The 144,179-nt window shown below is 41.9% G+C and overlaps 1 protein-coding gene across 4 annotated transcripts; it reads right to left on the bottom strand.

Annotated features, from left to right (window-relative positions):
• Positions 1 to 41,487: 41,487 nt before the first annotated feature.
• LOC147618398 (regulator of nonsense transcripts UPF3-like) lies at positions 41,488 to 129,464 on the bottom strand. 4 transcript variants are annotated; one of them, XM_086774828.1, is made up of 12 exons: positions 128,843 to 129,464; positions 93,545 to 93,651; positions 93,377 to 93,472; positions 92,823 to 92,930; positions 92,636 to 92,718; positions 69,719 to 69,832; positions 69,450 to 69,630; positions 44,339 to 44,406; positions 43,647 to 44,190; positions 42,825 to 42,940; positions 42,675 to 42,730; positions 41,488 to 42,572 (listed from the first exon to the last, which is right to left on the bottom strand). In XM_086774828.1, the coding sequence occupies exons 1-11, from the start codon at positions 129,307 to 129,309 to the stop codon at positions 42,692 to 42,694; spliced, it is 1,923 nt and encodes a 640-aa protein (XP_086630954.1). In that variant the 5' UTR covers positions 129,310 to 129,464; the 3' UTR covers positions 41,488 to 42,572; positions 42,675 to 42,691. The 4 variants fall into 4 exon arrangements, with proteins under 4 accessions (XP_086630954.1, XP_086630951.1, XP_086630953.1 ...); XM_086774825.1 differs by having other exon boundaries at positions 44,303 to 44,406; positions 128,843 to 129,447; XM_086774827.1 differs by having other exon boundaries at positions 42,675 to 42,727; positions 44,303 to 44,406; positions 128,843 to 129,447.
• Between the last annotated feature and the right edge of the window lie 14,715 nt (positions 129,465 to 144,179).

The following is a 144,179-nucleotide window of genomic DNA, read 5'->3' as shown; positions in this document are numbered from 1 at the left end:
CAATTGAGGTGTAACAGTGTAAGATTCCTCCCTCTAGCTTTTGAGGTGTAAAAGTGTAAGAACCTCCCCTTCTGTTCTTGTAATTATTTCCCTCTCTGAAATAGAAGAAAGATCTTGTTTTACCTTGTTTTGGCCTAGAGAGAGGTAATCCAAAATTGAGATATTTTTTGATATAAAAATCCTCCTAGTGTCTAAAATGGTTTCCCCTAAAACAAAAATTCAAAAAGAACTTTCCAATGTGCATTTGGAATTAATTGAAAATATATATAAAGGACCTTAGCCTAAGGGTCAAGATTTTTTGAAAATTTTGGATTATGGTCCAATTAAGGGTTCCTATGGACCAATAGGATTAATCCAAGTGTTGGGATGAGATAAATCCAAAGAATAAAAGAAAATATCCAAAAATGAGTAAATGCTCACATAAGATGAAGAGTTGATTGAGTACAAAGTTTATTAGTTAAAAACTATGAGATATTACTAAGAAAATGAGATATTTTTGTATAATGATACATTTTGACCCCTTGGTAAGGAGGGGGGGGGGGACTTCAAGGAGGCACCTATTTCACACATGTGAATGAGTTTTTAATTCAAAAAAAATGTGATATTTTTTTCTCTCCTCTCTCTTGGATCAAACCAAATCAAAAGGGAGCCAAACTGAACCTAGAAAATTCAACCAAACTGGTCCAAATCTTGTCCAAATTCAGCCAAACTGAACCTAGAAAATTCTAGAATCCAGTTGGACTTGGTTAGAGGCCTCCCTCACCTATAAATAGATCCTTAGTCTTTTGTAAAGAAATCTGTGAACTATACCATGCTAGTATTACATTCAAATAATGATATTTTCTATTATCCCTTAAAAATCCTCTACTTTTGGGAGAACTTGGAGCTTCTCTCTCTCTTAGAGCTTCTTCTCAACATACTAAACCAATTGATTGGTTGGGAGCTTCCTTCTGACATAGAGAAGCAAGCAAATCAAGAGGTAAGATGTAATTTCATGGTTTTTCTCTACTATTCTCAATGTTTTGACTTCTCAACCCCTCTCGAGCTTGAGAAGTTTCTAAATTAAGTGTTTATAATGCAAATCAAGCTTTTCTTAAGAGTTGTAATGAATAATTAAGAAAAGTTTACATTTATGCTTAATTAGGATGCTTTTTATGTTTATCTCTCTCTCCCCAAAAGAATGGTCATTCCTATGACCAATTCTCTATTCAGATGATGCTTCTCATTGATAGATTCTCAATTCACAAATCAAACTCTAGTGACGCTAGAGGTTAAGAAAGTGGTTTTTTATATTTTTATGCTTCTAAAATTATGATAATCTTATGATTTAAATCCATAAATTGGATTTAATTTTAGAAGATAGTTATACTATCCTAATTGTATTACTAAGTTTATTCTTTTTAAAAATATTAAAAATTATCAGTAATAGCACCGGAGCTATGGCAAAATTTTTAAGAAATTGGTACATAATTCATTCTCATGCATAACGTGAAAAGAGGACTTCCTACCATTCTAGGATTGGTAATCCTATGCTAAAAGAATGATTTTCATCACATTCAATAGAAAACATTCTTAAGGTTTATGCATAATTAAATAATTAAAAAAAAAGAAAATTATGGTAATTTTATTTAAATGATAAAAGAAGAATTTCCATGACATTTGGAATTCAATCATTTAAATGGAAAAAGTGAAATTCTTAGCATATTGAATTAATGGATATTTTATTAAAATTCAAAGAAGAATTTTAGATAAAGTTTTTTATGCATGAGAAATATTTAGATGATAAAAGAGGAATTCCCATGACATTTGGAATTCAAGAGGAATTTCCATGACATTTGGAATTCAATCATTTAAATGGGAAAAGTGGAATTCTTAGCATATTGAATTCATGGATATTTTATTAAATTCAAAGAGGAATTTTAGATAAATTTATTTTATGCATGAGATATATTTAAATGATAAAAGAGGAATTCCCATGACATTTGGAATTCAATCATTTAAATAGTAAAAATAGAATTCTTGGCATATTGAATTAATGGATATTTTTATTAAAGAAAAGAGGAATTTTAGGTAAATTTTTTTGATGATAAAAGAGGAATTCCCATGACATTTAGAATTCAATCAATTAAATGTAAAAAGAGGAATTCCCATGATATTTGAGATCCAAGAAATTAAATGGGAAAAAGAGAAATTTTTAGCATAATTTAAATTATGAGTATTTATCAAAAGTGGAATTTTGAGCATTATTGGGAAAAATGGGTAGAATTAATTTTTGTAAATCCCATGAATCTTTTACTCAAAAAAGAAAAATATTGAATATATTCCACTTGAGAAAATTAAGAAAGAATATTAAATTATCCGTTGAGAAAAAGAACCTTTACCTAGGCCAAGCAATTGGCAGAAATATTAGAAAAGTCCCATCACTATCAAAAATAGAAAATTTTACTAATATGAATGGATATGATGTGATGGATGTGAATAGATGTGATGTAAATGAATGTGATGGATGTGATGTGATGGATGTGAATCGGGATAGATATGAATGAATGAGATGTGATGTGAAATGGATGTGCTGTGATGTGAATTGGGATAGATGTGAATGGATGAGATGTGATGTGAATGGATGTGATGTGAATCGAGATAGATGTGAATGGATGAGATGTGATGTGAATCGGGATAGATGTGAATGGATGAGATGTGCAGTGAATGGATGTGATGTGAATCGGGATAGATGTGAATGGATGAGACATGATGAGAATGGATGTGATGTGATGTGGATCGGGATAGATATGAATGGGTGAAATGTGAATGAATGTGATGTGATGAGATATGGATATGGGTAAATGTGAATGGATGAGATGTGATGAGAATAAATGTGGATATGGGTAAATGTGATGAGATATGGATATGGGTAAATGTGAATGGATGAGATGTGATGAGATATGGATATGGGTAAATGTGAATGAATGTGATGTGATGAGATATGGATATGGGTAAATGTGAATGGATGAGATGTGATGAGAATAAATGTGGATATGGGTAAATGTGATGAGATATGGATATGGGTAAATATGAATGGATGAGATGTGATGAGATATGGATATGGGTAAATGTGAATGGATGAGATGTGATGAGAATAAATGTGGATAGATGTGATGAGATGGAATATGATGTGATTGGATGAGAATGGATGGAGGACGAAGCCTTCGATGATGTCCCTTTGTGTGGCAGGATTCTTGTTGTCAAATGTTGTTGTGTAGGACCTGTTCCTGCTTTCTTCTGCCTATGTGCTTTTTATGTTTTTATTTATATTTAAGTGCTCTTATATGAAGCAGATATACATGAAGTACAAAAATTAAGTCATATAGACTCTTATTAACTGCTTTGTGTCAAAATAGCCACTTGTTGGTGGGGATTGAAAGAATTACGTCAACAACTGGCAAGACTAATATAGATATCTTCACTGAGGATTAAAGATCATTGATTTGTAAAGATGGTAGCGTTGTTTGGAGAGGTTTGTAATTTGAAAGAAAATTCTAGGTGATGGGTTGTACTATTGACCTGGCTTTCACCCTCCATGCCTCCCCCATCCAGAGATGTACCTGAAAGTTGTCGATGGTGAGGCTTTGGTACAATTATTCTCCAGTGCATGAGTATGGATATGTACTCATGAAGCAGCAGCTACATTAACATAGCCAAAGAATAGTAAGCTTGAAGATTGGAAAAGTGTTAATGCGTGAGATGGCTTAATCCGTGATGTGGCTTAAATTATGAAAGTGCAAGTTTTTTAGCCGTGAGACTGCTGATTCGTGCAAGATCTGAACTTGTGAGATTGCAAGTTTTTTGGCCGTGAAAGGATATTCCGTGAAATGGCCTAATCCTATGAGATTGCAGGTTTTTTGGCCGTGAGATGGATTTCTGTGAGTTAGAATTCTGTGAAGTGTAATTCTGTGAGATGGAATTCTATGAGTTGGAATTTCGTGAGATGGAATTCCATGAAGTTGCAGGTGTTTTTTTTTGGGCTGTAAAAGGTTATTCTGTGAAATGTCCTTTACCCGTGAAAGTGCAGGTTCTGACCCTGATGATTTTTTATTGAAATGATTCTATGGGTCAGCTAGAGCATGACATGTGAGCAACAGGTTCTTGTGCACTTATACTTCACATCCAGAGGGGTGACAAGAGCATTGTGAGTTTGTCTTTGATGCACTCATAAGTCTCTGTCATAAATATGGGAATTGACTCTTGAATTTTTGGCTCGCATGTTGAGGAAGTAGATAAGACTGCTCGTTGGTTACCATTGGGGTTGCTTGAACACACAAGCTCTTATGTAGGTGTGCTGAATGCACGAGAGTGGTTGAGTGACTTACTTGGTGTTTCTTGGGCCTCCATGCTTATCAAACTTTAGGTGAAGCTGTTGGGGTTGAAGTCATGGTGAGGCTTTCTTCACGTTGTTTGATTTTGGCAACCATATGATAGGATTACCATCATAGTACCCTTGTTGTTGAAGCACATGCATAGGCACCCATCTATGATGTCAAACATTATAAACTGGTGGCTGATGTGCTTGGTGTTGAGGCTTCCTTCTTTATGCAAGCTTAGGGGGCTTTGTGATGTGCTTAGGAATCCAAGCTTTGGTATTACTTTTGTAGTACCCTTGTGCTTGCAATAATGTTTTTGGTATTACTTTTGTAGTACCCTTGTGCTTGCAATAATGTTTTTGGTACCCACACTTGCTAACTTGGTGGGAATTCTTTGAGGAACTCGCATAGGCTTTTGTGGACGATGTTGTAGAGTACTTTTCTTTTTCCTTGGCCTCTGAGTACTGGGTGTTGAGGAAGAGGCTTTGACTATTGAGGCACCCAAATTTGATTGGCACCTTCATAGTAGCCTTGAGCTACAAGTAGCTACTTTGCCACCCACATCTTGATACTATTTGGAGTTTTCTTTTGGGTTGATGTGGAAGGTTTGGGGCCCTCCTTGACTTTGGTTGGCGCTGAGGCTGCAAGTTTGAGACTCATGGGCATTGTTGACGACGATGATAAGGCTAGAGTCTCTTGTGGAGTGGCTGTCAACGAGGCCTTTGAGCATGTGGTTGTCTCCTTTGGTGAGGTTTGTCGATGAAGATGCATAGGCTCTGGGGCCTTTCCTTGAGTTCCTTGTTAGAGATAGATGGTTGGGTTGTGGGAACTTCTTCAAGAATAGCTGTTGATTGCGAGGTTTTGGCATCGAGCTTCGTAGAGGTAAGGATGGGGTTAAAGGAGTCGATGCTCTAATGGAGTCGGTTGTTGATGCAAAAGTTAGGTCATTGTGTAGGGGGGCTTCTGTGGAAGACGCTTGTAACCTTTTGCATCCAGCATCATAGAAATCCATTAAAGTTGGATTCTCTTTCTGGTAGTATGGTATTGTCAACTTTTTGTTATTGACCACCATGATGACTCTATCGCTAGCAAAGCACAGTGGTGCTTGGGGGGCAGCAATAGTCCATTTATTTCCCAAGATCAAATCTGCTTCCAACACATACTCAACCACAAAAAACTTGCAAGTAAGGGGGTTTGTTTCAATATACATTGTATGTTCAAAGTACTCCAAACATGGCATGTTCAAGTCTTGTGTAAAGGGAATTCTTTCAGGATGTGCCGTGACTGTTAGTTGACCTAACAAATCCCATAGCTTGAGGGTCATAAGATTGTGTTCTCGTGTTGATAAAGCTGTGCTTGAGTTGTGGTGATTTTATTTGCAATTTCCAATCCAACCAAAATCCTAGGGATCTTTTCAATAAGATATGTTGGAAGTTCCAGCTCCTCCAATGTCTCTTCCTCCCGTAATAGAAATTGTACATTGCCTGTGCAGGAGTGTTTAAGGTGACTGTGTGCATGGATTCATCTATTGAATACAACGATTCACATATCCAAGTTCCACCAAGGATGACATTATACTCAAGGGAATCTAGGGTAACTTGGAATGTAAATTCCATATCTCCACCACAATAGTTTGAGTAGTGTAGCTAATAAAGTAACCTGGAACTTCAATGTTGTGTCCATTGGCTCCTTTTGCAATACTATTGCTTGTAGGGATGAGTTTAGGTTGTCCAGTGACACCCAAGCATCTATTGTCTCATGATGTTATGACTAACGCGAGGGCTAATCAATGCGTGTTTGTGCTTAACATCATTTCCTGTAGGGAAATCCAACCATACCATGATAGACTCTTCCAAAGAAACCATGGATGCTTCAGTTTTTGTTTCAGCTTCAGATCCTATTTCTGTTTCATATTCCCATTCACTTTCATCCTCATTTTGGCTCTTAACTTTTTCAAGAGTACCCAATGTGTACACTCGCACACTTGGCCCTCTGACAATTCTTAATGAGGTCTGTTTAGAAACTTGCGAATCCTCAAAGTCCTATTCTATGGAGTTCTTTATGTCTTGGAATAACTTAGGTTGAGCCCTTAAAGGTGCAAGTGCGGATGTTATGCGGGCTTCACCACCATGAGAGAAGAGCATTCCTCCAAATGAGGTTTTGAGAGACTGTTTTAATCTTGTAAGGGAATTATCGAATTCCTCACATGCTTTCATAAGTGTATAGTTTGTGCAATCTGTCTCAAATGGCTCTTCTGTAGAGAGTATGTCTTCATCTTGAAAGGGGAAGCGGTACTCCTCTGGGCTTTGTATTTTGGTTGCTTTTGTAGGATGGCATTATGAGGCCCAATCACAATCGGTGCCCTGTAAGACATTCAATCAAGCTAAGCATGCTCTCCTGAGCTTGCTTTTTGTGTTCCGTCTATGTCATGTGATCATTATTATTAATTTGGGGTGGTTGGGTGGGTTCTAGTTTCTTGATTGGTCTATGTGGTGCACTGAGTGAAGAGTCAAAACTTGTTCCATCCTTACTTAGTGACATACTAGAACTTGTTTCATTTTCTGGCTTTCTTTGGATTGTTAGTTTTTCATTATGTTTGCCCATGCGACGAGATCGAATTTTCTTTTGGGCTTTTGTACCATGTGTCGCACATATGGGTTTTGAGGTTTGTGTGGTGGTCTTTGAGGTGAATGCTTCTGCATCATGTATAGCTTTTGGCTCTTTTGGGTTTATGTCCCCTTTTGGATTTATGTCCCCTTTTGGGCTTATGTCCTCTACGGGCTCCTTTTCCCTATCTCTTAATTCAACCTTGGTTTCGGTAGTTTGTAGTTCCTTGTCTTTCTTGGATTAGATTTTATTTTCTGTTTTGGGTTCTGCTTTAAAGCATGTTCTTCTACCCATGTTGAGGTATTGTCTTTTGCGTTCTTTTTTACCATCTCTCGTGCCTTAGCTTGTAAGCGTGTAAGCACATTCAAGGGTACCGTCTCTCGTGCCTTGGCTTGTAAGCACATTCAAGGGTACCGTGGACAATTGCCCGTTTTGTACACTTAAGATATTAAGAGTTGTATTTTGTGAGACAAGTTGCTTTGAAGCAACTCGTCTTGGGAAATCTTGGAACATGTGATCAATGCCACATCGTTCACACATGGGTTGCAAGGTGTCAGTGATTATGGGCATGGAAGTATTCCAAACTATGTAGTCTGCCACCTTGTGAGATCCATGACAATAGAAACACTGAAGTGTTTGATTAACTACTTTTTGAGTAGTTTCTACCCTTTGGACTACTTCTATTTGGTGTACGAGAGATAGAGGTTTTGAGTCAATTGTGAATGAAGTGGGACACCTTTTGGTATCATGATCAAAGGTTTTACAATATATGCAGTATAGAAAAATAGGTGCCTTGTATACACAATGGGGATTGGGATGGTCGTAGTGATTGCACTCAACATAAGGCATTTCATTCCTCACTTGTAGAGGCATTAAGGATGTTTGGTTTCGAAGGATCTCGTCCTCCCTTAGAGATGTCAATTTAAAGCTTTTAAGCAAGGCTATATAGAATTTGGGAAATGACAATTCCGAGATTGATCATTCTTTAGCCATTGCTTCACTTGGTTTAGATGAGGAACACCTCATAGCATGATCATCTTCCAGCATGTTGTCATCTAAACGTATTGCTTCATTACAACATTGATCAAATGTTTCCGAAGTGGATACAATAATCAAGTTGTGTAAGATGTTATTCTTTAAGCCCATCATGAAACATCTCTTCAATTGAATATCGCTTAATTTTTCCCATAACTCACATCATGAGTCCAAGAGTTTTATCTGAAGGATAAAGTCTCTAATGGATTCATTTGGTTGACACTCAATTGAATAGAGTTCTATTGCTACACTCCAGCGATCACCTTGTCTAGAAAAGAGATGTATAAAGGCTGATTTCAAGGTTTTGAAGTTGGTCTTGATTGTCGGTATCAATTTGATGAACCATCAACTAGCTTTTCCCTCTAAGCATAGGTTCAACGCATGTACCTTGGTGGGACAGTGGATATTTCCAAAGGCTTTACATCTCTATTCAAACATTTGAAATGAATTGAACGAGGTCTGTTGTTCCGTCATATTTGCCTTTAATTTTAGAAATTTGTACGACCGTATTTCTATATGAGTCACTGAGACCGTATGTGAGTGCTCTTATTGGGAGAGACTCACTGAGTCCTTAGGCTACCCCCTTCCTAGACTAGTTAGTATGTCTAAGGTGTGGGCATCTAGGAAAGGGTTGGTACCTATAGGATTTGTAGGAATGTTAGGTAAGGGACCAAAGCCCTGTGGGATCGAAGTGACAGGGGATGTAAAGCCCGATGACACGCTTGTTATAGGCATGGCCAATGGTATTGGGAGGTGCATTTGCGGCATAATCTCAATGGCTCGAAAATGTTAGCCATTGGGTTCAGTCCTTGTGTGATCCCTGGAAATCCCTCTATCATTGCCATGTCGGAGTGCCTAAATGCTCCTTAATGAGCAAACACAGTCTTTTAAACTTTTTACAGCCTCAAGAGGCTTGGCGTTCTCTTGTTGTTGGATCAAACGGGTGTCCATTTGCCCTAAATAGCTTAGGCACTATACACACGTAAACGATCTTAGAGATAATTCTCCAAAAAAAGTGTATGCTAGTAACTTCCCAGATGGAAGAGGTCTTAAAACTTATTTTCCATAACTCTCAAGATGAAAAAAAAATCAGGAAATTTTTCCCTGTTTCGTAGCACATTTTTTAGGGTGTTCCAAAAGGAATTTTTTAAAACTCTGTATGAGAGAGTTATAGTATTTTTGGAGTACTACAACTTTGTTCCCCTGAGTCATCCATGATTTTGTCGTTTAGACTCTCAAAAAGTAGCCCGAATATGGCTTGTCGTCGTTTTCGTACTATTTTTGTGATTTTTTATGGTTTTGGGTTACTTTTTGCCTTGATTTCTGGGTCGAATTTTGAGGCTACTGGTCGGAGGCCAAAATGATCGATTTTGACTTCGGATAGCCAAGTCCAAAGTTGAAGAGCTCGATGTCAGCTTTCTGATGCGCCCTAGATCACCTTCATCGGATATACGGTTTAGGAGATACGGGCCTCCAGACAACGGTGTTTTCTAGAGTCTTTCGATTTTTTATTTTTTATTTTTGGAGTCTAGTGGGAAATACTAATTTCTCTTTTTGGGGGAAAATTTTTTTGAATTTAAAATTAAGGAGATATGAGCATTTCCCAAAAAGGTAAGTGGGAATCAAAAAAGTTAACCTTTTTATGACACCCCTTACACCCTTCATAAATGACCCACAAAATGGACAATTTGACAACTCATGAGCATCTACTCATTGAATGCTCATTAGCCTTAATGAGTTAGGTAAAAAAGTGATAAAAAATTAATCTATAATTAATCCTTTTACTAATCTTTCTCTCTTTTACGCTAATCAAGGACTCTATTTAACCACTAATCCCTAAATAATTCACACAATTGAGCACAACATTGGATAGAGCAAGGGAATGTAAATCTTTGTGCATCAACAAATGTGTAAAATAATCTAAAATAGGAGATTAATTAGACTCTTAATTGCGGTCTCCTCTCTTTTAAGGTAAAATTAAGCGAAGAGAGTCAAATTTCTCTAATTAATGAAAAAAGTGATGTAATTAGGTGTTTTGATGCATCTAGATGCTCTCAAAACACTCAAAAACACCAATTTCGACTACTCATATGATCAATTGAGACCCCAATTAACACATTTTCTAAATTTTTTATCTTTTGAGAACAAGATTAATCACCCTTAATAACAAAAACCAATCCATTAAGTTAGTCAAATTCAAGGATTTTTTGATGGTTTTAAGAAATTTTTTGAAAGATTAAGCTACTCCTAATGCTTGCTAACTCTCTAATGCAAACAATTTCAACAACAAACACACAATTAAGCTAAAATTAATGATTTTAGTTCTATGTTTAACACTAAAGAGACATAACATTCACTAAAAATTGTATTCCATTGCATTGTTTGATGCAATAGATGTACTAAACCTAATTCAAACTATGTGCAAGCCCTAAGAACATGAAAAACCACAAAAACAACAAATTAAGTTAAAAATTAAGCAAAAGGCATTCTTTTCAAAAATAAAAAAGAGAGCTATTCTACACCAAGTCACACACAAATCACCATCAAATCCACATCTTTTTTATGGAAAACCATTAATCAAGATAATGGGAATGGGTAATACGTAGATTAGAGGAAAAACGATGGAAAAAGCCAAGGGATGGCTCCTCGACAATAGCGCCAAAAATGTTAAGGCTCACCCTAACCCTCCTTGAAACACATCCAAAAAGAGATTACCTGGTGAACCGCCACTATTGTGAGGATCTTTCCAATGGCCGAGCTCATAACCCTCGAGGTCTCCAAGCTCTACAACTCCTTAAGAAGAAATTCCACCGCGCCTCCGTCGAGCGTTGTCACACCACCGCGTTGCACTACGGGTACTCGTCCCTCCTCTCACCTCACTTCACTTCACTCACACACACTCACTAGCATGCATTGGGGAGAGAGATTAGCAAGAGCAAGACTCAATTGCACAATGGGAGAGTATGTTGTATAATGAGAGATATTCACTTATATACATGGCCATAAGTGTTCACACTCACTTAAGCTGTGGGGCCGACCGAGCACTTTAAGCTCATAAGAGGCCTAATGCTATTATAATGACTACTCTCATAATATATCCATGAAGTACATCACTTAGGACTTCATCATCCTATCTTGCTACCACATGCTCTTGAAGCGGGAATTGCCAGAAATACTCCATCTCACACCATTACGGGCGCCCGTCCAAGTTGTAGCTTTGGACACTTTTGCTTTATATCTTGAATGTATGAAGCTTTGGTGTATCTATTGTGACTCCTTGATGTAAGATAATGGTAGTAAATCTTGTTAACCCTAGAATTGGGTTAACAGATACTAATAAAATGCTTTCAATTTGTTGGTGGGTGTAACGACAAAGATAAACCTAAAAGACAGCCTACCACCTCCATTACTACTAAGGCCTAAAAAATCTAGACTTGCAATTGAGAGCTCCATCTAGTTATCATTGACATGGCCTTCCTCCCAACATACATTATTAATTCAAGAATAGGCTTGTTATTAATTTAAGAACAAGCTCATTGGATCTTATCTCCAAGCTTTTTTCCCCTCTAATATTCATTCCAAGATCTTCGCTCCTCCAAGCTTTTCGCCCCTCCAAGCTTCTGTGATGATGAGGGAAAACCCTCCTACATTGTAGTAGCTCACAATGTACATAATTGATACATCCTTTCACACTTAGTTGTGGATGTTTACACAAATGACACCCGAGGGACTATTTACATTGAAATGATTAGACATCATGCTATGTCTGGACATGAAATAATGTGATCTTTTCATTCCTTAAATACGATTCTATTTTCTCAAGCACCCGGATACAATGCTATCTTCTCAAGTGATAGAATATGACCTTGAAATTAATTTGTATAATACAACCTTTATTAAAATCATATGGTGATAAATAATCTTTAATGTTTAAAATGATTGTACATATAAAATAAATTTAGCTCGTGAATTTGATTAGAGCTTCACAAAAAATGGACAAAGAAAATCATTTAAATTAGAACTAGTACTCATTTTCATTATTAACTTTTAAAAAAGTATGAATATTTTCTAAGAAAAGAAATCATTAACTACCACTAATTAAATATAAAGATGTTGTTATCTTAATTTCACAATGAATGTTAATGAGATGAAGGATGAAGAATATCAATAATTAAGATGTTGTTATCTTAATCATCTTTAATGTCACCCCTTTTTGACATTTTGAATTGAGGGATAGAGATTCTTATTTACACAACTAATTAACTCAAACAAGGAAATGTAGGCCAACTCTTTTTGGTCCATCTACTCTATGCTTTAAATCTTCTCTCCTTTGTTTTGCTATTTTTATCGTGTGTATAGGGATGAAAGTAACAATTTCTTGTTTGGAATCAAATACTCAATTAGTGATAAGATATGAAATTAAGCTTTGTGAAGTATCCTTGTGATGACAGACATCGAGGAACATTTTTAGTTGAAAGGATGTGGCCTTGTTCTATAACATAGTGGAGAATCTTATTTTGCAATGGAGAGATTGATTACCTTGTTTAATGGTAATGAAGGTTATGCATTGGATGAACGTGAGTGTTTCAACTCTAGAGTGGTGCTTATAATGTCATTTGAACTTGGTAGTGCAAGTTCATCAATCTTTATATATGGTGCCAAAAAATTCCTAATGGGATAAGAGAGAAAAGAGAGACTAATACTAAGAGCATTTTGTCTTGATGATAAGTAAGTTGCCATTGCATAGCTCTTTGCATGTAGCATTGACATCTGCAAAGACGATGGAGTTTGTTAAAGAACTACAGTTGCTTATGATGGATATATTTCTTTTTGAGTTGCCACCTTAAATAAAAGGTTCTCCAATGTTTGGTATGTAACACAAACATGATGGCCATTTATGGGTGGATTATGCTACGTGTTCTATGGACTGTTTTGATGGCAAAGCAAGAATGAGTAGACGTGGTGGCCATATGAGATGTTATAATGTGGACTGCTCATTCCTTGAGTGATTTAGAATGGTTAATGAAAGAAAATGGAAAGGAAAGTTAAAGAAAGTATGCTCTCTTGGGCTAGTATGGAGTATGGGAATTTGATATGCTGCCACACTATAATTAATTGCCTATTGGCCAGCCTTGATTTATTATTATCTCCCCACTAGGGATAGAGATAACATGAACTGATCCACATATTTAAATTCGATAAAATGATCACATGTGTCTTTGATTGCAAGTGTTTCCCTATGGGCAACACAATGGACACCACAATAAGATGTCCAACCTCCACTTTAAGCTTTGTAACAAGATCTGCATTTACACCCACCATGGTGGATGCACCATCCGAGGCAAACCCCACCATTTTTTGAAGTGGTAGAGTTGCATACTATGAAATACTTCTTTCACCCCTTTAAATAATGTATCTACTTCGTCATCTTCCACACCTATGAGTTTCACAAATTTTGTTGCACATTTCCATTTTCCACTATTTGTTAAAAAGGAAATATAAAGAATCAAATGCTTCTCATATCTCCTATCCGAACTCTCACCTAATAAAATTGAGTACATAGGACTAGCATTGATCTCTTCCTTCAATCTCTACCAATATAAACTATATGTGGCTTCAAGAAATTGTTTACTAGCTTTAGGATTTATATAAGAAGAGTATTCATTAGTAAGGTGGCATATGAGGAGTTTGCATATACATGTGAAATAAGCATTCATCTTCAAAAGCCTCTAGTGACATATGTTTCTTTGTTGCAACATGGTACATAATTTGCATCACACTTATAATTCTATTTTTCTCCCCATCAATCAATAATTCAACATGTTTCTCAATGACCTTTGATGCATTTTTCAAACACTTTTTCTTTAAAATGGCTTGCTTGTGTTCTTATGATGATTCATAAATTTACGTTCATGGGAAAAAAACATTTTCATTTGACATTCGGTGTATATACTACACTTAACTCTTTCCTTCCCATCTTCACCTATTTGTGGATAAGCCCACTTAAATTTCAATTTCCACATGGTAAAAATGTACGCTTGTAAGTTTTCTTACCCTCAACTTTGTCATTGCCACCGTCATTGTTAACATTGTTGCTTGATACACTTGAGTTAACATGTGATTGTGCATATTGTTGTTGCATTGACATAAATACCAAGCATCGAATTGTTGTCACTGTCATTGTTAAGTTTATCATTGCCACCGTCATTGTTAACATTGTTACTTGATACACTTGAGTTACCATGTGAGTCGAATGTAAATTTAATTGCTTTCCATCTTTCTTAGGATGCCCCATTGCCTATACAATTTATAAAATAAAAATCCATGAACATCATGATTGGTGAGACGTAAACTCCATAATTAGCCTTAGTTATGGAGTTAACTCTAAATATTTAGGCAGATTCAACTTTCTTCACTTGTATGGAGAATTATATCTCCATATAAAATGTACTTTTGAAAGTAACAAAGGGCAATTAAGTGATATTGAACCATGACTTTGTTTAACGCTTTGTCAATTGTTTAAATTGTGCTTGTGATTGAGCTAATCATTCACTTCATGAATTTATACAATTTAATCAAGCTATATTGCTTTTAGTTATTATCTTTTGGCCCAAAATAAAGAACCATGTTCGTGACTACATAAGGAAATGCCTTAATTATCAATGGGTTATAACAGAATGAGTGAAAAAGCTAGGTGAATTTCAACCAATGGTGGATATTCCCAAGATGAACTAGGGGTGCACTAAAATTGATTTTATGATAGTTTTTTCTCACATAAGAGCTAGATATGATCATATTTTTGTGGTTGTTGATTGGTTGACTAAGGCTGCACATTTTTTTCTAGTGAAGGCAACTAATGTTATAGTAAAAAGAGCTCAAACTTTTAAATGTAAAATGTTACATGAAAGTTAAAAATGTAAAATTTACATCAAAGTCTTATAAAGCCTTCTTCAAAATATTTGTTACAAACATCAACATGAACACTCCTTAGAATTTAAAACGGATTATCAAATAGAGTGTGTGAATCAAGTTGCAAAGGATATGCTTTGGATGTATTACATGGTGGTAAATCAAATTTATGGCATGGACTAACGAGTTTCTAACATATCTTCCTTTGGCCCATGAAGGATTTAAATGTGTATTACAAAGCGGCTTGTCATTGATGCCGTGGTTAAAACTGATAATGAAGTACATAAGCAAATATGTGCATAAGGACCAAAGTCAAGTAAACTAGAGTTGAAGAAGCAATACGCCCAATGAGTTCTTTCATGGTAGGCATTTTCTAGTGCAAGCAACCGAGGAACACAAACTATGTTATGTTTTTAAGATGTCAATAATTAGGCCTACTTTTGGAGTGGATTTGGTCAACTAGATGCATCGAATTAGCAATGAAGATTTGAAGAGGGCATGGGTTTTCTTTGATCATGTATGGCTAGATCGGAGTTTAAGGCTAGACCACTATGGCCACTCACATGTACAGTCCTAAGCAAGTGGTGTCAATTTTTATGTTTAAAAAAACCTAATAGTATTTGGAGATGCAGTGTGTAGGAGCTCATGACATTAGCACAACATGCAAGATGAAGGAGGAGGATATGGCTACATAAGAACTATTTTGGAGAATGCTAAATGAGACGGTAGAGAGGAAGGGATTTCTAGGATTGAATTTCTTTGGCTTCATGGCAGATGAGGTGCGGGTAGTCTGAACTATGTATAATAATGGTCTTGACAATAGAATGGAGGGTAGGGAATGGTCATTCCTATTTCATTTGGAGAGGAGCATGAACATACACACAATGTAGTATGTTATCAGTGCTCCCCAGTTAAGAAGGATAAACTCCTTTGAATCCACTCTAACAAGGAGATTTGGGAAGAAATGAGCCAGTGAAACACAAATGTGAGCGGAGGAACCATGGAACACCTAGAGATAAGAGCCACCACAGTCCTCTGAACTCTGGATTCACCCACTGGCTCTATAAATAGGACCTTAAGTTTTATGAGCAAGATATTCAATCGCCCTATTTTTAGCGTAGCTCTAGCAAAGGAGCAGGAGTAGGACCACCCTTAAAATTTTATGAACAAGATATTCAACTGCCCTATTTTTAGCACTGCTCTAGCAAAGGAGGAGTAGGACCTGGAACCTCAAGGTCTCTCACAAAATTCAATCAAACCATGTCGATGCTATAATATTTATATCATTTGGTGTCGATCCTGAGGTGGGTTTATCCTAAGCAATCCTTGACTAGCCAAGTAGTTTAGTTACGAAAAATGAGATATGTCTCTTTTACTGTACCACTAAACCAAGTTTCCATTCTTCTCCATTTGGGACAAGGAACAAAGAATGTATGGAAGGAAAAAGAACTAATGTTAGGGACTACCACATCATAAAGGAATCCACGTGCATTCATAGAACGTATTCTTAGCCCGCTAGTGAGCTTACATCCTCAAAGCGAGGCTATCAAAGGATAAGTGCCATTGGAAACCACATATCCTAACCCCATCAGGCAAGAGATCCTATACCCTGAACCAAAGAGTTTCACATAATCACCTTCTTACATTCCAGTGCCATGTTGATGTGCAGAAGATATGCTAAGGATGGTGTTTAAAATGGGAAGGGATTTGCGACCAACATAGCACCTAAAGCTCAAAGTTGGGCAAAAGCAAGCCAATTCATATCTCAAGGATGATGACCAAATTGTTAGATATATGGTAGTATTGTATTGTGAGGCCATGTACTTATGCCATGGGCACTTTTGTCCCATTGGGTTTTCCCCATGGCCATCTAGGTGTGTGGGAATCCCTTGCACCATAGAAAGAGTACAGGAACTAGCCAATTTCATGGGGCCTTACCTCACCGCACTTGGGAGCATAAATAGATCAAACCAAGCAGTTAATCTACCATAACCTATCCTACAATTACATAAACATGTGTCACTCACCTCATTGATTGCTTATGTTCAGATTCTTATAGGAGACCTTGTTGCCATGCAGCCACAATCCAAGCTCCGCTCCAACGCCACCGCACTCCAATGGAAGCTCAACCCTCCCATCTCACTCAATCACACACACTCACTCTCTCACACACGTGAAAGCACACGAGCTCAAACAAGCAAGAGGTAAGAAAGAAAGCAATACCATAGGAGTGTAGAGAAGAAACGCACTCTCTTGAACTAGCATAAACGAATGAATGTGAGGAGTATACATGATGACCCTTAACCTGGTCCATAGTCTTCACACCTTGGGTGGCCATGCTTAAAAAATAGGTCCATGGCTATCCATGGCCCCCTAGGCTTATGCAAACACCTAATCTAAAAATACAGTATCCATTATTAATCCTATGGTGTGCGCCAGACAAGTGACAATTGCACACATAAAATATATAATGACACTGGCCGATGAGGGTTAACATGCCCCCCTTCATGATGCAAATTCCATCCTCGAAATATGTTGATGAGGATTGGTCGAGGTTATTACTGGATGTATGAAATGTCAAAGGTCCTGGAAGGTCTGCAAGAAGGCAACATGGAACCACGAGTAAGGTGCATTTAAGAAAAATGCAAACACCAATCAAGCAATGAGGAATGATATTTAATGACTGGTCAAATTTTCTAGTTAAGATAAGGGTATATTAAGATTGGTCCTTAATGTAGAGCATGAAGAGCATGAGTAGGTAGTATAGAGGTTCAACCAATCACACCACAAGTCAAGATAGTAAGTAGGAGGTACCTATCTCAAGACTTCAGAGGATAAAGAGCATGAATAAGTAACATAGAGGTTCAATCAACCACACCACAACTCAAGATAGGTAGGAGGTACCCATCTCAAGACTTTAAAGGATAGAAATGAATGTAAAATCAGCTCTACAGAAGATTCAAAATGGTATGAGAGAAGGGTAGATAGAGAATATAAAATTTAAACTAGATATACCCTATTACTCAAAAGATAATGAAGTTAACATAGGTATCCACATTTAAGATTTTGAGAAAAGAGCTATCTGAGAACATATGAACAAAGAAGAACTAGTATATTAATTTTTGTAATCTTTGAAGACAAAGGCATAAAATTGCTATTATGAATACTAGTTGAGAAACTCCCAACAAATTACAGGATGAGAAGAAATTCACATGAGAATCACCTAACCTATTGCATGATGAAGAAATTTTTTTATCCAATGATTCAGAACAAAATAAATTCAGGAAGACATTCTATAATGAAAGACATTACATACCAACTAGGAGAAATAAAGTAGGGGAGATTAACAATAATGGAATTTATTGAAAAGATCAAGTTATTGTTTGGCAATATAACTACTCCATTGATAAAAAAGTCACAAAGGATAGCATGATGATCACTCCACCAATAATAAAGTTGCAAAGGTCTTAGTTTATGAATGGGCTTAAAATCAGAGAGTTGAGGAGTACAAGTGCAAAGATCAAAACTTTGAAAAACCTAGTAGAACTTATCCTATAAATGGAAAATATTAGTACAAAAGGGGAAAAGACTAAGAAAAGTGACATAAAGTCCAAGAAAGGAAAGAAATCAAGATTTGAATCCAAATCATAACATAGTACGAAAGAAGAAGAAAAAAGCAAGAAGAGGGACAAAGTGAAAAAGCAAGTGGTAGAATTATCCAAGTCATTTATAAAAGAATCACGAAGGAAAAAACTGATGAGAAGCATGCTCACTACAGAACAATCATGGAACAACTACGTAGTAGGAAACTTCCAAGAAAAGTTCTATATTTATTGTAAATAACAAGGTAGGACACTTTATGCACAAGACTGCTAGTATAAGTCCAAGACACCAATTGCAATTGCAATTGCTATTGCATACACAAGAATAGAAGAAACTCTTACAATTACCTACTTGGTCCAAGCTATAAGAGGATTTGGCATCAATAGAGAAAGAGGAAAACCTCCAAGATATTTTTCTTATGATTACATTGCCCACATCAGGACATATATCATGTTTTGAAGAAGGGGCAAGAAGGATTAAGTCACTAGGTAAGCCTCATAATAATTGTTAAGGGAGGAAGAAGAGTAGCCAAAGCTAGAATCAAGAAATCGTGCAAAGAAATTCACTATAGAAAATTAGTAATTTTTAAAGAAGAAATCAAGAAAGTAATCTTTGCTTGGAGAAACGAGTATATTAAAGTTTAAAAAGGTAGCACCAAAGCTTCTTGAATGCCCAAAAGTAGCTAAAGATAGATGATAATCTAAAATTCCAAAAGGCCTAGAAAAGAAATAGAAGAAGTATTGGCACATCTAAAGGATCATTAACCCATTTTATAGTTAACAAGGTTGCCACACTCAATTATATGCCAAAACATGAGTAATATATATCAAATGTCAAGGATGGACACATCAAACTCATGTACAAACAAGCCATAAAGTAATGGTGTCCAAATCTCAAACTTGGGTGGGTGCCCATAAAGGTCCGATGGGTAATTAATGGCATTTCCCACTCCAAAAGCATGTGGTAGTGAGCTAAGATGTTCTCCGTCGTGTTGAAATTCATCAATGCATTATGAGATGAAGAATCTATAAGCAATAGGCCATCTAGAGGCTTTGGGCACTTGCCCATGCCATAGTTTAAGTGTGTGTGAACACTTATGGCCTTGTATATAAGGCAATTTCTCTCATAATACAAGTACACTATCGCATTATGCAATTGAGCTTTTCCTCTTACTAAACCTCTCTTTAATCTTCTCTCTAATGCATGCTAGTGATTGTGTGTGAGTGATTTTAGGTGAGAGGAGGGAGTAATGCCCATAGTTTAAGTGTGTGTGAACACTTATGGCCATGTATATAAGGCAATTTCTCTCATAATACAAGTACACTCTCCCATTATGCAATTGAGCTTTTCCTCTTACTAAACCTCTCTTTAATATTCTCTCTAATGGATGCTAGTGATTGTGTGTGAGTGATTTGAGGTGAGAGGAGGGAGTAATGCCCATAGTTCCAGGCAACAAGGATGTGATAACACTCATAGGAGGAGGTGAATGGTAAGCTACCCATGGTAGTGTTAAGCTTGGAGATACCTTAAGGGTTATGAGATTGTCCATCGGGAAGATCCCCATGACATGTTAAGGTGAGTGGTTCCCTCGAAGCTATCTCTTAGCCATTAACATTTTTTGCATGCTCGCCTATTGTCGGGGGGAGTAATTCCTTAGCTTTATCATTGTTTTTCTCTAATCTATGGTTTACCCATTTCTCACACTCTTAAATAGTGGAGTGCTATGAACGAGAGTAGAATTTGATGGAGATTTGTGTGGAAATAGTGTGGTTTTTTCTTTCTTTTTGCTCTCTTTTATGTGTTAACATAGAGCTTAGATGATTAATTTTTGCATGTTATCTAGGATTTTTGTTTCAGTTGATTATATCAGCATATTACCATTCATACTTGGTAGCTTAATCAATAAAAAATTCCATAAAAAATAAAATAAAACTCTTGAATTTTGTTAATTTTCACTAATACATTGATTTTTTAATTAGTGAAGTTAAGAGATAAAAATCATTAAAAATTGGAGTTTGGAGTGTAGATTGGGCTCCATTGAACACATTCATGATCTTCATGCTTAGGAGACTCATACTAGAGAATTTGATTAAGAAAAAACATCAAAAACTTCCAAAGATCGATCCCAAAAAAAATTTACAAAATCACGTTTTGGGTAAAACCTATAAAATCATAGCCATGATTGCACCCGTGATTACCTTCTTGAGATTCCCACCATGATTTTTGAGATTACAAGGACAAAAATAATAAACCTTATCTTATCCAAATCCACGTGATTCTATAGTCACCAAAAAATCAGTGTGATTCTACAAACAACAAAAATTGATGTGATTCTATAGTCACATGAAAAACAATCGGCATGATTCTGTAGCCCAATGATAAAAATTGACATGATTCTACAATCATTAAGAAATTTGACGTTATCAAGAATCATGGAATACGGACAAATCACGACAACATGATTCTACAGTCACACGGCAAGAATCACAGCGTACGACCATAATCACAATGTATGAGAAAACCTACAGAATCATGACCATGAAAACTCAAACATGCAAAGTCACAATGCAAGAACAAGGTCAAAAGAAGGTAGATGGAGTCTAAAATAGAGTAAAAGGTAATGGGGAAAAGATTTTGAGGATCTAGGAGCTTACACTTTGTCTCAAGAATCCCAACCTATCTGAAGGCTTCCAGAGGCCTTGTTTTGCACCCAGAAGTCCAATCTTGTAATTGCATTTTCTATGAAATATTAATGGAAGTTTAAGTTTGAACTTTGTCACCTAGAGGTATCTCAAAGCCTCATGCTAGAAACCTAAGAGAAAAGGGAGCTCCTAAGAGACTTGCAAGAACGAGGTCAAAAAAGAGGAAAGATTGGCTAGTCTCTAGAAGGTCAAAGTTTACCCCTACCCATGTGGATGTCTGATTATTTAGACCTTGAAAATAGCCTTAGGTAGCCATTGAGACCTATGCCACACATTGAGGCCTCACACTCGTTAGGGACTTCATACCTACTACACATTAGACTAACACTGTACTCCACTGGGTTTCACCAAACTTGTAGTAACTTCAATTTTTCCAACCTCAATTCCCTTGCATAACACTAATTCCAACCCAAACGCTTCTCAATCCCCTTTATCCTTTAGTGACAAACTCTTTCCATGCTAAATAGTTTAGGAAGGGGAGCCACACATGGGTTGAAAGATGTCATAGGCTAAGAAAGACCTCTACATAGCTCAAGGGATGCCCTTAAACCTATTGCCTAGGAAATATCCAAATATATAAATAAATTTGATGATTTCACGAGCCCATATGAGTTCATACAAGTGTTTGAATAGCGTTATAATGCTTTTGGAGATGTTGACTGCTCGTCTAAGGTTCAAGCTATTTTGACTGCCCATCTAAGGTTCAAGCTTTCACATTATGCTTATTAATTGGTAAAGCTAGTTGACTACCACATTGTGGCTTGAGATCAGTCAATTTTAAAACTTTACCAAGTAGATTTTGTTTATGGGTTCTCAAGGCAGGGTCACTAGATGTGTGCATCCTATGAACTTTATTCAATTGAGCGGAAACAAATGAAACCGTATGAGATTTTATCCTCTAGATAAAAACCCTAGAGTCACCATGTGAACCATGGGAAAACTTGAATGACACATAATTAAAATGGTTTTTTATAATGGGGCTAAAGAAAAATGGCTTGCACAATTTTATCCTTGTATCAAATCATGAGACCTTCGACCAATGATACTCAATTAAAACGATGTTTTATGATGGGGCTAAAGAAAAATGGCTTGAACAATTTGATCCTTGTATCAAAATCTAAGTCCTTTGAGCAATGTTGCAAAGAGGCTATTTGATTGGATGATGGAATTCCCTCAACCAAACAAGGGATTATAAACAATTGATTTTAGGGCTCACCACTCAATAGCTTTACATCACTTTGATGGGGAAATGAATTCAAGATGAAAAGGGGGCTAAACGAGACAATAACCTTTTCCACTTGGGAGCCTGAACCAGTTTTTGTATATTGTAATCATTAAAAACAAGCCTATGAAACCACACTTTGTCTTAAATTTTATGTAACCAAACCAAATTAATCATAAACACAAGTTGTATTCCAGCCTTGGTGGAATGGTGCCGCACATTTAACTCAACAAAATACAACATGAGACACAAAACCCTAAAACCTTGCAAATTCGAGAATTAATATTAGAAATTTTGGTCTGTGTCCTTGGCCCATAATGAAAACTAGATAAGGGGTAGAAATTGTTAAGGACATAACAAGACTGTCATTCCAATGTTTTCACTTTTGTGGACCACACAAGATAGTAGATTGCCCTATCTGGAACACCCCGTCTCTAGCAGCTCTGCCAATAATTTGAAACCCCTATGTGAGCAATGTATGTTACACTTGTTTAAATAATGTACAAAACTAAACAAAGTAATACCAAACACAATAGAAGCTGCACCACTCAACATTGTTAGTGTGCATAATCCACCATACCAGTAAATGTGTTAATACAGCTACAAACTAAGGCGCAAACCAAAACAAAATCTGCTAATGCTGAAACTTTGAAATGGGCCAAGAAAAACATTATGACACATCAAACCAACAAGGATCTAAACTTAAATAATGGATCGCAAAAACCAAATGAAAACTAAAGGAGAAAAATAATCCTCAAACTAACCAAAAGCTCAACCAAAGAAAAGGGATCTGGAACCTCAGAAACAAAGGAGGTCGAAACAAGGTTAAATGAGGGTAGGAAAATCAAAATAGTCTCACCAAAGGGACTTAAGTTAATTTAGAATGCAGGAACATGCAATCCAAGGCTCAAAGTAAGGGCCACAACTTTTGAAGAAAGAGATGCCCAAGATATAGCCATTGTGTTTCAAGAACCTCTTCTACAAGTGTTACAAGGAAGCAACAAGATCTCAAGCATAAAGCCTCATCTACAATAGCCATTCCTAGAAATAATTCCCAATCACCAATGGTCAAACCCATGTCTAATAAAGAACCTGGTAGAAATTGTAAAAATACTAAAAGTCTAAGAAATCATGGAAAGCTTCAAAGAGATATTGAACATTGTACTTTCTATCTCATTGTTCTATGTATTGTACTACCTAACATTGCACTCTTTATCTCACTGTTCTATATATTATAGTACCTAACATTATACTTTCTATCTCATTATTCTATGTATTATACTACTTGTTGACAATGCACTTTCTATCTCATTGTTATATGTGTTGTACTACCTACTAACATTATACTTTCTATCTCATTGTTCTATGTATTGTACTACCTACTAACATTTTACTTTCTATCTCATTTTTCTATGTATTGTACTACCTAACATTATACTTTCTATCTCATTGTTCTATGAACCATGTTTGTATTACTTAACATTGTATTTTCTATCTCATTGTTCTATGCATTGTGTGAGTGAGCATGTGTGAGTACCTAAGAATAAGAGCAAGACCAAGTAATCTAACATAGACAAATAATATCCTCAAGCTACATGGCAATCTTGAAACTATGTCCCTAACATTGTACTTTCTATCTCATTGTTCTATGAACCATGTATGTACTACTTAACATTGTATTTTCTATCTCGCTGTTCTATGCACTGTGTGAGTAGCAAAGAATAAGAGCAAGATCAAGTAGTCTAACATAGACAATAATATCCTCAAGATACTTGCTGGTAGTCTTGAAACCACGTCCTTGAAAAGATTGGGGGAGGAGAGAGAGCTTGAGCTCTTGTAAGCACATACACACTCACACAACAATAGATAAGACACACACAAAGATAGAAGGTTGAAATCTTCTTCTTCTTCTTACTCTCAAAATAAGGCTACAAAAGATAAGTGAAAACCCAACATAAGTTCTAGAGTACTATGTACAAGTGATCCATAATGTGAACATGCTAAATAGGTGAGCTGGGAAGATAAGTATGCCATAACTTGGTTGGACTAGGTAGGTGTAGTTCAACTATAGAATCACTACCAAAGATCCATTGTGTTAGCTACCAAACACACTAGTGGTGTAAATGTGGAACAGTAAACATGGAACGGTCACCTACTAGGTGTATCATGAGTGTTAGCTTGTGTGGGGCTTGACATCTCAACACTCCCCCTCAAGCTCAACTACATCTCTAAGACTCCAAGCATAGTTCAGAATCTACAAAGATTATCTACTCCCAAGGCCTTAGTGAAAATTTTAGCTACCTACTCCTCTATACTGTCATACACGAGATCAACATCTCTTACCAAGACCTTCTCTCTAATGAAGTGATAATGGACGTCTATGTGTTTGGTCCATGAATGATGGGTTCCTAGCCAACTATATGCTACTAAGGTTATCACAACAGTGACAACCTACCTATCCACATGCAGTCCCCAAAATCCAAGTAGCTTACATAACCAAACTACCTCACATGCTGCCACCATCGCAACACCCCTGCACTCTACGTTCGTACTCTACAAGGTAACTGTTGGGGCTACTTCTTGCTACTCCATGTAATAGAAACCATTCCCGAAGGAAAACATAAACTCACTACTAGTAGATCTTCTATCCAAAAGATGCTACTAGCCCAATCTACATCAGTGTATCCATACACCTATAACTCTATACCAGCCTCATAGAAGAGACCATTCTCCACTATGGACTTCACGTAGCATAGTGTGCACCTCACACTATCCAAATGCGGTTTCTAAGGAACCTGCATAAACTAACTCTCTAACCTAACTATGCAGTTCATGTCTGTCCTGGTGATCATCATCTAGATCAAGTTGCCCACTATCTTCTTGTACATAGTGGCATTCTCTAAAATCTCACTTATATTTTCACTCAACTTGCCATTCTAATCTAATGGTATAGAAATGGTCTTACAACCAGCTATACCATAATTGAACAACATTTCCAATGCATACTGTCTCTGTGATAGCCTTATGCCCTTAGGCATCCCGATGATCTCAATACCAAGAAAGTATCTAATGGTACAGAAATGGTCTTATAGCCATCCATACCATATTTGGACGACATGTTCAATGCATATTGTCTTTGTGATAGCCAAATTCCCTCACACAATGACCTCAATACCCACTATCTTCCGGTACATAGTGCCATCTCCAAAATCTCACATGTATTTTTACTCAACTTGCCATTATGATCTAATGGTATAGAAATGGTCTTACAACTAGCCATACCATATTTGGATAGCATGTCCAATTCATATTTTCTTTGTGATAGCCATATGCCCTCATGCATCCTGAGATGACCTCAATGCCAAGAAAGTATCTCAACTCACCGAAGTCCTTCATGTCAAACTTCTTGAGGAGACCCATTACATTCTCAACTTCCTCTTCATTGTCACCCCCAACAATCAAGTTTATCCACATAGACGATGATGAGACCACAATCACCTTATCACTCTTTTATGCATAGAGTGAATGATCAGTATCTTCCACATAAAAGGCAATGGTGATAAGATACTATGCAATCTTATCATGCCATGCTCTAGGTGTCTACTTCAAACCATACAAAGATTTATGTAGCCTACAAACATAATTTGAGTGGCTCAAATCCTCATAGCCAAGTGGCTATTCCAAATATACTTCTTCTTGTGATTCACCATGTAAGAATGAATTCTTTACATCTATTTGATGTCAAACCCAACATTTTGATGTATCCACTACAATAACAGCTTTCACAGTTGCCATCTTGGCAATGGGAGTGAATGTCTCCTCATAATCAATGCCATAGGTTTGAGCATAACCTTTGGCAAACTGATATCGCCTTGTACCTGCTAATGCTTCCATCTGAGTTGTACTTCACTTTGTAGATCCACTTACATCCAATAGCCTTTCTACCCTCAAGCAAAGACACTAATGCCCATGTCTTATTTGCATCCAGTGAAACCATTTCTTCATCCATGGATTTCAACCTCTTGTATAACCTTTGCCATGTATGCATAATGGTGAGCTACATAACCATCATACATAAATCTCTTGATGAACAGGTTTTTTGACCCTATTCGATCTGCTGGTCATGGATCTATCCTTGGTGTCCTTGTTGCGACAACCTTAGCCTTCCTTGCACTAGGTGTCCTAATATAGCTGGAATCCCAAACTCCTCATCAAGGCTCTTCTCTAAGCTACTAGACTCTTCATCAACATATGAATGCCCTGCTAAAATGTTAGACATACCAAGAGACTCATCTACCTTCTCTTTGCCTTTACGTGATGTACTTGAACCTGCAGGACTAATTTTTTGACGCAACCTACCACTCCATGGTCTATCAAAAACATACGTACTACTAGAGGACTCTCTTGGTCCACTCAATAATTGTGATTGCTGACCTATGTTCTGCGCAACCACCTGCTCTTGTGCATTATCCCCATCAAGTCTTTTATAGCATTATACCAACTGCTCATCTCATCAAAGGCAAAATCCTTGCTCACCCTCATCTCACGCGTGATAGGGTTATAAGGAATTAACCAATGTGAACACACATTTTTTAGTCTTTGGATCCAACTTACTATGTAGCTCATTAGGAATGTGTACAAATGCAATCCATCCAAACACTTTCAAGTGTGACAAATCTAGTTTTTTTATCAATATACTTCTCCTTTGGAGCCACAACATGCACTGTCAATGTGGGAGTCATGTTCATAATGTAAACTATAGTTCCAAAACTACTTCAACCCAATAATGGTGAGGCATGCTCTTCTCAAGCATCAATTTTAAGCCACAACAATGTGCCTATTCTTCCTCTCTCATCAGTAACATTATTTTGATGCGAAGTGTACTTGTATGTGAATTGCCTCTGAATTCTATGCTTTATCAAGTACTCACCTACAAACATGTTTGCTTTTCAACCAACATTCTGAAATTCTAAAAGTGAGTAAACACTTCACTTTTCTCTTTCATGAGATAGACCCACACCTTCCTTATGTGATTAATCAATGAAAGGTACATAGTAATGACATCCTCCCTTTGATACTACCTTTGTTGGTCCTACACGTGAATTGCCTTTGAATTCTATACTTTATCAAGTACTCAGTAAATTCATTGGAGAAGTATTGCTTTTCAGCTAACATTCTGAAATTCTGAAAGTGAGTAAACACTTCAATTTTCTCTTTCATGAGATAGACTCACACCTTTCTTATGTGGTCATCAATAAAAGATACACGGTAACGACATCCTCCTACCACCATTGATACTACCTTTGTCAGTCCCCATGTATTTGAGTGCACCACATCAAGTGCTCTCTTACTTACATTTCTATCATGTGGAAATACATTCTTTGTTTACTTTCCAAATCGACATGCTTCACATACTTTATGCATTCCATCAACCTTAAAATTTGGCAAACCTGTAACAATTTCTGAATTCTACATAGACTTCAATCAATGTTCATTCACATGACCAATACGTTTATGCCAGATATCTATATCAGCCACAACATCTGCACCTTGTGCAGATGGAAATACATTCTTTGTTTACTTTTCAAACTGACATGATTCACATACTTTATGCATTCCATCCACCTTAAAATTTGGTAAACATGTAACAATTTTTGAATTCTACATAGGCTTCAATCACTGCTTATTCACATGACTAATACATTTATGCTAGATATCTATATATTAGCCATAACACCTGCACCTTGTGCAAACGTAGCAGCTTTCACCTCATGCATGCTTACATAACATTGTGTCCACTCTTTTTCCCTTTGCAAATAAACAACATATGTTTTTTGAAGTCCTAAACATAGCAGCACTTAGGGTTAAATCATACCTATAAACCCTGCTCAACCATCTACCCAACGAAAACCAAATTCTTTTTTATGTTAGGCAAACGAGGTATACCAACCAAGTATCTCAACTTGCCATCCTGCATAGCAAATGACACATTCCCAATGTGAGCAATAGGATGAGCCGTGTCATTCCCCATCTCTATATAACATAGTTTTTCTATATTTTTGATATCTCTAAACCACTCATCATGACAAGTCATGTAGTGAGAGGCTCTTGAATAATCCACATATCATACATCATCACCATTTGTGGATACATCTACAATCACTGAATTTAAAATGTGTTGTATAACAAAAAATTGCTCACATCTATCTTCAGCCTACTTGCTTGAAGATGCATAATTGTTTTACTGCAACTTGCCACTTCTTATGTCACTCTACTTCTTGTGACATTCTGCTAGCAAAGTGACCTGGTTTGCCACAATAAAAGCAATCCTTTGAACTTAGTTACAATTTCTATCTTTGCCAATTGCCTTGGCCTCTCTGGCTCCCCCTGCCCATGAGATTGGCCTCTTCCACCTATGTGTGTTTGTTGCTGTTGTGAATCATTTGACTGTCGTGCTGATGTTGTCTATAATTTTGATTTCCAAAATGGCCACCACCTTGGCCTCGACCACAATCTCTACCTCTGCCTCTACTTGATTTTGAGTGGAAGGCTTGTTCTAAAGTGTTCTTGTTTTGGGAGAAAGAGTCTTCACCCAAAGGCTTCTCTTCTATGATTAATATAGACACCAAATCCTGAAAGTTGGGAACATTCTCTCTTACAGTAATAGAGGTCTTTCATGGCTTGTTTGCCAAGAGCATTCAAATAGATGCTGACCAAAGTCATCTTCTTCCACTGAGACGCTAAAAGATCCAAGGGTCTCGATAATTCCCTTGATCTTCAATGCATACTCATTGATAGACATGTTCTTCTTCTCCATTGTACGCAACTCCTATTTTAGCTACAACTCCCTTACCTTTGTGTTTGTCTAGAACATCTTTACTAGGTTTTACCATGCTTGCTGAGTATCGGCATCATGTATATGACTTATCATAATGTCTATTACACTGATTGAAAGGCAATATATGACTTTCCTTGCATCCTAGTTCCAGTCTTTAAATGCCTTTATCTCAACTAGAGTTACGTTCTTTTCACATAATTTTAGAGTCTCCTCATTGTCTCCTTCAACATAGTTCTAAAATCCTTTTCTCATTAGAAAATTTTTCATTATGAACTTCCACGCATGGAATTTGTTCTTATCAAGCTTCTCATTGATTTGTTTTTTAAATATTGGCAAACATCTTTGCTTGCAACAACCATAAATCTACAAACAAGTAATTTTTGTATGTAACCTATAACACAGCAGTATCTGCTATAACTCCTACAACGGTACTTGTGCACAACCTGTATGTCATAGCACATTCATGACCAGTGTACATTTACATACACCCATAATCAACAATACATGTGTAATCTTTGTTTAGACACCCAAAATGCATTGTTGCACCACTGCAATAACCAATGTTCAGACCACTCCTGTAATGGTACTTCTCCACAACCTGTATGTCACAACACGTGACCAGAGTACATGTACATACACCCATAATCAATAATATATGTGCAATATCTATCTAAACACCCAAAATGCACTATTTCACTACAATAACTAGTGTTTGGATAAAAACAATTCCAAATCAAAACTTCCCAAAAGTGCCCAGAAAACACCTTGTAGTGGTCGAATGAAGGCCAAAATGCACTCGAAATGTAAATCTAATCATAAAATTTCAGTATAAAGTACAAAGTTCTAAGCACCACATAGGCGCCTCTGCACCTGTGCGAAGACAGCTGCTCAATTAGAGATGTGTAGCTCCCAAAGCTACCTAGGGAGTGTCATACCTAAATAAGAAGGGGAAAAGATGATGATGCTCTTACATGTGTATCACTTCCTTTAACTTCGTAGCTTCCTTTGCTTTCCGCTCAGCTCCTTAGCTTAAACCAAGCTCTAATACCATAAAAAGATTGGGAGAGGAGAGAGAGCTTGATTTCTTTCAAGCACACACACACACACACTCACACAACAATAGATAAGACACACAAAAAGATGAAAGGTTGAAATCTTCTTTTCTTCTTACTCTCAAAAGCAGGCTACAAAAGATAAGTGAAAACAAACATAAGTACTAGAGTACTATGTGCAAGTGGTCCATAATGTGAACATGCTAAATAGGTGAGTTGGTAAGATAAGTATGCCATAACTCGGTTAGACTAAGTAGGTGTAGTCTAGCTGTAGAATCACTTACAAAGCTTCGTCAACTAGATACTAAGCATGCCAGTGGTGTAAACATGGAACGGTCACCCAGGTGCATCATGAGTGTTAGCTCGTATTAAGTTTGACATCTCCACAATCCCTATCTCAACACCAAGATTACCTTTGGAATAAGTAGGAAGGTAAAGCTAACTTAGCAAAGAATAACAGTAATCTAACATAGACAACAATAGCCTCTTTATCTACTTGGCAACCTTGAACCTACTTCCACAACACCAAGATTACCTTGGGAACAAGAAGGTAAACCAAGATTCGCTACCTTAGCTAAGTGATAATAAGTGATAGCCAACATCTATATTCACAAAGCCAAACTAGGATGTTTTGATAATAAGTGATAGCCAACATCTATATTCACAAAGCCAAACTAGGATGTTTTGAGCTGCATGATTATCTCTATTTAGTACAATTTCTAAATACCAAGGAGTCTTAAGAGAAAAAACGACCAACTGACCAATGGAAATGTCATGGTGACAATGGGATTATTGGGAATCTAGAGAGCTTGACAGTCTCCGGACAAGGCACGGGCGAGGTTTAGGAGAGCCAAAAATGAGTGGATACAGACTCTAGGGTGATCGGGCACTAATAAGAGTGGTCGGGCACATGTGAAGAGGGCAACTAGCTAATAAAAGCATAGGGTCCAATCTTAGAGGGTTATGTTTATTTTGGGTGTGGTTGGGGGAGGAGAACCAAGGTACACCAAACCAACTCCTCGCCTCGATACCACCTAGGCCGAGAAGAGACGCTGCCAGCCACCACCGTACTCCTCGCCTCAGCACACCACCTAGGCCCACAACGCCAGGCACACCCCGATAACAGAGATATTCTCCTTGGAAGCCGCCCTATTGCAGCATAACGCAGCAGCTTCTTCTAAATTCAGAAAACATTGAATTTTTTTAAAAAAATTCAAAAATTCCTCTTTTTTTTTTAAGGAGAAAAGAGAAATTTCAAAGGTTTTACACCTTTGGAATTTGAAGGCCGTTCCCACGCTGAATTATTCAAGAGGATATTAGAGCTTTTTTTACGACGATCGAGAGGTGCTTCACACCATGACAACTCTCAGCTTTCATACTACACCGGTGAATTCACTTCGAGCTAGCAGTCCGATTGCTTTCCTAGAGCTCGGACTTGAGGTTGGTGCTTGTGTTTATTTTCTTGCATCGCATTTAGAGGGTTCATATGGAATCTAATAATCCTAATGAGTCCACCATAAGTGTAGATCCTAGTCATTTGCCGGACACGAAAAAGGCAATGGATGATCCTGATGTCACGATGATCGATGAAGATCTTCTTGATGATAATTTAGTCAACACAAAACAATTTAAGGCTCTAGAGTCTTGTACTTTGGACATCGAGACCAAGTACGATAAGATACTCCTCTTTCTTCACGAGTTAAAGGATAATATGCAAGCTTCTATCATTGTAAGTGCTTCAGTAGGAGGGATGCCAGTGGCTTCCGCCCAAGGGAGAAACATGAATGTCGGTACATCTCACTCTAGAGATGCTATTGCTATTCTAAAAGATCTGAAACCTCGAACTTTTAATTGGGGGGAGAAGGAACGCAAGAAGGATGCGATCAACACTTTTTTACAAAAGTGGCATGATTTATATCAATTGTGTCATACTTCGGAGGAGATACGTGCGCTTGAAGCGAGCTTAACTCTAGGAGGTAAAGCATACAAGTGGTGGATGAGCTTGGAGTCTGAAAATCGGTCTACTACATGATGGGCTGAATTTGAAAGTGCATTCATGAAAGAATTTCTTCCAAAGAATGAGATGGATTGTAGTTGGGAAGCATGGGACAATCATGAGATGAGAAATCTCACATTGACTCAGTATATCTCCAATTATCGAGAAATCATTCTCAAGTTGAAAGGAAAAGATGACTTTCAGAAAATTCGTGGCTTTATTCGCGGATTAGACTCAGACTATAAGAATTAAGTTAAACAAAATAAGCCAAAAACTTTAGAAGAAGAAATTAAGTTGGCTCAGATTTTCGACAACACTATCGGAAAGAAAAAGTGTGCATAGAATGCACAACATACATCTAATGTGTCCGAGGGTTCCAAGCATCAAGGTCAAAATAAAAGAAAGAGACCTAACCAAAAGAATGACCAATCTAAGAAGACTAAAGGACCAAAAAAAATTCTGAAGCATGAAGATTTTGAAAGAGCTAAAAAAGAAAATTTATGTTTTCACTACATGGAAAAGGGTCATAGTAAACTATAGTGTCCTAAGCTAAAAGAAAATGAGAAGAACTAGCGATATTAAAGTAAAGAAAAGCGAGTGCATACTATTCAAGTGCTCCCTCTAGAGACTTCTCGTAAGTTTAAAGAGGTTCAAGTTTATCACGCTAATTCTACTCGTGTGTTGTGTCACGTCATCGATGTGGATGCCAACATTTGGACCACATGAGTTGGTTTGAATGTATTGTCACATTAAAGGTCACAAGGTATGAGTTATGATTGATGATAGTGCCATGCACAATTTCTTGAATTGTACTTTAGTCAAGAGATTAAAGTTGCTGAAAAGCCCAAGTGACCATAAGTATGTGGTTTCTTTGATTAGCGGCTATGATAAAGATGTATGGGATACAGTAGCTCGTGATGTTCCGTTAGTCATTCAAGGTCATGAGATGCATTTGGATTTTCAAGCTATGCATATCACTCGAGTTTAAGGAAGCACAAGAAGTCGAACGAGATCTAAAGGAATACCTTAAAAGTGGATTCATTCAACCAAGCGCGTCGCCTTGGGCTTCACCAATTCTATTGGTGAAGAAAAAAGATGGGTTTATGCGACTATGCGTAGACTACCGTGGTTTTCCTAAACGATATCATGATCTACACTCGTACCAAGAAAGAACATCGCGCGAACACTTACGGCAAGTATTTGAGTTACTCAAAAAGCATTCACTTTATGCCAAAGAGAGTAAATGTGAATTCTTCGTAAAAGAAATCCAATACTTAGGCCACATAATCTCTTGGAAGATGACATTCGTATGGATCCAACGAAAGTTGAAACCATATTAAAATGGCCACATCCCACAAACTTAGAAGAATTACAATTTTTTCTTGGTTTGTCTGGATTTTATAAAGAGTATATTTTGAGATTATGCAAAGATAGCTTTTCCCATGACGAATCAACTTAAAGGAAAGGAAAAGACCTTCATTTGGGGGGGTTCCAAGAAAAAAAGTTTTGAAAAACTTAAGGTAGCTATAGCTACAGCTCCCATTCTCCAAGTTGTCGATCCGAATCAACCCTTTGTGGTAGAGACAGATGCTAGTAATGATGCAGTACGAGCAATCCTCTTACAAGGGGGAAAGCCTATTGCATTTGGAAGTAAAAAGTTAAACCGATCTCAACAAAATTATTCAGCTTATGAAAGAAAGTTATCTGCTATTATTTATGCCTTAAAGAAGTGGAGGCATTATTTATATGGTGCCAAATTTGAGATAGTCTTTGATCATGAGAGTATCAAATGGCTATCTAGTCAAAAAGAGTTGAAAGGACACAAATCTCAATGGGCAGAGTCGCTCCAAGAGTTTGACTTCTTTCGACTAAGATATAGAAAAGAACGTTACAATGTGGGAGCCGATTCATTAAAACGAGTTGAGTTTTACTCAAATTAGGAGTGATTTTTTAGAATCAGTTAAGGAAAATTGCGTTGATGATTCGCATTATGCCCACATGTGGAGTGTCATAGAGAAAAGAGATCCCTTGACTACAAATAAAGATAGCCCCGTTCACGAGACAAAGACTTCCACCAGCGGTAAGTCTCGAGAGATGTCTCAAGGAGACAAGTCACTTACAAGTGATGGAAGAAATCGTTGGAAGAATTTTTCCATCGATAATGGGTACCTACTTTAGACATTAGGTGCCGTATTTTATATGATGTCATGATATTCCGAGTGCTGGTTATCTTGGAATATGGAAGACATATGCATAGTTAAGAGGAAATTTTATTAGTCTGGCTTAAGTAAGGATGTCTAGGACTATGTCTTAAAATGCCAAAAGTTCCAAGTGAATACAGCAAAACACCTAAAGGTAGGTGGTTTATTAAGTTCACTAGAGATCCCAAATGGCACGTGGGAGAGTATCTCAATGGATTTTATGGTTGGATTACCTAAAACAAATAGAGGCCACGATTCTGTTTGGGTGGTCGTGGATATGTTGACTAAAATGTGTCAATTTATTCCAACAAAAACGACAAGGACTATGCCTCAATTAGCCAGGCTGTTCATTGAAAATATATATCGATTATATAGCTTACCTGCCGATATAGTTAGCGATAGAGATACAAAGTTTAATAGTCATTTTTGGTGTGCTATGTTCAAGAGATTAGACACAATGCTAAGTATGAGTACGGCTGATCATCCTCAAAGTGATAGTCAAACCGAGAGAGTCAACCAAGTCTTGGAAGATATGCTACGAGAATATGTATGCAAAAAGAAAACCAATTGGGAAGAATATTTACCCATATTGGAGTTTGCTTATAATAGTGCTAAACATTCATCAAACAGGATTTAGTCCATTTATGTTGATGTATGGTTTTCAACCGTGAGTTCTAGTAGGGCCGTTGGACTCGAGAAAGAAAGATACAAAATGTTAAAGATTTTCTTCAAGATCTCCAGGAGATGACGAAAATCACGAAAGATAATGTTAAGAGAGCACAGGACCATGCTAAACATTATGCAGACAAAGATCGTAGACAAATCATCTTTGAGGAACGTGATAAAGTGTTTTTAAAGGTTCCCGCACACTCCGAATCTTTAAAAACGGGGAGAAGTCCGAAGCTATCTCCAAGGTATTGTGGTCTATTTACAATACTTAAAAAAGTAGGTAATGTTGCTTATAAGTTAGCTTTACCAGAAAGCTCTAAAGTTCATCCAGTTTTTCACGTCAGTAAACTGAAAAAGAAGTTGGGTGATGACGATATTCTCGTAACCCCCATCCTTACCACATGAACTAGAAAAAGTCTTGGATTTCCAAAAGAAAAGAACTCGACACTCTGTAGGACAGGACTGTTTAGTTAAGTAGAAAGATAGACAAGAAGAAGGTTCTAGACTTGGGAAAAGGTAAGCACACTCAGAAAGAGGTTCCCGAATTTCATTTTCGAGGATGAAAACTCCTCTTAGGAGGGGGGAATGTCATGACAACAGGATTATTGGGAATCTAGAGAGCTCAACCATCCGAACAAGGCATAGGCAGGGTTTAGGGGAGCCAAAAATGACCGGATACGGACTCTAGGGTGACTAGGCACTAATAAGAGTGGCCGCGCACATGGGAAGGGAAACTAGCTAATAAAAGAATGGGGTCCAATCTTAGAGAGTTATGTTTATTTTGGCTGTGGTTGGGAGGAGAACCAAGAGCTCTCAGCACCCATGTCTAGGGAAAGAAGTCGTGCAATGGAAAGATTGTCAAGTCCTATTCAAACTTGATAGAAGCTAAAAATCTCTTAGCAAGATTAAAGTATTATAGTAAATTTACACTTAAATTAGAAAGGATTAGGAATGTTACAGTATCATTGTAAATTATAAAAGCTCAGGAAAATGCTTGCATAAAAAATAGTTAGGGCTGAGTAAGTAAGGAATAGAAGGCATTACACTTAGAAATTTGTCTACTAGAATAGAAAAATAGTGGTACATCGAGTTCTTTAAACTTAACAGAAGCTAAAAATCTCTTAGGAAGGTTAGAGTATTATAGTAAACTTATACAGGCTTAGGAATGTTAGAGTGTCATAGTAAATTTACACTTGAATTAGGAAGGCTAGGGAAAAGCTTGCTTATAAAATATTTAGGCTTGAATTAGGAAGGCTCAAGAAAATGCTTGCTTATAAAATATTTAGGCTTGAAGGATCAGGAAATGCTTGCGTATAAAATATTTAAGAATCAGCAAGTAAGGAATAGAAGGCATTACATTTAGAAATTCATCTAATAGAAGAGAAAAATGGTGGTATACTAAGTTCTTTAAGCAAATAGAGAGATTTGAAAGAAGAGATCAAAAGCATATAGATTCAGCAGTGCAAGAAGGGCCCAAAGGTTAGAGGAACTCCATGATGAAGAAAATGCAAGAGAGGGCTATGACACTAGCATGAGGAACTACAAGTAGGAGCTAGTTGATCTAGTTTTACAAGGGTAAATACAAAGTAGCATTAACAAGCAAAAGAGGGACATATTGACAGAGGATAGGAAACAAATTAAAGATTTAGTTGCCAAACTTCAAAGGGGACCTACAAGAGGAGCGAGCACTAAAATTGGAGATTAATAAAAATAAAAAGAAGAAGGGAATACAATTCCAAAAGCAAGTTGGAAGACGAGCTCAATTTTAAAGGGAGCAAGAAACAGAAGAGTAAAAATTATGGGGCCTCAATAATCAAGGAATCGGACTCAGATGTTGAAGCATCTTACACCTTTAAACTTGAGCTTTCACAGATATACCTACTTCCCAAATCATCTTCCACCTCTTCATCTAGATGCTAGAGTTCCAATTCAAACTCCAAATTCTATTACAATATTCTACATTCACCTCACCCCTTCTCAGTTCCACATACAGAGTTTTGGTTACCAGTTTGTTCAATTTGACTCCATTAAACTAGGCCTAGTCTTTCATCAGTAGGTATCATCAAATGCAGTAGTAGACACCCATTCCCTCTCTCCATTTCTACTACCAAAATCTATCTCACCAGCTGCTGCAACTCCCCTAGTTATAGCCTAAACTCCTCTTTCAGCTGATCCTTTCCCACCCAAGGACAATTAAAACTTGAGCCAGAATCAATTATTTATAATTGAGAGAAGTTGCTTGAATCCTGAAGGAAAACTTGATTATGTGGAAGTTATATCCAATCGAAGATGTCACCTGGAAAAAGAGAGAAATATTTAAGTATTATCCCCATCTACCGAGATGAGGACATCTCAATTCTACAACTTGGGGGAGGATGTAAGATCCCTTTTACAAGGTACTATTGCCTATGACAATCCTAGAGAGAGAGAAATTTATTTTGGTACTAGTGGACCCTTGTAAATGGTAAATCTATAAGTATAAAGGTTCTCTAAAATTTTTAAGAGAGGTATGTAGGTTCTAAGTTTGATTTTTGACTCCCAAGACCCGTAGAAATTGAAATAGATAATTAATATACCAAGGGTAGCTCAAATTAAGAAGAATATTTATAGAGAGAGAAAGTCCCTCAAGGAGAAAAATAACAAATTTTGAGTAAAGAGAAGTTTTCAGACCTTGTAGGGATATTAAACTAATTTAGGTGCTACACATGTGCACATGTAATTGCACACTATACGTAAATTAAATTACTACTGTAGACTAAAGTCAAATACATAATGTAAGAGCTAAGAAAATTTACTCGAAGGTACTAACCCCATGTGCAAGTCTAGAAGGAAAAAGAAAAATTAATAAATGGGTGAGGAAAAGGTAAGGACTAGACCTTAGGAAATGTGCAAGCATTATACATTGATTAAAGTAAAAGCAAGACTAAGGACTAAGGTTCATTCAAAAATGAAGGTTTGAGACTAAGGATAAACTAAAAGATAACGTTAAGGTAAAAGAGAGAAAACTATGGAGTCTAAATTGGGTTATGGAGAGCCATATGTGCATGTTTGGGTTAATTTGACAAAAGATCTAGATAATTCTTGCTTAAAAAATGGAAGCAAAGCTAAAATTTAATGAAATAAGGTCAAAAGAAGAAAAGCAAGGAACTATTTAAAGAAAAGAGATGTCGAGTACCCAAGATTGTAAATAAAGAAAAAAAATAGAGAAAGCATACAAAAATTATGGTACATGCAAATGTTTTTAGGAAGACATGAGGGGGCCCTTGGTACATGCACATGCTTTAAGACAGGCATGAGGGAGCCCTTAGGGTTATAAATAGGCCCTTCCCCTTCTTCTTTTCCACTCCTACTTCCTTGGTGTGTGGGACTATGTTTGTCATTATCACCACACATCCCCTGTAAGCACTTATCTTTTGTAGGACAATGCTGGAATATATAAAACAATCTTACCATGTGCTTAATGTCAAATAGGAAAAGTCTACTATAGACTCTGTGAGACTACATGTACTTATGTTTCTTAAGACTAGTAATAGAGGTTGAACCATTTTTAAGTTTGGCAAATCTAGTGTGAAAGCTAGTCATTTATACATAAGTCATTGTTGACAATAAGCAACACACAATCATTCCCTTGCAATAGTTTGCTTGTTGTGAGCTCTCATCTCCCCTCTTGTTGCTTGCTTGTATGCCATTGAATCTTGCTTGCTTGATGAATGTATGCTAGATAGGTTTGATTGTAGGTTTTCTTGCATTATCTTCCCCTTCATTCCATACCTATTGTGAGAGAACCATCATGAAGGACACTCTCTTCTTGCCTCCCTCTAGCCATAGAGAGCTATCCCTTCACCCCTTTGGCAAAGGAGTATTCTGGTGTGGCAATGGAGTGAGGATGCGATGCACCCATATAGGGAATCTACATTTGCGGGTCGAAGGCAAAACCCAACACCACATGCTTTGGCAAGGCTAAGGTATACTCTAGACTTGAACAACCTTTGATAATATTTCTCTCTGCATCTCTTTCAAACCATTTTAACAACAGTTAAGATAAAGAGGTGAACAACCTTCTAATCTACATTGTTGACCATACTAGTTCAATTAGCTTCATCAACAATATTCCAAAACCGAAAAATTGAGTTTATTTCACATGTAGGATTTGATCTCCATTGGTCTTTTAACAAAATAGTCAAGCCATAATTCTACCTCAAACTTAACTTCTACTAGCTTCAAAGTGCCGGACGATTTCTCCGCTCTAGTCAAATATGAACTTCAAAGATCACGTAATATGAGTAGGAGACTTTCATTCAAGATTGATTGCAAAACAAAATCATCCAACTTCACAAAACAAACTTACTCTCAATCAAGTAGGACACAACCAACTTTTCCAACTAACACCAAACACAAAACTCAGAGTCTTATATGCAAGTTGTACTAGTTCTCAGTGTAACGAGTTTCTCCAATTAATCAAAATGTCAAAATCTTGTCCTCCAATAATGCATTGCCTATGTATAGTTAAGGAAAGGTGACCCAAACTTTTTTCTAAATTCTTGCAAAGAAAATTGACTTGTGCCTCCGCAATTTTGAATGGGTCCACCTCTAATAACTCATTAAAAAACACAAAATTAAAGCTTTTTCGCAATCTTAGAAAGCACAAGCCTGATACCTTCTCAACCTTGGATTTTTGCCCACACAACTTGTAGGTATAATTGCAAACTCACATGGCGACAGAAAGATACTTTTTAACTCTAAAAGTGCCAACATTTGATCGGATGGATATACTTGTGCTTAAGAAGTTGGTTGTGTGGACTAAGGTGTTATCTACGTCAACAACGGAGGTGGAAAAACGTGCGATGCTGAAGATATCACACGGATAGAACAAGAAAGGATGGTCCATAGAGGAGACGACCATGTTGACAAAGATGAGAAGTTTAAAGATGACCCAAAGGAGATCATGGGAGTACTAAAAGCAGATAAGATTTAGGCATGATTTCCTTTGGCTAACCTAGAGATGAATCATCTTCGCACATAACACAGCTACATATTACAAAGTGGGGAACATGGGTATGCCATCAATTTGTAGGTATACTTTCAAGCCTAGCATTATGTAGAAATGGTCAACAAGCTAGTGCCTAGTATTTATTACTTTTTAATATCAAGACATGTATTTCCCTTGTTTCTTGTTCAAGAGTCAACACAACAAATCATGGGAAATTGGTTTAAGGTGACATCTCTTCTCTTTATGGATTAGGCACAACATACCTACTTCTCAATATTACCTTGAGAAGTAGCATCCTTTGTTATTTTAAAGAGGACCTCGTTTAACTCGTCATGGTATATTGATTGAGAGATTGTACATTTACAAGGATTGAATTTAGCATAAGAATTTTCTTATTCAAATTCACACAATGTTCATGGAGATCCCAAACAGTAAGGATGTAGACGGGTGGAGATCACAATTGTATGTGCTAGTAAACCAAGAAAAAAACTTCTCCACATGCCTTGTAAACGGTGGCTAGGTATGGAACTTCTCAAGCAAACCTGTTAATACAAGCATTTTCTTCAAAAAAATGCTATCCAAGAGACATGTAATCACTATGCTATTCAAAGCTAGAGGAGTTTTGAGGACATAAGAGTGGAGAGCTCTTTAGAAGCACCATGGTAACCCCTGAAGCTCAGCAAAGGACTTGGGAATCAACCTTCGTGTATGTGTTCTTAGTGTCTCGTGTTCCACTTGGTATAAATCACTCATGACCCTGTCGCGTAAATGAGCTTAGAGAAACCACAAGTGGCACACACCAAGATTCTTTAATTGAAACTGGTCCAAGAAGTCAATGACGAGTTAGTTAAGACGTTGCAAATGTTCTTAGTGTCTCGTGTTCCACTTGGTATAAATCACTCATGACCCTGTCGCGTAAATGAGCTTAGAGAAACCACGAGTAGCACACACCAAGATTCATTAATTGAAACTGGTCCAAGAAGTCAATGACGAGTTAGTTAAGACATTGCAAAATGGATTTTCAATCTATCTATCAAGCTCCAATTAAGTATGTGAATTCTCCTGCCGTAGACCAGTGTGCACTATATAAGTTGTAAGGGCTGCTGCCCAATGCAGTGCATCATACTTACTGTTTTGGAGACCATATATGGCTTATGGCCTTACCATTGAGTTAAAGAGGACAGATTTTGATTGAGCTTTCTGGAAATGTGCTCGGAAGCATGGGGAGAGAGAGAGAGAGAGAGTGTGTGTGTGTGGTTTGTCACTTGCACATCAACTATAACACAAACGCTAAAATTGCAAGCATCCATAACAAACACTTAGATTTCAGATTTCAAAAAATACATAATTTGAGATGGCAGTCCATCAATTTACGCTGATGTTTGGAACTAAGCAATCAAATTACATGTCTACATAAAGTCAAAGGTTGATTGTCACATACTTGTCTCTACTCTCGTAATTTCTTAGTAAATGTTTCTGAATCTGCTTCAAGTCAGCAAACAAGTTCAAATGATTAGAGTCACAGAAGCGATGCTCACCTCCAAATCACTAATGCTTGCCACAGTAATGTTTAGTTTTCCTCCTGATATGGACAGCAAAATCTGAGCTTCCATCTGATGCACCACGCTCTATTTACATAGACAGCTTACACCTGGTAGGGCGTATGCAAGTGGGCAAAATAGACCATCTCACCATCTCATCACAGTATATCTCACTTGGGCACATAAACTAATGTCCTTACATGCCCTTCATCTCAATGAACATACAAGCTGCACACTATTCCATTATATCTAGTAATGAAGTTGATGACTCATGCAGCAGACATTACATGCCACCAACACTCAAGGTGGTTTGTGCACCGTTCTTCAATGCCCAAATCCATCAAAACCTCAAAACAAAAGAACAACTTATTCGTTCAAGGCATGGTAAATTATGTGGCTTAGCGTAGTCGAAGACTCCCATGGTGTGCATGACACACCCTGTACCCAGGAAAGCCCCTTGATCATGTTGAAGATTACACTCTTCCACAAGCAATCTCTTCTCGAGAATTCTGATTTGCAAAGGGCAGGCCTTCAAATGGCCACACTGATTTCCGGATCAATCATATTGCCACATGACCCTGAGATCTATGCCATGTTAAACCTGTTGCATATGCCTTCATTCACATGGCATTGCCGCTTCTTGCATACAAGCTTCTGTAGCAACCTGCCTGATCAAAAAGCTTTCCCATGCCAACTAGCCTGGCAGCTAGAATTAACTAGCTCAAAACAGGCCAAATTCTAACAGATTTGATTCGATGCTTCAAAACTAGTAGCCTGTAATAGATGTGATAAAGTTGAACACCTTGCTGCACCAAAGTCAGTGCCATAGGAAGGACTGATCCATGCTCACTGCAGGAAAAGAAAACACCTCTTCAGTTTGCCTTTTGACAACTATAAACTATATTATATCCAAAACCACAACCAATGGAGAAGGCAATCAAACCCTTATACCAGCTTCGACACCAACTCTAAGATCCAGAGCCTGGCTTGGCCACCCATACTTGCTTCTACATAGAAAAGATATGATCATAACAGTGAAAACACAAAGCAGAAATCATTTCAAGCTGAAAGCCTTGGTGATAGAATCTCAATGCAGTTCACCTCATGGCCCCCATAAATAGTGGATGACCCACCAACTCGCTTGTTGGTGGGCTTGCTTGCATCTAGTAATACACCACTGTCGAACTCTCTCGAACCCCTTACCTGCCTCTGACTGCCTGTTACATAGTCAACATTTACACGTGCAACAAGGTTCAAAATCGCATTAGTAAAGAGAGGGGAGGAGGGAGGGGCAGACATATTTGCACATGGTAGATCACTTGAAAGGCTGTGAAGCTCTGAATTTACTTGCACATGCCAAAAGGTTGCAAAAATACACATTATTCTTAACAAAACCACATCATTTCTGTTTTACCCCGAAAAGACATAACTAGTTTGGCTACTGCTAATTGGTGGCACAGTCGTCGAGTATTACTGAGTTGTAAGTTAATGACCCTGTGTACAATGACAGGGAACCTTAGTAAGTTTAAAAACTGAGTAGAGGGCTCATTAATGGACAATTCCTTCAGAGTTCGGTGCAGAGAACCCGTGGGAAGTCACGATCTGGAGCATGCCTTCGCCAGGCTCAAGCCAAACACCTGAGAGGTCGGCCCTGTTGGTAGGACTAAGGTGAGGAGTTGCATGGTGTTGGTCTAGCCTATGGCTCAGGGAAGCTCCCTGACCAAGCTATGGCTGGGTGGTGAGCTAACAATTTCCCTCCCAGCTGTGGTATGAAAAGTATTTCTACAGGCTAATTCTGGTTGAGAGATCCTTCTAATTCTTAAATGTTAATGAACTATGTTTTGAACACCTAATCTTTTTGAGCTTCCCCTCCTGTTTTTAGAGGATTGATTTGAAGAGACCCTGCAAGCTTAATTAACTCACCTGGTGGTGATAGGGATGCCCCAACAGCAACAGATCTTGGAGACTCAGAAACATCACCACGCCGACGTACAGTCCACACTGGGCGATCGGGCCTGTCCTTGTTTCGTACACGTCTTCCATCTTGCCTTGAAGTCTCACTTCTGTCATCTGTGAAACTCGTTGAGGCATAATGATGCTGCTGTGAGGAGCTGGATTCGAGTTCTGAAACCAAAGATGCAGAGATCGAAACGGCATTTAACTCTTTGGCATTGGATCTCCAGATTTGAGACCTTGGAAGGCGCTTGTCTTTGTCACATTGTTGATCAGACTTCTGAAGTAAAAGAGGGGTCCTCAATGAGGATGCTCCTCTGCTCAGTTGTCCTCCACCTTCACCACGTTGGTTTGGCTTGTCAAGTAAAGAATCCTCTCCGCCTGGAAATGTTAAACCATGCTGACTTGGCAAAGGCCTTACAGGACTTTTCATGGAGGTTATGCCACGGTTCCTTGGCATGTGTGTGCCACTTGTACTATCACTTATCAACCCTTCACTTGCTGAAAAAGCCCCCTGCAACCCCACACCCCCCACCCCAAAAAATGTAAAAATAAATAAATAAAATAGAATCAGAAAACCTATGAATTCCTGACAAAAATTGGAATACTTTCGCTACTATATGTACATTGAATAACTCCTTTTTTTCCATCCCTGAGACCACCTTTTTTCCTGCCACAAGCCCTTGAATGTTACGTTGCTCTATGCCATTGTTATCGATGACCGATGCATCTGTCCATGACATGCAATTTTGATCAGAACCTTCGAATGTATAATTTACAGATTCTTAACATGCTTGCTTTGGTGAAGGTTACTTAATACAAACACATGCAAAGTTCAATAATTTATTTATTTTTTTAAATTAAAAAAAAACCTATTATCTATGACCACTCCCATAGTACAGGGTCACTTTTGTCACTATTAATTATCTCCTTTATCCAATCAAACATTTATGTGCCTTAATTGAGCGCATCATTTTCTTGCTTAATCCATTGTTGTTTGATGGCATAGAAGAATTTAAGTACTAGCAACACCGGGTCTACATTGGGTGCCTTCAAAGGAGTGATGGCCATACAGCAACTACTGTGTCCAGAGCAGGTAAGACACCAAGATCCTCAGCAGTCACATGCTCCTTCAGTAGGATTCCGTATTCCCTCAAGGACACTACCATCAAGTAGTTACCAATCAAGTAGTTAGAGCATTAAATGATGTATGTCGCATGCCTACCACCCAGCTCATGATGAGACTACCTTTGCGCTTTAAGCGTTGATGTAACCTTGCACTTGGATTAAGCTAAGATGGTATAATTGAAGTTTGCTAAACATGCTGTTAGGCTAAGAGTTTGCCAAGGTTGTAATATTGATACAAGATCATAAGACTTTGAGAAACTCCTAGTTTGGACAATACTTGAGTTAGAGGACCACAACCATAGTTACGAGAAACAGGGAAATGGAAACGAAGACGGAAACAGAAACGGAAATGGAAATTTTGAGGATGGGGGAAACAAGAACGCCACGTTATCCTAGGTTATCCTAAGAGGGGGGTATGGGGAAAGTCACGAAGTTGAGAGGCCACATGTATGATGTGAGACATGTGCTAAAGAAGTAAAATCTACAGTCTTTAGTGTACACTCTACATTTATGATTTGAAACTTCACAGTTTAAAACTTTAAAATTGCATGAGAAATCAAACCATTTAGAACTTGCCATAATCACAAAATAAGCTAAAACCATTACTCAATCATCAATGAGTCAAGCCTCAAGACCAAGTCATTACAAAAAGGTGTTAAAATCAAAGGTTAAAAAAAAGCTACTCTCTAGAGTCTAGACTCTAGAGCATAGTCACAGGGGACGGAGGGGACAGACCCTTGGAGCGGGGGGACGCCGTCCCGAGAACACTTTGGGACAGGGACGGACGGACGTCCCCAACTGGGCTTCCCTCACAAGGGATGGCGTTCCAAGGACGGATCCAAGAGGGGACGGCTGCATGGGAACGCCCGAGGTTGATGTTTGGGCAACGATCACATTTTTTTGGCTGTTTGGGGAGGGCTTTTCGTGGGCCTTTAGCCTTGGCCCATAGGCCTTGAGCCTTCGAGGCTTTGGGCCTTGGCCCCTCTGTTGCCTCCCTCCCTATAAGAAGACACACACACACACACTCCCTCTCACACTTCAAGCTTAAGCTTCACACACACACACACACACACACACTCTCTCTCTCTCTCTCTCTCCCTCAAGCAGCAAGCCTCAAGGGCCAAGGTCTCAAGTTTCAAGCTCTCGCACAAGAAAGCTCTAGCCTCTCAAGACTCACACACTCTCTCCCTCACATACACACTCTCTCAAGCTTCACACACACACACACACACACACACACACACACACTGCACACCCACCCCCACCCACCCTCACACTCAAGTTCTCCCTCAACTTTCATGGAGGCAGTGCACGGCCATGGGCATGCAAGCTTTGCCCGTGTAGGCGAGTGGGTGGCGACGACAAAGTGATTTTTAACTGCCGTTCCTACCCCCGTCCCCGTTCCCTACATACGGCCGTCCCCCGTCCCGTCCCGTCCCCGTCCCCCGTGACTATGCTCTAGAGTCCTGACTCCTCAAGACTCTAAAGAAACAACCTCTTTGCATGTGTCAATGGTGGCCTTTACCCAATCCAACTTTCCAATGTGTTTAAGCAATGTGCCATGCATGGGCTCCATGTAATGTGTGGGTCCTCTGCTCCAATAAGGCTCTTGTTGCCTTGTTGGTACTCTCACCATTTGAAACAAATTGAACCACATTTTGTGGACCCACATACTCAACAACCTCACTCCATATATCACATAGCATAGGAGCAATTTTTTGTCTCACCCCAGCTTCTGTAGACTTTATGTAGAGTGGATTTCCTCTACATGCTGCAAGAACACCTTCCAATGAATGGCTGTGTATGTCATTCCACCCATCAGCCATTAAAGAGACCCCATACATGCTCCATTTCTCCTTCACAGGGGCAATGGCTTCATTGATGGATGTTATCTCATTCTCAAGCAATCTCTCCCTCAAGACATCAAAAGAGGCTGGAGCGTATGCACCACCAAATGCTGCAATTTCAGCCACGTTCTCTTTGAAGAATGGTGAGTGGGCAACATTAAAAGAGATCCCATGAGTAGAAAAAGCGTGCTACAGCAGTATCAACCTGTGCCTTTCTTTGTGGAAGCCATGGTGTGAAGAGTGGACTGCCTAGCCTTTTCTTTGGGAGGAGCATGTATAGGCATATCAAATGAGCTTCCACTCCCAAGAGACGATGGAGAATGAAAAGAAGTATGTGGATGGCCAAATATAGCACTTTACAGGAGCGCCATGACAAGCTGAATGCTGAGTTGGAGCACTTATTGTATGCCTCTTCCGCCGAGTATTTGGTGGAGGGGGAAGAAGTGAAGCTTCCCGTTCCATTCTCAGTACATCTGCTAGAGAAATCTTCTCACATTTACCTATGCCAAACCCTGGCAAGGCAAGCAAATGGGTTTCAATCCGCTTTGGACAGCCACCTCTTTCCAAACCACAATGTCGGCCATAGTGGCACCCAGTTCGCCCACCACCCAGGAGGTTCGATTCAGTACGAACGATACGTACGGTACGGTTCCATACGATGGCAGTACGGTCAACTAGGATTTGACCGTTTTTTGCCCCTTTTTTTGGGGCCGTTTTTTGACCGATTGGAGAGCCGTTTCTTGGGCGTTTTTTTTGGACTGTTTTGGGCTTTAGCCTTGCTTGCCTTTGCTTGAGCCTCATTCTATTATCTATATAATATGCCCTCCCCCAACCCCATCATCACAAGTGCTCATTGCTCAACCCTCCCCTCACAAGTGCTCATTGCTCAAGTCTATCCTCTCCCTCGAGCTCTCCCTCAAGGCTCAAGCCTCTCTCCCCTCTAGGCTCTCTCAATCATCTCCCTCTTCCTCAAGGCTCGCCTCCCACACAAGGCTCAAGCCTCTCCCTCCCTCTCCCTCTCTCTCTCTCTCTCTCTCCCGATTGGAGAGCCATTTCTTGGGCGTTTTTTTTGGACTGTTTTGGGCTTTAGCCTTGCTTGCCTTTGCTTGAGCCTCATTCTATTATCTATATAATATGCCCTCCCCCAACCCCATCATCACAAGTGCTCATTGCTCAACCCTCCCCTCACAAGTGCTCATTGCTCAAGTCTATCCTCTCCCTTGAGCTCTCCCTCAAGGCTCAAGCCTCTCTCCCCTCTAGGCTCTATCAATCATCTCCCTCTTCCTCAAGGCTCAAGCCTCTCCCTCCCTCTCTCTCTCTCTCTCTCTCTCTCTCTCTCTCTCTCTCTCTCCTCAAGCATCTCCCTCACTCTCCCTTTCCTTCTCCCGGGACCCCTCTCTCCTCTTTCACCATGAGAGAGAAGCATGAAGCCTTTACTTTGCATGCCATTACCCATGAGAAAAACGAGGTAAAGTCGGGGGCATGGAAGTGGACTTGCAAGTATTGTGTCAAGGTCTACACTAGTAGTGCCACTAGACTTCTTGCACATCTCTCCAAGATGGGGGGGAAAAATTACACCTTGCAAGATGATCCCTCAAGACATTTCTGATGGCATTGTAAAGAAGTAGTCCTTGCTTGGCAAAGCAAGTGATAGTGGAAGAGTCTCCCCCGCCATTGCCACCGCTCAAGACGAAGTCATCCCGCCGGCAAAGGATACATCCTCCTCATCCTTCTCCGCATCCTTCACTCCCTTGACCAACTCCAACCCCTCATCAAAGAGACCAAGTGAGTTTGAGGTTCCACACAAGAGGCAAGCCACTTTTGGGGGACGGTCGTTGAGTGCAATCTCGCATTTCGTGTCCTTAAAACTCCTCAATGGTAGAGGATGGTGCGGGCCATTGCTGAAGTAGGACCATGCCATGGCCCTTGGCATGGTATCACCTACAAGACATGCGCACAAAGGAACTTGATGAAGAAAAGGAGAGACTCAACAAGACCCTCAAACCCATCTAAGCGGGATGGGTGAAGTATGGGTGTTCTATCCTCTCCAACGGATGGACCAATAGAAAGAAGAGGGGCATCCTCAACATTCTAGTATCTTGCCCTCTTGGCAGTTCCTTCTTGTGGGCCGTGGATGCCGGAAAGGCCAGGAAACAAGTTCATCTATCGACAAGCCATAATCGAGGTGAGTTTAAAGCTTTAGCCTTTGCCTTTTACTCAAGTTTCAACTTTCAAGTCTCATTTATTTTCCATATTCTCATTCAAATTTCATGCATCCATCATCCTTGTAGGTTGGCTCTGAAAATGTGGTTCAAGTGGTTACGGACAATGCGTCCAATTGCCGCAAGATGAACCGCTTGCTTGAGGTGGAGTTCAAGTCCATAGTGTGGACTCCATGTGCCTCTCACTGCCTTGACTTGCTTATGGAGGACATAGGCAAGTTGGAGTGGAGAGAGACTGTGGTGACACAAGCCAATCATATTGTCACTTTTCTTAGTTAGAAAGTCAAGGCCCTCGCTATCTTCCGCCATCACAGCGACTTGGAGATGAAGAAGCACTCCTCGACGCGCTTTGCCTACATGTGGCTTCTTCTAGAGCATCTTTATGATGTGATGCCTAAGCTCCAGGTAACAGTGGTTTCGTCGGAGTGCCAAGAATGGATACAAAGTGAGATACCTTCGCGTGTCGATGAGGCAAGAGCCATTCAACGGCTATTGCTTGAGAGAGGAGTTCTAGCACTAGGTCCGCACCCTAGTCATTGCGGTTACTCCATTGTATAGGGTTTTACGCATGACAAACATGGAGGAGGCTACAATGGGGCTCCTCACTCACTTTATGAGAGAGGCCATTACTGAGATTCATCGTACCACAGTCCTAGATGAGCTTGATCCAGAGTATATGCTAACAAGATAAATAAGAATAATTCAATAAACTGAAATAGAATGTTGAATCTAAATACTTATTCTTTCATTTTTCTCATATAATATATTCTTTCTTTATTTTAAAATTCAGTAATCCCCTTGAGGCTACTTCTCGACGCGATGCTATCTTGGCACTCATGGAGAAGAGATGGAAGTAGATGAAGAGGCCTATCCATGGCCTTGCTGCTTTGTTGCATCCTACCTACAAAGCACTCTCGCTTTTCACAAATTAGGAGTTGCTTTCATCTAGGGATACTTTCTTACCGAAAGCATTACCCGATGATGAAAATGGACAATTTCAGTTCTTACAAGAGCTCATCAACTATAACGATCAGAGGAGCTCCGCACTCGCTAATGTGGTATATTGGAGGAGAGAATCTATGGTAAAGCCTCTCTTTTGGTGGGAACCATTTCCTTACCAATAGCCTCACCTACAAAGAGTGACTTTGAGGATTCTGGCACAGGTAAGTTGTAACCACTAACCACTAAGTTATTAACTTGTTAAGAGATTCTAACTCTTAAGACTTGAGCTAAAAATTATAATTATGTGTAGATACTAGAAGTCTAGAATCCTAAGCATTGTTTATTTTTGTTGTGGATTAGGATTGCTCTTTAGGTGCATGTGAGAGGAACTGGAGTTCCTACTCACTTATATACACGAAGTTAAGCAATCGATTGAGCACGAGACAGTGAGAGCGGTTGGTCTACTACCGCAATAACTTGCACATCACATGTTACGTACCCGCCACCAAGTGCGGAAACAAGCTCTTATCAAGTGGAAGGACCGTCCAGAGGAAGGCTCCACTTGGGAAAACATTAGTGTGATGAGGAAACGTTTCCCCACTTTTGTTTTCGAGGACGAAAACTCTTTTCGAAGGGGGGAGTAATGTCAGGACTATGGTCCTACGGAAGTCGAACCCTAGCATAAGTTAATAGCTTTCGGAGTCTCGAGAGTATTATTAGTGCTAGTGGGGTTCAGGGGTTAATGGGCGTTAGGGTTTGGTCGATGTGTGTACACATCTAAGTTAGCACGGCTCTTAAGTAAGATGGGCGGCCGGGCTAGGAGGTGTGGACACAGGCCAGGGTTTTGGTATAAAACCCAACGAGAAACCCTAAATGCACGATATGAGTCAAGCTAGACAAGTATATTGATATGTTAGACCTATTGTTACCTACATAACTTTCAATGTTTTATTATTTATTGTAACTTGTGGATTTACTAATAAGCCCAAGACCCCTAATCAATTACAAAACTTGTGGATAAACGTCGACGAATTCAAGTTGATGGTGGACACTCTTAAAAGTGTCCACAGGAGGCCGCCATATATACGAAGCTCTACAAAGAGCTAGAGGAGATTGATAGACGAGTCTCTCGCACTCGTCATGGCAGGTTCAGCCAATTCTTACTTTTGGCTCCCGAGACTCTGATCGCCCAGTTGCTACCTATGTCAAACGTGGCTGCACGAGTCGGAGCTCTACCCCCACAACAGTTAAGAGTTGAGGATGCTTCCATTGCGGAGTCTTCTTCAGCAGTTCATGATGATATCAGGGAGCCCGAATATGATGACGAGAACAACGTTCTTAGAGATGGGGATTTTGGTGGGAGCTCTGAGGTGTCCTTCTCTAGTGAGGATATTGAAGAGCCTAGCGATAGCTCTAACATAGATGGTGACATAGGCTTTTAGCCTCTATAGTCCTCTATAGGCTTTTTGGATTTTTGTACTCACCTTTTTGTACTTGCCCATGCGGCATGCACACTTTTGCGGCTCTATATATTCTCATGACTCTTTAACATGTCACATGTACGTTTGTCTACTTTCATTTTCTATGCAACATTCTAAATTTCTATGTTTTGGGTAAGTTGTAACTTGTAACTTCTCTAAGTTTTGCATCTATATTTATATTAAGTATTTTTTAAATGGACCGTGCCTCCACCATATTTTTATTTTCAAAATTTAGCGGTGCATTCCGAGACCGTATTTGAACGTACCGTATCGAATCAAACTTTTTGTACCTAACAACTATGATGTCAGCCGACGGCAACAAAATCTTTTTATCCCACCTCTCTTGGATTCATATTTATTAACAATATCCACCTACTCCCACCAATAGTCACTTTGGGTGAATTCCTTCTCGTTCTCTCTCTCAAGAAGTGGGTTCCTGTTGGGTATTTCAGAGCTAAATAGTGTGAACAGGGTTCTAGCTTTGTGTGTCAGTGTGAAAGGGGTTGTGGCTTAGTAGGTGTGCCAGTGTGAACATGTTTGGTTTGGTAGGTGGTTGGGCGTGTACTATGATGTCAGTGAGATTCCCATCACTGACATCATCAATGATGTCTATGTGTGAGAAGATAAGGCACCCTCTGCCTATAAAATGAGCCACCTCTTGTACTTGCGATTATATCAATCAAGTTCCGCTTTTGCCTCACTCCTATCTCCATCATGTGATATGTTGTGAGTTCCAATATGGTATCAGAGCTCTGGCCATCACTCTTGCTCCCTCTTCCTGTTGCTACTCCCCGCTAGTGCATCAACAACACCATCTTCTACAGCATCACCTCTACACGCCATGCCTTGCCGATTAATTCCATTTCTTGTGCCACCAACCTCCAACAAATTCGCCACCTGGAGCTGATACGCTCCTGCTGTTGTCTTCCTGAGCTGGAATTGCCGCCATCTGCAGCTAGCTAGTCGATGCAGTCCTTCATCTGCCCCATTCACTCCTTGACTGGTCGGCATTACTCCAACAAACGTCAATATCTAAGATCAGACCGCCATCTATTGGTGTTGCCTTCTCTCTATATGAATAGGCCGCCCAGTTCAACAAAGATATGACTTGATGCCTCCTCGACAGACTCAGTTATTAACGCCATTGCACAAGTCATCCTCATCCTTAGGCCGATTTCTGCCCTGATCATCCGGAGGAATCACCACAAAACAAACAATCGTTTGTTGAGATGATTACCTCGACGACTCCACCTACCACGAAAAATCACCTCCATTAATGAAGAAATTTCTCATTTTTTTTCATCTTGGCTGGTGTTTAGAAGATGAATCCTGATTATTGCCTTCAACGTGGCTATCTTTTTCTTTCCAGCGACATTTTCTAAAGAGATTGTTGGTCCTGCTTTGTATTGCTGATTCCTTTATCTGACATCATGGCACTATCATATAGTGCATCACTCGTGGATAAATTCTGTGGCAGCGGACATAAATTCTCATGCGAGAAGGGCTTGGGGGAGTATTTCCGGAGAAGAGGCAGAGGCAACAAGTTCAGATCGGAAGAAGAGCAATCAAAGATCCATAGCCATCATAGGGCTTGGACTTTCGGATTCTCTGGTACATCATATCGACTTCAAGTCCACCGCAAAGCAAATCTGGGAAAGACTTGAAGGTATTTTCGGAAACAAGATCATTAATTCTAAAGTTTTCTTGAAGATTAAATTCTATGACCTTAAAATGGATGATAGTGAAGAGCTAAGTGATCACTTAGCAAAGTTTGGATCCCTAGTCCAACAATTGGCCAGTCTCAAGTGTGAACCTGATGACAAAGATAAGGTAGCAGTACTTAAGTATGCGAGGGATTCATCACTTTGAACAGACTCTAGAAATCCTTCGTGTGGCAACTACAACCTTTGAAGACCTTGTTGCTCTGCTCCTTGAAAAGGACAGAAGAAACAAGGAAGACCAGCAAGACAGCAGCAGCACTGAATATGACAAAGCCTTTCTTGGAGCACAAAAGTGGAGGACTCATAAAAAGATTCAGTGCAGATATTGCAAAAGAATGGGACATAAAGAGGCCAACTGCTTCAAAAAGCTGGAGAAAGAGCAAGAGAAGCATCATGCGAATCCTGCTGCTGAAGATGAAGAGGAACACACTGAAGTGGAGGAAATAATTGCAACAACAACCCAAGTCCACCTCGATGAGGACTGGGCATTCTAGCTGCCTTTATGTGTGTGAGTCAAGAAGGGTTCTCTGCCCTGGATAGTCCCCCTAAAATGATTGTATTTATTTTTCTCTGTGTGATGTAATAAGCCTTGGATCTATGAAAGGCTCTAGAGTTGTCCTATGCCCAGTTAGGAGCCAAGGGGGTGACTAAGTGATGATCTCAGCTGTTGGTCACAAGCTGATTGAGGGGATAGTTGTGGCACGGGAGGTGCACACAGCAAGGCCGCCTCTTTGCAGTAGTGCACTGGAGTTGGAGATCGGTTGCTTCTTTCATGTTGGCTCTCACCACCTTTGCTCCGAGGGGGGCTTGTTATTTCACAGCTAAGTAGAGTGAACAGGGTTCTAGCTTTGTGTGTCAGTGTGAAAGGGGTTGTGGCTTAGTAGGTGTGCCAGTGTGAACATGTTTGGTTTGGTAGGTGGTTAGGTGTGTACTATGATGTCAGTGAGATCCCCATCACTGACATCATCAATGATGTCTATGTGTGAGAAGATAAGGCACCCTCTGCCTGTAAAATGAGCCACCTCTTGTACTTGCAATTATATCAATCAAGTTCAGGTTTTGCCTCACTCCTATCTCCATCATGTGATATGCTGTGAGCTCCAATACTTCCTAGATGCCATGAGAGTGACAAAGGAAAGAAATGCCTACAGGAACTGGGCTGGAAAAGAAAGGGGGCAAACGCAAAAAAAAGAAAAGGGGAGAACGTGCAGGAGGATTTGCAATGCAGAGGAACTGGAATAGAAAAGGCAAGAAGAGCTGAAAAATGGGGTTTTTTCATCAATACAAAAAGAGCATCAAATTGGGCGTTTTTATCTCACAGATTGATGCACAATAGTAGGCTGATTTGGGGGGGTTTTTTTTTCCTCACTAAAGTGGCCATTTTTTGTACAGGCCACATCTTTCGATGAGGATTCACTGGTGGCCAGCCCATTCTGGGGTTTTTTCATTTGTGTACAGGCCACACCTGACGGCCATCTTGATGCATGTGCCCATTTTTGGTTTTTTTTTTTTTTAAGGTTGAGGCCACGTATCATTGAGAGACCTGAATGACCATTTCTCACACTAGGAAACGTTTCTCAATAGTGAGAAACATGAGAAACGCGTCGTTTCTCTTTGCCTGAGACATTTTAGCACCAGAAACACGTTTCCGGCGGGTCCCAGGCCCGAAACGCTGTTTCAGCCTAAGCAGGCAGGCGTTTCCAATGTTTCCCATAACTATGACCACAACAAGGAACGTCTACGAGAGCAAGGCAGGTTGCTTAGAATTCAGGGAAAAACACTTTCTGATGGGGCACCTTTTTTTGTGTGATATTACTTCTTTTTTGTGGCCCAAGTGGTCTTCCCCCATTTCATGCTAAGGTATGGGAGGCCACGGAGCTTCGTGTCGCCCGTACCAAGGCCAAGACTCGCGTCACCTACGGGAGGCCAGGCCTCATGTCACCCGTAGTGTGGCCTAGACGTGGAACCCATTGTCAGGGATCCCAGTTTAGACTTCCTACTAAGCCAGTTCTATGCTTGGGGGAAGACCTATTTACAAGTTCCAAGAACGGGTGATATATCCATTGCATAATGCATGTGCACGCACTTCTGCTTGCTTGAAACTAATTTCACGTGACTTGTTTTCGTGTGACTCCTGCTATGACGTGTCCAGTCCATGGGTAGGAGACGCCCACTCGTGAACCATGCAAATGCCCTTTCTTCTTCTGACTATGTTTGTGTCATGTGAGCAGGTGGTAAGTATCATTTCTAACCTTAGTTTATATAACCTTTGCAAATATAAATTAGGAGTTCACACTCACTTTAAATACCAAGCCACCCACTGGCCAGTGCTTGGGGCTGAAATTCATAACTATTGTCCAGCCAACCTGGTGGGCATCCTCACGTCCTTTCTCATGAGGCCATTTAATGGCTTGGGCAATGCCCACCCTAACTTAAGGGCACAGCCACGTGGCATGAGGGGATTGGACCCCTTCCACCTCCGCTCCACCAAGTTTCCTTCACAAATCTCTCTCCCCCTAATGTTATCACACATTTGGCAGCTCACACATCCCTCCCTTGGTATACCGTCATAAGGCCAGATGAATCTGAACTTACAAATAATTTTAAAAGAAAGAAGAGAATCACCAAAAAACAAACAAAATTTAATAAAATAAAATAATTTTTTTTATTTAAAAAAAGCTTAATAGAGACACCAAAGAAAAAATAATAACAATAATAGTAATAATAACTTGCAAAAATAGACAAATACATAACTAAATCACACACACCCACATACACACAAATAAATTCTTTATTGAACCACAACAAAATAATTTCTAACAAATAAGCTAAATAAATTTTTAATAACTAATTTTTTTTGAGACTCCCGTGCGTTGTGAGTCTTGTCAATTCAAAGTGAACAAATCCATCTCATTGTATAAGATCATCAACTTATCATGCCTAGCATGGACTAGGTGCTACGACATCCCTACTCACGTCATCAGCTCCCCAGAGTAGGTGCAAGTTTACATATATATAAATTTGTTCCAACTAAGAGGACAATTTTTATACAGAGACCAACGAGCTGAGTTTCTATCACTTCTCCGGAGGTGAAGGGCAGACTCAGCCATGATGAAGGCTAGCACTTACAACTAGACTAGCAAAAACAAATCACTTCCCTATTAAAGCAATGATTAAGCAAGACTAGAAGCAATGATAAATAACAACTAAGAGCTAAAATGATCTAAACAGAAAATGGGCTTTTAAGCTCCCCATTTTTGTGAATCTTATTACTTATAATCTTAAACATTCCAAAAGCAAAAATCTCAAAGATATATCTACTTCGATTCAAAAAGCAACAAACTTCGCTTAAAACCTTTTTAAAGCAATAATCCTTTTGCAAAAAGCAAATTGATGAGTTGGTAAACTTGAGTGATAAAAGCAAACTTGTTTCAACAAATACGAGAGAATCTGAATAACTGAGAAGAGACAACACCATATTTAGTTATTTTAGAAATATTAGAAGTGAAGTGAGGCATTCTTATGATATTTAAATTTGAGTACTCTATCTGCAAATTGACTAGCTTCAATGCGTACCTACTATGTACTTGTTGTAGGCACCTGTTGTACTTGCTGTAGCCGCATGTTGTACCTGTTGCATACTTACTATAGCTGCCTATTGTACCTATAGTACTTGTTGTGTACCTATTGTACATGTTGTACTTGAATGTACCTCTAAGTACAAGCTAGAACCATAATTGTACCTACACGTACAAGCTAAAAACCCTACTATACCTGCAAGTACAAGCTAAATATCATCCTAGTGTACCTGTTTGCGTACCTACTATGTACCAATACCTATTTGTATACCCGTACCAGCTCTAGTGCGAGAGCGCCTGTTTGTGGGTGGTCTTAGAACGACAGTTTCACATTCACTTCCCTCCATATATGTATGCATAGTTGTCACGGTACGAAAATACGATACCGTACAGGAACTTTTGGTATGATATGAAATTTGGGGATACCGTACGATAAAAATTTAACACTTACAAACTATGGAGCTTCAAGCTTGAATGTGAGGGAAGATTGGGGGGGAGGAGAGGAGCTTGAGGAACCAAAACATGGAGATGTGTCTCTCCTAGTTGGATCTCCTAATTGTCTCCAAAAAAGAGCTTGCATGGGTAATGCAATACCAAAGGTCTCCTAGTGGTAGTGTTTATGACTAAGGGACCGTCCTTGCACAGATACGGGCAGTGCATCCAGGTTGTTAGGTTGATCAAAATGACCCTTTTCAAATCTTCTCCCTCGTACATACCTTGACGATCCAACTGTCTAGCCTACCTATACCAGGGATCTCCAAGTGATGTAGCAAGATTCTCTCCTCATCCCACCAATCAAGTGTACACTACCAGTCTACCTTGCCAGATTTTTTGGGTCTCTTAGCAACCCATATGGAATGTTGAGTGGACACAAAAGTTACGAAATATTGCAAGCATTTGGAATCTTCGTTGAGCAGGATTTCTACTTTTGTTGAGTATTTGGAATTTTTTTCTGAAGGGGAGAGGAGGAGAGAGAGAGAGAGAGAGAGAAAGAGAGAGAGAGAGAGAGAAGAGGGAGGGGGGAACCTCGTACCGTACGATATCGTACAGAACCGTACCGTACGAACCGTACGGTACAAATAGGTTCATACCGATACGAGAAACAACCATGGATGTATAAAACTAGTTGCCTGGCTATTTAGGCTCATTGGGTTACTAGCTAAATGAAATGGGAAACTGTTCCATGGTGCATTCTTGCATTGCATCTATGCATGTAAGGTTTTAAACCTATTTTCGCATGAACTGTTTTGTTACATTGTGCATTTAGTTCATGAGTTGGGGACGCCCTCTTGTGAACCTTGTGAGTAAACCTATCTTTTGACCTCGTTTGTGGAATGTAGACAAGTGGTAAGTATACTAGTTTACTCTATGTTGCTCATTTTTCTGTTTTGCAGGTCCACACTTTAATAAGTGTGCCCGCCCAAGTTATAAGTGAGTTTGGGTGTCCACACTTCATTAAAGTTCGGGAGGACAATTCATAAAGAGGTTGGACCAGTTTCCACTCCCAACCCACCAGGCACATATTCAGGCGCCCTTTTCACCATGTTATGAGCTTTGGGCGGCCTCCCACATGTCAAGAGAAGGGATGGTTTGGACGGGTTGCCCAATAGGCATCCTCCACTCATCCTCTACATGTTGAGAAAGCTTATCTTCCTCTCTCTAGCAGTGGGTGCCAACCATATAGAGACTTCTCTTTTCACTTTTGCACACACACACTTATGGGAAAGCTAATTTTCTTCTTTTTCATGATTCCCATAGCCATGAAAGCTTGAGAAATCGTGGTCTCTTATAAGTTATGTCAACAGTTTTTTCTTTTCTATATTTCAAGTTAAAAATATACATGTTTTTTCTATTTTGTATGAAACCTTTTTATACCCGTTTCTTACCTTTTATGAAACGTTTCAAAACGTATGAAACCCGTTTCATACCTGCCGTTTCTGAAACGCCTGGCAACTATGGACGGGGCAGGCGGGGGGAGTAGTCGCGAAGGCGCGGAGGGGGTGTGCGAGCAGCGCGAGCAGGGGGGAGGCGAAAGCTTCAGCGAGCGAAAAAGATAATATTTTAGTTGATTTACATATACTTCCTCCTGTGAATCCCCATTTAAGAATGAATTTTTATGTCCAATTGATGCACTTTCCATCCTTTATGTGCAGCCAATGTAATCACTGATCGGATTGTAGTCATTCTCGAAGTAGGAGAAAAAGTCTCCTCATAATCTATTCCCTTTTTCTAAGAATAGCCTTTAGCCACAAGTCTTGCTTTGTACCTGTCAATAGTACCATCAAACTTCCTTTTGATTTTGTACACCCACTTTGTTCCAATGACATTCTTGCATTTCGGCAAGTCCACAAGATCCCAAGTATTGTTCTTCATGATAGAAGAGATTTCATCTTGCACGGCTTGCACCCAGTGCTCATTCTTCTGTGCTTCTTCATAAGAAGAAGGCTATTCTGAATCAAAGAGGCCACCCATGGCTAATGCAGACTTCCCATGATGCATATTCAATGCATGGCTAGAACTAGCCCTTGTTCTACCCGTCAGTGGAGCTGCAAGTTTGCTATCTTGCAAAGTTTTCAGCAACCATCTTGGCACCGACTTGGCTGTGTCTATGGCTGTTTGCTCTTCCCTGACAAGATCTTCAACTTCTTCCGTAGAAGGGGGCTGCATTGTTGGCTATTCCACATGTTCTACATGAGGATTTTCTTGTGTAGGGGCTGGCTGATCTGAATCCCCCCTAATTGTAATGGGTAATAGCCCATCAAACATGTCATGTATGCCTCTATCATGACTTTTATACAAGTTGTATATGGGCTGTACTAAATTTTCAGCAAATACCACATCTCTACTGACAAAAATCCGACGTGTTGCTGGATTATAAAGATGGTATCCTTTGCTGTCATTGTTGTAGCCCACAAAAATGCATTTTATTGCTTTATCACCTAGCTTTCTTCTGAGATTTTCTGGCACACGTGCATATGCCAAACACCCAAATGTACACATATAATCCACTTTTGGCTTTCGGCTATACCAAGCCTCAAATGGTGTTATGGTTTTCAAAGCTTTTGTTGGACACCTGTTCAACACGTGGTTGCACACATTATAGCTTCCATCCAAAAATTGTGAGGCAATTTTTGTGCTTTTCCCATGCATCTTGCCATCTCCATGAGAGATCTGTTTTTCCTCTCAGCTACCCCATTCTACTATGGTGTATAAGGCACAGTACATTGGTGTTTGATGCCCTTTGAAGCATATAATCCTTGAATGCATTTGACATGTATTCTCCACCTCTATCTAAGCAGAATGTTTGGACTTTACATCCACACATATTTTCAGCCATTGCTACAAAGTGTCAAAAGCATGTAAACACCTCTCCTTTCTCTTTCAAGGGGTAAACCCAAGCAAACCTGGAGTAGTCATCAATGAATGTGACGAAATAAAGATGCCCCCTATGGATGGTGTCCACATTGGACCGCATACATCACTATGTATGAGCTGTAATTTACTTTCAGCTCTAACAGCTCCATCCCTGGGAAATGGTTTTCGATGCATCTTCCCCAAAATACACCCCTCATATACATGTCTTGTTGGAGACTCAAGAGGCGGCATATTATTAACCATATGATGCTTCTGCAAAAGCATCAAACTCTGAAAATTTACATGCCCAAAACGAGCATGCGATAGCTTTGCATCATGCATAGCAGAAGTGTGGGCAGCCACTGTATGTGCATTATAAATACGCTTGTCATAGCTGTCCAGCTTATACAAGCCTTTGTATCGTATTCCAGAAGTGACTTATTCATAACCCTTTGATGGGTCCTTTACCAAACACTTCCCATCTTCAAATTCAACCTTTAAACCTTGGTCGTTTATGACTGAGACGGAGAGCAGATTTTTCTTTATCCCTAGAACATACAACACATTTGTCAAACATATATTGGTACCATTGGCTGCAACAAGTATGACATTGCCAATTCCCTTTACTAGATATGTGGTATGATCTGCACATGATACAATGCGGCCATTTCAAGCATAAACCAAGTGCTGAAATACATCTTTGCATGAAGTGATGTGGCGCGAAGCACCACTATCAAAATACCATGATGCATCCTGTCTGTCAGATGCAATGCAAGACATATCATTGTCTGAAGCACAACGTGGTGTCACTAGTGCATGTGACCAAAAAAGTGTACTCTTCCTTAATCACATTAGCTGATTGTTGTGCTTTGTCATCAGAAGAGTCTGCTACTTGCTACTGCATTGCCTGCATCTTTCCTTTTCTCTTTTGCAATCCGCTTTCTACATTCATTGATGTAGTGGCCAAGCTTATGGCAGTAGTGACATTTGCCCTTCATTTTAGGCTTGTTTGCATCCCCTTTGTCAGACTTCTCACCACCAGAAGAGGGCTATCCATGACCAGCCTTACTAGACTGTTGCCCCCTATGCTTAAAGCTCTTTGCTTTACCCTTATCCTTGGCTTTAAATGCCTTGTCTCCACCACGGTTGCTAGATCGGCTTTCGGTAAACCCACCAACTCTTCAAAAGTGACGGGATCACCACCTCCTCTCATAGAGAGGCTAAGAGAGGTGTGAAAGCCCGAGGAGGAAGGTGGTAAAGAATGAAGAGTGTTGGTGACCAGCTTTCTATCTGGGATAACCTCATCAATGTTGAGCAATTGTTCGTACAAATCTTTCACTTCAGTGAGATGATCTGACGTGGAGTCACCCTCATCCATAGAAAGAAGATCCAATTGCCTCTTCAAGTAGGCAACTCTTGCCTCGTTGCGTACCCGATACATTGCTTCCAATGTGTCCCATGCAAGCCTCGATGTCCTGCAAGACCGAATGTGTGGAATAATAGACCTTTTCACTGAAAGGGCTATCAAGGACATGGCATGTGCATCCTTGGAGTCCCATCTCTTCTGCTCTTGTGTGGGAGCAGTTTCTACCTCGAGAGCTCCCCTTTGAGGCGTTGCTGGTTGTATGGTAAGTGGGCGTCTGTCATCCCCACACACAATGCCCCAAAGCCCTTTGGCTACCAACAAATTACGGATCATGAAACTCCAAAGGGAGTATTTTGATCCATCCAACTCCTCCTCTTGGGTGAGCACACCAAATACATATGTAGCATTTTGAGCCATGTAGACAAAATACACCTGCGAGCAAACCAAGCCCCAATGTGCACTGCCAGGCAACCAAATGTCCTGTGCAAATTTTTGCTTGCAACCTGAAGCAAGTATTTACCTGCACCAAATTGTCCAATTACACTCAATGTGTACACATATGTGACAAATCACCGCTGTAATCTCCGATTACATGCTCCAAACTGAAAAGCCCCAATTTTTTATGCACTGCAAATGCTTCAATGTGCAGTCAATTGTCCAATTTTCACAAAAGTCCCAAATTTCTGCAACTAGAAGAGGCTTAATTTGCTAATTTTGACCTTAGCCAGGCGCCGCCCACCAAGGTGAAAGCACTACCCGTTGGTTGGGCGGTCGTGGAGCCCTCCCCACTAGCCCCACCCGTGTTGGTGGTTGGAAAGGGCTGAGGGCCGCCAAGGGGGAGGAGCAGTGGTGGCAAAGAACGCCACCTAAAATTCGGGGGCGACGGACAGACTGTGCAGCAATGGAAGAATGCAAGAGCTCACCAGAAGCTGGCCACTGGGAACTGTACGTCCAGAGGACTGTAGCCCAGCTCTGATACCAATTGTTGGGGGACTCACACACAGCAAGGCTTCCTGCAGATTAGGGTTAGCTGCAAGATGAAGCTCACACAAGAGAGAGAGAGAGAGAGAGAGAGAGAGAGAGAGAGCTAGACACAAAATGTGTGGTGATCACAAATGCAAGTCAACACTTGCATGTGAGTCACTTCCAAATAATAATATAGAAGTACAAAGTTATATGGATAGAGTGTGTCCTTTCACACTTGATATCCAAGGGGGAAAACCACATGGGAAAAAGTGCCTTTGATTAAGCCCTGTTCACACGTAGCACTACAATAAGTGAGCATATGCCTACAAAACAGTCCCCCCACGACCAGCAAAACTCGGAAAATATGGACAATGAGGAAAAAATGGAGAAACTCCTACACGGGCGGGCACACCCACAACAATGGCCCTCACTCCCTACTGTGTAATATGGTACAGATGACAACTAACAGATGTATCTGCGATGTTTATGATGTACAATATGTAATATGAGTTTTCATGCTGCATTTGAAGACCTATGAATATGGGGAAGATCAATACATTGGAATCACTTCATCAATGTATGGTGCTTTGGGCATGTGTCAAACGCCTAGTTGAAATTGTAACACTGAATATGGTATTTGGATAATCTGGCCGTCACTGTGTAGAGAATTGGGACTCCTAGGCTTGTATAAGTTGAAATACTCTTGGTTAATAACATATTCCAAGGGGGAATCAGCCCATTCCGGCCCCAAGTGTCACCTGCGTGGATGTGGTTAAAGCGGTTAACTAAGTGTTTAATTGCATTAATGGTTAAAAGTTTAAATTGTTGGGAACGAGGGGAGAATCCTACACACAGACACACACACACAGCTGCAAGAGAGAGAGAAAACGAGTGAAGCTCAAGAGTGCTGGAAAAGATGTACTCAATGATAATAATGAAAGTACAATGTGATTACATAAAGTAGCCTACCGCAAGGTGCCCAACACACATAAGTGTGTTCACACGGGGAAAAAACTGTGTCCAATCACAGGGAAAAAGCGCCCGTGAGTAAGCTGTGTTCACACTTGAACTAGCCGGGAGTGGTCATGACCAACAAACCCCCCTCAAGTAAATGGTGTGAACGGGGACAGGGTGTAGCAAACTACCCTGGTAGAGGCTGTAAGCTTAAAGCTTCGCGGAAAGCTTCAAACTTTTCCCTCGAAAGAGGCTTTGTAAATCCATCTACTACATTAGCATGTGTAGACACATAAGCCAAGTCAATCTCTCCTGCATGGAGCCTTTCCCTAACATAGTGATAGTGAACCTCAATATGCTTTGTGCGGGCATGTATCGGCAAGGTCTATGAGGCCATGGATCGCATGATCGAGTCACTCGAGCAGCTTGTGCCAGAAAGGGCCGAGTTTGAGGAGATCCACTCATTATGTGAGTCCAGGTGGAACTCCTACTACTCCCCTCTTCATGCGGCTGCCTTTGTGGTTGATCCAGAGTTCCAGGGCAGAAAGCAAGAGGCCGACAAGGAAGTAAGCAGGGGATGGTGGATCATTTTGGAGCGCTTAGAGCCCGACCCTACCATCAGGCGGAAGATCACAGACCAGCTATCTCAGTACAGGATGCGGCAGGGATCTTTTGGATGTTTAGATGCACAGCTTGACCGCCTCAAGATTGGGTCTCCTCTTTGGTGGGAGGATTACGGATCAGATGGGCCGGAGTTGCAGCGCTTTGCTATTCGCATCCTTAGCCAGGCTGTGAGCTCTAGTTGCTTGGAGCAACTTTGGAGCGTTTACAGTCACATTGCCTCTAAGAAGAGGAACCGCCTTGAAGTGCAAAGGGCAAGTGATTTGGTTTTTGTGAGAGCTAACTTGCGCATGCTATGTGCGACAGCAACAGGGAAGGCGGATCCCTTCACCGAATGGGAGATGACACAGCAGGATCCTGCAGCTCAGGAGCATCTTGAGGAGGTAGAGGAGGAGCTACAGCCTGAGGGGGAGGAGGAGGCTTCAAATGGCATCGACGACTTCGACTTCCAAGCCTCCCACGAGGCTAGCACTTCAGGAGCTTGAGGCTTGACTCTTGAGCCTTGAGCCATCTCACCTTTTTTGTGCCCACTGCCAATGGCCATGATCTATTGTGATCTATCATCTATGATCTATCTAGTATCTCTATTTTGTACCCACTCTTTTTTGTAACCCTCACTGCCCATGAGGCATGTACTTATCTCTTTGTATCTATCAGACTATCAATCACATAATCAGTGTGCCATCGATGTTTTATTAGCGCATTTTGCTCAAAATGACTCTTGTTTTTTTGTCTATTCGGTGTAAAATTTTGTTCAAAGTGTGTCTCTATATGTATGTCATGCATACAACTCCTAAATTGCTTTTAAAAAAGAGGTTTTTTTTTGCCGTTCCCGACCCCGTCCCCGTCCCCCGTCCCCATGTGACTCTGGATACCACCCTCAAAAGGTATAAACTGTATGCCCAAATAGTAATGTAAATACCCCATGTCTGTGACATCAAATGCATGCTGCAAATCAGCTTTAAAAGCTGAAATATCACCCTCTTCAGGGCCAGTGACGAGCATGTCATCCACATAAAGAATAAGGACGAGAACATTATTCCCAATGTGGCGTACATAAAGTGTACTCTCAGCTGAACTATTCTGAAACCCTTTGGCAGTCAAGTATGTAAGAATTTTGTGGTACCAAGCACGAGGGGCCTGTTTAACACCATACAGTGCTTTATGTAAACGGCATACTTCATTTTCTGCACCTTTTTGAACAAAGCCAGGAGGCTGAGACACATAAACTTCCTCCTGCAAATCACCATTCAAAAAGCAGTTTTAACGTCCAACTGATGTACATGCCACTGCTTGTGGGCAGCCAATGCTATAACAGTACGTATGGTAGTCATACGTGAAGTGGGAGCAAAGGTCTCCTCATAGTCAATGCCCTCACGTTGGGCATACCCTTTGGGGACCAAGCAAGCCTTATGGCGATCAACTGAACCATCAGGCTTAAACTTAAGTTTGAAAACCCATTTTGTGCCAATAGCACGCTTGCCCGGGGGCAAGTCACATAACTCCCAAGTACCGTTTTTGTCAATGGAGTCTAACTCCGAACGCATGGCTGCCACCCAATGGTTATTCTCCAATGCATAAACATGAGAAATGGGTTTCTCATTACAAGCGGTGGCAACAAGAGCTGTATCCACATACTGTGAAGATCTTCCGGCCCAATAGACGGCTGTTTGGTACATGAGACAAGTGGTTGAGATGCATATTCGTCAAAGATAACATCTCTTGACACAATGATCTTGCCTGTATTAGGCACACAGAGTCTGTATCCTTTACTCTCACTACTATAACAAATGAAAATGCATTTGATTGCCTTTGCATCAAGCTTGTGTCTTTGTTGTGTGGGCACATGCATATATGCCAAACACCCAAAGACTCTCATATGAGTCACCACTGGAATCCTGCCATTCCATGCTTCATAGGCAATCTTAGATTTCAAGGCTTTAATGGGGCAACGGTTAAGCACATAATTGGCACACATAACCGCCTCAAGCCAAAACTTACTGGGCAGATCCTTGCTTTTGAGCATGCAACGTGCCATCCATGAGTGTACGATTACGTCTCTCTGCAACTCCATTTTGCTGAGGAGTATAGGGGGTAGTACACTGATGAGAAATACCATGTAACTGCATGTAAGCTATGAACTCATTTGACAAATATTACCCTCCTTGATTTGTACGCAATGTGACAAGCTTGTGTCCACAAGCATTTTCAGCCATGGGATGGAAGTCTCTGAAAGTTGCAAAGGCACTTGACTTCATTTTTAAACCATACACCCAACAAAACCGAGTGTAGTCATCATTGAACGTGATGAAGTACAAGTGTCCTCCAAAAGATGGAGCCCTCATGGGGCCACAAAGATCACTATGAACAAGCTGTAATGGTCGGACAGCCCTCATAGCCCCATCTTTAGGAAAGGAATTCCTGTGCATCTTTCCAAGGATGCATCCCTCACATACATGCTTGAAGGGAACCTGCATAGGAGGAAGCTCATGCACCATACCTTGCTTCTGCAAGCGTACAAGAGATGGAAAGTTCAAGTGACCAAACCGAGCATGCCATAACTTAGTGTCACTCATCACACGGGATGTGGAGGCAATCATAGCATCATGAGAATAAGTACTCCTGTCATACATATCAAGCTTATACAAGCCACTGCATAATGTCCCAGAAAGCATAAGAGAAGTTGAATCTCTGCTGTCATACACTGAGCAACAATGATCAAAAAACTGAACCTTAAACCCAGATAATGCAAGGGCTGAACAGAAATGAGATTCTTCTTAATGCCTGCTACATATAAAGTGTCACAAAGAGTAAAGCTATCCCCATCACATGCTGTTAGCTCCACATTGCCAATGCCTTTAATAGAGTAAGAGGCATCATTGGCACACATAACTATGCCCCCTGGAGGTGAATCCTACAAATTGGCTAAGAGATCTCTTCAAGAAGTGATGTTCTTAGAAGCACCACTGTCTCTCCAGCTGAGATAGACATACAAGAAGCAGGCAAACTTCATGTAACCACTAATGCATATCCCTCATGAGCAAAGTTTGCCTCTTCTTTAGTGTCCACAGTAGCAGCCAAACCTTGCTGTTTCTTTTTCTTTTCACTCTCAATGCGCTTCCTACATTCCTCAATAAGATGGCCAGGTTTTCTACAATAGTTGCATCTCTTCTTTTTCTTGTTGTCACCCTCTTTAGACGAGGTAGAATCTGAATGGGCATGTGGTTTGTGCTTAGGTTTACCACTAGATGAAGCCCCAGATTTACCTTTGTTTCGATCAAAGGCACCAAATGCTTGATGAGCAGAAAGCATAGTGGTCCTATTAGAACGACACAGCTCCTCCTGCAGTAAGAGAGTCACCAACTCATAATAGGATTCTGACAAACCCTGAAGCACTGTAGATACAAGTGAACCATATGGAATGACCTTATCAATATTGATAAGTTGCTCTCGCAAATCCTTGATGCGGGTAAGGAACTTGTCCATTGAGTCACCCTCATCCATATGCTCAAACTCAATTTTCTTGCGAAGATAGGCAACACGGGCCTCATTGCGAACCTGATACAAAGAAGCAAGTACATCCCATGCACCCTTAGAAGAGGTGCATGAACGAATGTGCGGTATAACCCGCCTTCTGCATGAAAGGGCAATCAAAGCATGTGCCTGAGCATCCTTGGCATCCCATCTGAGTTGTTCTGGAGTGGGTGGCAAAGGTGCAGAAGATGTAGCACCACCTGAAGATACATCATCACCTGCATCCATGGTTCCTGAAGTACTTGCTGCTCGTGTAGGAGCAATGGGCCTGACATCAACCCCTGATACATAAACCCACAAATTTTTTGCAACAAGTCCATGTTTCATCATGTAAGCTCACATAGGATAGTTGGTGCCATCTAACTTATCCTCAACGGAAAGCATACCAAATAAATCACCAGTATTCCCAGACATGGTGGTCACAAGTGTGTTCAAACAAGTAGTAATGCTGCAATAATGCTGTAACTCCCAAAAAATTTGGGGGAAATGCTCCAATGCCAGCCAAATGTGCCTGCAATACCCAATTGCCTGCAAATAGTGCCCATTTTTGCAAAATCGAGTTAATTTTTGCAAAATCCCCAAATTTCTAGTGCAATTATGCACCAAATCTGCTGAAATCAATGCCAATGTGTGCCAATGTTGCAATTGTAGGCTCAATGGTGAAAAGCTCCAAAAATAATGCAGTTAATTTGCTAATTTTCTAGCAATTTCTGAATTTTTTTTAAAAATTGCAGAAAAAATCAATAAGAAAATTACTGAGGTTGTAGTGGGCGGCAGTACGGGCATGAGGCAACAGTACGGGCAACAGGTACAGTCAGCGGCGGCGCAGATCTGGGGCGGCAAAGTGCAGGGCGGCGCAGATATGGGACGGCGAAGTGTAGGTTGCGCAAATCTGGGGCAACGAACAACACGTACAGACAGCCGGCACAGGTACAATGGGGCGGCTGCAGTCGGGCAGCAGGTACAATAGGCGAGGGTAGGGCGGCGCAGTACAGCGCAGCTGGTACAGTCGGGCGGCGGTGGCGCTTGTACCGCGCAGCTGGTACAGTCAACGGCGCTGGTACAGTCGCCTAGCAGCAGGTACAGTCGCCTAGCAGCAGGTACAAGCGCTTCAAGGAGGGGCGTGTGTGGACAATAAGCTGAAGCTTTGACAGGTAGCAGGGGGGAAAACCCTAATGCTAACCCTAGTCAAGCTCTGATACCAATGTTAGGTACAGGGGGAGAAGCCTACACACAGACACACACACACAGCTGCAAGAGAGAGAAAAAACGAGTGAAGCTCAAGAGTGCTGGAAAAGATGTACTCAATGATAATAATGAAAGTACAATGTGAGTACATAAAGTAGCCTAGGGCAAGGTGCCCAACACACATAAGTGTGTTCACACGGGAAAAAAACTGTGTCCAGTCACAGGGAAAAAGTGCCCGTGAGTAAGCTGTGGTCACACCTGAACTAGCCGGGAGTGGTCATGACCAACATAAATTCCCCCGCTCGTTTACAATTTCCATAGCCCAAACCCCCATATTTTGTCTCAGGAGTGGCATCACATGGCATCCCTAGAGCAAGCCATGTTGAAGAAAGGACGACAAATGGGGTAGCTGGGTAAAATAAGCCCAAGTCTGTTTTTTCCATTAATAAATAGGTCAGATCAGCCAAAACCTTGGCAAGAAGGTGCACGACACCCAAGGAGAGCTTTGTGGGAGTTTCCATACATGAATCAGCATGACCAGGGGACTGTAGCTGGCGGTACTACACAAACCGAGATGCACAATCTCTTTTTTTTCTATGACATGAGTCACTATTAGATGAGGTCCCAAAAGACATTAAAAAAAAGGTTGGGAAAAAACTGGTATGAAACGTTCAAAACGTTGTGTACATTCCAAAAAACAATGAAACACGTTTCATAGCAACAATGTAAGCATAACCATTCACATCATTCCATGTGATGGGCCACTTCTTGATCTTCTAAATAGCATGACCATTTGCTTAATTCCATGAAAACTGATAAACAGTTGCATCTATTACAATGTTTGTGCCACACAAAAGCCCATAATGCTCACTTGAATCTATGATTTGACTGTTCGAACTCGCATTGGTGAAGGAAGCATCTTGTGGAACTTTCTTGTCTTTTATTTCAAGCACTACTCGCTTTTTTTTGTCTACCAACGCATCCCGTCGCTGGTTCTCTTCACGTCGCGGAACATAGGTCGTCTTCTCTTTTGGTCTAGGACCAGGGGGATACTGCCAACAACACAACATAAACCTTTTTATTCATAGGCAGGATTGCACAATAACCTTTGAAAAGCAAGAGAAAGGGAACAAATGCTACCATGGAATTTGCCCTTGATCTATCAGCTCCCCGTTTCAGAAGCATTTTGCTTGAAGTTGCTGGAGAGGAGCCTCCACCTCGAACACTTATCTTCCCAGCTGCAGTCAATGGCTTCTGAGCACACACAAAAATAGACGGTATAAAGGAATGTGAAATAGAGACCATAAGCAGAATTTATTTTATAAAAAAATAATGTGAATTTAAACCAACTTGACATCCAAAAAGCTATGTTGCATTCTTACCTTGTTATGACTCTTATAACGTGAACAGAATTAGATTGCTTGTGCAGTACAACACAAAATTCAGATGGCAAATGCATAGGGTCAAAAGAAATGAGTATGTGCATTTCAAAGGGCTGCAAGCACTGTCACAAACATGAAAGTTTGACATCAACTTCAAGCTTGAATGGATGCCCCAAAATTAAAATTCTAAAGTATGAGTGGTCACGTAATTGCCCACACCCTCATATTATCATATGTCTGATATGCTATACCGCATATGCAATAGTTTCTTGTACAAGTTTTCCCATGCCGTATGTGCCAAAAAACCATTTGATCAATTCAGTCATATGAGCCTTCTCCTGAAAAAAGTTACTTCTTTTCTTTTTCTCAATTTTTATACTCACTTGCTTTCGTCCCTTTCTTTTGGTTCTCAGTCATGCACATTGAGCTATACTCATTGAAAACAAGCAACAGTGGACTCAAAACAATCACCATAAGGAGTTATTTACTTTGACTATGATAACTTCACTGACTTGCAAAATGTTGATGCACATTGTTGCTTGAGTGATGTTTGATCCTTGGGCCCAAGATCCTCCCATCGTCACCATTTTTCACCATCCGTAGGCACCCCTGCCCGTAGGTGCTTTTTTACCCACCCATAGGCAATGCCGCCGAGGAAGCACCATGTGGAATTTTGAACCTAGGACGCCCCGGTGCTAGTCAAACAACTCTACCACTTGAGCTATCACCTCATTGCTAATCTTGTACAAGTTAATTGCTCCTTTTGGTAATAAAGTGCCTTCGGGAAGGGGGAGGGGGAGGGGGATCTCCGCCCATCTTCTATCACAAACCCCTAACTTCTTGGTACATGCAGAGCATGTTAGATCTGGGCATGTGTATAGATCATATGGGAAAAGCCTATATGGATTCCAAAACATGGCAGGACGTTGTGGATCTCGTGTTGGGAATCAAAGTCTTACCTGTGTATGAACCCAATCTTACGAGCGAGGAAGTATGTGTGTGTGAACCACCTCTTAGAGGAGTATCAATAATATCTAGATATTTGTGTGTGATGTCACATAAGCAGTGATGTCAGGAGGAGAACCTTTGTACTTATAAGAGGTATGTGTACTTCACTGAAAATTAATCATGTGAATCTCTCTGCAGTTGTGCTCCTGTACTTTCTCATTCTCTCTCCTCTTCTCTCTTTGCTTCAATACCATAGCTATGTCTAACTTCACCTTCAAGCCACCACAGCTCAACTCTAACACCAACATTTGATATCGGAGCCACCTCCCCATGCCTCCTGCCCACACTGTGTCTGCTGGTCGCCGTAGATCCTGCTGTGCAGCCCAACTGTTGTGCACTACAGCCTGCCATCAATGACTGCTGCTGAAGCCAGTCGTCTCCTCACACTTGCTGTGTAGCTGAGCAAACTCTCTGTTGTGAAATAGGTCGCCATCAGCTGCTTTCGCTGCCATCCGCTGCATACAGTGTGCTGCTGATACTGAGCAATCCCAACATTCTGATGATGTTGCTGCTAAGGTAGCCGCCTTTCCCATCTCATGCACCTGCTAAAGCTGTCGACCCAGCATATCGAAGGAAGAAAGAGCATAAAGGTGCATACAAACATATCAGCACACAAGGGGGAGTCTCCACGAATCAACAGACAAAAAATCACATCAGGAAAGGTACAGAAAAATCCATTTGGGGATTTTTCATTTTTTTGCACTGTGAGGATGTGCGCATCTGACCAATAGCACACCGTACCCCATGAGAAAGATGAGTATCCATGTAGCTGGGTCTAATCACAAACCCATCCTCCGTGAGCTGGAGAAGATGATCTCTATAGAAAGCCATCTTCGTACCAAGCTCGTGTGTCAGCTGTATCCATGTCCTCCTAGTGTCCAGCTAAGTCAAGTCCTGCCTGATAAGTCTGGTAATCTCTGCCCGTGTGAGAGAGAGGGAGGGTGCATCCAGGGAGTACTAAAATGGAGGAAGTGTCAAAACCCCACCGGATCTCCTCGTAGAACGCTCCCGGTTCGAGACTCGAAACCTGCAAACAAACCAAACAAACAAGAAGGGGGTGCAGGCCTGACTCACCTCCCAACCACGACAGCCGTGGGCAAGCCCACAGACTTGGCTGTCCCCACCGAGCCACGAGCTGAGCTAACTAGGTTGACCTACCGACCAATCTCTACCTCACGACGTCCCATACCGCCGCGAAGCTACCCTCGCGGGCCTCAAGATTGCTGTCGGCCTCGGGTACATAAAGCAGGTGCACGTCTGCACTAGATCCAGGCTCCAGACCATAGAGCTCTCACAAATCTCGCGAGACTCTATATGTCTAATGACTAACCTTGGCCACCCTTTTATAGGCTCTTGGCCGGTCATCGAGCGTCCACACTTGGGCACCCGCCCGTCCATGCTTGGGTGCCCGCCCATTAGTCTATCCCTAACTCAGCTCGCCAATCAGCCTGCCTAGCTCCAAGCTTCCCCAAACCTCGAAGCTAGTCTTGCGTGCGTGTAGCACACGGTAGATACACACTGTGCACATGACATACTCCCCTTGCTCTAAGAGCTTACTCCTGAGCTCACTAAAAAGCCACGGTAATCTCTCTGAAGAGTAGTCAATGTCTCCCATGTAGCGTCCTCCTCAACACGATCCTTCCACTTGATCTTGTATTCCGTGATAAGCGTATTGCGCAAACTTCTTTCACGAAATCCAAGAATCTTTTCAGGTTCGTGCGGAACAAATGTCATGTCCTCGACATCTATGATTTCTTGAGAAGTAACTAACTGGTCTGTTTCACCCAGTACTTCCTTAAGTCTACTGACATGAAATACAGGATGAACTTTCACATGAGAAGGCAAATCCAATTCATATGCAACTGAACCAATCCTTCGTGTAATACTAAATGGTCCACAGTATCTAGGGGATAATTTTGGAGATCGACTTATCCGTAAAGTCTCGGAATCTTTCGGAACTCGCAAATACACCATTGTTCCTTCAGAGAACTCCCTGGGTGAATGATGTCTATTAGAATAAAATCTGTCTCGGTCTTAAGCACTTCTAATAGATTCCTTCGCAACTTGTAACATTTCTTGCATATCTTGTAAAAAATTACGTGCTGCATCATGCTGAAGTCCTGAGAATCCTACTGTAACAGGTGATCTAGGTTGAAAACCATACATAAGCATGAAAGGACTAAATCTTGTACTCGTATGCTTAGTACTGTTATAAGCAAATTCTAACATAGGAAGATAATCCTCCCATGAACTCTGTCTTTTGGATACATATGCCCGAAGCATATCCTCCAAAATTTGATTAGCAATCAGATTGAGGATGATCTGAGGAACTTAAATTCAAAGTTGTTTCGAACTTCTCAAAAACAAGTTTTCAAAAATCACTCGTAAAGAGTCCCTATCACTGACTATGTCCTGCGGTAACCCGTACAGTCTAAACAATTGCTCGATAAACTGGCGTGCTAATTGCGTAGCTGTAATAGTCTTTCGGGTCGGTAAAAATCTAGTCATTTTTGTCAAGCGATCTACCACACCCAAATAGAATCGTGGCCTTGATCCGGTACTTTCCCATTTATTACCTGGGATTTGCAAAGGATGCAACAACCCAGCTGTCTAAAGCGCGCAGCTTTATTTGCCTGACAAATTTGACACTTCAGAACATAATCTTCTACATACCCTTTCATCTTTGGCCAATAAAAAGTGTATTTCACTAACGATAGCGTCCTGTGTACCCCAGGGTGTCCGGCAGAAGGGGCGTTGTGACACTCCTTAAGAATCTTGGACCTAATGTCCGATATCTATGGTACACAAATTTTGTCTTTACGGAATAGTAAACCATTCCAAATCATCCAATGGCCTCCTGCAGCCTGAATGGTAGGCTGTTCAGTCATGGAGTCTTGGTCAATCAATGAGCTCCCGTCCTGGATCTTCTACCAAAATGGACCAAAATAACTATCAGTCTTGCAAAGCCCTCTCAATGACTGAAATAAGTCAGTAGAAATCTCGATGAACGACAAAGTTTTCACCTCTCTAATTCGACTAAGCGCATCTGCAACACTGTTCATGGACCCTTTTCGATAACGAATCTCAAAATCAAAATCTTGCATTAACTCAGCCCAACGAGCTTTCCTTCCTCTCAAATCATCCGCATCACACACATACTTGATTGACTAATAATCAGTCAATACCACAAACTTGGAGCCATATAAATAATGTCTCCAAACCTTGAGAGCATGAATCATAGCATAAAGCTCCTTCTCAAGGGTTGGCCAACGAGATTGAGTGTCGTCTAGCTTTTTACTTTCAAAAGCAACCGGTCTACCATCTTGAAATAGAGCAATCCCGATGGCATAGTCACTGGCATCAGTTTCAAGAACATAAGGCCGACTAGGATCGGGTAATGCTAAGATAGGTGCTTCCTTGACTTTATCTTTCAAAAGTCTGAAGGCCATATCCAAATCGTTATTCCAAGTGATAGGCTAATTTGACTTACGTCCACGACCTTTCAACAAGTCGGTCATCGGTAGTGTGAGCTGAGAGTACTCCCGCACAGATTTCCGAAGAAAAACAACAAAACCGAGAAAAGAACGAAGTTGTTTCACTATTCGCGGTATAGGCCAGTTTAGAACCTTCTGAACTCGGTCATAGTCAATGCTCAATCCATCTCTAGTGATCTTGTGTCCCAAGTAAATGATGTCTGTCATAAAAAAACTCACATTTACTTAATTTAGCATATAGTCGATTCTATCTTGAAATAGATAAGACAATCGTGAGGTGTCTAACATGATCCTCAAGAGTACGACCATATATCAAAATATCATCCAGGAATACCACCACAAATTTTCCCAAATGTTCACAAAAAAGATCGTTCATCATTTGTTGGAAAGTGACTGGAGCATTGGTTAACCCAAAAGGTAATACGAGAAACTCGTAATGGTCATACCTAGTCCGAAAGGCGGTTCTTTCGACATGCCTTTCATGAATGCGTATCTGGTGATAGCCAGTACGTAAATCTATCTTCGTCTAATATTTCGCTCCTGCTAACCGGTCAATCAGGTCATCTGATCTAGGGAGAGGATAACGGTTCTTAATTGTCAGCTTGTTCAATCTCTTGTAATTTATACACATTCTCCAGGTGTTGTCCTTCTTTCTCCTAAGCAACACAGATGCACCCCAAGGTGATTTACTTGGATGGATCTAGCCCATCCTCAAATAATCTTCGAGTCTTCCGGGTCGGTAAAAATCTAGCCATTTTTGTCAAGCGATCTACCACAACCCAAATAGAATCGTGACCTTGATGTGTTCTTGGCAATCCGGTAATAAAATCCATGGAAATACTTTACCATTTATTACTTGGGATTTGCAAACTCCCGTCCTGGATCTTCTGCCAAAATGGACCAAAATAACTATCAGTCCTGCAAAGCCCTCGCAATGACTGAAATAAGTCAGTAGAAATCTCGGTGAACGACAAAGTATTCACCTCTCTAATCTGACTAAGCGCATCTGCAATACTATTCATGGACCCTTTCCGATAACGGATATCAAAATCAAAATCTTGCATTAACTTTGCCCAACGAGCTTTCCTTCCTCTCAAATCATCCACATCACACACATACTTGATTGACTGATGATCAGTCAATACCACAAACTTGGAGCCATATAAATAATGTCTCCAAACCTTGAGAGCATGAATCATAGCATAAAGCTCCTTCTTAAGGGTTGGCCAACGAGATTGAGTGTCGTCTAGCTTTTTACTTTCAAAAGCAACCGGTCTACCATCTTGAAATAAAGCAGCCCCGATAGCATAGTCACTGGCATCAGTTTCAAGAACATAGTCACTGGCATCAGGTAATGCTAAGATAGGTGCTTCCTTGACTTTATCTTTCAAAAGTCTGAAGGCCATATCCAAATCGTTATTCCAAGTGATAGGCTGATTTGACTTACGTCCACGACCTTTCAACAAGTCGGTCATCGGTAGTGTGAGCTGAGAGTACTCCCGCAGAGATTTCCGAAGAAAAACAACAAAACCGAGAAAAGAACGAAGTTGTTTCACTATTCGCAGTATAGGCCAGTTTAGAACCTTCTGAACTCGGTCATAGTCAATGCTCAATCCATCTCTAGTGATCTTGTGTCCCAAGTAAATGATGTCTGTCATAAAAAAACTCACATTTACTTAATTTAGCATATAGTCGATTCTATCTTGAAATAGATAAGACAATCATGACGTGTCTAACATGATCCTCAAGAGTACGACTATATATCAAAATATCATCCAGGAATACCACCACAAATTTTCCCAAATGTTCACAAAAAAGATCGTTCATTTGCTGGAAAGTGACTGGAGCATTGGTTAACCCAAAAGGTAATACGAGAAACTCGTAATGGCCATACCTAGTCCGAAAGGCGGTTCTTTCGACATGCCTTTCATGAATGCGTATCTGGTGATAGCCAGTACGTAAATCTATCTTCGTCTAATATTTCGCTCCTGCTAACCGGTCAATCAGGTCATCTGATCTAGGGAGAGGATAACGGTTCTTAATTGTCAGCTTGTTCAATCTCTTGTAATTTATACACATTCTCCAGGTGTTGTCCTTCTTTCTCCTAAGCAACACAAATGCACCCCAAGGTGATTTACTTGGATGGATCTAGCCCATCCTCAAATAATCTTCGAGTTGTTTAGCCAACTCATCTTCCTCAGCTTGGCTCATCCTTTAAGGTGGAATACTGACAGGATGGACACCAGGGATCAAGTCAATACGATGATCTACTACCCTTTCAAGTGGTAAACCCGATGGCAGTTCCTTAGGAAATACATCTCGAAACGAATCAAGTATCTTCTGTAATTCTTTGCTTTCAAACACACTTAATTTATTGACATCCAAGTATGAGAAATGAAGAAAGTGAAATCAATACACAATGGAAAGCGGTATACAAAGAAGAATCATTATATTTCCAAAATCAACTGTATTTACAAGAGGTCCCTGAGAGGGATGTATACAATCACCTAAGATACTATACTGGGTGTTCCTATGCTGAAAAGAGAAAATATGACTAGACCAATCTATCTGGACTTGAAGAGTCTTAAACCACTCAATCCCTAATACAAGTCTACATTTTCTAGGTGCATAACATAGCATTCCAGAGTATCTTTGTAGTCCTGAATCCGGATTGGTAGCATCTCCACCTTTCGATCCCATACTTGTCTTCCCACAAGTAGGCGTACCTCATAGGTATGATCGTTGGGTGTCGTATCAAGACTCAATTTCTGCACAAGTTTGTAGTTAACAAAATTGTGTGAGCTGCGAAGGTCTAGAAGAATGTGGATTCTATGGCTATTCACTTCTCCATAAACTCGCAGAAGATCATGTAAGTCAAAAACTTTAGAGTTGAACAAATAATCAGAACATGAACTAGGGCGAGAAAGTACAGTAACTGACATACCTGTCAAAGACAACTGGTTAGCTGCCTTTGGCTTGGGTCTTGCGTTGGTCTTTGCACCCTTTTGTTTCGGGCACTCGTTACGCATGTGTCCTTTTTCTTCGCAAATGAAACGTCGTCCCTCCTTCTTAAGCTTCAAAGCCTTAAGGAGTCGTTTCTTCTTGGCTGGTGTCGAACTGGAATTCTTCGAAGGTTGGTGCGAAGACTTTCCTTCAGTCGCGTTAGCCATAGGTGCGGAGAACTTTCTTTTATGCTTGTTCTCCTGCTCGGTAACGGGTTTAGACTTGGAAGAGACCATTGTATCATCATAGATACGAGCTGAATTAATGGCTTCGTCCAAAGTTTTGCATTTGTTATTTTTAACCTGAACCTGTAAACGGTATGAGTCTGGTAAACCGGCTACGAAGAACCCCAAAAGAGTAGTGGGATCCATCTTTGTAGCTTTCATCTGCAAGTCCCTAAACTTCTCGAGGTAGACCTTATAAGTGAGGTGCTGCAAGGTCATGGTCAAAGCTGTAAACCGGTCAACAACATCATAATCATCCTCTTTCTTGAGGAATTTCTTCTTGAAGACGTCTTCAAATTGTGCCCAAGTCGTTGGCTTAGGGTTGAGTTCCTTCCACCAAAGCAAAGCTTTGCCTGAGAGGAAACCTGCTACTAACTGGATCTTTTTTCCATCATCATATGGATGAAACTGAAAATGGACTTGCCACTTATGTAGCCAAGTGTCCACGATCTCCTTGGTACGCTGCTTTTGCTCGCCCCCGAACTGTTCCGAAGTAATGTTGGGGCCTAAAGCAGAGGCCAAGGTATCCACACCCGAGTAGAGAGGGTAGTGGTCAAGAGAGAGATGGAGTTTTGCAAGGCTTGCATCTGGGCGGCGATATGTGCGTGACGTTCCGAAAAAGAAGCTTCGAGAGCTACTTTGAACTCTTGGAAATCAGATTTTGACACATAATCGTCAAAAAGATCGGCATCGATATCTTCCGTAGCCGGCAAGCCTTCGCATTCGACAAGGGGCTCCAACTCCGATTCTTGGGCCGACATCGTGAAGAGGCCAGTATATTATGAGATACGAGACCGTTTTCACTGCCTGTTCAGAGAGGGTTTCGAACCACTTTCCAGAGTCATGAGTACCAGGATCAGAGATGCCTCGGATTATACTTGCTAGAGCTGCGTAGACATAGAGAGGGTCTCTTGAGAGGGAGGGGATCAGAGAGGGAGAGACACCTACAGAGGCAGATTACAGACTTCTTTCGACCAGAGATTGAGCAGTCAGGCCAGCAGGCATTGCAGCTAGCCCCAGAGTATAGCCGCACCAGAGGTACACTCATTGATCGGGCTATAGAGCTAGGGCAAGATGAGAGGCCCATCCCGACACCGGCGAAGACTACAACAGAGGATCAAGACCATACTAGCACGGCATGGGAGACATCCAGTCAGAGTACTCACCATGGAGGACATTGAGGATATCCGCCACCATCGACCGATGAGAGACATCTTTGGATAGTGATGTATATGATGCTTACCTTTGTTGCTAGAGTTTTCCTTCCCAGATGTTATCCATTAGGAGCTCCTAATACCTTACTTTTCCTCATAGTTGTTGTTTCAATTTCAGTTAGTTGTTTAGTTGTTTTAATTTCAGTTAGTTGTTTAGTTGTTTTAGCTTTTCTTACACACACATTGTATCAGATCCACCAATTGTTGAGGACGTCATCTCTCTCTCTCTCTCTCTCTCTCTCTCTCTCTCTCTCTCTCTTCGAACCTGTCGCCTCACTCCCTCCCGCCGCCCTCCCTCCCTGTTCGATTCCGCCGCCCTCCCTCCCGCCTGTTGTTCGCCCTGCTCGCCGCCCCCTCTCTCCCGCCTCTCTCTCTCTCTTCGAACCTGTCGCCTCACTCCCTCCCGCCGCCCTCCCTCCCGCCTGCTGACCTGTCGCCTCCCTCTCTCTCTTCGAACCTGTCGCCTCCCTCCCAACTTTCTCTCTCTTCGAACCTGCTGCCCTCCCTCCCGCCTGCTACCCTATTCGTTGTTCACTGCTTTCTCTCTCGTAGCCGCCCTCTCTGTTCACCGCACAATACTGCTAGCAATATGCTGGCCCGCCTCTCTCTCCGCACGGGTCCTTGCTGCTCTTTCCCCACCCACGCACCCACCCACCCACCCACCCACCCACCCTTGTTCAGGCCTCCAAGGCAGTAACATAACTCTCTCTCTCTCGCTTCTTCCATGGCTTCCCCCTTGCGCAACCCGACGAAGGCGACCTTTATGGTCACAAAAAAGAGGATAACAAATGTGGAAAAGGAGATGAAGGAATGGAAGGCGGAGATGGAGGGATGGTGGAAGGAGAAAGCCAACTTTCTCCAAATGGTATTCAATGAGGGTAAGCGGTGGAAAGAGGAGAAGGAGGACCTCATAGCAGAAGTCACGGGGAAGTCAACACGCTCAAAGGCGTAATTTCAGCTCTTCAGAGGGAGCTTGCAGAGGCTAAGGCAAATGGTGGACTTGAAGAAGGTGAAATTCAGCCATCCATGATAGAAGAGCTCAAGGTTATCAAGGAACAAGTACGGGCAATGAAGGAAGAAGAGAAGCAACACGAAGCAAAGACTTCCTCATGGGTGGAAGTCATCACCAAGACTCAAAAGAAGATGGATGAAGCGGAGAAGTGGATAGAGGTCGCCAAGAAGGGTAAAGGTAAGGAGATAACAACCCCTACACCTACAATCATTAACATGACTTTGGAAGAGGAACAACGAAAACGTACACGTGCTTTGCATGTGAGGATTACCGGCCTTAAAGACGGGGATAAAGTTGAAGAGGAGGTGAAAGAGCTTATGGTGTTGATGGGGATTGACAGTCCGGCACACGCAAAAGCCTGGAGAGTGGGCAAAAAAAGCGGAGGCAACGGGGAAACATCAAAGGAAAGAGCTCTCATACTTCGCTTCCCCTCTATTGAGGCGAAGAAGGAGTTCTTGAAGAGGCGACCCACTTTAAAGAATACAGGCATTTTTCTTGGTGACGATCTTACTCTTTCACAGCTTGCACATATGAAGGAAGTCATGCCAGAGATTAGGGCGGCAAGAGAAAAGGGAAAGATAGCAGAAGGGAGGGTGGTCATCGTGGAGCGACGCTCTACATGACGGTGCGAGACCTATGGGACCAAATTAAAGCTGGCAGCCTGGAACTGCAATGGATCCCTCAGACTTGATGTAGGTGCCTTTGAGGACAGCTTTAGAGATAGAGATATAGTCTTCTACTCGAAGACTCACCAGGCCCCTGGCCAGATGATGCCACAGGTGACAGGATACAGATGGGAGACAGCTTGCAGAGTAGGGACGAGATCGGTACACAGTAGTAGAGGATAGGGGGGGTGGCAATTCTTTTCAGGGAGGAGCTGCAACCGCTTCTACACATCGTTCGAAGAGATGATCAGGCCAGATATATGTGGGTGAGACTGAGGGCCGACACAGGCAGATTCCTCTATATTGCCATATGCTATTTTGCTCCTAGTACATCGACATATGCAGCACCTAGAGGGCAGTCTCCTTTCTCTGTGCTAGATGATGACATATGGGAGTTCTCTAGGGATGGAGACATCATCCTCTTAGGGGACTTTAATGCCCGGACGGGCAACCGCCAGACAGCCTTTTATGATACCTCAGAGGAGATGCTGAGAGAGTTGGACACTCTGGATATGGGATTAGACAAACGCTCACAGGATGTGGAGCGCACAGAGTATGGGAGATATTTGGTAGATATGGGGACTGCACATGGGTTGGCCATACTTAATGGCTTGCAGAGGTTTCCGTCAGCAGCTGGATTTACTTGCTTTCCACATAGACATGGTGCTAGCACAGTGGATTATGTTATGGCTATGCCGAGCTTTGTTTCATGCATTGAGGACTTCACAGTTGGATCTCGGCCCATTGGGGTAGTAGTGGATCATGCATTGTTGACATTGACCGTCTCTTTTCACTTTACCACAGCTTAGAGGACACGAGGGGCAGATCACACTTGATATACTTTTACTTCAGAGACTGATGCTATCTACAGAGATGGGATTTATAGACGTCTGTACACAAAGGAGCCAGGGAGACCTTTGGAGGAGCTGACCCATATACTGACAGAGACTTTACAGGATGCAGCGAGAGAGGCATATCCACATACTCAGCCTGGACAGAGACAGCGTTCTGGGTGTATGCCCCAGAACAGCTGGTATGATGAGGAGTGCAGAGAGACAAGAGCCCGACTGCAGCGGGAGGTTGCTTTGGGAGTCACTACTCACCGACATACACGTGTTGCCTTCCGGCGCCTTGTGCGAAGGAAGAAGCGGGCCTTCCTTGCTCAACTAGAGCAGGAATTATACCAGCTGTTCTTGAGCCAAGATTCGAGGGAGGCTTGGTGTTTGTTTCATGAGTCCTCCCTTGCTTTGGCCATCACTTCTATAGAGGTCTGGGGTAGTTATGCAGCATCTCTATATACAGTTCCTGGACAGACACCTTTTCCTGACCCGCCAGCACCATGCCCACAGACATGTACTTTCTTTACCGTAGAGATGGTAAGGAAGGCCATTGATAGGATGAAGACTGGGAGAGCATATGATCATGATGGATTGGTCGCTGAGCACTTTATTCATGCGAGAGAGATGCTAGCAGAGCTTCTAGCAATGATGTTCAATCGTGCTATGTGCGAAGGCTTACCCGAGACTTGGAGTATGTCCACCATCGTGCCTATCTTCAAGTCAGGGGACCCTATGGAGCCAGGGAATTATCGCACTATTATGATTGGTCACACACTAGCACGATTGTATGCATCCATTCTTGAGCAGCAGTTGAGTAGATGGGCAGAGAGAGAGGGCATTCGAGCAGAGGGACATGCAAGGTTCAGGAGAGGTTTCTCTACTCTTGACCACATCTTGACTCTACGGGCCATTATTGAGGAGGGCAGGTCGCATGGGCGACGGATTTATTGTAGCTTTGTGGACTTCCGCAAAGCATTTGATACAGTGCCCAGAGCCAGATTGATGAGGCGATTACAGGAGATGGGGGTACCCACAGAGCTCATATGGGGGATTATGGCTTTATATAGATCAGTTTTTGCAGGACAGGTACGCACCCCAGAGGGGGTCTCTACTTTGGTTCACTCCACTATAGGAGTGAAGCAAGGTTGCCTGTTATCTCCTTCATTGTTTGGTATGTATGTGGATGAGGCTTCTGACTACATTGAGAGATTGGGGGACAGAGGAGCCCAGCTAGCAGGTACATGGATCCCACTATTGTTATATGCTGATGATATTGTGTTGATCTCTGACTCCCCTGAGGGTATGCAGCGTCATCTGGATGCTTTACATGAGTTTACACATGATAGTGGATTGTCTGTCAACCTTGGCAAAACCAAGGTTATGGTGTTTAACACCACGCCACAGTGGGTTAGGCGATCAGCTCCCACATTTACATATGGGCAGGAGATTGTGGAGTATACAGATGCATATACATATCTTGGGGTGGTATTCAGTGGGCCAGTGTTTTTGATGAGGAGAGTGAGACTAGATTGACTAGAGCACATGCAGCCCTGGGTGGTTTGGAGAGGATGTGTTCGTAGGTTCAGTTTCAGGAACCTCGAACGAAACTTTGGCTTTTTGACACTCTAATGACATCAACTATGCTTTATGGAGTGCAGATATGGGGACCTTCAGTGGGCCATCACAGCGCAGGCGGGTGGAGAGGTATGGAGAGGCCTTTTGTATCTATGATTGCTAGGATTATTAGAGCCAAGGCCGTGGTACCTCATGGGATTATTCGAGCAGAGCTGGCGGCTGCCCCTCTGGTGATTGAGGCTCTTACGAGATCAGTCTCCTACATACATGGCTTGTGGGATCTCCCCCGAGACAGATATGCACACCTCGCCCTGGAGTCCTCCCAACAGTTAGCTTTACAGGGAGACACGGCTTGTTGGTATGGACAGATGACATCTTGGTTCCAGGCACATGGTTTTAGCATGGACAGATTGCCTCCCTTCCAGTATTCTCTGGAGGCACCCTCTCTCACTCTCACACGGACAGAGATTACCAGACTCATCCGTCAGGATTTAGTTCAGCTGGACATTAGGAGGACATGGATACAGCCGACTGAGGAGCTGGGCACGAAGATGGCTTTCTACAGAGAGCATTTTCTTCAGCTCACAGCAGATGGTTTTGTGATCAGACCCAGTTACATGGATGTACACTTGTCTCATGCAGTACGATGTGCTATTGGTCAGATTCGCACATCCTCACACCAACTTGAGATTGAGATTGGCCGATATAGACGTATACCAGCTGAGGCCAGGATATGCCGAGTATGCCATGGGGAGCCAGAGACAGAGCTGCATTATATATGCCATTGTACTGCATACTATGAGATACGTGGTCGTTTCCACTGTTTATTCAGAGAGGGTTTTGGACCACTTTCCAGAGTCATGGGGTACCAGGACCAGAGGTGTTTGGGATTGTTCTTGCTTGAGCTGCGGAGATATAGAGATAGCCTGCTTATGCACTCAGAGAGCCAGACTCAAAGGCACATTACAGACTTCTTTAGTCCAGCCATCACTGCGCCACATGGACCACAGCAGCAGCAGGACATGGATACCGCCCACACCAGTGGTACATTGATTGATCGTGCGATTGAGCTTGGGTGGTCCAGACGCCCACGACTACAAAGGAGGGCATCCCGGCATAGACGGAGGTTGCAGCGGCAGATTCGGATTATTCTTGCGAGACATGCGGGACACCCAGTCAGGGTGCTGACCACAAAGGATATTGAGGAGATCCACCAGCGTCCGATGCGGCACATATTATGAGATGGAGGCACCTCCATAGTGTACCCCCCCGTCCCACATGATATTGTATCCCCTCACTGTACTCCACTCACCTCCATAGCGTACCCCCCCCCCCTCATTATATTCACACCCTATAAGGGTTTCTGTTTACCTTCCAGTTCCAGTTTCATTTTCTAGGTGCCAGTAGTATCATCTTTATTTTTCATTTTCTGGTTTTTTATCCAGACATTGTATCAGATCCACCATGATGTAACTTTTTGGTCTCATAGGTCATTATGGCCTTTTGAAGACGTTAATATGACATTTCAGTTCATTTCATTTCATCTCTCTCTCTCTCTCTCTCTCTCTCTCTCTCTCTCTCTCTCTCTCTCTCTCTCTCTTGACGTCATATCATATCATTTCATCCCTCCCTCCCTCCCTCTCTCTCTCTCTCTCTCTCTCTCTCTCTCTCTCTCTCTCTCTCTCTCTCTCTCTCTCAGGGTACATGTTCACACCATTCACAGCCTCAGCATCGGCGATGTATGATATCTTATATCCCTCTTATGGCACTGGATGGAGTCATAGATCTACATAGCATGCTTGTACTACCCCTTCAGCATATAGAGATGCATCTTGCCTTAGCACTCCATCCACATCCCCACCCCCCCTTATATTGTTTGTATATGGGCTCCACTGATCCATGATGATTCACAGTTGTATCCAAACACATGCACACTTTTTCTTTTCTTTCTTTTCTTCCGATGACCGGAAGAACACAGTTGTATTATTTTTTGTCTCATAGGCCGACTTTGGCCTCTCGTAGACATTAATATCTCTCTCTCTCTCTCTCTCTCTACGCCCCAAGATGAGAGGCCCATCCCGACACCGGCGGAGACTACAACAGAGGATCAAGACCATACTAGCACGGCATGGGAGACGTCCAGTCAGAGTACTCACCATGGAGGACATTGAGGATATCCGCCATCGACCGATGAGAGACATCTTTGGATAGTGATGTATATGATGCTTACCTTTGTTGCTGGAGTTTTCCTTTCCAGATGTTATCCATTAGGAGCTCCTAGTACCTCACTTTTCCTCATAGTTGTTGTTTCAGTTTCAGTTAGTTGTTTAGTTGTTTTAGCTTTTCTTACACAGACATTGTATCACCAATTATTGTAACCTTTTTGGTCTCATAGGTCATTTTGGCCTTTTGAGGACGTTAATATATCATTTCATTTCATTTCATTCCCTCCCTTCCTCCCTCCCTCTCTCTCTTCGGTTATGTATCACATATTACACCCCCATTATGGCACTGGTTGGAGCTAGACAGATCTGCATTGCATTCTTGTATACCCTGCGCATATAGGTTGCATACTGAGCCTCTAGCAGTAGTGCTCTATCCATCACACCCCCCCACTAGCTCAGTACTTTCATAGTTTATTTCATGTTCATTTTGTCCTTTTTTTTCTGGACAATCATAAGACATTGACAGTTGTACATTGATTTGTCTCATAGGTCGAGTTCGGCCTCTACTAGACGTTAATACAGCTTTCTTTCTTTCTTTCTTTCTCTCTCTCCTATGTTTCCACTTTCCTTCTTCCATTGTGCATTCTATCACCCACCATATGCTGGTCGACTGATTCTGGATGTTATCTGATGCTGGCCGACTGATGCTAGGAGGCCTGCATATGCTGTCGACTATGAGCTGATGATGGTCCTAACTATGACGATTCTGATGCTAATGTGACACTGATGGTGACACTATATGATGTCCTAACTGCTGCACTAATCAGGGATTAAGACAATGCTGAAGATTAGCCATGGCACGAGCATGCACGTGACACCTCTTCATCCACCAACCAAACTCCAAAATCCTCTTCCACCAAGGAGACTGTCTTCATCGGTATTGAGGGGCTTCCCTCTAACTTTCCTGTTCCTTCCACCTCACATCTTACGGATGGGGTAGTTGATAATGGGTGTACTACTCACATGACTCCTTATAGGACCAGGTGATGCTTCCAACTTGGAGGCCTCTCGGTTGGTATTAGGTAATGTGCAACTTAACTCTTCCCTGGGCCAACCTTCTACCATTCGGGATGTGCTTCATGTTCCCAAGCTCTCCAGCTTCGGATTGCGCCGGGTAGAGATAGAAGGAAGGGGAAGCCGGATAAAGGATATGGTGTCTACTTTGACAGTTCTGTCCTTGAGATCAGCACCTTGCAGAGTATTGCCACAGGTATCCAGGAAGGTGGTCTTTTTCAGTTGAAGGACTTTGGTGGCTCTTTGAATGAGTCCCAATCTCATCTGCTGCAACTTCTTCACATCTATCATGCCTTGGCAGCTCATGTGGATACAGATCTGTGGCATACTCGCTACGGGCACCTGAATTATACTTCTCTGCAGAAGCTGTTGTCTTCTCAGCAGATGGTCGAGAGTCTTCCACCACTGAGACCCGTCACCCTCCCACTCCTATCTTCATGGCAAGCAACACTGAGATTCCTTTCCTCACGAGGCTACTCATCGGGCTTCTCATATTCTGGAGCTCATTCATATGGACCTGTGCGGCCCCATGCGGACTACTACTACCCAAGGAGGAGCCAAGTACTTTATGCTTATTATTGACGAGTGCAAAGTTTGGATTTCTCTCTTGGCAAAAAAAATCTCAAGCTTTCTCCCACTTTCAAGAGTAGGTGACTTTGGTCGAGACTGCCACCACACAGAAGGTTCGACAAGTCAGCTCCGACAATGGAGGAGAATTCATCTCCAAAGCCTTCAATAATTTTTGCTCAGAGAAAGGTATACGCTGTCAATTTTCCACACCTCACACTCCTCAACAGAATGGTGTGGTTGAACGCAAGAACAGGACTATTCAGGAGATGGCTCATACCATGCTTTCTTCTTCTGATCTTCCTCCCTCTTTATGGGGAGAAGCTGTGAGCATTGATGTTTACATCATCAACCGTTCTCCTACAAAGGTGGTTTCTCATATGACTCTAGAGGAGGCTTTTACTGCACAAAAACCTTCCGTCTCTCATTTCAAGGTTTTCAGTTGTGATGCCGTTCATATCCCTCATTCTGACAAATCCAAATTTGATCCCAAGTCCAGGAAGTGCAAATTCCTTGGATCTAGCTCTCATTCCAAAGCTTACAAATTATGGGATCAAGAGTCGCGCTCCTCGGTGAATTCTCGCGATGTTCACTTTGTTGAACCCTCAGATGCTTCTCGCTCTCATCTCGAGCTTACTATCAAGGTCCCTTCTCCTTCCTCGGACACCCCGACTCCACCACCACCTTCTCCACCATCAACTTCTTTACCCCTCCCTCTCCACCCCCACTTCCTCCTTCCCCGGATTCTCCTCTTCCTACTCCTATGCAACGAAGAATTACCCCCAAGATTCCACGATGGCTGGAAACCACTATTCGTGCTTCTCATCTCTCCGATATGGAACTTCATCAACTTGCTAATTCTTCAATACAATCTTTGACACGGCTACGGAGATTACAGAAGCTTCGTCATTCTTGTAACCTCACCCTGATGAGTATAGTGATACAGTCCTACTACAACTAAAGAGGCTCTTGCTCTTCCTGAGTGGTGGGCAACGGTGGAGGCCAAGATTGATTCCATTGAGAGGAATCATACATGGGAGCTTGTGGACCGGTCCCTGCATCGATAGGTTATTGGGGTCAAGTTGGTCATTACGACCAAGTTTCATGATGATGGATCTCTGGACAAACACAAAGCCACATTGGTTGCGAAAGGGTACTCTCAGATTGAGGGTGAGAACACCACCATCCGGGTAATTCTTGCTCTTTCTGCTCATGAGCACTGGCCGGTTTAGCAAATGGATGTCAAGTCTGCCTTTCTTAATGGTGGCTTACATGAGGAGGTCTATGTTGAACAACCTCAAGGTTTTTAGGTTCTCGGACATGAGGGTAAGGTATACATATTGCACAAAGCTCTTCATGGTTTGAAACAAGCACCCACGGCGTGGTATGATAAGATTGATGCATTCTTTCTTTCCCTTGGATTCCAAAGATGCTTTGCAGACAGTAATCTCTGTCTTTGCTTAGGATGCTTTGCTCCATTTGATTGTCTTATATGTTGATGATTTATTGATCACTGACTTACATCTTGCCAAGATTGAACAGCTCCGGTCAGATTTAGCTCTCACCTTTGAAATGACTGATTTAGAACTTCTCCACTACTTTCTTGGGATAGAGGTCTATCAATCTTCTGATGTGGTGTTTCTTAGCTAGTATGGATATTTGCAGCAGCTCCTGGAGACATTTGGGATGACCAAGTGCTGTCCAATTTCTTGTCTGATGGATCCTAACTCCAAGCTCTCTCATTATGATCTCTCTCCTATATGCAATAAAACTTTAGAGTTCTTTCCCTATGCTCCGAAAAGTATATCAAGCTTCTCATAGGTCTCTTTGGATGTTGGGAGATTTGCTACATGAGGTATGAAATTGTTAGAGAGGCCAAGAGCTATTAGACCAAAGGCTCTTTGATCCCTTAGTTTCCAGGCTCTTTGAGCTGCATCTTCCTGTTCAAGCATCTTCTTGTCGGATGCGTCGAAGCTCTCTGTCTTTTTTTAGCCCTAAACATCTTTCCATAGGAACATGTAGATGCAAAACACAAACAAGAGATGGAGAGGATAGAGAGAGAGAGAGAGAGACCTGTATTTTCAATATATTCATAATGTACAAAAAGCTAGAGATTCTTAGCAGTCCTAGGCTACCCATGAAAAGGTATCAACACCTAATCTAAGTCCTATTCTATGACCTAACACCCAAGCGATGTCAGATATCTAACTAGGAGCTAGCGCTGCCTTTATATAGGCCCTTGAAGAGTGCTTGAATTGGCTGACTTGCTGTCAATCAGTTCAAAAGCTACTAGTTTGGACAAATGGTAAAATGCGTAAAAAAAGCCTAAAACTACGCTATAAAATAGCCGAAAAATAAGGAGAAATCCCTAATTACATTAGATCAATATACGGATAAGAAGTGGCATAAAATGGAGTAAAATGGGCTAGAGATGACATGTCCAACACCTCCTCTCAACTCCAACGGGATCCAACTCCCATACGGGTAAGGAGTTGATCAGTAGTATCTCGAGGAAAAGGTTTGGTGAAGAGATCAGCAAGGTTGTCCTGAGAAGGATGGACTTATCCTACAACTCGATGAGAGCTTCAACGCTCATGTGAACAAAATGAAGTTCCTCATGAACCAGTTTTGTGTACTTAAAGCTAAAGTGAAAGATGTGGCCATAGCTATATTGATTAAGTTAATGCCAGATGAGCTTTACAAAAATCTCATCACCACTTTGAAGAACATGCACAGTCGTACCTTGGAAGGGGTCATAACCTCCTTAAGGAAGAGGAGAAAAAGTAACTCCTAAGGAGAGGAAATCAAAAGATAATATCAAACGAAGGCTTTTAATTAAGACATTAACAAAAAAACAAAAAACAAAAAACAAAAACAAAAACAAAAACAAACAAACAAAACAAACCAAACCAAAAAAAAAAACAAAAAACAAGAAACAAGAAACAAGAAAACAAGAAAACAAGAAAACAAAACAAAACAATTACATAAATGAAAGAAACTTTAAAAAATAAAAAATAAAAAACACACACAAAAGCATACACACACTTCTTAATAAGAACTTAAATCTTTTGAGCTGAGATACTAAACAACACCACAAACTAGCAAAACAGAGAACTGTAAACTCTAGACTTAAAGCACTTAAGAGCCGGAACCAAACATTAAGCTAAACTTTAAAAAAGACTTCGACTCAAAAGTGCAACCATTAACGCCAATGTATGTCCTAACATGAAGTGTAGGTTCATCAACTCTATCATGCATAACGTGGACAATAAGCTAGGACATCCCTACTCACGTCATCAGTGCCCAAGAGTAGGTGCAAGTTTGTATAAGGTTAGTCCAAAAGAACATGCTTTATGAAACCAGCGAACTAAGTTTCTATCACTCTCCGGAGGTGATGGGCAAGTCCAAGTTATGTGTTGTTTTTTGTTCAGTTGTGTGTTATTTTCTGTTGCGAGTGTGTGACCTGATCCTGTGTTGTCCATATACATGGGATCCCATAACTGGCCTGTGAAAGTAAAGCCATGTGATTTATCCTTGACCAAGAAAACCAGCATAAGAAACCATGACCCTAGATTTATCCTTGACACAGTATGAGGTAATCCTTTGAGGGGAGATTGTTGGGAATCAAGGTCTTACTTGTGTGTGAATGTGGTAGTGTTTGTGTGTGAACCACCTCTTAGAGGGGTTATAATAATATCTAGATTTATGACATAAGCATAGTAGTTAGGAAATGCCAAGGAAGGAAACGTGGAACGTTTAGGAAACACGTTTTTTTCAAGCAAATTTTTTGACTTTTTTTTTTGCCCCAAATCAATCTAACGTTGAAATCTGTGCGACTCTTTTGATAAAGTTTTTTCTGGTTTTCGTGTGTCGATTTCCCTCATCAAGGCTGATTTATTTTGTATTGTTTATGGGCATTGGGCCATGACTGTTAATTCATCATGATTCATGTGACATGAACACTTCAAACTTATAAGTTTTAACCTATGTAGCGTCATGTATGGGGTTTTTTTTTTTTTTTGTGGCATGGAATGATGGATGATTGGATCATGGATCATGGATAGTGGACCATGGTCTTTGAATCATGATCATTTGACATTGATGATGGATGATTATATGGTTTTTGTTATTTTTGATTCAAACACTGTAGGCTTCAAATTGATGTTTCCATGTATTCTATACATTTAGTGTTATTTTTACATATTTTATCCAGTATATATTTGAAATTTTGTACATGCAAAAACCTGTAGGTAGGAAACTTGTAGGAAACTTCGGGCTGGTTTTACGAAACCCGTTTGAAACGTGTTTGAAACTTTTAGGCAACCCGTTTCAAACAACCCCCTAACTACTATGGACATAAGCAATGATGTTACCTATAAAGGTACATCATTGAATCAAAAAAAAAATCACATCATTGAGTCATGTAGTACACTCTCTTTTGAGCATTGTCTATCTCTCCTTGTTGCTCATACAGCCATAGCCATAAAGCTCTTCAAGCCTCCATAGCTTAGGACATTATTCAAAAAGTCTAACTCTATAAGCTCCCTGCATGGATGTGGGGCCAATACCAGCCAAAATGATGGTCAATCTCACATAGCCCTCTCAGAGAATCATAAAGGTTAGCCGTAATCTAAGGCAAGGATGGGCCGCCCGATCCAGATGCATGAGATAGATGGCACTCTAATAGCAGCAGACCACAGAGCCTCCCAAGTCATTTCCTCGGAGATTTTTGAAAGCGTCTGTGAGACAGCTTTCGGCCAAGGAAGGTCACACTCTTCCTCTCGCAATTAGCTCACTATAGCCTTGCAGGCGGCACTTGCTTGGCCATAGGAGAACGGCCGGCATAGTGTGTGCGTTGCAGCACGCATTGTCACCTAGGGGGCGGTGGCCTGGACTGGCCCTGCCTGCTTCTACGAGGAGGTAGCAAGAAGTCAAGCTCTCCGATTATCTCAACTACAGGATAGATGCAGTACCTACTCTCGACCTATCATCAGCAAACTGGTCTCTGGGTACTAGCCAGAGATGGGAGATAATTAGAAGCATTGCTTCTTGGCATATATGGTGGGCCCATTGCAGCAAGGCCATTCAGGGCACTCTCAATCCCCCCCCCAAACAACCCCCACACCAAGCAAAGTCATCCGCTCCATTTGGACTGATATCATTCATACCCTCCGCAGCCAATGGGGGAAGCTCCAGGGGGGTTTCGGACTGCATGTGTAAGCAGCAAGAGGCGGCTTTTCTCCAAACCTGGCACCAACGTCCTTTTCTACGTGAAAGGGACGGCGAGATCACTTGGGATTAAGGGCCTCTTGTTTGGCTTCTAACCCCACCCCACACCCCCCCCCCCTCCCCCCTGCCCCCCGAGGTAGTTTCCCTCCAACAGCGGCCAGCCATAGAGGGAACCACTTTCCCCAATTCTTTGTCTCTATGGCTGTTTTAGAAGGATCGCTTTCCCGGAAAAAAAGGTCTTAATGGGTGAATGCTGCTCCAAAGGGAATGAGTATTGGAGACGAGGCTTTTGAGCCTCATAGACATTGCAGAGGCTCAGGAATTTTATAGACATGTCACATTAGAGCACCTCCCTTCCCTTTACGTGTCTTGATAAAGTTTGCTACAAAAGCCAAGAGTTGTGACCTAAGACTACTTGAGAATGTTTTGTCTATGCATGGCCATTGGCAACAAAATGACAAGGAGTATCAGAATGGGATCTTAAAAGATTTACTCAAATTAAAAAGTATGTTGAAAACCAATGGCGTACACAAGTCACATAGACTCAAAAGCAACAAGTCACACAAGTTGCATAGACATGAGACAATTTTGCAGGATAGAAAGAACCTGAGGCATAGATTTCAATGCCCTCTTTTGACGCACAAATTCCATAAGTGGCGTGACAATGATAGCCTCCTTCACTCCAGCAGCTGCAACAAAAAAGTCCAGATTTCAAGGCTATCAATGTTGATATGTTTGCCTCAATTAGGCCATTTCTACCTTCAAAAAAGATCTACTCTACAAAAAATACAACCTAGATTCAAACTTCTTTCAGCTTCCTTCCTTTCAAGCTGCACCTCAGCACTTGGCAAGTACTCGATTGGCTTGGCTAGCATTTCAACAAATTTCAGGTACTCCGGATCTGTCGAGCAAAAGAAAGTTAGTGCAATTATTTCTTAGAAAACAGGAGAAGGGCTCTCAATAGGCCTGTCATCAAGTTTAGAAGATGTTGATTTAAATACAATAAATATAAAAACATTATTGAAAAATATAAAATTCATATAGATATAGTTTTCTAAATAAGCTAGTAGTTCATTTAGTTATCATCTATATATTTTATGATGTAGATTCTTCCTTTCTATATTACTAGATTGAATATTAGCATACATATCAATTTGTGAAATATTATAATATCTTATATACCCATAAATAGATTGACTGAAATGTTTTAGAGAGACAAAGAGAGAGAAAGAATAAAGGGAAAAGAGAAAAAGAATGGAATGTTTTAAAGAGAGAAAGAATAATGGGAAGAGAGAAAAAAAACTATTTTTTAAAACTACTCACCACAAAGGCACGCCAATGACTAACCTTGTAGAATTAAACCCTCTCGTGTATCTTTTTTTGACCACAACTTCGGAACTCGCTGGTGTGGAGCATATTCAACCAAAGCTTTGTGTTGTGTTCCTGTGAAATCATCTTTACATATGTAAACTCCATTAAAATGTTCATTTTTTAAAATACGAATAATATACTTACCTTTTTCATTCACAAATATATGGCCATTGAATCCTTGATAGAATTCAATAACATCTTCCACGTGCTTGAAATCGATGTATGCACGAGAGTAGGTGCTGCCCTTGACACTGAAAAGGGAGAAAAATGCTTAGTTGCTGACAAAGTGACTGAGTAGGCAAATGCAAGAAGTTGAAATGATATTAGGTTTGGGTTGGCGGCCTCGTTAGCTAACGACCACCTACTCAAGAGGTCATGAGTTCAATCCCGACATCTCCTTTGAAAAAAAAAAGCATGAGAGAGAGAGAGAGAGAGAGAGAGAGCGGGAGGTTTGGAATCTTGCTAATATCTTCAAAAAAAAACATTAAAAACATAAAACAAAAGAGAAAGAGAGAGAGAGATGAATAGGTTTGGAATCTTGCTAATATCTTCAAAAAAGATTCATGAGCTAGAAATCTTGTCCAACGAAGGCCCTGTGTGAGACCAAATGCAAATGACTCACCAACGCGGACCAGGTAACACACACACAATACCACGGCCACAGGGGTCACAATCAACAAAGCACTCCAGCTGCAACGAGCCAGATGTTCTCATCCCACAAAGGTGATGGTCTTCCACACCTCTCCAGCACACCTCAGCGACCACAGCTTCACATACAAAGGAGATCCAATCGACATTGTCACCTCATACACCTACCTTGGAGTGATATTCAGCGGGCCCAAGTACACCATGTTACCAACAGCAGATGCCCGGCTGAACCGAGGGTATGCAGCATTGACCTTGCTTGAGTGGCAATACTTCCAGGCACACTTCCAAGAGCCCAAGACAAAGCTCTAGCTGTTTGACACGCTAGTCACACCCACATTGATGTATGGCATGGCCTTTTGGGGACCTGACCTATCACCAGACAGATGGAAGAAGATTGAGACACCTCAGCTCATGATGGAGGTACATGCCCTCTTCTAGACCATCTCATACATCCACCGAGTGCGGGGGGGGGGGGGGGGGGGGGGGGGGGCATACAGGTACCCCTCTAGCCATGGAATCTTTATGGCTACTAGCAGAAAAAGGGTATGACACTTGGTTTGCGAGTCTCCGTATGGTTCACATCACATAATATACAGATGGACCACCTCCCACCACTACAGTATGACCTCGCCTCCCCTCTCCTACAGATCACACCCCAAGAGATCAACCAACTCACCAGGAACGACCTCTTCAAACAGCCTATTCGGGACACTTGGGTGACACCCGCACCTAAGCTTGGCTCAAACTACCGAGACCATCTCCGTTGACTCACCGAAGATGGCTTCATCAGGCAAGCCACCTACATGAACGTCACATGTCACATGCCATGAGGATTGCCACAGGCCAAAATCAGAGTCTCATCCCATTTACACATAGAGACTAGGAGAGCCACAGGAGTGAAGAGAGCACATGATTTGCAGATTATGCCACATAGAGGTGGACACACAGGAGCACTATATCTGCCGATGCCCAATATACTATGAGATTCGAGGGAGATTCCACTGGCTTTGGTCCACTCTTCAAGATTATGGACTTCCCAGACCAGAGATGTTGCATGCACAGAAGCCTTACTGTACTGATCCACAGCCCTAAGCCTGATTAAGAACAAGATGCTAAATGAACATGATTAAGACACAGGAGAGAGGAGAAGAGAGAGAAAGTTGGTGTCAAGATTTTCTTTATTATATGGTACAAAAAGGTGACTATATGACTTTACATATTCAAGGCCCTTGGTCAACTCAAAAAGGGTGACCTCTCGCCTTCTATTGACTGCTTGACTTCTTGAAAATGTGAATGTGCTGAATGATGCAAAACGCTGACTTATGCTTACATACATGCTTGAGGAGCTGGTCGGCCTATTTAAATTGCTGCACTGACTTCCCTGCTTGCCCACACTGCTGGCCAGTCATTCTGGTACTGGCCGCCTGCTGCCTGGATGCCCAGCTGGCTGCCGACTGCTGTAGGACAGCCTTGCTGGCTGCTGGCTGCTCATCCATGCCCTCCTTATGCTGATGATGATGATGATGACGACGATGATGCTGATGATGATGGTGTCCGCTGTGGCATTATTGCTGCATTCTGTGCTGGTGGCTGTGTGCTTGCAATACTTGGCTTTCAAAGATGGTATCAGAGCCACCACCTAGCCTGCTCACTCGCCGCTATCACCATTACCATCTCTGCTCATCTACATCTCTGTCAGCACTCTACTCATCTGCGTTTCTGCCAGTGCCTTCTGCGAGCCACTATTTCCTCCCAATGCTCACCGTCTCGTCACCAGGGGTGGCGGAGCTTGTGATAGCCCCGCCGGCCGAGCTGGACTAAGGTGATTGCTTAGCCGGTTGGGCGGAGCTCTAACTAAAGTGGCCTCACCGGTCAGTATAGTTTTTTTTGGCCTACTGAGGTCCAGTTTCTGCTCAGTGTCACACTTCGATGCACCTGCGCCCTAGTCGCGGCAAGTCATCATCATCCGTCAGTTGCTATCTATTCGTGTCATTGGCCACAGTCATCATTACCAGTGGTGTGCAGTCCGGAGGCCATCATTGTTGTTGTTGCAATTCAGTATATGTTTTGTTATTGTTTCCATCTTGTACCGGAAGAATCAGGTACTAGCTAGTAGAGAATCCATGGGCACCTGCAAGGTTGTATCTAAAGCAAACTCCTTTTTGGTAATCTAACCATAAAGGGGGGAGGGGGGGTTAGGGGGGGTCAACTCATCTTTTGGCCCATAGTGTGGTGTACTGTTCAAACCGTAAGTGCGGGCATGATGAGCAACTCCCCTGAGGGAGGACCGGGGCCTGGAAGCCCTTGTCAAGGTATCTCCAAGTGTTTTCTTCTTCTCTCTCTCTACTCTGGCATGTTCATGTGTTTGATCGCTATTCATGATTGATAAGATTTCCGTGTTACAACTGCCCTTCCGTGTTACAACTGCCCTTCCGTTGCATTGATATCAGAGCCTAGCTTCCTGCAAAGCTTATGCCATACATAATGCTGGATATGGCTATAAGGAGTCATTATCCGTGAAAGAAGGTTGGGATTCTGAGGTAGCCCTCGTCTTATTGTCGCTTCGAAAGAAGTTACCTTGGATTTAAGCCGCAATGAGCGTGTGAAAAGACTTCGTGGCTCTCCTCCTTGTACAGGGGCACTATTGCACCATAAGGTAACTCCTAACTTTTGACCATACAACATGCCATCTCCATGAGAGACCTGTTTTACATTCAACTACATCGTTTTACTAAGGTGTATAGAGCACAGTACATCGGTGTTTTAATCCATGATCAATCATATATGCATGAAACTCCTTAAACATATACTCCCCCCCTCGATCAGTACACAAGGTACTAATCTTACATGCAGAAGCATTTTGAACCATAGCAACAAAGTGCCTAAAGAACATAAAAACCTCTGATTTCTGTTTCAATGGATATACCCAAGTGCGTCTCAAATAATCATCAATGAATGTGACAAAATAGAGGTAGCCCCCAATAGATGGTGTCCTCATAGTATATACATCACTGTGTATGAGCTACAATTTTTGGACAGCTCTAACTGAACCATCTTTGGAAAATGATGTTCACTACATTTTTCCAAGAATACAGCCCTCACAAACATGTTTGATAGGGGCTTCAAGATATGGCAACTCAGACACCATGTCATGTATATGCAAAAACAGCGAACTGCTAAAGTTCAAGTAACCAAAGCGTGCATGTCACAGCTTATCATCACCCATTGCCTTTGTGGCAAAAACTGTACATATAGCATGCCTTTGTCTTTCACATGCATCTAGCCTATAAAGGCCATGAGACAAAGTACTAGACGCAACAATTGTCTTGCTGTCACTGCGATCATGAACAATACATCTGTCATCCTCAAATTGAACCACTAAGCCAGCCTTAGTTGAAACTGCTCCTCACTGGAGACCAACCACAATCCGAAAACAAATGCACAAATTTAGATCACTAAACCTTAACAATTATGAACAACATAAGCATATCCACAAATCTGAAAATGACCATACACAACTTAACACCACCACTGGGGCCGGAAAGGGCCGACCCCCCCTCAATACAAATTGTATTTCTTGGAGCATTTCATGATTACAAGTTTCATGGACTCATGAGCTAGATCCTCCATACATGGAGTGAATGCAAATGAATCCAATACCATAGGTGTTGCCAGTGAAGAGACAATTTGTTGATGAAGACCGTGTCACAAGCAATCTCCCATCTTCACCAGGCTAGGCACCCGCTCTACATTGGTCTTCCGGGACCGTACGCCCCTGGCAAGGTGATTCACCGTGAAGAGAGGAAATCCTCGTTCTCCCAATAAAAACTTTGCTCCCAAATTTCCCAAGCCCACTGACCTTGACTGGCTCTCAAAGCTTGAGAGCATGGTCAAGGCAAGGCCAGGGAAATAGGCTTTCACAGAATCCCAAAAGAAAAAGAGAAAAGAAACATTTGCAATAGAAATTCTGCAAAACAAAATAAAGATATTTGATTTGCACAAAAATCTTGTTGGACAAGAGTAGAAAGAACCTGTGTCTAAAGAGTGAACTGTTGCCTTCCCACGTGGAGTTGTATGGTGTAGCCTACAAGTTGGTTCAAATCAGATCGGGCAGATACATGATGTACGGAGCTGTAATCCCTACTGCACAAGGATTGAGAAAGTGAGAGAGAGCTAGTGTTGTCGGGTTCTTACTGCAACTCCTTCGAAGAGAGAGAAAAGGGTACAGTCGTGTCTTTGTTGCAGTCCTTCGAAGAAAGAAAGAAAGAAAGATGTTATTAACGTCTTCTAAAGGCCAAAAAATGGCCTATGAGACAAAACCCGTGTACATCATTATCATGTCTCAATGGACATCAAAAGTCACGTTTGTTGCAGCACCTTCGAAGAGAGAAAGAAAGAAAGAAAGAAAGATTTTATTAACGTCTTCCAAAAGACCGAACTCGGCCTATGAGACAAATCGGAGTACATGTATGGGGTATCCTCCGTTTCAGCACGCCAGGTAGAGGGAGTTGGGGAGCTTCCATTTCAGCAAGCCAGCAACCAACTAGAGAGAGAAAGTCCGTGTGTTTCCATTTCAGCACACCGGCAATCAGCAAGAGAGAGAAGAAGAGTTTTTTTGACTGCCAGGAGAGAGAGAGAGAGAGAGAGAGAGAGAGAGAGAGAGAGAGAGAGAGAGAGAGAGTTGGTGAAGGTTCTTCCTTCCACGCCATTCCCTACGTGGCCCCTTCCAGTCGAGTTACGTGTGTGATTTACATGGTAAGTACATGACTTTCTTCAATTAAATTTTTGGGCACCCACACTTATTATTGCCCATGGCTAAAAGTTTTAATGAATGTGAACACATAGCCTTATAAATACAAAGGTTAGTATTAGTTATAAATATAACCTTAGAAGGTGGGTTAAAAGTATACTTACCAGCTGTTCAAATGCAGCAAAACATGTCAGAAGACAGGGAAAACTTCGCAGCTCACTGGCAGAAGCCCCCGCTTAGTAAGTGGCACATCATAGCAAGCAGATACACAAATACAAGTCACACAAAAACAGTATTAAACATGCAAAGATGAATACACGTGCACATGTAATGGACGAAATCTCCCTTTCATGAAACTTGTATAAAACATTCTAGTTGGGCACAAAACTAGCGCAACAGAATGTGAAAACCCCGGCCTTCCTATGGAGTTAGGCAAGACGCGATACAAGCACGGTTCCTTCCATGGAGTGACAATCCCATGGACAAGATACCGTCTGGACTATACACGGGTGGCACAATACAGGCTCCCGTCCATATGGCACGACCCTAGTCACACACGGGTGGAAGAAACTAGTTCCTGTTCATGTTGCCAAGTTGGACCATGCATGATATCTTCCACATCAATTGGTTTAAGCTTGATATGGGACCACCTCTTTTAGCCGCTTGAGATGAGCCATAGCAAGAGGTTCTTGATGAGGGATAAGTTTCTGTTTCCGTAGTGAATTGTCCTCCATGGCTTGACGACAAGTTTTTCCAAGGGTACGTTCATTGTTGACAGACTACTTGAAAGCAAATGCAACCTTGTCAACAAGTTAAGGAGGAGGTGATGTTACGTGCATCTAGTGCAGTTAGGTGGTTCATGCAGGTGGCATGTGGACATATTTGTTCAGGTCGTTCATGCGGGTGGCATGTGGACATATTTGTTCTATAAAGTGTAAGTTTTGGGTTAGTGACGTGCATTGAGCATTGGTGAGCCCTAGTCTGTCGCCAGGTAGCCATCAATAAGGAAGTGTGTAGTCCCTCACAGTTTTGTAACTCACTTGTAGTTGGAAGTATGTACAACTATTTAGGCAGCTTTTTATGCCAAGTGATGCGTATGTGACTGGCCCTTTCACATGAGTCCGGCCTGGCCTCATGTGAACATGGCACAAATCTAGCCGCTCTATGGAGTGATAGTCCCATAGAGTGGCACCATAAATAGAGATGGACCAAATGGGTGGCCAAATGGTGACATTAGTAATGGCAGAGATAGATAATAAGTGCTTCGTGATCCTTCGTACATATAATACATCTGAAAGCATGATTGTTCCACCATTTGCAACAGGGAGAACAATTTTACCAACTCCTTTTACAAGATATGAGAAGTTGTTTGAAGATGTTACAATGTTTCCCTGTGGAGCATATTCAAGTGATGAGAACAAACTGCGATGAGAAGTAATGTGCTTACTAGCACCACTGTCAAAATATCAAACATGTACATCTGTAACAGCCATGCATACATCCTTATGCGAAGGGTCATAACCGCATTGCACAATGAAAGCCCAATCATCGTGTGCATAGTTTGCAGATTCTTTGTTTTTTGCATTGGATAATGATGCATCAGCTACAGCCATACTTGAGCCTTTCTTTTTCTCCTTCTCCAGCCATTTCTTGCACTCATTAATATAGTGACTAGGCTTCCTGCAATAGTTGCATTTGCCCTTTTTCTTTGACTTGTTGCCTTCCTTGTCTACAAGCTTACCCGATGACTCTGATTTTGGCTTGTAACTACCTTGAGAAAAAGATTTACCTTCACCTCTTTGTTGACTGGCAGTAAAAGCCTGATCTCATGTACGCAAGACAGATCTGTTTGCCTGGATTGCTCTTCTTCCAAGAGCCAGAAACCAACTCCTCCTCAAACTTCAAAGCATTTGGATTGCCTTTTATCATAAGTCTGATGGTAGAAGCAAAACCTTGATACGAGTCTGACAACGCATTCAAGACAATAGACACCAATGAACTGTCAAGATATATTTCATCAACACTAGTCAATTGCTCCTTAAAATCCTTGATTTTTGTAAGCAAACTATCCATGGAGTCTCCCTCATCCATGTGCTCTGACTCTAATTGCTTGTGTATATAGACAACACATGCTTCATTACATACCTGGTACAATGACGCAAGTGCATTCCAAGCATGTTTAGCAGTCCTGCAAAACCGAATGTGAGGATTAATACTCCTCTTAACTAACAAAGCAAGCAATGCATGTGCTTGCACATCTCTTCCATCCCACTTTGTTTATTCCTGTGTAGAAGGTATGCTATGATGTGGTAATGCACCATGTGAAACTGAGTCCGTTTTGAGCAGATACCAAGAGTTACAAAAGTACCTATGACAAATGGGTTACCAGTTGGGATATTTTTAGAGAGAAATAATATGGGAGAACCTAGCTCTTAGATTGGGACATGTGGCAAGAAAGTAAATCAAAGTGAGACAAGTGGCCTCACACTTGTCATTATAGCCTTCTCTTGCCATTTTAGCTCATGGGAGGCTCAAATCTATAAATTGGAGCCCTCTCTCTTCATTTGAGGGAGGCTCTCTTGCTACACGCTATCCTCTACCACCATTACACGCTGCCCATGAAGAATACCGACTATTGGGGACTGTTTTGGAGGCTTCCTTCGCGACGAAATATTGAAGGCAAGGGTATTCAATCATTTTATTATGATTTCTAGCCACTATACTAGTTGTACTAGCCCTTGTACTTGATGTACCTGTTGTACAAGATGTAGCCTGATGGGAGAATTAGGGTTAGGTTATGTGAGAGACATACACAGAGAAGCAAGGGAGAGAGAGAGAGAGTTGTGGGGATAAGTCAACTCATGAGGCATGAGTGTGTGACTCCCCTATCACACATGTATATTGCACTAGTACACAGTGTGCACGTAGTACATTAAAAGTACTAAGTGTACTATGTACTATAACTTATGGGCTTGTACACACTATAAGGGTGGGCATAACGCCTTTACCCCAACAACCTCCCACTTAAAGGCAAAGTGCCCTTAAGTAAAGGAAAAGAAAAATCAGCATGTACATGATAATATACAAGGCCATATCAAGGCTGAAAATGGCCTCATCCAATGTCCATCAAGTGTCTGCAATGAGCAAACCGCTCCGGAGGCAAACTCTTTGTCAACAAATCAGCCGGGTTGTCATCCGTGTGAATCTTAACAAGCTGAATTTGCTTGTTCTCTATCACCTCTCTGATGAAATGATACTTCACATCCACATGCTTCGTCTTTGCATGAAAGACAGGGTTCTTTGCCAACTGGATGGCACTCTGACTGTCACAATGCAACAATGGAATATCCCCTGTATAACCCAAATCAACCACTAACCGAGATAGCCATAATGCCTCCTTGCAAGCCTCTGTGGCTGCAATATACTCGGCCTCTGTAGTAGATAAGGCAGTGCACTTCTGCATCCTGGATATCCATGACACAGCACCTCCTGTGAATGTAAATACATAACCGGTAGTAGACTTCCGGTTATCTGGATGACCGGCATAATCCGAATCCGTGTAACCATGCACTAATGCATCCTGTTTGCCAAAACAAATGCACATATCCTGTGTGCCCTTCAAGTATCTCATGACACCTTTCACTGCTTCCCAATGCTTCTTGCCAGGGTTGGCCATGTATCTAGAAACCACTCCCACTGCAAATGCAATGTCCGGCCTAGTAGCAACCATGGCATACATGAGACTGCCACAAGCTGAAGCATACGGAATCTTGGCCATATCAGCCCTGTCTCTATCTGACTGTGGGCTGTCCATAGCACTGAGTTTCACATATGGAGGCAAAGGAGTACTAGTCTTCTTCCCCCCGTCCATATTGAACCTCTGCAAGACTTTGCCAATGTATTCCTTCTGAGACAAATACAACACATGCTGATTTCTGTCCCGAAGTATCCGCATACCCAAGATGTGATTTGCATCACCCAAATCCTTCATATCAAAGGTTTGATGTAGCCTCTGCTTCAAGGCATCCATCTCTTTACGAGATTTCCCGGCAATCAACATATCATCAACATACAAGATGAGGATCAATAGACTGCCATCCAAAGCTTTCTTGGTGTACAAGCAGTGATCTATGTCACTTCTCCTGAATTTCTGTGATTTCATGAATGTATCAAATTTATGATACCATTCTCTTGGTGCCTGTTTGAGCCCATAAAGACTCTTTTTCAGCTTGCATACAAGCTTCTCCTTTCCACTCACTGCATAACCCTCTGGCTGTTGCATATATATCTCCTCATGGAGATCACCGTGAAGAAAAGCAGTCTTCACATCCATCTGAATCAAGTCCAGATCATCATGCGCAACCAAAGCTAACACAGCTCTAAGTGTGGTCATTTTGACCACTGGAGAGAAGATCTCATCAAAGTCCACACCATATTCCTGCTTGAAGCCCTTAGCCACTAACCTGGCTTTGTATCTTGGCTTTGCATCTGGTGCAACTTTGAGCCTGTATACCCACTTGCAAGGCAAAAGCTTCTTGCCTGCAGGCAAATGCACCAACTTCCATGTTTCATTTTTATGCAGAGAATCCATCTCTGACTTCATGGCACGCTCCATGAATGCACGTGGGAGATCCCAGCAAAGGGGTAAAAGCCAAGAAAGGGGAAGGAGCAAGTCTCGCTCCAAAAAGGATTTGGAATGCCATTATTGTGGCAAGAAGGGACACATTAAAAAGCAATGCTACAAATGGAAAAATGATCAAAAAGAAAAGGGAAAAGGCAAAGACAAAGACAAGGATGAAGCCAAAGATGTAAAGCCGAAGGGCAAAAGTGGAGTCAAGATTGAAGAAATCAATGTGTCACATGCAGGTGGCAGTGAGGATGAGGTCCTATTTACTTCTTCACTTGATGCCCATTCACTTCTTACAGGTGGTCATGGTATGCACTCATGGATCATTGATTCAGGTGCCTCCTTTCATGTCACAGGTTGCAGAGACTTGTATACTGCTGGCAATGAAGGAGTGGTTTATTTGGGTGATAACCATGCATGCAAGATACTTGGCAGAGGTGATGTGAGGCTTGTGTTTTCAGATGGCTCACAGCTTATGCTCCATGATGTCAGGCATGTGCCTGAGATCAAGAAGAATCTGCTTTCTACTGGACAGCTTGATGATGCTGATTATGTTACCACATTTGGTAGTGGAAAGTGGAAGATTAGTAAGGGCTCACTGGTTGTTGCCAGAGGCTCTAAGGTGGACACTCTTTATTTCATGCATGCAGGTGTTTGTCACCATGCTAATGTAAATGCAACCGAGCTGCCGGAAATTTCTATGTGGCATAGCCGGTTGGGACACATGAGTGTCAAAGGAATGGAGCAATTGTCTCGTTTGGGTTACTTGCCTTCTCTAAAGTTTTCAAGTTTTCAGTTTTGTGAGCATTGTATATATGGTAGGCAACTACAGTGCCCCCACAAGAAAGCTCTTGGACAGAAAGATGCTCAGTTAGAGCTTGTGCATACAGATGTATGTGAGATGCCTCAGCTTTCTTTGGGAGGGGCAAAATATTTTGTGTCTTTCATTGATGATGCCACACGCAAGGTGTGGGTTTATCCTCTTCGTTTGAAGAGTGATACATTCTCAGTGTTTGAGAAGTTTGCTGCTCTTGTTGAGAATCAAACTGGCAAAACACTGAAGGCTTTGCGTTCCGACAATGGTGGAGAGTACATGTCCAAACAGTTTCAGGACTTTTGTGATGCTAAAGGCATCAAGAGGGTCCACAAAACGGGACAGCAGAGAGGATGAACAGGACCATACAGGAGAAGGTCCGTTCTATGTTGTCACATGCTGCATTGCCTCATGGTTTCTGGGCTGAAGCTGTTATGACAGCCGTTCACCTTATAAACAGGTCACCTAACACGAGGCTTGGTGGGAAAGTGCCAGAAGAAGTATGGACAGGGAAGCCTCCGTCATACAAGCACTTGAGAGTGTTTGGTTGCGTTGCGTACGTGCACATACGCAGGGAAATGCGCACCAAACTTGATCCTAAGTCTCACAAATGCATATTCCTAGGATATGGTGACAGAGGTGAAATGGGGTATAGACTTTGGGATCCCATGAATAGAAAGATCATACGCAGCAATGATGTCATTTTTGATGAAACATGCATGTATAAGGAGCCTGCAAGGCAACAGGAGCCTGGCAGAGTCATCTTTGAAGATGATGGACATCATGGACAACAACAAAGGGCTGTAAATCAGCCATTACAGCAGGAAAACCAGCCCTTAAATGGTGCTGAAAATGGTCCAAATGGACGGCCAGAGATGGCAGAAGATATCCCTATGGATATACCACAGTTAGAAGAAATACCGGGCATGATTTTTCAACCTTATGGCATGGAACAGGAGCCACCAATGGGTGATATGCAGGCTGGACAGCAACCTGCAAATGATGGTCATTGGGTACGGAGGTCCACTAGACCCTCCAGAGCCCCTGACAGGTTTGTTCCAGGGGTTGACTGCTTGATGCTCACTGACTGTGGGGAGCCCTCATGTTATAAGGAGGCTTTACAGAGGGCAGACAAAGCTCTATGGGAGCGTGCCATGAAGTCAGAGATGGATTCTCTGCACAAAAATGGAACTTGGAAGTTGGTGCATTTGCCTGCAGGCAAGAAGGTTTTGCCATGCAAGTGGGTATACAGGCTCAAAGTTGCACCAGATGCAAAGCCAAGATACAAAGCCAGGTTAGTGGCTAAGGGCTTTAAGCAGGAATATGGTGTGGACTTTGAGGAGATCTTCTCTCCAGTGGTCAAAATGACCACACTTAGAGCTGTGTTGGCTTTGGTTGCACATGATGATCTGGACTTGATTCAGATGGATGTGAAGACTGCTTTTCTTCACGGTGATCTCCATGAGGAGATATATATGCAGCAGCCAGAGGGTTATGCAGTAAGTGGAAAGGAGAAGCTTGTATGCAAGCTGAAAAAGAGTCTTTATGGGCTCAAACAGGCACCAAGAGAATGGTATCATAAATTTGATACATTCATGAAATCTCAGAAATTCAGGAGAAGTGACATAGATCACTGCTTGTACACCAAGAAAGCTTTGGATGGCAGTCTATTGATTCTCATTTTGTATGTTGATGATATGTTGATTGCCGGGAAATCTCGTAAAGAGATGGATGCTTTGAAGAAGAGGCTGCATGAAACCTTTGATATGAAGGATTTAGGTGATGCAAATCACATTTTGGGTATGCGGATACTTCGGGACAGAAATCAGCATGTGTTGTATTTGTCTCAGAAGGAATACATTGGCAAAGTCTTGCAGAGGTTCAATATGGATGGGGGGAAGAAGACTAGTACTCCTTTGCCTCCATATGTGAAACTCAGTGCTATGGACAGCCCACAGTCAGATAGAGACAGGGCTGATATGGCCAAGATTCCGTATGCTTCAGCTTGTGGCAGTCTCATGTATGCCATGGTTGCTACTAGGCCGGACATTGCATTTGCAGTGGGAGTGGTTTCTAGATACATGGCCAACCCTGGCAAGAAGCATTGGGAAGCAGTGAAAGGTGTCATGAGATACCTGAAGGGCACACAGGATATGTGCATTTGCTTTGGCAAACAGGATGCATTAGTGCATGGTTACACGGATTCGGATTATGCCGGTCATCCAGATAACCGGAAGTCTACTACCGGTTATGTATTTACATTCACAGGAGGTGCTGTGTCATGGATATCCAGGATGCAGAAGTGCACTGCCTTATCTACTACAGAGGCCGAGTATATTGCAGCCACAGAGGCTTGCAAGGAGGCATTATGGCTATCTCGGTTAGTGGTTGATTTGGGTTATACAGGGGATATTCCATTGTTGCATTGTGACAGTCAGAGTGCCATCCAGTTGGCAAAGAACCCTGTCTTTCATGCAAAGACGAAGCATGTGGATGTGAAGTATCATTTCATCAGAGAGGTGATAGAGAACAAGCAAATTCAGCTTGTTAAGATTCACACGGATGACAACCCGGCTGATCTGTTGACAAAGAGTTTGCCTCCGGAGCGGTTTGCTCATTGCAGACACTTGATGGGCATTGGATGAGGCCATTTTCAGCCTTGATATGGCCTTGTATATTATCATGCACATGCTGATTTTTTTTCTTTTCCTTTACTTAAGGGCACTTTGCCTTTAAGTGGGAGGTTGTTGGGGTAAAGGCATAATGCCCACCCTTATAGTGTGTACAAGCCCATAAGTTATAGTATATAGTACACTTAGTACTTTTAATGTACTAAGTGCACTATGTGTACTAGTGCAATATACATGTGTGATAGGGGAGTCACACACTCATACTTGGTGAGTTGACTTATCCCCACAACTCTCTCTCTCTCTCTCTCCCTTGTTCTTCTCTGTGTATGTCTCCCACACAAGTGAAACCCTAACTGTTTCTCCTCATCAGTTATGGCATTTGTATATGGATAATCTGACATCTCCCGTGGGGAGAGTAAGACCCTCAAAGTTGGGGGAGAGGTTGGGAAGGGGTTGGGGGTTGAGGCCATGCTTCCACATAAAGGCATCCATCCTCCTCAAGGCTTCGATAGTTTGCTGCATTTGCTGCGTTTTCTGCAGATTTCAGCGTAGAAGGTGCTGCGTTTTCTTCCGGGAGCGGAGGCTTCCTCAAGAGTGCTGCGTTTTCTTCATCTGACACTTGGGACTGTTGTATTTCTGAAATTTCAGCAAAGATTGTTGATTTTTCTAATTGCTAAAGCCCTCTTCTAGGTGATGAGGACAGGGAACTACATCTTGGAGAGATCTTCTTCCTCTCCTTTCAGTTTCCCACCCTCCCTCCCTTTCTTCTTGCTGTGCACAGCCTGAGAGGAGGACTTGCTGATTTTTTCAGCCCCTTTCTTCAAAGAAGGTTTCTTGTCAGAGGATATGACTTCACGAGGTTTCTCTATTGCTGCTCCTTCTCCTGTTGATTCTCCAGCACCATCACGACCTAGATCCCCTGCTCCCTCCATGTTCCTTTTACCCTCTCGGAGCCTCTCCAAGTGATGCACCCCTTCGAAAGGACACATCTTTTAAAACATGCCCTTTTACATTAAAACGGCATGTTTTATAATAAAAAAAAGTGACCTTGGACTTTTTTTAAAAAACCTGACCATTGGGCACCCTCTCCTCTTCAGAAAAACGGAAAAAAAAAATTTCAGCCCCCCTCTTTGACGCGCGAGCATATCAACCTCCTTCCTCTTTGCTTGCGCGCAAGAAATCAGCCCCCCCCCCCCCCCCCCCCTTTGGGTGCGCCTCATCAAGGACCAAGCCCCCCCCCCCCCCTTCCTTCGGTGCATGATGTGGGTTCGCGGTGTGCTCCCGAGGGCGGATTTCCATGGCTGTCCAGGAAATTGAGCGGTGAAAAAAGAAAAGAAGAAGTCAATTTTCAACATTGGAAAGGCATCTACTATGCCACTCTTGTCTTGGCAATGACTTTCTTGGCATGTAAGGCTTCCACCAAACCCTGCAGTGCAGAATTTTGTTGCTGTCCAGAAATTACAGCAAGCATAAAGTGTTGAAAGCGGCCTCAAATCCTCATTTTCTTCACCGATTTTCCTTCTCGGGCATGAAATGAAGGCATTTCAACTACTCTTGAAGCCTTCTCTGGATACTTTTTTGTCACACTTGATCCATGGTGAGCCAAAGCCTCCTCAAGGTGGTGCTTCATCTCAAGAGCCTCACCAAATATCACAAACCCTACAATCTTCTTATCAGTTAGCAATTCCCGGCAAGCAACTTCTCGGCGTACAACACCCACAACAGGTTTCTTGTCCTCAGCACAGTTCTGTAGAGATCACCAGACATGAAATACCTTCGTTCGAGCCTCTGCATGCTCGTCGCAAACATTCTCAGCATTACAACAGTTATGAGAAAGATCCATCTTTGAATCACTATCAGCAGAAGCCAAAGCAGCAATATGAAGCTTTCAGAAGATCTCCCCTTGAAGAGTCATCAATCTCTTCGAAGTGGGCTCACATAGTGGCACATATTTCCGACCCTAGTCGAGTACTCGGTCGTGAATGCCGCAACGTTGGACTAGTTCCCCCTTGCGAGCCATGCCATGCTCCTTCTACTCTGGAAGCCTTAATACCCGCTGATAAAGCTGAAGATTCAAGAGGTTCTAGTTCATGTGTGGCATCCCAAATGCACACAACTTCTTTGGTTGTGGTCCAGGCAAAAACAAAAGCCTTGTCACCGCCCCTGCAGAATGAAGTCTTTGTCTTTTACACAATAACCGATGCAGTTGCAATGGTGAATGAAGATTCTTCAAGTCTGAAGGCTCCAGTTCCTACCTTGAATGGTACAAAGGATAATTCTCATATAGACTCTTGCACTATGACTTCAGTCACTGCACATGACTCTTTGGACAATACTTGTCCTAGTCTCGATGCACTATCTTTGCAGATGAAAGAGCCTTTAAACAATACCTCTTCTTCATCTACGACAACCCTTGAAGACATCTGTGTTCCAGACAAGCCAATGGACTCCCTTTCAGATTTTCAAATGATGGTCACTAATCAAATGCAAAGTTTGGTGACACAATCCTTGATATTGGAGATTCAAGACAGTTTGCTCATGGTTTCTCTAAAGGCAGATGAAGATTCAATCTTTTCTTGGACAAAGCTCGAAGTTACCAATGATGTTAGCAAAAGAGTTCCAGATATGATTCTCATATTTTCGGTAAAGATGAGACAAGTTGCGGATGCAGTTAATATTCAGTTTGATATATGCAAGATTGTTATGGTCAACAATAATGCCATGACATGGGATCTAGCAGCTAGAGCTTTGGATGCAGAAGCAATTCAATCATTTCCCTTCTTCCAGAGTCTCAACAACTACCCCTGGGTTTTATTTTAAATGGGAGGGAATGTCACGATTGTGACGTATTTATGTATCAGATTCTCTCTTCATTACTGATTCCTGTTGCAGATGCAAAGAGTAACCAGCCAAAGGGAACCCCTACCCTCGACTGGTTGCGACTCTTCGCCAAAGGATGTACCTCTTCATCGAATAGCCACATCCCTTCGACGAATGGTTGTATCCCTTGATGAATGGTTGTGTCCCTACATCGAATAGACACATCCCTTAGCCTAAAGTTGTACCCTTTCGTCTAAGGTCATGTCCTTTCGTCAAAGGACATGCCTCTTCAAGTGTGTCTCTTCATCTCTTATATAAGAGACCTATTGTACTCAGTTTAAGACAACAAGTCAACTCAATCTTATCTCAAGTGTTCTCCTGAAGGTTCTTGTTCTAAGTTAAATACTTAAGTAGTAATTAGTACACAATATGAAGGATTAACATAATCCTCACAGTACCAATACTTGTTGCAGATGCAGAGGAGGTACATTTTCCTTGGAGCTATTAGTGGTTCCCTTTCTTGAGAACTTCTTCTGGATTGATCCCAGTGCTACTTCTACATCACCTGCTTTGGATGTGTCCATTGCTGCAACTTGTACCTCTTCCTTCTGATTTGAGAGGAGGTGTTCTTCTTCATCCAGTGTTCGTCAATCCTTTTCAATCTTATATGCTTTACAGGACATTGATCAACCAAAGGATCCCCCAGACCAAACTTCGACTACTTTTGGAGTTCTTACTTCAATGTGCTGGTATTGGACCGCCCAAAGAGGAGGTGTTGGATTATATCTGTTGGGTTTTATGCTGTGTATGCACCCAGAGGAGTGCTAGTGATCATCAGTAGATTACTGGGACACTTTTTACTTCAGTTAGTGGAGGTCCAGTTTAGCTTAGTTTCACTTATATTCAGTTTATAGGTGTTTTGGTCCACCCGGCACATTTTATGGCCGGACATGTGAACACATCTCTTTAGGTCACTATTATGTGGCTATTGTACTTCACTTTTTTATCAAGCTGAATACACTGAAGTCGTGTTCTCTCTCTGTTGCTCTCCACGCCTATTTGCAGCATCTCCAAACCCTAACCCTAACACCCCCTGTGCCTTCATTTGGTATCAGAGCATTGAAGGCTTGCCATTGCCCTGCTTGTACACAGTCGCTTTCATTTGATACAACTGCCCGTACACCGTGCGCCGCCTGCAGTAATCGTACAGCTGCCGACTGTACCTGTTCGCCTGCAGCTGCCGTGTACTTGTTCGCTGCCGTCAGCAGGAGTCGTGCATTCCGTACAGCCCGTACAGTCAGCGCCGGCTGTACGTGTTAGCGCCGACTGCATCTGTCAGCGCACATACCTGCCTTACTGCAAGTACAGCCGTACTGTACCTGCCTTACTGCAAGCGCAGCTGTACTGCAACTTCAGTACCTGTCAGGCGTCGCCGTCCTTCCGTACCAGTCAGCGCACGTCAGCGCCGCCTTGTCAGTACCTGCACAGAATCAGCTTGCAGTCGCTTTCAGTCCTGTAAAGTACAAGTCGATTGTACCTACACAGTACAGTCAACTGTACTTGCTCTTTTTGGTGAACTGTACCTGCATAAGTACCACAATCTGCTCAGTCAATCTGTGGTAAGCATTAAAAATTCTGTTTTTGGGCAATACTATTTTCTCTGTGAAAATCTACAGGCACTACAGGCAGACTTTCTAGCAAAGAACTCTACAGGTTTTTTGCACAGTTTTGGGTGCAGTAAATTTGGGCATTTTTGGGGCATTTTGGCATTGTGTACGCCATTTGCTGCTCTACTAAGTCATTGGTGCATTGAGCTGCACATTCAGAAGATTGAGAGTGCAGGCATACTTGGGTGAACTGTATTCAGTGGAGTACAATTGTATTCAGGGTTCTTGCTATTGGGTTTTTTGATACACAGGTACAACATTGTGCGTAGGCATAATGGCAAATCAGCAGCAGAGTGATGTATTCACGTATTTGTCTAAGGAAGACAAATTGGACGGCACGAACTACTCCTTGTGGAGTTTTATGCTGAAAAATGTGCTTGTGGCAAAAGGTCTTTGGGATTTTGTTAGTGGTGATGAACCACGTCCAGGTCCATTGGCTCCAGAGACTCCTCCCCAAGGGGGTGCTCCTGGACGAGGACAACAGGTACAGGCTCCAGGGCAGCCATTGCCTGTTCAAAGAACAAATGCTCAAAAGACATGGGATGCCAGGGATGCACAAGCTTTGTCACTCATTGCATTGTCAGTACAGAGGTCTATTATACCTCATATTCGTTCAGCTGGCTCTTCACAGAATGCATGGGTGACTTTGGAGCAGATGTATGCTGCTCGTAATGAGGCTAGGATCTCATTTTTGAAAAGAGAGCTAGAAAATCAGAAAATGAATGAAGGAGATGATATGTCTAGCCACTTAAACAAGCTGCAGGATTTGAAAGAGCAACTCATCAATGTGGATGAGATTATTCCTGAGACACAGCTTGTGTCCACCATCTTGCACTCTTTGCCAAGATCTTACTTGGCTTTTCATACCTCTTTGAACCTCAGCATGAGGAATGCTGTTGAACCCCTCAAGTATCAGGAACTTGTTGCTCTCTTGCTACAAGAAGAGCAAATGAGGAAGAATATGAATATGAACACAAATGCTGAACAAGCATTTACTACAGGTCAAAAGGGGAAAGGAAAAACTCAGCCAAAGAGTTCAAATCAAAATTCAGGTGATGGTGGTTCTTCACAGGATACCAAGAAAGGTGATGGACAGCCCAAGAAGAAGGGCAAATGTCATTACTGTAAGAAGCCAGGTCACTACATCACTGAATGTAGGAAGAGGATTGCCAAAGAGAAACCAAAGGAAGCTGGGATGTCTGTTAATGATGCTTCTAAAGCTCCTCCAGAGACTGCTTCTTTTGTTGAGGACAGAGATTACTGTTTTTATACATGCAGCTATGATGCCTCTTGGTCTTCACAGGCACTCAGTATGACAGAGCATGCATGTACTTGGTATTTTGATAGTGGTGCCTCAAAGCATATCACATCTCGCAGGGATTTGTTTAGTCATGTTGGCCCTGCCCCTGTTGGCAAAACTGTTCAGTGTGCCAACAATGCTTCATATCCAGTTCGTGGCATTGGGGAGATTCAGCTCACAGCCATTGATGGCTCCATTCTCCGCCTTACAAATGCCTTATATGTACCAGGGATAAAGAAGAATTTGTTGTCCATTTCTTCTTTAGCACATTGTGGTATGCAAGTCCACTTTGATGATGATAAATGCATGGTCAGAGACAAAGCTAATGCCTTGACCTTGATGCTTACTGGTACATTATGTCATGGACTTTATCAGTTGGATGCATTTCAGCCAGTGGATCAATCTGCTTATAATGCATTCACTCTTACTCCAGCTATGGTTGATGCGGAGTTATGGCATGCTCGCATGGGGCATGTAAATTTTGGTAGTCTTATGCTTATGCAGCGACATAACATGTTTACAGATCTACCTCTCATGGAGAAGCCTCCAGATCACATTTGTGAAGGATGTATTTTGGGAAAAATGCATAGGTTTTCCTTCCCACGTGATCAGACTCTAAGAGCAACTGCAAAGTTGCAGCTTATACACAGTGATCTTTGTGGTCCCATGCAGACGAAGTCATTAGGTGGTTGCTTCTATTTTGCAACATTTATTGATGACTTCTCTCGTATATGCTGGGTCTATCCTTTGACACAGAAATCACAGGTATATGATGCATTTTTGGCCTTTGTAGCACTTGCTGAGACAGAGTCAGGATGCAAGGTCAAGACTCTCCGTTCTGACCGAGGGGGGGAATATATGTCACATATGTTGAATTCCTTTCTTGGGAGTAGAGGTATAAAACATTAGTATACTACTCCTTACACTCCACAGCAGAATGGGGTTGCAGAAAGGAAGAATCAGTCACTCATGGAGATGGCCAGATGTATGCTAAAGGCAAAAAGGCTACCACATATCTTTTGGGTGGAAGCTGTCATGTGTGCTTGTCATATTTTGAATTGATGTCCCACAAAGGCATTGGTTTCCATTACTCCTTTTGAGGCTTGGCATGGCCGCAAGCCTTCGGTATCGCATTTTCGTATCTTTGGGTGTCTTGCATATGCACACATACCCAAAGAGTTGAGGAGGAAGCTGGATGATAAAGCCACAAAATGCATTTTTGTTGGGTATAGCCGTGAGAGCAAGGGCTACCGGTTATATGACCCACTATCCAGGAAGATATTCACTAGTCGGGATGTGATTTTTGATGAAAAATCAGAAATATCCATGGCTGGTTATGAGCCAAATCAGGCTGAAAATGATGTGTTTGAAGGTCTACTACCTATAAATTTTCATTCCACAGTTGGTGATTCAACTCATGAGGGTACAGGACAGCCAGCAAATGATGTAGGTGGTGCAGAAATTCAGCAGCAAAATGAGCCAGAAGCTGAACCAAATATGGGGAGCAGGCACCACAGGTCAGACACATACCTAGATGGTATTTGAGGACATTACAGGACAGCCATTTTCCTCTTGCTGGTCGTACTCGTAGGGAGACACGGACCAATGAGCATGCACACATCATGGATTTGAATCTGGTTATGGCAGCCAGTTTACAGGATGATGATGAGCCTGATTCATTTGTGGATGCACGAGATAATGTGCATTGGAACAAAGCCATGCAGGATGAGCTTGATTCTATTAAAAGGAATCAAACATGGGATTTGGTTGATCTGCCCAAAGGCAAGAAAGCAATTGGTACTAAATGGGTCTATAAGTTGAAAGACATGCAAATGGATCCATTGACAGGTACAAAGCCCGTCTAGTTGCAAAGGGCTATGCACAGAAGAAGGGCATTGCTTATGAGGAGACATTTGCTCCTACATCCCGTATGTCGACACTTAGGTGTGTCATTGCATTGGCTGCATATCGTGGTTGGGTTGTTCACCAGCTGGACATAAAGACTGCATTCCTACATGGGGACCTCGAGGAGGAAGTTTATGTATTTCAGCCCATGGGTTTTGCAGAACATGGTCATGAGGGGAAAGTATGCAGGCTGAAAAAGGCCTTGTATGGTTTGAAACAAGCTCCACGAGCTTGGTATGCAAAAATAGATGCTTTCCTACTCACTCAGGGATTTGTGAACAGTCCATCAGAAGCCACTCCGTATGTAAAGAAAGAAGAGACAGATCTGCTGGTCATCAGTCTTTATGTGGATGATCTCTTGCTCATGGGATCAAATGATGACAAAATTGCAGCTTTTAAAGAGATACTGCAACAGACATTTGACATGTCTGACTTGGGGCTTGTACATTACTATTTGGGCATATAGTTTGTGCAGGATAACAGAGGCATTGGGCTGTTGCAATCACGGTATGTTGTTAAACTTCTGGAGAAGTTTAAATTTCAGGATTGCAAGCCTATTAGTACTCCTATGGAGCCTGGGATGAAACTGTCACTACAAGATGACAGTATTTCCTTTGATGCCACTACATATGCTCAGGCTGTTGGGTGCCTTATTTACTTGTGTAATACAAGGCCAGATATTCAGTATGCAGTCTCTCAGTTGAGCAGATTCATGCACAGCCCGCGGTTGTCACATTGGCAAGCTGTGAAGCGTGTATTCCGTTATTTGCAGGGTACCTTGTCTCTTGGATTGCTTTATCCTGAGGGGGGTGACATGCAGTTATACGCTTACAGTGATTCAGATTGGGCTGGTGACTTTGATACTAGACATTCCACTAGTGGAAATTGTTTCTTTCTTGGCTCTTCATGCATTTCTTGGCTAAGCAAGAAACAGACCACAGTGGCCACTTCGTCTTGTGAGGCAGAGTACAGAGGAGCCTACACTACTACTGTTGAGTGTGTTTGGCTGTGTCGTCTCATAACTGATATGGATATTTCAGTGGAGGAGCCTACACCTATCTATACTAATAGTCAGAGTGCCATTGCTGTGGCCAGGAATCCTGTGTTTCATGCTCGCACGAAACACATTGAGATTCACTATCATTTTGTTCGGGAGAGACTCCAGGCAGGAGATATCAGTCTGATCTACTGTCCTACAGATCAGAATGTGGCAGACATCTTCACCAAGGCATTACCACGTCCGAAATTTGAAGCATTCCGCAGTGCTTTGAATTTGTTTCCTTTTGGTGGATGATGTACAGTGATCACATATCACTCCAGGGGGGTTTGTTGGGTTTTATGCTGTGTATGCACCCAGAGGAGTGCTAGTGATCATCAGTAGATTACTGGGGCACTTTTTACTTCAGTTAGTGGAGGTTTTTCCCCCAGTTTAGCTTAGTTTCACTTATATTCAGTTTATAGGTGTTTTGGTCCACCCGGCACATTTTATGGCCGGACATGTGAACACATCTCTTTAGATCACTATTATGTGGCTATTGTACTTCACTTTTTTATCAAGCTGAATACACTGAAGTCGTGTTCTCTCTCTGTTGCTCTCCACGCCTGTTTGCAGCATCTCCAAACCCTAACCCTAACACCCCCTGTGCCTTCAATATCATCTCCAAACGGTCTACATCACATTTTCATGCTTGTATTGGCCATTTATGAGGCCCTGCATTGGCATATCTTAGCAGATATAATTCAGCATTTTTCTACCATTTTTTAGGTATTTTATAGCACCCTTTCCCTCATTTTCATTTTATTATTTTGCATTTAGTTGAGGTCATTAGCAGCTGCTTCTACTTCTTACCATTGTACAACACCTCAGGCTTCCCTCATGCTCAGTTTTCAACAATAAACATTAGTTTCCAGCATTTACATGTCTTGTACCTGCGCCTACATCTGTGTTTTCTATTTGCTTCACTTTCTTTCACCCCTTGGTTTTGTGGAACACCACCAACCAACCTCCTGGGAGTTCTTCCCTGTCTTGTGTTCCTTGCCTTGGGCATACTTATGCACTTTCCTGTGTCTTGGACCTATGCACTTTCCTATGTCTTGGACCTATGCACCTTCATCTGGGACTAAATCAGTGTTTAGCCTTGCTAAGCCTGATGCTTTGATACCAATGTTATAAGCGGAAGCTCTAGGAGTCTTCTTTCAGCCCTAAACACCATCTGGAAACATGCTGATGCAAAACACACGTAGAAGAGAGAGAAGAGAGAGCGAGAGATAGCTGAGTATTCAGTATATTACATAGTACCCTAACTCTAAGCCTAGATCTATGACTCGGCCAAGCAAGGGCTGAATGAATCAAACGATGAGCATGTTTTGCCTTTTATAGGCTAGAGATAGCCTGATGGACTGGCCGTCTGCTGGTCAGCCAGGTCCAGGACAATATCCATATGATTTGCTACAGCCAACAGGTTCTTCTAGTCTCTCAAATGCTGGCTGACAGCAACACCACAACTTCCATCAAATAAATCCCTACCAAATCAGCAACACATGCTCCTAAATTCTGATTCTGATCTGTCTTTATCTGGTTGCTCTCCTCAGGATTAGCTCTGAGTTCAGCCAGTGCATGTGTTGTACATGACACAACCACACCATTCTGCTGTGGAGTGCCACGTGTGGAGAACTAACAGCCAATACCTTTCTGCGAACGAAGGCTTTGGAGATGAATTCTCCTCCATTGTCCGAACGGACTTGTCAAACATTCTGTGTGGTCGCATTCTCGACCAAAGCCACCACTCTTGAGAGTGGGAGAAAGCTTGAGATTTTTCCACCAAGAGATACACCCAAACTTTACGTGAGAAATCATCAATGATAAGCATGAAGTACCTGCACCACCCTGGGTAGTAGTCCGCATGGGACCACACAAGTCCATATGTATAAGCTCCAAGAGATGAGAAGCCCGATGAGTACCCTCGTGAAGGAAAGGCTCTTTGTGTTGCTTGCCATACAAACAAGCCACACAAGTGGAGTGGGAGGGTTTCAGTTGCAGAAGACCCTCGACCATCTACTGAAAAGAAGCATAGTTCAAGTGCCCGTAGAGCAAGCATGCCACAACATTGTATCCACTTGAGCTACCAGCTACCAAGGCATGATAGCTTTGAAGAAGTTGTAGCAAATGAGACTGTGACTCATTTAAAGATCCACCAAAGTCCTCCAATCTGTAAAGACCGCCTTCCTGTATACCTATGGCAACAATCTACAAGGTGCTAGTGTCAATGACCTCAAGAACTAAGCTCTCAAAGTACACGCCATAGCCTTTCTTTGCAATCCGAAACACTGAGAGTAGATTGCTAGAGAGCTTGAGAACATAAAGCACATCTCGGATGGTAGAAGGCTGGCCAAGAGAAGAGCTAAGTCACACGTTACCCACACAAGAGGCCTCAAGGTTGGAAGCATCGCCAATGGTCACCTTCGAAGAGCTGGGCATCATCCAAAATGGACCTATCATGACTCATGTGTCATGTGCACACACATGTACATGCTAATCTCAGGGCTAATCTTGGAGGCAACATGATAAAAACTCACTAGAACCAGATAGTTTTGTAACGCGCGGAAGCTCTAAGAGTCTTCTTTCAGCTCTAAACACTCTTGGAAAACCATCTGATGCAAACGCAGATATAGAGAGAGAGTAGAGAGAGAGAGATGTGCTGGAAAATTCAGTATATTTCATATAGTACAAAAAGGGTACTTTGCTACAGCCCTAGGCTGCCTTCATAAAAAGGTGGTAAACACCCTAGATCTGGTCCCTACTTGGACCCCTAAGAACCAATCCCTAGAGGATTGAATAATTCTATCTAGGAGCATTCTGGCCTATATATAGCTTTTCTACTTCCTGGGAGAATTGGCCGACTGCTGGTCGGCCAGCAGTCTTGCCCCCTTAAATCCATAAAATCCAGCGCTGCCCTCTGGTTGGTCCAGCCGCCTCTTGTTTTGGTCCATCTGCCCACCTTCTGTAAGCAGCCGACAGCCCTTCCTGGTTCAGTTTCAGCCGACAGCGCATCATTCCATCTCCTGGCTCCAAGTCCAATCTATTACCTTATCTACCTCCAGCTTTTGGTTCTTATCTGGTTCATAGTCTTTATCTGGCTGCCTCTTCTGGATCAGCACCTAGCACCTGAGGATTGTACATGGCATTGATCATGCACATGACATCCCCCTCTGCTAAACTTGATGACGGGATTCCAACCTGTTCTTGGATGACTGTCATCATCCCAATCCTTTCCCGAAGTCCCTCTGTCATCCATCCATCCCTGGCAACCCTTTTCTCTGAAAGCCCGGCCTGTTCTCCAAACCACTCTGTCTCAGACGAAGATCTATGCATCTGTTCCATCTAGTCCCCAATCCATTCCTGCCCTGACCCTGAACCCCGTCTTGGTCTTCATTCCAGAGAAATGAGTCTGGCACTCTCACATCACCCTTGGAGGATAAACCTCCCTTGGGACCGTTGCCTGAGAACCTATCTGGCTCACAAGACTGCCATCCCCTCTGGCTCTGTGGAACACCACCAACAAACCTCCTGGGATCTCTTCCCGATTCTGTGTTCCTTCTTGCCTTGGGCTTCGTATCCGTGTACTTTCATGTAGCTTGGACCTGTACACCATCATATGGGACCTGTACACCATCATATGGGACCTGTACACCATCATATGGGACTGATTCCGTGTTTAGCTTTGCTGAGCCTGATGCTCTAATACCAATGTCACGCGCGCAAGCTCTAAGAGTCTTCTTTCAGCCCTAAACACTCCTAGAAAACCATATGATGCAAATGCAGATAGAGAGAGAGAGAGAGAGAGAGAGAGAGAGAGAGAGAGAGAGAGGTGCTGGAAAATTCAGTATATTTCATATAGTACAAAAAGGGTACTTTGCTACAGCCCTAGGCTGCCTTCATAAAAAGGTGGTAAACACCCTAGATCTCGTCCCTACTTGGACCCCTAAGACCCATTCCCTAGAGGATTGAATGGTTCTATCTAGGAGCATTCTGGCCTATTTATAGCTTTTCTACTTCCTTGGAGAACTGGCTGACTGCTGGTCGGCCAGCAATCTTGGCCCCTTAAATCCATAAAATCCAACGCTGCCCTCTGCTTGGTCTAGCCGCCCGCCTTCTGTAAGCAGCCGACAGCCCTTCCTGTTCAGTTTCAGCCAACAGCGCATCATTCCATCTCCTAGCTCCAAGTCCAATCTATTACCTTATCTACACTCCTTGCTCCAGCTTCTGGTTCTTATCTGGTTCATAGTCTTTATCTGGCTGCCTCTTCTAGGCTAGCAGCCTGTATGCGCCCTGTTTCCAGAAAAGCTCTCCTCTCTCATGCGCTGCCCGCCAGCCTTCCTCAGCGAAGAAGCACACCACCCAACAAGAGTTAGGCGCCTCCCCTCCTGGCAGCCCCTCCTTTTTCCTAAAAAGCACACGTGGCCCCAAAATAGCTTATGGGCCACGTTTTCTTCATAAAAGGCATTAAAAATGACTTTAAAGGTTTTTAAAACCTTTTAAGTTAAAATTTCTTTGCCCCCTTTCACACATGGGGTTGTCCACACATGGGCTCCCTTTTTGACTCCAACCTGATGCCATTCACACTGTCCACCATGTCCCCGTGCACATCTGCATCTTGTCCAGAGAAAAACACAGGGTTGTGACACTTTGTCATCCTTTCTACTATGGCAACCTTTTCACTGAATACCCGCCCGGTCTCCAAATCCACTCTAACTTTGAAGAAGATCTATGCATCTGTTCCATCCAGTCCCCATTCCGTTCCTGCCCTGTCTTTGAACACCGTCTTGGTCTTCATTCCTGAGAAATGAGTCTGGCACTCTCACTCCACCCCTTGGAGGATCATTCTCCCTTGGAACCATTGCGTGTGAACCTTTCGTGGCTCACAGGACTGCCATCCCCTTTGTGCTTTGTGGAACACCACCAACCAACCTCCTGGGAGCTCTTCCTTGTCTTGTGTTCCTTGCCTTGGGGCTCGTACCTGTGCACTTTCCTGTGCCTTGGACTTGTACACCTTCATATGGCACTGAATCAGGGTTTGGCGTGGAGAGCTTTTCTGAAAACTGAAAACAGGCAGGCTGCAGGGCTGCGCTTCAGCTTTCTCTTGTTTTTTGGAGAGAGTTGCAAGCAGGCAAAGCTGTTGTGTATGCAGGCGCAGCTGAATTCAGGCTCTGAACTGACTCTTGAAGAGGGAAGCTACTGGCTGGTGTGTTGCACAAAAGGACAGAAACACAGATCCTTTTTCTTCTCTCTCTTTGGCTTTTTGGGGGATAAGCTGGCTGCTGTGCTGCAGAGTACACAGGCGCCTGCAGGTTCTTTCTTTTCTTCCTCTCTCCTTTGCTTTTGGCAAGAAGATGGTTGTCAGTTGGGAAGTGTTGAGTTGTGAGAAGGGAACACAAGGCTGGACAGCAGGTTCTCTCACAAGTATTCTCCCTCTTCCGGCTGCAAGACAAGAGGACAAGACAATTCGGGGCTTTTCCTCGAGTCTTTTCTTCCTTGTGGAAAACGACATAAAGACTGTAAGTCTCTCTTTCTTTGTGAGCAAGTGGGACTGCAGGTGATGTCTTTCGGAGTCTCTCTTTTCACTGGCTCAAGACTGTTCTAGAGTGGTTCTCTCTAGCCCTTTGTGAGAGGAAGGGTTTGGCAGTTCAGAGGGTGGAAACAGGACAATTTATGGGCTGTTTTTGTTTGACTGCAAATTCAGCAATGTGCTTGGGTTTTTGGCTGCAAGTACAGGTCACTTGAATATGTTTCTTGGCATGGGAGTGATGCAAGCTCGCATGGCTGCGTGCTCATGGAGCAGACTGTTTTCTTCCTGCTAGAAAGGAACAGTGGGACCTACAGTTATGGGCATCTCTATGTTGCCAGATGTTTCATGAGGGAACAGGTAACTAGATGTATGGAAACAGGACAGAAGTTTCAAAGGGAAACAGGCCTAAGGGTTTCATGTGGAAACAGGTCGTAGGTTTTCTCGAAGAAACATGTTTTTGGGTTTCTCCAGGAGATAGGTCACATGCAGGCAGAAGGTACAGGAATGGACACATGTTTGGTACAGCCTTGCTACTGATTGGACAGGGGACAGGGAATCCATGACAGAGATGGATAGTACCCTTGGAAGGTAGAGAGGGTTTGTACAGGTGTGTCGACTGTATGGTATGCTGTGCTGTGATGCGAGTTCTCTTTTGAGAGACAGTTTGGGAGTCTGTGTTGTGATACAGGAGCACTGGATGTGTCAGGGTGTGATGCTGTTTATAGTGTGAGAGGCTATGGATGGTTGTGGCAGCCTTGATCATGGGAGAAAGCTTCTGAATGCAGACTCAATGTGAAGAGTCTTTCGATATGAACAATGGCCGGACTTGTTTGTGGATGCCGTGTGGAAAAGAAGCCAGATGCAGGTTCTTTGCAGGCTTCAGGAGTTCTACTGGGACGGCTGAATTACCAGCCTTATATTGTAATCAAAGCTCTTAAAATCAATTAAAGAAATACCGCAAGGGGCGCCACTGCGATTTGGGGCCAATCGGTGTCCGTGTACTATTTGCAGGAGCACTCTAGCTCCCCCTGTTTGTTTTCCTTTTCTAGGTCTTCAATGGTGTTGAAGTGTTTTATGTGCGAGTGTTTGTTTCACCGCCCTTTGCTTTTCTGAAGGCCGGTTTACAAGGTTCCGTTGCCGGGACACATCGTCGACTTTCTCAAGGAGGCGAGTCCGTGGTTGCTTTGGTCGGGACAATCGCCAACTTTCCTAAGGGGGCGAGCTCGTGGTTGTCTCATGAGAGTCACATCAAAAGCTTCAACATGAGGAAAGTGAAAAGGAAGTGCAGGACACAGTACACGATTTTGTGTCTTTGCCTATATGAGGTAAAGAGCAAGAGCTGAAGATGAAGCTTAGGAGAAAAGACACCAAGGACAAGAAGTAGTCGGCCAGGAACAAGAAGCAGTTGAAGTGTTATGGTGCAGGAGATGCGTTGAAGGCTATGGCTTTCGACAGTTTGTCACCGGTGGTATCTTCATCGAGGCTTCATGGGTTCGGAAGACAATTTCCTTCTATGTTTAGCCGTGGTGATCTACTATGCTTCATTGAGGACTTGTGCTTATCACTTGGGTGGAGTGCAAGCAGGTTTTGGGTGCCTGAGGATGTATCAAATGAGGCTCAGATGGAAGTGGAGGAACTTGACGAGGTTCTTATTCCTGAGCATATACTGGCACATAAGGAAAGAAAGGTACAGGGTAAGGTTTCCCGTCGCTATCCTGTGAAGTTCAAGAGCTGTTCACACTGATGGATACGAAGTGGATGGAGGAGGTTCACTGATGGATGCGAAGTGGATGGAGGAGGGTGACTTATCAGATTCACCTCAGGAGTTGCAGCTTTATCTTGATGCCTATGAGTTGGAGTCGACTCTTGTTACGGCTCATTCAGGTTCAGCAGAGCATAGGTCTGGAGCATTGCCTGATGCTCAAGAGGGGGGTAGCACCTCCGCTCCCTTGTTACAGACAGGCTCATTTGTTATCTATTGGTGATATCTTTGTATTCACCCGAAGGTACTGAGGCTGACAGTACATCTGCTTATGGGACTTCTATGATATTGTGTACTAGTCACTGATGATGGTGGTTGAGTATGGTTCACAGTCTCGCGCACCTGGAACTCTAACTGCAACTATGGATAACTCTATGGAGGACATAAGTCTTGCGAGCAGTCCTAGAGTTGGTTTGGTTCATGGAAATATGGATCGAACTCTGTTTGTGCATGTATGCATTCACTTTGTGAGGTAGAGGTATTTTTGTATTCTGGTGCCATTGGATCCTGGTACCATTGAGAATACATTGGGAAATACTCTGCATTGTGTTGAGTGCTGCATGTATGTTGGTATGATACATCAAGTGCTTTATTATGTTCATGGGTGTGACTCCTGCGGGATGACCATGAAACATATGTGGGGAAAGTACTTACTGGATGTAGTGTTTGGATGCATTGAGTGCTTTCATATGCTCATGTTGTACCATCAGTCGTGGGTCCTGCGGGATGCCCATGGGCGTAAGGCTTGCGAGCAGCCCTTAGACTGTTACTTTGCAGTAGGTAGAGCATCTTGAGGAGCATATTGTTTGCGAATGCATATGTGTGTCATGCATATGTGTGCCATATGTAGAATGATGCATGGTTTTGTTTTTGGCTAACACAGTTAACGTGTTTCCATTTGGTTTTAGACTTTTGCTGTAGGTTCTGAAGGAACAAGCAAGAGGACAGTGTGGCTTATTGTGCAGGATGATTGTTTTATCACCCAGATGCATTGGAAGGCCATTGTTTTTGCCATACGGGGTGTCTTTGCTCATAAGATGCTTTACTGTGCCATTGAGTGCAATCGAGGACGCTTGCCATTTTTCAAGAGGGGGGTATGTCACAACCCTGTGTTTTTCTCTGGACAAGATGCAGATGTGCACGGGGACATGGTGGACAGTGTGAATGGCATCAGGTTGGAGTCAAAAAGGGAGCCCATGTGTGGACAACCCCATGTGTGAAAGGGGGCAAAGAAATTTTAACTTAAAAGGTTTTAAAAACCTTTAAAGTCATTTTTAATGCCTTTTATGAAGAAAACGTGGCCCATAAGCTATTTTGGGGCCACGTGTGCTTTTTAGGAAAAAGGAGGGGCTGCCAGGAGGGGAGGCGCCTAACTCTTGTTGGGTGGTGTGCTTCTTCGCTGAGGAAGGCTGGCGGGCAGCGCATGAGAGAGAGGAGCTTTTCTGGAAACAGGGCGCATACAGGCTGCTGGCGTGGAGAGCTTTTCTGAAAACTGAAAACAGGCAGGCTGCAGGGCTGCGCTTCAGCTTTCTCTTGTTTTTTGGAGAGAGTTGCAAGCAGGCAAAGCTGTTGTGTATGCAGGCGCAGCTGAATTCAGGCTCTGAACTGACTCTTGAAGAGGGAAGCTACTGGCTGGTGTGTTGCACAAAAGGACAGAAACACAGATCCTTTTTCTTCTCTCTTTGGCTTTTTGGGGGATAAGCTGGCTGCTGTGCTGCAGAGTACACAGGCGCCTGCAGGTTCTTTCTTTTCTTCCTCTCTCCTTTGCTTTTGGCAAGAAGATGGTTGTCAGTTGGGAAGTGTGAGTTGTGAGAAGGGAACACAAGGCTGGACAGCAGGTTCTCTCACAAGTATTCTCCCTCTTCCGGCTGCAAGACAAGAGGACAAGACAATTCGGGGCTTTTCCTCGAGTCTTTTCTTCCTTGTGGAAAGCGACATAAAGACTGTAAGTCTCTCTTTCTTTGTGAGCAAGTGGGACTGCAGGTGATGTCTTTCGGAGTCTCTCTTTTCACTGGCTCAAGACTGTTCTAGAGTGGTTCTCTCTAGCCCTTTGTGAGAGGAAGGGTTTGGCAGTTCAGAGGGTGGAAACAGGACAATTTATGGGCTGTTTTTGTTTGACTGCAAATTCAGCAATGTGCTTGGGTTTTTGGCTGCAAGTACAGGTCACTTGAATATGTTTCTTGGCATGGGAGTGATGCAAGCTCGCATGGCTGCGTGCTCATGGAGCAGACTGTTTTCTTCCTGCTAGAAAGGAACAGTGGGACCTACAGTTATGGGCATCTCGATGTTGCCAGATGTTTCATGAGGGAACAGGTAACTAGATGTATGGAAACAGGACAGAAGTTTCAAAGGGAAACAGGCCTAAGGGTTTCATGTGGAAACAGGTCGTAGGTTTTCTCGAAGAAACATGTTTTTGGGTTTCTCCAGGAGATAGGTCACATGCAGGCAGAAGGTACAGGAATGGACACATGTTTGGTACAGCCTTGCTACTGATTGGACAGGGGACAGGGAATCCATGACAGAGATGGATAGTACCCTTGGAAGGTAGAGAGGGTTTGTACAGGTGTGTCGACTGTATGGTATGCTGTGCTGTGATGCGAGTTCTCTTTTGAGAGACAGTTTGGGAGTCTGTGTTGTGATACAGGAGCACTGGATGTGTCAGGGTGTGATGCTGTTCATAGTGTGAGAGGCTATGGATGGTTGTGGCAGCCTTGATCATGGGAGAAAGCTTCTGAATGCAGACTCAATGTGAAGAGTCTTTCGATATGAACAATGGCTGGACTTGTTTGTGGATGCCGTGTGGAAAAGAAGCCAGATGCAAGTTCTTTGCAGGCTTCAGGAGTTCTACTGGGACGGCTGAATTACCAGCCTTATATTGTAATCAAAGCTCTTAAAATCAATTAAAGAAATACCGCAAGGGGCGCCACTGCGATTTGGGGCCAATCGGTGTCCGTGTACTATTTGCAGGAGCACTCTAGCTCCCCCTGTTTGTTTTCCTTTTCTAGGTCTTCAATGGTGTTGAAGTGTTTTATGTGCGAGTGTTTGTTTCACCGCCCTTTGCTTTTCTGAAGGCCGGTTTACACAAAGGGACTCCGAGAATAGAATGGGATGATGACAGTGATCCAGGAAGCAGATTGGAATCCTGTAGGCTGTCATCATGATTAGCAGAGGGGGATGTCATGTGCACACATGTACATGCTAATCTCAAGGCTAATCCTAGAGGCAACATGATAAAGACTCACTAGAACCAGATAGTTTGGAGCATTGAAGTGCAAGTTTAGGCAAGGGATGGACTGGAGTGGACACAGGGACCTACCGGCTGCATGGAAAACAAGATATGGCTGTGTCGGCTGCATCAAACAGGTCGGGATCTGCATTATTGATGTTTGTGTCTAGGCGGCTGGCCGACCAACAGTTGGCCAGAGCTCTAGTTGTCCAAGGCCTACAAAAGGCATGTTTGCTCATTGTTTTGTTCATTCAACTCCTTTGAGTTGGGTCACAGAGTTTAGGTGTTTTACCTTTTCATGGAAGGCAACCTATGGCTGCAAGATAGATGTACCTTTTTGTACCATATAAAATACTGAATTTCCAGCTCTCTCTCTCTCTCTACTCTCCCTTCTGTCTGCGTTTTTGCATCAACATGTTCTAGATGGTGTTTAGGGCTGAAAGAAGCCTCTCAAAGCTTCCGCATGTAACATCATGAATCATGTGAGTAGTGCACCCGTTGTTAACCACCCAATCCGTAAGATGTGAGGTGGCAGGAAGAGGTGAGTCCGCGGGAAACTCCTCAATGCCGATGAAGACAGTCTCCTTGGTGGAAGAGAATCTCTGGAATTGACTGGTAGATGGAGAGGTTTAATTGGTGGGCTTCTTTGCAAAATCACCTTCTCTTCTTCTTGCGACAATCAGGCTGAATGTGACCTTTGTGACCACATAACAGCACGTAAGATCCTTATGAGCAAGATTGTTCGCAGGTTTAGAGTCAACTTTACTGTTGGTCAAACCCTTGGACTACCATTTGCCTTTGCCCTTAACCTAAAGAAGGGTCTCAAAAGCACCCTTGCTTGTTTTCTTCCTCATAGCTCTATTATGAAGCATGCCAACAGTATGCAAATCGAGAGTAGCAGGAAGAAGTGAAATAGTATCACAAAAAGATGAGCAAGTTTCTGGTAATTTGGCGAGAAGCCGATAAACAAAGTCTTCGTCAGTAGCCTTGCTCCCCAAAGAGATCAACTACTTTTGGATGGTAACAAACTCCATGATGGAATCCATGATGTTGGCAGCATCGAAGATCTTCAGGTTGGCAAAGCTTATTCAAACTTCTGAGTAGAGTTCTTTCTATGATATCTCCTTTGAATGGCATCCCACAATTCTTCTGCGGTCTCATCATCATTGTCATCAAATTGACGAGCAACAGATGGTCTAATGTTGAAGATGATGAACGCATGTGCCCAAGAATCCTTATCAAGCCAAGGATCAATCTAAACCGCAGTTGGCTCGGCGTCAGCCCCAAGTAACAATACTCCATAGCCGATGATACCGAAGTAAAGTCTTCATCTGCAAAGACCAATCAAGGTAGTTGGTCCCATCTAGGATGGATTCCTTGCGGAGTTGGGGAATAGATGAAGAGATGCCAATCGGTGTAGAAGCCATGGAATCCTCCTCTTGAATCTACAAGGCTGCAAGTAGGTACCGGGGGGGCTGCCCACTCCTCCCTAGACGCTAGGTGAAAGATGTAGAACTGTACTCTTCCAGAGATCAATGCACACGGGTGAAGATAGGAGCCAACTCGATGCGCGATGGAGGGAGGGAGGGACACACTAATGGAGCAAGTGCGACACACTAATGGAGCAAGTGCACTGTGCTCCCATTAGTTCGAGGTAGGGACAAAATACAAAAATCAGGGAATCATAAGAAAAAAAAATTGTGTTTTGCCTCCTCAGCAGGGAGGGAGGGATGGGAAAAAAAAAACGCCAAGTGATAGTCTTCCTGTAGAGTGTAGAAGCAAGGGCCTAAGAACCTCGGTGCTCTCATACCATGAGAGAATGGTTGAAGGCAGCAAAAGCGGATGCAAAGGAGAGACTTGCTGCAGCCAACAATGACCCAACACTTCAGCGAAATGATGAATTAATTAAATGGCAAAAAGCCTATTCTTATATAGGCACAATTAGCCAAGTCAACCAGTAGAAGAAACCCACGATTGGTGAAAAATACCTACGACTGGGGGAAAGTGCCTAAAACTGTGGAAAATTTTACCCACAACTAAGTAAAATACATCAAATAAATATGCTTCATAAATGGTGCAACAAATGGGATAAATGTTGGAAATGAACACAGTCCAACATTATGAAACTATTGTATATGTTTGTTTGGTCCTTGGCACACGAACATAGTCTTGTTTGTCACCTTGTAAGATAACCAAGGGGGAGATCTTTGATTGGTGCTAATCACACTCCACAATGATGATTTTGATCACCGATACAATGTTGATGACAACCCTACGCCCCATCTAACCACTCATACAAAGTTGATGACGATCCTGCCCCATCTAAGCTCTCTCCACTTTTGCTCATCCTCCAAACTCCACCGATACATTCTGTTAAATTTTGATTGTTGATTTAATAAAGATTTGTGTCTTATGGGGCTTTGTTACTTGCCATGTGAAGTACACAGAAACAAGTCTCAGCATGCCGAGCTTCTCTCGCATGCCATCTTGTAGGCAATCGGGATAGCCTGCTCTTAATTCTTTTCTTTTTATAAGTGGAAATTGGCGGTATATATCTTATAATCATTGAGAAATCATATAGTATAGATTACTTCATAATGCATTAACAATTAAAAGCTAAGCACAAAATTGCTCAAATTTGTAGAAATTCATGGCAATATGTGAGAGTAGAAAGTATACAAAAATCAACAAGGCTTCAAAAAAAATAAGAGAATTAGATCAGGGTACCTGGAGTTTCCTGGACAGAAGGTGACCAGGTTAAACGAGCCGGCGAAGCGCTCAATGTGTTCCATGAAAGCAGATTGTGAGAAGGCAGGTGGCAGGTGCCGCACGACGACCTTGGTGCGGTAAGAGGGGTCTCTCATGGCGCCCAGAGGTGCTGCTGCTACTGTTGTGGTGGGATGGGCTTCGGAAACCCTAAACTTGAATTTGGACCCTCTTCTTGCTTCTACTTGTGCAGATGGCGATGGCGATGATGATGATGATGATGGTGGTGGTGGTGGTGGTGCTAGGGTAAAAAACCCATCTTTGTGCTGAAGGAACTGCGGATGGAGAGGAAGGGTAGGAGGAGGGTCTGCTTGATTGATGATGCCATGATGCTTGAGGAGGGTTTTAGGGCTAGGGTAAAATGGATCATACTGATGGTGGTGGTGATGGTCCTTCCTTCTGATGAGGTGCGCGCGTTCATTGATCATGTTGGAGAGTCAGGGTAGATCATTTTCCGGCATGAAAATACTCCCCTCTTTGTGCTACTGTTTCTCACTTTCCTTCTTCTTCTGTACACACAGAGCAGTCGAAATTGATAAAAGCGCATTAAAAAATCGATTTGTCCCAACCTTAGCTTTTGGTTGTGTCGATCTTAAACTTCAGGTCCCCTTTACACCCACGTCATGCTTTTTATTCGTCCTAGAAAAACCTATATGAATATTATATGCGACCAAAATCTTTTTCTGTATTTAATTAAATAAAAATACAGACCAATTCTAAGGTTTTTTTAGTCAACGAGTTTGCACCATCCTTTGTAAGAGATCTGAGCTGGTCACTGAATTCTCGCAGGATCGCGTAGGTGGCACCTCCACTGCTGCCATACCCTTAAGTATATATTGACGAAAATTGTGTTATCCAATTAATTAATGGTTGCAACTAAGGTTATCACCCTCCCTATGCGCACGTGCCCGTGTCTCTCTCATAGCCTCCTCGTGCCTACGTCAGTGTCTGTCTCCCCCCTCCTCCCCGACTCTCTCCGTGTACGTGCATCCCTCTCTCAGCCTCCATGTGCGCCCATCCCTCCCTCTCAGCCTCCCTGTGCACCCATCCCCCTCTCTCTCTCTCTTCCCCCTCCTCCCTCTCTCTCTGTGCACCCCTTCCTGTGCACAGGTCACCCTCTCTCAGCCTCATGTCCATCTTTCTCCTTGCGTGCATCCCTCCCCTGTCTCTCCCTCCCTACAGTGCAACAAGGAAGATTAGAAGGCCTTGGCCGCAATTCTCTAGCCCTAAAAATTTGGGGCTTTTGGACAAAATTAACTAACTAAAGCCTCATACTACACATTGAAAGTATTATGGGTTCTCCGTCGCTCGTCGTCGTCGTCGGCTAACACAAGCCACCTAAGAGGGTAAAGAAAATGGAGAGAAGGAAGCAAAAAAGTGAGGAAGAGGCAAGGGTGGTTGAACAAGATAGTCATAATAGCAAGGCGGAGCTATACAATGGTGAAAAGATCACAAAAAATAATCGTAATAGGCTCAAACTTAAAAGAAGCTAAGTTGACCTTGAAAGACATTGCAATGGTTACTTGAAGAGGTTGTGGGGAACCAAAGGAAAGAAAATAGAGGAATGTTGGGACAAGTGAGAAGATATTGTGGGTGGCAGCCTACAGCAAAGATGAGAACAAGTGGGAAGCATTATAGAGAAGGTAGCAAGACAACCGAGCATGGTGGATTTATCACAAGGCAATAGTCGACGGAGCTCAAGGGAGGGTTAGCGCATAAAATCCAAGGTGACAGAGCTGGAGGGATGGTTAGCTCATAAATACAAGGTGATAAGGAGGGTTCACAATATCCAAGGCTTCACCTCTTCCTCCTTCCTCCCCGTAGTTTCATGAGATTGCCACTGACCACTACAAAACTTTGCTTGCTCTAATGACCCTTACTATGACCACACCTGTGTGCCAACCACTAGTTTATGGCACTCTCTACTTAGTAAATTTTGTAATATTGGTTCCAACCCTAGATAGACATTGTTTGCAATTTGCGGACAATGAGCATCGGCCTCTCTTTTCCTAGTAGGCATGTCTTTCTAAGGGTAACTTGTCTCGAGAATCCATATATCCATGACAAGACTCTCCTTCTAAAGATAACAATATCAACCTCTCTTTTCCTAGTAGGCATATCTTTCTAAGGGTAACTTGTCTTAAGAACCATATATCTAGGATAAGACTCTCCTTCTAAAGACAACAAGTCACGAGAATCATTCAAGAGTGGAATCCATAGCATTACATTGTTTACAACTTATGGACAACACTTATGGACAATGAGCATCAGCCTCTCTTTTCCTAGTAGGCATATTTTTATAAGGGTAACCTGTCTTGAGAATCCATATATCTAGGTCATGACTCTCCTTCTAAAGACAACAAGTCAAGAGAAGCATTCAAGAGAGGGCTTCATAGCATTAGCTACTACCAAAGAAAAAACGCCCTAGGTATGAATAGCAAACAGGTACAATTCATGGTGGCAAATGATATAATGCACTTTTTTTAGAATGTTGGAAATCTAGGCACAAAGTAAAAGTTATTTTTAACCTTGTTAAAATGCTTGAAGCCTATTAATAAAAGGCCATCTGGAAATACCATTTAGGTAGGCAAAAAACCCCGGGAAAATCCCACAACCTCCAATGCTTGATTCATAATAGTACAACAAGAGGGGCTCCCTACTTGGACTTTGCCGTTTACAAATGATTTTAATCTTATGTCTAAGTGACCATGTTATTGTTGATGGAAATGCTACATATGTAGAAGAATATGTTAAGAGAGCTATGTAATAGCATTGTAGGAGGGGGCCTCTACAACATCCATTGATTGAGATCCGAGGAGGCCAATAAGGAGCTAAAGCTTTGAATGGAATTGATGTTCGTATGAGGGACTATTGGAGGTAGAAGTTGTTAATAATAGCATGGCATGAAGGCTTAATGTGGATGCACTTGAGAATTTTATCAAAATGAAGTAGGCTAATAAGTTGGTGTATGCTACTCAGGTTGAGCAGTAGGGATAGGAGGGAACACTAATCCGCACCATTGAAACTACATAGCATGGTGTCGTCAAGCTGTTGTTTTTGCTCAATAGTCAACACTTAGCTTATTCACTTTACTATTGAGTGAGGCCTCTTCTTTTAGGCTTTGAATGTGTTGGATGTAAGAGTTGGGTGCACTTCAAAGGTTGTAGAGAATATTGTACTTTTGGTGAAAAAACTTGGAGAATTAATATATGCATTTTTCTTTTTATTTTTATGCTTATATGACAAATTTCTAATTAGTTAGCTACTTAGTTTAAATGTTCATATTGTCGATAGAGGTTTGCATTGGGCATTGTGGAAACTATATCAGCACATGTTTCGAGATTCTTTAGCTTCTCTCTGTGCTTGAGAGAGAGAGAGAGAGAGCACTTGTCAATGTGTGATGTAGATTCTTCTTCTATCTACACTTTGGGTGTCTAGCAGGACACCATTTGCCACTGGGTATTTGTAATTTGCTTAATTATGTAGATTAGGTACTGAACCTATAAGCACCATCATCAAAAGTGGGTAGATTCAAACCCAGATCCTTGTCTTTGCAAGGTATGGGCACTACCATTGGGCCCAAGAGGCATTACTCCTCTTTTTAGAGCTTCTCCAATTTAAACCCCCTTTTAGGAGATCTTGGTATACAAAAAAATCCTATAGACATTTTATTCACTCCTAGAGAAAAGAGCGGTGGTGTTGTTGGCATGATGACATACTTGTTATGTTGATGTTACTCGCATTGATGATGGTTTCCCCTTGTGACACATGGAGGACCTATTTACTAAGAAGATAGATATTAACATAAACACAAATGCATACACATCAATAAAACCCATTGCTCAAAATATTCAACATGAACTAAAGAAGGAGATAATAAAAATAAAAATAGTTCAACACACAAGAATGGGTACAATCTTCCCTCCAATGTGTGTGGCCTTCTCCCATGTATCGGTATTTATTTATTATTAAAGCCAAAATACTTTAGGCCAAGACCGTACATTTATTTTAATAAAGGAGTGGCTTGCATGAATTCCACTTTTGCATGCGTAAATTTAAGGCTTGCTTTATCTTTTACAAGTTCAAGCACGACTCTTGCTTTTCCAAAAAGAAAAGATAACTATAACTTATTTTAGGTTTGGAATTTAGCCTTTGAATGTACAAGGGTATTATTCAAAAATTAAACTCTACACTAGACTAAGGGAGGACTAAGATAAACTAAATATTCTCCAATGTGCACATTTGCACTAAGGTAAACTAATTATTCTCCAATGTGCACATTTGCACTATGGTAAACTAATTATTCTCCAATGTGCACATGTCTCACATTTTCTTATTATATAACGCCTTAAACTTTATTTCATGTGCACGTATGCCTTAAACTTTATTTCACGTGCACGTATGCCTTAAACTTTATTTCACATGCACGTATGCCTTGAATTTTATTTCACGTGCATGTATGCCTTCAATCATATTACTCTTCACCTATCTCATAAACACAAATTAGTTTTCCAATTAATTGATAAATGTAATTAATCCTAACAAATACATTAATAGGCACAAAACTAAACACCAATTACTACAAATATTATTTTTCCAATATATTGATAAATGAAATTAATCCTAACAAATACATTAATAGGCACAAAAACTAAACACCAATTACTAGTGACATAAGTCTCCAAGGTATCACCCTCTTATATAAACCAATCTAGCAATTTGTCAAAGCCCGAAGCATACACAATTGTGGTTACTGAAAGTATTTAATATTCAAATATGGAATCACCCATGATATTAATATAATTTAGCATGGTGTTGCGAGTTTGCTTGTAAGAGTCAAGAATCTAAAGATAAGCACACAAAAAAAAAGTTTAGGTATCCACTTAGCATCTTCTTTTGGATGATTTTTTAAAGTCGACGAATACTTGACATAGATATTGCCAATGCGGGTGGAATTAATTTGGTTCGTAACTAAATGCTTTAGGTTCAAGAACTTCTTTTTCTTCTCCTTCGATAAGAGGTGGTTCTCCATAAGCATGATGGGAAGGCATTGAACCCCATTAAAAGGTTTTAAAAAATGGACATGAAAAGAGTTATGCATATTCTAGTGGGAAGGTAATTCCAACCTATTGGCAACATCATTAATTTTCTAGATTACCTCAAAGGGCCAATAAAATCTAAGTGCCAATTTAACCACGTGGTATTTTTCAACACGTTTTATTCTACGCTTCTCAATGCGAAGAAGTACATACTTTGCCTATTTAAGAGGCTCAAAATTAATGAACATGGTATGTGGGATTTCTCTAATTCATACTCAAGTTTCATTAGTGTGGTAGTCCTACTTAATCATCATCATTAGTGTTAATCATCTTTGATAATAATGTCCTCTTTAAGCTTTGATTCACCCTAATCTCTATGAGCTCCTGTGACCTACCACAACATCCACCACAAATTCCCTATCTCAAATCACGTGTAAGAGTTGAAGAAACCAAACAAATAAGTATCGAAGAAGTAGTGTGTTGGAGCTTCTACATCATGGGCCCACCTTGCCCATGCATCAATTAGGTTTATGAGCTCATTAGTTAATTAATTAGGATTAGTAGATAATTAGCAAAAAATCAAATTTTTAGTGAGTTTTCACTTCTCCCCTTCACCCCCAGCCAGTGGAGGACTCCATTCAGCTTGCACACATAACATTAGGTCTTGCCCTTCTAACACAAGCTAGCCAACACCATTGGCTTCAAGCCCATCCAAAGGGAGCAGCAAACCACCCAGACGGATGCAGCCGATTTTCGCAAATTACTGGGCGCCATTTTTCTGAAGCAGTTTGAAGATTTCTCCTTGTGCAAGTCAAATCCTTCTAATTCCTCTTAGCCCAAGGTGTAATCAAGCATGCTCTACAAGCTGGTGAAGACAGAATTCAATTTCATCAAGTCTACATTGAGATCAAAGCTCTTCATCAAACCTGCAGGTGACTTTGGTAAAACAGAGATTAAGCTTTCATTATTTGGTCAAATCTTGTGTTTCTTGGCTTAATCCTCTACTAGACTCATTGCTATTGATGCCTTTGAAAGCATTTGAGCTCATTTGAAGTGGAAGGCACCAGATCTGGACTCCCCGCATACTCTGTTTTTTGCACACAAAACAGAGCATTAATTTGCTAATAAGTGATTAATCAGTGCTAATCACTGTATTTTGGTGCAATTGAGGATTCAAATTAACCATTAGGTATCTGATACAGATCCCTAAAGCTTCAGATTGTAAATCGGAGTTGGTTTGATACTCCAACCATCCCGTACAAATTGGTTACCCTTAATTTAATGCAATTTCTGGTGATTTTATGCTGATAAAATTATTGTAATCATCTATTAAACACCAGATTGAGTTGTAAAAGGGTAGACACTGCCCTTGAATCTTGAAATTGGATCAAGAGGTAAGACCCCCTTCACATCACCATGAGTTCAGCACAGGAAATAGCCAAATTTAATGGGGAACAGTTTTATACATGGCAGACAAAAACCATGTATTTGCTGATGAGGAAAAATCTATGGGGATTAGTTGAAGGGAGAGATGAATGCCCAGAGAGAGGAGAAAATGAGTGGAAGAGTAGGAATGAAAAAGCATTAGGACTTATTGCACTCAGTTTAAATGATGAAATCATTCATCACATCACAGGGATACAGTGGGCAAAAGATGCAATGCAATTCTACAAATTGGACACGAAGGAAAGTGAACCTTTAATCACGCACTTGAACAAATATAAAAGCATTAAGCAACAGCTGGCAGCTACCTATTGGCAAAAAGGTAGAAGATGATGAAGCATTAGCTGTACTTCTGAAGAGTGTGGACAAAGGAGATTATGAAAACATTGTAGCAACACTAAAGAATGTACCTGAATTGAAGATACACGAGATAGAAGCAGCTCTACTAGAGCAAGAGAGCAGAGGCAAAGAGAAGAAAGGGCTCGACTCAACAGCAGGAGAGGAAAAAGCATTCTTCACCCGAGGAGGATTCTCTTGAGGACGAGGACGAGGAAGAGGCAGAGTAGGAGGGAGGACCTTCACTTGCCACAAATGTGGAAAGCCAGGACACATGGCGAGAGACTGCTACAGCAAACCCAATGAAGAAGGAACGACATCGGCAAACTTCATGGAGGCTCCAAGGGAAGTGGAGTTGGATCATCTTTTCTGAGAGAGAGAGAGAGAGAGAGAGAGACCCCACAACCCAATGTAACCTGCCCCAATAAAGTAAAACCACCTCTGAGCCACCGATGATGTAGGCCACGTGGTAAATGTATGTGTGAGCACTTTAGTCAAGGTCGCGGGCACTTATAGTAGCCTTGGACACATAGAGAGAGAGAGTGTCAAGGACTATGGAGTTTAGGGACTTGAGGCACTGGTCGCGGACTATCAAGTAAGAGGGAAACTTGATACAGGGTCCAGGTGTGCTAGGATTATTCACTTGAGGGGAGGTGTTGAAATATACAAGTGAATAGGGTGTGTGTGGGAACAAGCTCTTGGATAGAGGCTGTAAAAGAGGAGATGTAATTGTGAAAGAACCTGTGAAAAGGTTAGAAGAATCTACTGGGAGAGAATAATGGGTAGCATGAGAGAATTTAGGAGTGTGGAGATATTCTGGGAGATATTCAGGGAAAAGAGAAGAGGTGGAGAGAATCAGGCAAAAGGTGGAGATATTCTGGGAGTGAATCATGGAGAAATCAATGGGATTAGATGCTTGATGTAAACTCTATAAATTGAGGCATAGCCCTAATGAGAATTTGCTGGTTTTTGAGTATCCATGCCTATCTTAATCTATTTGCTAATTATTCACTAATTACGTCTTAATCATTTGTTAATCACTTTGTTAATGCTGTTGATTCTAGTGTTTGATCCACCATAACTCATCATTATGCTCAAATTTCAACAGTTAGGGGGGATGGAGGGAGAGAGAATGTGTGTGTGTGTGTGTGTGTGTGTGTGTTCTTCCCCCCCCCTCTCTCTCTCTCTCTCTCTCTCCTTGTTTAAAAAAAAAAACCTCAAAGTAGTAACTGTTAGTTTCTGTGCTTGAGGAGCTATAAGGCCTTTGTCACTATGGTACTGCCTTATAAAAGGCTTCATTGTGGGAGACACCTCATTGCACCTCTTTGTGCTTTGGACTGTTATTCTTACTCTCTAACAACTAGTACATAGGCTTATTGGTAGAGAGCCTAAAGGAGCAAATATTCTTGATCAATTAAAGGTTTTCAAGCTAGAAGGTATGATTTCCCTCTCTCTTAAAAACTGTGCACAAAGTCCACTGTGATGCTACATGGTGACCTATTGTGTAGTCATATAGTGTTACTACCCTCCTAAAGAGTAACATATAGTCATATAATGCCTAAAACTAGGAGGTCCTAGGTTTAAAACCCCACAAGGTGCTTCCTTGAAGGCATCACCTACTATGGGTGATGAAAATCAATAACTACAGGAGGATCCTAGCATAACGCTAGTCCAGAAGTACAACAAATTAATCACTTTCTAAAAAGGAAGATAAAGGACCACTCAAGTTCACCATCTCCCTACTAATCTGGGACATTATTTTAATGATATATATATATATATATATATATATATATATATATATATATATATATATATATATATATATATATATATATATAAGTACAGTAAAATAATCACCTTTTGTTAAGGAAGGTAAAGGGCCATCCAAACTCGCCACTAATATGGGATATTATTCTAATGATATATATATATATAAGTAGAGTAAAATACTTTTATTAAGGAAGGTAAAGGGCCACCTAAACTCAACACTAATGTGGGATAATAAAGTCAATGGTATAGAGGTACTATCAAACTAACGAGGGAGAGCACATACACGTAGCACTACTGTACACAAGTATTGTCTAATTTGGGAGGAACCTTGTTAATTTATTTAAGTTTTGCAATGCCCCACAGGAGGTGTTAAATCATGTCAACCTCATCCAGTCACCACCACGGATGGATGTGAGATGATGCGCGACAAACAAGAGCCCTTCAATTGTGGTAGCTATGAGAGGATCGTGTTAATTAGGGTTTGTACTTATAGAATTTTGTACGCATGCCCTTGCCAAAAAGACATGTTGGGGTAATGGTAGAGAAATGTTTGGAAAAAGATATTCCTCTATCCTGTCCATTTCCACATGCTGATTTGAACAAGCTTGAAGATGTTTTGAAATCGTTTAGAATTTTTATGGTCAAGTTTGGTAAGTTATTCCACAATTTTATACATATTTTACCTCATTCCCCAATTAGGTTTGTGAAATGTGTTTACATGGAACATGTTGAAGACAAAGAGAGTACAATATTTCCTACTCCTAAAGGGAAGAGCTCTTTCATACAATTTTATACATGGTTTACCTCATTCCCCAATTAGGTTTGTAAAATGTGTTTACATGGAAAAACGTTGAAGGCAAAGGGAGATATAATATTACCTACTCCTTAAGGGAAGGGCTCTTCCATATCAAAGAAGTCTTCGATTCCCCCAACCCCAGGGAACAAAATAAAAGTTATCCTTTAAAGAGAAAGTCATGAAGATTATACGAGGTAGAGATCAAACACGAAAGAATGGGAAAGCAAAAAATCAAACAAAAGACGACGAAGAAAGTTAAAGAGGACTCCACACATAAGGCTACTGTGATGAAGAAGAGGATGAAACTGACAAACAAGACATATTCATGATAAATTATGGTAGTGAATTCCACATGGATGTGGTACAAGAGGTCTTAGATCGAGTGATGGTAAGCACTCTACTAATCATAATGTACACATGTAAAGAAACTCCTAAGATTGTTGAATAATCATATTGAGTTGTATTTGTAGGTGAGGAAGGGCAACTCCATTGCCTTTGATTCTACTATGTGACCTTGCATCCAATCCTCCAAAGGGTCAATGAACGATACAAGAAGCTTTGCATTGAGTTCTTTAACCATGGTTATGTACGAGACAAGGCCGCTTCATTCGCTCCTTAAGCATGCCTTCCTTAGAATCATGAGATCTTAATGGCATAGATAAGCTCTTGTAGGATGATATATGGATGCAAAAGAACAAGCGATTCAAGAAAACACACACAAATATAGATATAATCAAATTTTTTAGGGACTTCTCGGGGGGCAGAGAACCCTTATTGACTCACACATACATAAAGCATATAATTTTGCACGTCTTAAATGACTTCTAGAATTGGTGAAGTGTCGATGAAGATGTTGTTTACAACAGCGTCACCAAAGCGGTTAACGTTTGGGTAGTCATTTTAGGCCCGAGTGCCAGGGCAGAGGAAAGAGTGGCTATCATCAGATTTGGATCCAGCCACATAGGATATTCACAAGACAGCCTTCCGTAGGTACCACTAATGCTAGTTGTTCTAGGAAGCACTAGACGCGGTGCTAGTAGTGCTAGTTCTGCTCTAGTAACACACTTAAAAAAGCATTACTAAGACCACTAGTAAGCACTAAAAACAATGCTAGTAAGAAGTACTAGCACTACAGTAGTAGTGAGAAATACTAGCACTATTAGTAGCCTACTAGCAATGCTAGTAGTAGTAGTAGTGAGCAATACTAGCACTACTAGTAGCCTACTAGCACAACTAGTTCGAGCCTAGATCAAGCAAGGTATGCCTCTGAAATACATAATTATATTATTGGTTACATTGCAATCTTAAAGGATATCACCCATGCATTGCACACATGTATTGAGGCCTCTCTCCTTAAAGTGTTTGTGGAGAACAAAGGGGGGTCACTACTATCAATGGTAGCAAGGCTAAGCAAGTATAATTTGATTCCACCATCATTGCCTTGACTATTCCAAATGCATTCTAGTGTTGTTAACCTCCATTAACCTTTGCCTTATTTGTGTGAATCATCAACAAACATGGATACATAGCATCTCATGTCATAGACAAGGTTTAAATGGTGAACAACCTTTTACGAGGTTGATCGTAGGTGTCAAAAAGCAACGCACTGGCTAGTAAACAATGGGCTAGTCTAAAGAATGGCGAGGAGTTTTTTTAGGTGTGCACAATATATTTTTATAGAGTTTGTAAGAAATAGTTATACAATACATATTGTGGCCATTCAAAAGCTGTTATGTATTCTTGTTGCAACAACGAACTTATACAAATAAATTAGGATGAGAAACTAAAGGGCCTGACACAGGATAGATTTTATTCGATTGCATGATCATCTCTACCACCTAATGAAAAGAGTAACTTACTTTGTTTGCTCAAAGAAGAAGACGCTGGAGACAAGAAAAGCACACAATATTCCTAATAGTAAGGTAGCCTAGCCACAAGTGAGTCACCACAATAGGTTAAGTTTGGTTCTAATTCTTCTAAGCAATTACTATTAGCGAACATTAGATATGCAAGACTTCATAAAATTCCTCAAAAAGGAGGTACTATAGTGTTAGGCAATAGAGCATGGCAACACACTGATCAAGGTCCTGGAGAGCAAACTTGCAAATTGAGGCTACTTGCAATGTTTTCAATGGTGACTCTTAAGGTGAAACAAAAACAATTTGGAAGTTTCTTTGAGGATCTACTGATTTGTTACCATATTATAGTAGTGATGTGTGTGAACACACTTAGGACCGTCGGGGCACTTTTTCCCTCACTAGGAGGTTTTTTCCCCCGTGCATTGTATATACGCCCATTATCTTCTAGGGCTTGTTATCTTTCATTTTTGGCACTCATAATACACTACAGTGTTGTGCTCAAGCTTCCTCATCTTCTTGAAGTTGTGTGTGCATTCCTGCAACCCTAATTCCAACAATTGGTATCAGAGCAGGCTTCCTCCTCCCGGGCAGCATCACCGGCACCTGCCGCTTCATCTCCTCCGATTGCAACGAGGTTTCACGAGCGTCTGCAGGTTAGTATATGCCGTGGGAAAGCCCGTAGGGCTTGTTTGTTTCAGAATTTTGATCTGAAGTCATTTCGCCCTCCGTTTTTGCATTCCAAGTACTGCGCAGGCAAAATCGTCCTACTGTGCAGATTTTCTGTCAAGTTTAAAATCTGCAGGACAGGTGCCCATTCGTCTGTTTTGGGCTGTGCTACATAGCACAGGTCGATTTTATACAGGTTTACCTCTTACAGACAGCATTTACATCTAGTAGTACAGTCATTGGCCATGGCTGACAACAATGATGTATTCCGCATGTTGGCTGCTGAGGATAAGTTGGATGGCACCAACTATCCATTGTGGGCATATATGATGCGACATGTATTGGTAGCAAAGGGGTTATGGAACATTGTGCAGGGTATTGATGCACGTCCTATTGTGGCTGGGAATGCTGCAAACACATCAGAAACAGGTACTGTTGATGATGGTGCAGGCACAAGTGCTGTAGCAGCTGTTCGAGAACCACCACTTTCAGCAGAGCAGATTCGTTGGGATGGTAGAGATGCGCAGGCTCATGCCTTGATTGCGCTGTCTGTCAAACGTACCATTATCCCACATATTCGCTCCTGCAGGACTTCTAAGGATGCTTGGGATGTACTTGCCACATTGTATCAGGCAAGAAATGAGGCTCGTGTTGCTTATCTCCGAAAACAGTTGGAGAGTGAGCATATGAACGAAGGTGATTCTATGGATAGCTTTTTGACAAAGATCAAGGATTTCAAAGAGCAGCTCATTTCTGCAGATGAAATCCTGTCAGACAGTTCACTTGTGCAGACTGTTTTGAATGGTCTACCAGATTCTTATCAGGGTTTTGCTTCCACTCTTCGCTTGATGATGAAAGGCAATCCCAATGCCTTATCATTTGAGGAGTTAGTTTCTGTTTTGCTGCAAGAAGACCAGTCAAGGCAAAACAGGAATATTATGCATGTCGCAGATCAAGCTTTCGTTGCTAGTCAGAGAAGCGGGAAAGGTAAAGCTGGCTTTTCTTCTAGTAAGCAGAAATCTGCAAATGCTGCGCAACCAAAGAAGGAAGACAAAGATGAGAAGAAGGGTGATAAACAGAAGACATTTTGCAAGTACTGTAAGGGAAATGATCATGTCATCAAAGCGTGTCCTAAGCTGGCTGCGAAAGAGGCTAAGAAGAAAGAGGCTGGTATGGCTGTTGCAGATGCCTCTCCTTCTAACAATGAATCTGCTAATGTTGTGCTAGATACAGAATGGGCATTCAATGCGCAGTGCAGTTATGACCCATCTTTGCATGACACATGTATGTCTGCAGTAGATTCAGATGTATGGTACTTTGACAGTGGTGCCACTAAGCATATCACCTCGCAGCGCAGTTTATTCACTTTCCTTGAGTCTGCTCCCACAGGGAATACTGTCACTTGTGCCAATAACTCCTCTTATCCCGTTGAAGGAGTTGGACAGATTGTGCTGAATGTTGCAAATGGCAACACCTTTACACTTTTTGATGCATTGTATGTGCCAGGGATCAAAAAGAATCTGCTGTCAGTCTCCGCATTTGCCAAAACAGGTTTGGTTGTAAAATTTGTGGATGACAGATGTACTGTTCATGATCTCTCTTGTGGTGACATCATTGTAGCATCTGGTTCACTATGTCGAGGGCTGTATAAGCTCAATATGGATGGCAAATGTGTAGAGGATTCAGCATGTGCTATTATGGATACGCAGGCTATTTCAAATGCAAAACTGTGGCATGCACGTTTTGGTCATCTGAATTTTGCAAGTTTGCTGCGCCTGCAGAAATCTGAAATGGTGTCTTCTTTACCTAAGCTTGAGGCACCTGTCAAGCATGTTTGTGAGGGCTGCATATTGGGTAAAATGCAGCGTGCTTCCTTTCCCAAAGATGGATCAGTGAGAGCTGAACGCAGATTGCAGCTTGTTCACAGTGATGTTTGTGGTCCCATGCAAACTCCATCATTTGGAAACTACCTTTACTTCGTGACTTTCATTGATGATTTTACCAGGCATGCATGGGTATATCCTTTGAAGGCAAAGTCCGAAGTGTTTTTGTGCTTCAAACAGTTTTTGGTTATGGCTGAAAATGTGTCAGAAAGTAAGATGGGCACCCTCCGTTCAGATCGAGGGGGGGAGTATATGTCTTCAGAATTTAATGCATTTCTGGCTGAGCGTGGGATAAAACACCAATGTACAGTGCCGTATACACCACAGCAAAATGGTGTGGCTGAGAGAAAAAACAGGTCTCTCATGGAAATGGCAAGATGTATGGTTAAGAGTCAAAGTCTACCACATAGTTTTTGGCTTGAGGCTGTCATGTGTGCCACTTATGTACTAAACAGGTGTCCCACCAAAGCATTACAGGTTGTCACTCCATATGAGGCTTGGCATAGCCGCAAGCCATCTGTTGGCCATTTACGTGTTTTTGGTTGCCTGGCATATGCATTAGTGCCTGTGCAACATCGCAAAAAATTGGATGACAAAGCTGTCAAATGTATTTTTGTTGGATATAGTGCTGAGAGCAAAGGCTATCGTTTGTATCATCCACAGACAAAGCGCATTTTGGTTAGCCGTGATGTTGTATTTGTGGAAGATGCAGTTCAGCCCTTGGTTTCATGTACTAAGGAGACAGATATCAGCTCACGTGATGTCTATGATACATTGTTGCCTCTTTTCAGTGGTGCACAGTCAAGTGCAATACCTCATGAGGCAGTTTTTCAGCCTATGCAGGTTTTAAATGATGGCACAGATCAGCCTATATCTGATGCAGATGTGCATGATGCACTTGAGGATGAGAGACAAGAGATTGAGGGCTCTAGGAATATGCCTAGATGGCTGGTGCAGACTTTGCGTGACAGCAAGTTGGATGCCCCTTTGTCTAGTCGCACTCGTTCTGGCTCTCATGGTGCCTCTTATGCGTCAGATTGTTATGCATTGGCTGTTTCTAGTATGTGCGATGAAAGTGAGCCTGTTTCATTTGATGAGGCACAAAGTTCAGAAAATTGGATGGCTGCTATGCAAGCAGAATACGATGCTATTATGAAGAATCGTACATGGTCTTTATGTGACTTGCCCCCTGGCAAGAAGGCCATTGGCACTAAGTGGGTATACAAATTGAAGCGTAAGCCTGATGGCACAGTGGATCGCCATAAGGCTAGGCTTGTTGCAAAAGGTTATGCTCAAGAGAAGGGCATTGATTTTGATGAGACTTTTGCTCCCACATGTCGTATGACCACTGTTCGTAGCATCTGTGCATTAGCAGCTCATAATGGTTGGAATGTACATCAGCTGGACATAAAGACTGCGTTCTTAAATGGAGATTTGCATGAGGAGGTGTATGTATCGCAGCCTCGTGGTTTTGTTCAAAGAGGGCAGGAAAACAAAGTGTGC

This window comes from Cibotium barometz, chromosome 35 (genome assembly GCF_041138505.1).
Source record: "Cibotium barometz isolate CiBa-2024 chromosome 35, ASM4113850v1, whole genome shotgun sequence".
Classification (NCBI taxonomy): Eukaryota; Viridiplantae; Streptophyta; class Polypodiopsida; order Cyatheales; family Cibotiaceae; genus Cibotium; species Cibotium barometz.
This window is presented reverse-complemented; position numbering and strand designations above follow the sequence as displayed.

Coding starts and splice junctions, on each gene's coding strand:
- LOC147618398 (XM_086774825.1), bottom strand. CDS start 129,309: ATGATCAATGAACGCGCGCACCTCATCAGAAGGAAGGACCATCACCAC. Junction 44,191..44,302: donor AAAAAAAGGAGTTATTCAAT/GTACATATAGTA, acceptor GTGGGGTTGCAG/GGGGCTTTTTCAGCAAGTGA. Junction 42,731..42,824: donor CTATTTATGGGGGCCATGAG/GTGAACTGCATT, acceptor TTTTCTATGTAG/AAGCAAGTATGGGTGGCCAA.